The 144,179-nt window shown below is 39.8% G+C and overlaps 1 protein-coding gene across 13 annotated transcripts; it reads right to left on the bottom strand.

Annotated features, from left to right (window-relative positions):
* Window positions 1-333: 333 nt before the first annotated feature.
* On the bottom strand, window positions 334-73,492 carry ATP11B (ATPase phospholipid transporting 11B (putative)). Of its 13 annotated transcripts, none has more exons than XR_008451313.1 (33): window positions 73,268-73,492; window positions 58,427-58,543; window positions 57,500-57,589; window positions 54,710-54,790; window positions 50,425-50,532; window positions 50,131-50,259; window positions 49,895-49,998; window positions 49,146-49,193; window positions 47,268-47,332; window positions 46,551-46,632; window positions 45,109-45,259; window positions 42,655-42,852; window positions 42,225-42,383; window positions 41,385-41,557; window positions 40,940-41,008; window positions 39,904-39,977; window positions 39,716-39,819; window positions 39,394-39,575; window positions 32,635-32,838; window positions 32,206-32,359; window positions 29,968-30,070; window positions 28,195-28,340; window positions 26,796-26,855; window positions 26,378-26,505; window positions 25,430-25,568; window positions 23,372-23,395; window positions 21,904-21,969; window positions 21,503-21,606; window positions 20,683-20,848; window positions 16,898-16,983; window positions 9,288-9,421; window positions 2,608-2,681; window positions 334-1,253 (listed from the first exon to the last, which is right to left on the bottom strand). XR_008451313.1 is itself a non-coding variant. In XM_054074897.1 (32 exons), exons 1-31 carry the CDS (start codon window positions 73,292-73,294, stop codon window positions 9,319-9,321), a joined length of 3,444 nt encoding a protein of 1,147 aa, XP_053930872.1. In that variant the 5' UTR covers window positions 73,295-73,492; the 3' UTR covers window positions 334-2,681; window positions 9,288-9,318. The 13 variants fall into 13 exon arrangements, 11 of the variants coding, with proteins under 11 accessions (XP_053930872.1, XP_053930877.1, XP_053930876.1 ...); XR_008451312.1 differs by having other exon boundaries at window positions 334-1,498; XM_054074897.1 differs by having other exon boundaries at window positions 334-2,681.
* Window positions 73,493-144,179: the final 70,687 nt, after the last annotated feature.

Genomic DNA, 144,179 nt, shown 5'->3' on the forward strand with positions numbered 1-144,179 from the left:
GGCGAGTGTGTGTGTAAATAGGTCTGTGGGTACAGAGGGAGGGGGTGCTTGTGCCTGCTGGGACTGTGTCCAGCCTGGCTCCTACCGATCCTGGCCCTGCGGAGTCCTAAGCCTCCTTCTTCTCTGGCATATTTTCCTCAAACATTTATATAATTAAAACAATGACTCGGCTAGAAGTGAAAGTTTTATTTAATAAATATAATTCTCATAAACCATTTTTAAAACAACTTCTACTGACCAAGCTGTACAATGAGCAAGCACAGACTCACTGTCAGAGCATCAAAAATAACGAGGCAGCCACAGTGTCAGAGGTCCAAAATTATTCATACTAATTATTGCTACGGTTTCCAGTTGTCAATGCCCCTTATTTGCCTAAGATTAAGGCTCATCATCATCTTTAAAAGGATACTTCTTGCAGATATGATATAATTCAAGTTTTTCTTTTCAAAAAAAAAAACCAGTGAAAAAAACTGTAGTCTCGGTGATTTGTTGTTTCCGTGTGCATAGGACTTGAAATTTCTCATGGGACTGTAACTGGAAATTGTAAATATATATTCCTTGCTGCAATAATGATCTTAGTCTCATTTTCAACCACTTTACCCTTTCTGAACAATACGCCCCATGGGTTATCTTTTATCCCATTCCCAAAATGTAAAGACGCTGAGAACCCACTGATGTATGAAGTAATATCTCCTTTAAAACTGCTAAGGAAAAAAATAAATGCACCGCAAGCCAGTCAGGTGCACCGAGTGTTTCTTTCAGACAAGTCACACTGTGTCAGTAACAGCCGCCCGCGGCCCGGCTGCCCCTTCCTGTTCCGTACAGAGCTCTCCAGCCCATCGCCCCACCGGTTTTATTCGTGTCCGTGCATTTATACAGACTGGAAACAACAAACAAAAAATTGCATCTACAATGATGGCAATTGTATGAACTTATTATACTACAACATCATAGCGTGGCTGCAGTTGGGCAAGGCGGAAACTTCAAAGTGAAGAGAATGTGCCTTTTAAGAAAAGCCACAGCAGCCGGGGCAGCGCCCGGGGCTCTCCGGGTGGTTTCTGATGCCTCTACCAGCAGTATGTAGCTGAAGGAAAAACATCTACGGAAAGCAGGCAGCTTGCAAATACCAATGTGAATGCGCTTCTACGACGACTGACAGCAAGAACTGGTACAGCCACGAGCATCCCATCTTTCCTCCTCCTGTTTATAAAGAGTCATTCCACCAGAGAGAAGAACCCAGACAAATCGTGCCGCTGGAAGCAAACAACAGAAGCAAAGAACAAACAAACCCACCAACAATAAAAACATTGACAGAAAAAAAACAGATCTGCAAAGGAGAAAGTCCAACTGGGAAATCATTTAGGAACAGAAAAAAGGCTCAATTAGTCCATGACGAACGGTTCGCCCAGCTCTAGCAAGAACTCCTTTAAAGCAATGATGGCTGAGTAAGAAGGCCGAGGCGAGCGCCGTGACGGCGGAGTGAGAGTTATTACGTAGTCTACGCCAAGAAAGAGAGAATCTCAAAGTAAATGGTTCAGAAGCACATTGTGATTGAGCACTTTTGAACATCGAATCTCACTCAAATCACTAATATTTAGAAGTACGTGTCAGATAAAACTATTAAAAGTAAAATGGACTACAGCCTTGAGACAGTTCTAACACTAGAAAATGAGGTTTTTTTTATTCTCGATATAGAAGTTACACTGTCATAAAAAAACCCACGTGTTTGAAAGTAATAACAAAGGTTTCCAGTAAGAAATTATAGTTGCCTAATATGCATTCTAAATTGCATAAGCTTTTCTCAGATCATATTTTGCACTAGAAAACAACACATTATTCTGAAAATGTAAAGCCCAAGTTTTCAGCCTGCCTTCCTCTGTATTAATTTCCCCTCACTCCCCTTGTAACCTTAAAAAATATACAGAATATTTTAAGCAGAATATTTACATTGTTTCACAAACTAAAATTCAGAGCATGTTCCTACTTATATCCTCCACTGCACCCTGTAAAAAGCGTAGATTTGGCAACTAAAGCTCTGTTTTTCTAAGTAACAAAACCAAACCCTCTTTTTCACAGAACAAGAACTAAAATCTGCTGAGAACTCAAACCCTTTCGGAAGGTGGCTGTGGAGAAGGTGCTTCTTAAGACTCTGCATAGTAAAGAGGCCACACCCCAGTCTTGCTTTTGACTGAGAACATCTACCACAGGCCCTTCTCCTGCACATTATGGGTTTCAAGGCTAAGAGGTAATTCTGAAACCCTTCCTCTCTGGGGAAAATTCCCCCTCAGCCATGCACTTTAAACCAGAGAGGAACGCTAGAGTTGCACTGCGTGAGCTGCATTTTATTCAGTCTTTACGAAGAATCCTACACTGCACCCAATGTGCGGCAAATGGTTTCATACGCTTTAGCTGTCAGAGAAACGCACAAAATCAACCCTCCTTGAATAGAAGCAATTTTAAAAGATTTGTGACATCAGTACAAAACCAGGGCCACTTCCATCCAGAATATTCGTCAGACCAAAGAAATCTGGTCTTACGCAAACCAATTCTACGTTCTACTAAGAGAGAAATTACTGGTTTAGATTTACTGCAAATAGAAAAATATACCTTGGCAGACAGATGCATTCTTAAGTTCTTCCTGAATTGATTAAATGCATGTTTCTTCGGTAACCTTACAAACACTGGGAAAAGGGAAGGTTGGGGAAAAGGGAGAAGAGATGGAAGGTTTTAAAGAAACACATAATGAATGCAAATTATTCTTCAAATATAGGACCGCGCTGCTTTTGTGCAAATACAATTAACATATTTGTGTGGTAAAAGCCAAAATACGTACATGTACAGAGCCGAGCCAATCGAAATGCTTGGAGCGGGGTTGTGTATCAAAGCCTCTGCCTTCTACTATACAGTATTACCCTCGGTTTCTGTTTCTATACGCTAACCACAGACTAGCGGGGATACACGGTCACACAAACAGACGGGATGACTGGGATGCGATGGCTGACGTGGACAAACACGTACTTCTGAAAAGTGAAACACTGTGATTTGGACAAACAAAACACAGCTAAACAGCAGATATCTGATTAGACAATTTCAAAGCATTCTTTATTTCCCAGCTACCCAGTGGCAGTAGGGAGGCTCTCAGAATGAGAAACTAATAAGAAAAAAATCATTATTTTATAAACATCTATTTTTTTTATATACATCTATTTTTTTAATATATATGATATATAAAGAACATGACAAGAGTCAGTGAAATCCAACGGTATTTTGTTACTACTGCACATCTGGATAAAAGTTTTCTTGGGGAATGGAGAGATGACCATCAGTTCATTGCACAGGAACCCGCCTTCACACTAGATGCAGTCAGAAGTGTCACACACTGATACCCCTTACATGGAGTGTGCGAGACTCAGTTATCAGTGATTTCTTAATCATCTGGATACTTGATGTGGGGATCTAGTGTGCAACTGAAATTGTCAGGCTTTACCTTCACTGCACTTAAGTATTTGAAAGCACAATGCAGATACGAACTATGAACATCAAATTAAACACTTTTTAAAAAAGGAGAATTTGCTACTTTCAATTTTTCTTCTTGTTTGTTTCAAAATTCATTTTCAGAGCACCTTAATCAATCTGTGAACTCTCTTTACCTATGTCAGTGGGACAAAACCCTCATGGATTGCATGTTCAAGTCATTAGAGTTTTAAAACAAGGTTACAATGACAATTTCTTTACTTCACAAATGTTGCCTTCAATAATGAGATCTTGAAAATCCCACAGTACTTGCAGCCTTCAGTCCACAGTGCAGCTTCCAGTCATTAATGCAAAAATAAAGTTCCAAAAGGAGAACTGAAATAATACCGGTTGAAGTCATGAACAGGAATATGAACAGCAGAGCTGTTAATACGTAAGGAACAGCTGAAGTATCTGAAACAAGGGAATTCACTCTTTGAACTTGGGAGGATCTGGGATGACCGTAACAAGAGGGTCCTCCCCTCTGGCAGCAGCCCAGGCCCCACTGAGATCTCCCAGGAGGGGAAGATCTGTCTGCCTGAATTATGAGATACAGTTTTGCCATGTAATTTGCTTGGAAGTCAGCACTTAAGCCAACAATGGAAACTTGTGCAGGCAGGGTGAAAGCAGCCAATACGGGTTTTGTCCAAATCCTACACCTAACTGCATCTTTATTAATGAAATTCTTGTAGCTGTTATTTACAGTCTGTGTTCAATTTACAGTTTATTCCAGCCAGAGATAATTCTAATATACAGCTTTATGTCTTATACTGTCCGACAGGATGATTCTTTCAATTATTGATGGGACTTCTGTGTCAGAAGCTGACATAAAACTGGAAATGGTCCAGAAGCAGCAGTGTTTTTACCAGTCTCTAGCCATAATAAATTGCTGTGCCTAGGGCTCTACGGATGTCGTTGGCAGCAGTATCTCCTTCTATCTCCCACATCTAAGGACAAGCAGTCAGTGCCACCATCCTAGCTGAATGAACAGGCAAACCTTGCTACCCAGCCCCAAAACATGCAAACACATTTATACTGGGACAACAGATGTACCTGCAAGATGTATCATTCAAAGCTCCTTCTGTGCAATTTGTTTTTATTGGCATACGTAGGTATCAAAACATTGCCATCAATGTCTCAGATCCTTCAGATATATGAAGATATTTAAGCATTAACTGTATCTTCGAAGTACAACATGACCAAATATAAATACATGAAAAAGAATAAAACATGCAAAAATTCCCCAACTTTAAAAGGATTAGCAATTCAAAAAATTTATGCTAGTGAGACTTCTGCACAATCCACTAGTTCTACATATTTTTCCATGTCAGAATCAAGAACTGTTAACAAAACACACAGGGCATAAAAGAAGACTGGCTTCTGAATTATTCTTTAAGAGAACAGTGAACTGTGATATCCCTTATTATTCCAAATTATTGATTTGCCCAAGTTAACTGTGTTTTTCAAAGCAATGACTAATATATCAATACTCATACACCAGCATAAATATTTGAATTGTATTTAACTCTCAAAAATTACTAAACTGATTGTTTATAAAATACAGTGGCGATCCATGGAAATAAAATCGATTTGCTAACTGCTAAGACAGCATCCGCAAGAGACAGCTCAAAATGAATGTGTGTGATTAAACTGAAAGGTCATGGTGAAAAATGAAACCTTTTAGAGTTTCATTGTGCAAATTCAGTTCTGTTGGATCACTCAAATTTGGAAGGAGAAAGATTCTGTCACTGCACTACAGTGACGTCTCAAGTATCAAAGGCAGGATTCCAATCTGCTCATGTGGTAACAAAAAAGATTAAATGGTCACAGGTAAAAGCGTTCCTTAAAAAAAATATTTAGCAATTTGTGGGTATAATTAGAAAAAATACGTGAAGCAATTACAGTCCAGATGACGTTATGCTAGGCCACAAGACAAGCCACTGTTTGTATTCAGAAGTCATGCTAGTCTTTTCTAGGGCAGGGATGTAGCACTGAACTCACTTCAGAACCTACTAGAGGTGTGTGAGCACCACATGCTTTCCACAAGCATTAACAAATGTCCCTGTCAACAAGTGGGTGAGTCCATTGTGGAGAGAGTCAAGATGCTCCTGTCGTTGGCATAGAAGGGATCCGATGAACTCCATGATCTAAAGTAACAATAAAAGAAAAGTTTGGCTGACTGGGAATTTACAATCTAGAGGTGAGGAGAAAAGTCTATGAAAGCAAAAGATAAAAGTGCTATGAGATTAGGCAAACATAACTCTCTAGAAGACTAGCCTATTAATTTCATGTAGGCTCCTGCAATTCATTCAAACCTCTGAAAGCAGACTGCAATTAATCATGCCAACTATGCAATTAACAATTCTGGCAAAGCTTCCTCACAGCTACAGGTATACTCATCACTGTGAACTAGAATGACCAGTGGTTTCTATGCCGGTTTTACAACTGAAGTTTTAATGTGTGCCTCAAGGAAAATCTGACTGTGGCATGTGTAAGGTGTGAATGCTACGATTCAATACCACCCACGACTGTTCTCACGAAGCCCTGTGGAACGCACAGCCAGCCGTGGTAACCCAGCATGCTGGTGGTCTAATGTTAAATATCCCCGCTGCCTAAAGTTGTGGGCAGGCAAAACTTATCTGCAGCCATGAATCTCTTTCATCCCTATTGTTAAGTTAAAATTTCAGGCATCAGGAACACTACCTAACGTGCCACAGCTTTTGATTCAGGTGGGATCTCACAATGACTTTCTCTTAAGGACAAATTACCACTTAGGAAGACACTGTTCTGGTTGAACAATACTATAGGACTGTGCGTGAAAAGCTGAAAAATAGAAAGCCGGAAGGCAGGACATCAAAATTTAACAAACTTATCCTCCAAATTTGCCTCTGTCAGAAATCTGCTGTTTCTTTAGAATTTTTACAAGCAGTGCCTTGACACGAGTACTACTCATGGGACAGCTGAAAATTCAGTAATGAATTCTGCTGTACAAGACATGTATGTGATCCAACATTCTAAATATTTTAGTGACTGACAAGTTGACAGACAATTTAATGGAACAGAGAGACAAAAATGCATTTTATCATACCACACCACACTTTTTATATTCTAACTGGTGAGTGAAGCTATAGAAAATACTTCTTAAATACATTTAACAAGCAGTAAATTAAGTACAAGAGACTATATTCTTGTGGCCCGCTACTCCAAGCATTTGTACAACTTTGATTCACCAAAGTATTTATCAAAATTTGATACCATTTGATTTCATATTCAGTTATCATATTTGACAGACTATCAGGAGCACAGGACACCACACAAGCTAGTTACAGCAGCATTATTTAAAACAGTGCTCTTCATTCTACAGCACACTCACAGACAACACATTTATCAGCGTCACTTCATTCAACACAAACAATTTGCAGCTATCTCCTGGCTGAATAGGCAGCTGTTTTATAAAACACAGGTACTCAAAGGATCATCTTGTTTGGGACTGCGCACTCCTCTGAAGATATCAGCTCTAGGTAAAAATCAAAGCAGCTCAAGCTCATGAACAAAGGCTAAACAAAGTTAAAGGATTTTAAAAAATCACCAAATAGACTTCTTAGCTGTACCTTCATCATATCACAACTTGTAGCTGCCTCATGTAATTTAAGCAATTAGTACATTAAAGGAAAAAGATGTTACATATTACCATGAAACTGCGGGGGGAAAAATAATCTCAATACCTTGACTTTTGGATTAGGTTTTAGTGTCAACACTGAGTGGAAGGAATTGAAGTCAAGGCAAATAAGACTGAAATTAAGAAAAAAAAATTCCATCTTTTCTAGTTGTGCAGTACATAAATTTAAGAGAAGGTGGAAGATGGCTCAGAGTAATTTCAACCAGAGGCAGAAGCAAAAACTACAGAACTTCACGCTGTTAGTGCAGTACAAAGGAAGTTTTGCATATTCGTTAATCATAATACTAACTTCTGGGTTCTAACACGACTAAAACTTTTCAGCTAGACAGAACTTAACTCTGAAAATTACATGAGGTAAGCAGACAAGAAACCTGAGAAAAAGCACTCTTCAAAAACTGTTTAATATTCTGTCAAATATGAGTTATCGCCAATAAATATTTGTAAGTTCTCAAAGAAAGAAAAATTGAGTGGAAAAAAAGAAGAAATTGTAAAAATGTAAATGCATTGCAGAAAACAAAACAGAATACCTACCTTATAAGACTACACATTACTAAGGCAAACATTAACTAAAAATCTGCCTTAAACGAAAAAAAAGTAGCATGAGAAGTTCCTTGTTTGGAAAGCAGTTTTACAGAGAAGTGGAAAAAAAAAACCCAAAACACTTAGAGCAACTGCTACCAACACGCTGATTTTTAGACCAATTAAATGCTCGCCTTATAGATTAAAAATTCTATTAAATTGTTTATTTTATACATCATGCCCACTTTCTATACAGCGAGAGTTTGAATTAAAAATGTACTTAATCATAACAATTCATTTTTCATACGGAATGAAACATTTTGCATAATCATACCCTAGATTTGTAGGAACATTGAATAAATTTCATAAGCAAGCCAGAAGAGAGAAACTGACTGAAACCACAGACACTGTGTTCAACACAAGAGTTCAGAACAGAAATGTACTATACACCAAGTCAATACCTAAAGGCAGAATCAGGACTGACAAAGTTTGTCAGTGAAAATTACCCACACAAGATTTTATACTGAATGAATGGTATCACAGCCTTTAACCAAAAGAGACAAAGTTGTTCAAATACAAAACCAGTTTCCTTGAAAATGTGTGAAGTGCAACTTTTTCAGGTTTGGCTTTTGACCAATGAAGGACCATGATACCATTCAGGGACTGAGAGATTACGATGTACAAAAGACTATTTTTATTTCTACCCCCAAATATTTCCATGTTTGTTAGCTATCCCTCTTTATTTGGAGATGGGGAGATGGCACATTAGCAGACTTAGTAAGAGCTTTTCTCACAGTTATGCTGACTGCAAGAGCAGAATTGCTCCTTAGATGTATTCAATTACTCTAATGAGCTTTTATCCCATTGAGGTTTGTTTCATACACGGTTTGTGAAGGAAAAAGATTTACTTAGCACATACTCTGGAATGGCACATGTGACTTTGACAATATACTTTCTAGAACCGAAAAAATGTTCAAAATTCTTAGAACCTGAAGGGTCTGTTCTGTCAATCACACTGATTTTAGAAATAGATTATAAAAGTTATACTACAAAAATATTTCATCTTCATATCAATCAATGGCTGAAAGATTCAAAGACTCTCCTTCTAACAACGAAGATATATTTAAGGGGGGCAGTGTGAGCCTCTTCTATATTTTCAGGAGTAATGCAAGCTCCAAGGTAAATATTTGGAGGTTGTACATCAAGAACCAAAGGGAAAAGTCTTTCGACTTTACAAAGAACTCCTGAATTGTGAAAGAAAAAAAAAAAATTCTAAAGTGAAGAATGTACAAATCAAGAGAAATTACGACAGATACAACACAAGAACTTGTGGTAAGCCAAACTAAGTGTTTCAACAAAAGTCTTTTTCCCCCTCCCCTTCCCAGAAGAAAGCACTCAAAAAGAAACAAGGAACTAATCTTTTAGTATGAAAAAAAGTACAATAAAGAGTTGCATTTCCTACTTAAATAAGCAAAACCTGCAGCTGGTTTGCTAGACATCTATTGCTGCAGGCTCATCAGGTTCCAGTTTATAGGAGAATCGTCTGCAGCAAAGGCTATTGAGAGAAATGCCACACCTGTTGACTCGGCTCGAACTACATCTTCCCATTACTCGTTCCAGCACTCTTCTAACAGATGTGCATGCTGTTTCCCCATCTGAGAAGCAGCACATGGAGTCCAAGCAGTTGATACCTGAACCTGCCTCAGCAAGCTGGAAGGGGGAAATAAAAAAGAAAAAATCAGTACTCTCAGATTCTAGCAGTGAAGATGTTATCAGACAACACTCAGGAAAAGCAGACTTTCTTAAAGTTAGTGTTGAATATTTTTCAGTTTTATATAAGAACTACTATGATGTATAACATTATTACTTCTCTTCCTAAGGTCTATATACTCTAAAATCTCCTCTTCCCATGGTTCGGATGCAGCCGTGGTGAGCGTATGGAAATCTTTTAGCACCATCTCTACTTAATGTTGGAAATAAACTGGTTAGCAATTCTCTGCATTACAGCTAAAATGAATCTCTGGAGCAGAGCGTCATGCAGTTTAAGCTGTGATGCCATGATTAACTTCAGCGGAGGTACAACAACTTACACAAGCAGCAGGTCTGCCCTATTTTAAGGGAAATCTATCAAAAGAAAGCTTTAGACCAGGGCTGCAAAATACAATGCAGCAATCTGATTGCGAGTAATAATTTTTCCTCAAGAAGCATGGAATGCAATTTGCTATAATTGTTCATACTATCTCACTACCACAGATACTCTTGGCTTGGCAAGGAACAAAAACACATTCCTGATTTTGTGAGTATCTTTTATCTAAATGGAACGAAGGCCCATGTTAGAAAGGTTTGCTCATGTTCATAGCAATAAGAAGAATAATTCAACATTATCATAATAAACTTTCTACTGTTCATTCTTTGTATGTAACAAGAAGACCCAAATAAAATGAAAGTAGGAGTACAAAGCCATGTGGATGCTCCTCTATATTAACTCTTCCACATCAGTCAACTACAGCATAACTAAGATCTAACGGAAATCTAGTACTGCTGGAGAGAGAATATCCAAAACTGACTAGTATCATTTCCAAAAGGAAATAAAAATGAGGTGGGGGGGGTGCTTTTTAATTGAATTTGAAACTCTCCACGACATTATCATGTCAAAGAAATGTTGAGCACACAGGCTAAATTCAAGCATCCATGATCCTCACCTCAGTCTCAGATTCCAGTGAATGAAGAAAGCTGGGAGGAGGCATCTTGTTCTATGATAGGACACAGCTCACTTAACAGCTTCCCCCAACTCTCTAGCCTGTGTGCAAAGGTCACTGTTGTCTGTGTCTGTTGTCTGAACCACTGACTGTGGTTCCCCACTTCAGTTTCTTTTGCACCACCCACACTTGCACAACAGTGCAAGGAAAGCAAAGAACTTCAGTGGAAGTTTGGGAATGGTTTGCTATGAATGGACAGGTTCCTTCCCAATTCCCCAAAACAGGCAACTGGACAGATTATAGTTTCATAACAAAACATTTCCTTATACTATAAAAAGGTGGCAGTTAACAAAAATAAGAGGCATTTGGAAGTCCAAGAGAAAAATCAGGAGGGCGGCACAGAGGCAGAACTGATGATTCCATGTATCATTTCCTATGCCTGCCCCTTCCTCAGCTCTGTTCTGCACTCCCCACAGTCCCTCCAGATCTTCCTGTTACACTGCTTAACGTGATTCTTACGGGACTGTCAGTTAACAATTGTATGAACTTACAGAACACATTACAAACTGAAACCTTTGATTCAGTTGCCGCATCTGTCATGAATGAGGCCATGAATGAGTGCAGGCAGAACACACACTTCTGACTAACTTGCACTCATTCGAGAGGTCTTCTGGACACAAAACGAACATTTACTATGACGATGAACCTTAGAAACAAGAGCAGAAGCATTGCAACTGACAGGTCTAAAAGAGGATTTGGCTAAAGCCAAACCAATCCAAATCACACCTCAACAGAGCCTGAGTCCCTGAAAAACCTTATCTGATGACCATTCCATATGGTCACAACTGTATTGTCACAGAAGATACCATAATTAAGAATAGCACAATTTGCTGCATTGCAGTCCTAGCAAATGTGACCTTCACAGTCACCTCATACTGCACTTACAGTCTATCAGACAAGAAATTCCACAGAGCAGAAGGAATTCTTATTAGGAGGTCAGAAAGCAAGCTCCCTGCTGCGCGTGCAGTGATCTTCACAGTTGTGTTCACAGCAAAACAAAAACTCTCAACATTCCTACTTAGGATTTCAAAAAGAATATTTAGTCCATCCATTATCTTGAAGCAGACCAAGGAATACCTTTGAAGTTACTGTAAAAGGTCACGTTACAGCGGTTGCATGTCAGATCACATAGACCAGCCATTTTTTTTTCCCTAGAACCTGCTGACCTGAGACCTAGCAGGTTCTAGATATTCTTCAAAGACTGTCAGAAAGAGGAGCCAAGAGTAACCAAACTAGCTTCCACGAAATGAACCCTCAGCTTTGGCTTACTGAGGGCTGGCATCTCTTCTTCATTGGAACCTCCTCTGTTCTTCTCAAAACAGATAATCACAAAAAGCTAGGATCATGCTTCAACCACAATTTATGGAAAAGTTAACATTACCCTTTTAAAAAAATACAACAAATACATTCTTTCATAAGCCTGGAAACAACATTTATGTTTTATCAAACTCACAGTTAAGTGTACAGTAATACTTGGAGAGCATTAAGGATGACAAAAATAAATTCAATTTTATGTGTAGATATATCATGTAACACTGTCCGGTGAACATTGGCTTTTGTATCCTACATCCTCCACCTGGGAGGAAGATACTTATATTATGCTACAGAGTCCCTTTTCTCAGTTTTCTCTCGGTGGCAGACAATTATGATCATAGTTTTACATCAAGGTAAAATGTGGCATAGTAAGGCAGAAGTGCATAATGGTCTCTGAAGACCAGAAAGAAACCCTAAGGAAACAAAAGGCAGGAGAGACAATGTTTTAAAAAAACAGAAGTATAGAGAAATCTCTGATATTATTCATATTTGGGCTTCAAATAAAGTTAAGGTAATAAAGGTAAGATCTGAGATCACAATAAGCGTAATACTTTATATGATAATGGCCTATTTCATGTAATAAATCCAAAAGAAACTGAAGTGCAGAATTAAAGAATGATTCAGCCAGATAAGGAGGAGGGGAAAAATCAAACCACATACTGTGATGCCAATTTTCTTGTAGATAACAAAAATATGGCTATTTCAGAAATGGCTCCACGATTGCCTATATATGATATAGAAATAAATATATATATACACACACATTAGGGTAGAGTGGGAGTACTACCTAGTGAACGTAAGAACTGTCGGGTAGGTTAGATGGATCTAGCAGTTGCCTATTGTCCTCCCCTCTGTGCCTGCTTTCAGCAAAGTCACATGCTGAGCTGACTGAACCCTTATCTTCTTCCATCTAGAAGGACAGAAAAGCAACAAATCTTACAAAGCGCCATGAGTGCATTGCTTTAAAAGTTACCATTTTTATATGAACTTTCATTTTACAGATCTGCTCCTGAGAGAACAAGGCATATTTACAAAGTAAAGAGGCATTTTTTCCAAGTTAATTGATGGATCAAACATATGTTTATCAGTGCACAAGTACTAGAAGTTTTCAGTCTTTTTGCACACCACAAACTACAAAATGGGGGAAAACAAATTTAAAACCTATTTCAAATTTGCAGACTTTAGTTATAGATTTTGGAGTTTTAGTTGTTTTCCCCCTTCTAACAGAAAGGACCATGTCAGTTTGTCTCATTATAACGTATTCTGTATGCCACAAGACAGACATTTCAACTTAACATTTAACCACACTGAAATACGCAGTTGGGACCTAGTTGAACAGGAAACGCATTTAATCCTGTACATCAAGGTAAGAGCACTGCTGAGTGTTTTCCTGAGCCCATGTCCTAGCTGCCAACACAGCTGAGGCCATATGGAAATTTCAGAAAATATATATGAGACCGTTATTACTAATTGCAGTTATTACAAATCCACGATTAAGTAAAATCTTGCTCCGTACTGTAAATCTCACTTTTTCTAACCCTTTTCTAAGAATATTAGATGTAATATTCTCAAACAAAATACAAGAATGTTGACACTGAACAACTTCAATGGCATTTATGTTTTCAGTATTTCTCTGGGTCTTCTACTTTTCATCTCTATGAATCAAGTAGAACTACAAATGACAAATCATTTCATTTTTTCAGAATCATTAGACAAAAGTATCTTCAGGTAAGGACACATATGCATGTTTGTGACTGAATACTAATGTGAAATAGTGTATTCTTCTCACATTTATTCCTTCTTCCTGCAATATTAGCTAAGTGATCAGCACCATGCTACTTTAACACAATACACAAACCTGTAAAGGAAGAGACTACCCTTGTTCCAAGTTTAGCACACTAAGATGTTCTGATATACTTCACTAGTGTGAATGCATGTTTGCACTTGTATAGTCTTCTTGGAAATAACACATTCCTTACAGAAAACATATGCTGCAAAAGGAACAGAAACCTGTCTGTTCTTGACTTCTACACAGCTGGGCTGCATTGTATATGAAAGCTATTAGGAGGGGGATCCTATGAAACAGTAACTAGAGGAAAACATACTGACAATGGAGGCCATAAACCCAGGACCAGAAGCCCAGAGTCCTGAGGACCACTAAAGAAAGCGGATCTGTACAGAGATGAAAGGAAAACAAGGCAACAAGAGACTCATAGGCCTGTATACAGGGAAAGAACAGGGTCCACTGTGCTGAGGTAAATGCTACAGTTAGAGAGTCCCAGATACAATGTTATGCACTGACAGCCACCCCTGTAAATATAAATTTTTTTGCGTCTTACATGTCCATAGCATTGTGTACAGTCATAGAACAGTGTCAAAAGGCAAAAACTCCACAGAAAATACAGTTATCACATCAAGAAGTAGAATCAAAACCCCTGTCCAAGTAACACTTCTCACCATATGACTAAACACTTCTGACAGTTCTTGTCAAGCACAGAGACATGGATACATACCTATACACACAAAACTTTGTTTATAAAGAAAAACCTGAAACGGGATACAATGGGGCCAAGTTCATACCCTTAGATATATATTTCACGTGTCCAAGAAAAGGAGGGACAGCGACAGAGGAAAGAAGTGGTACTGTGTTGCCAGTCTCCAGTTGAGCACAAAGCCTGCTCCTGACTTGTGCTGTCCAATTTCATCCCAAGTTACAAAAGTGACAGGGAAGTTCAGAGGCTAGAGTTGAACAAGCACACACATCACTGCATTTCTGACTTGCACGAATCACATGGACACTTAAGACCCTTAAGACCTCCTTCAAAGCTCTAAACTGTAAATCACAAATGCACATAATATAAACTTGAGCATTTTTTGCACACTATGAAGTCTATAGACATAAAAATTGATTATAATATTGTGCTTGTCTTTTAATTTGCATTCATAAAGGTACTCGCCTTTTGTATATCAATAAAACAATAAGCAGAACAAGCTGTTACTCCTTTTAACTTGGTGATATGCTCCTTTTGAGGTTTTTAATACATGCATTTAACAAACAACAAAAAATTGCTGAAGTTTGTTCATCAATCTACACACATTACTGGGTGGGCACATACAAACAGGCGCAACAGAATTAGCTGCTCACAGCTACAGTCACTAGGCAGCTGTTTTGTTTCAAATTCCTAAAGATTTCCTTGCTTTCTCTGCTCAATGCTTTTGGAAAACACCTGCTCTGGACACCACAGAAACCAACCCACGGTCTTCACTCCAATTTAGATTTTATGTAGTACAGTGAAGTGAGTAGTTTCCATCTGTTAACTGATTTTCTTTCTTACTGTTTTAGGTAAGGATCCACAGGACAGCTTCTAAATTTCACCCAAAGACTACAAATAAAGAACTAGATAAACCCAAATCCCTGCTTCTTTCTTACTGCACTTTACACTTTCAACTTCATAGAATAAGGTGCTCAGTGCCTGTACTTCAGGAGTCTACTCCAGTGCAAAAATTCAGACATATAAGAGAATTGTGTTTGCATAATCATTTGTAACTCATGGACAAAGCAAATTTCCCATTTTTGGCAACGCCTCCCCTAAGCATAATGTGACCAAAATCCCCTCAAGCAAGCTTAACAGAATCTTCTGTTATAAAGCCTTTGGTGTAGATAGGAAACACCAGATAATTCACTTTTAATAATTCAGTGAGAAAACAGAAGTTTACTGGAAATATGTTTATCTAACGTTTTAAAAAGATGATTTATTTACATGACACTGACAAACCAAGAATTTTAAAAGCTAACTTGGAAAAGCTTTTGCAGAGGAATCTACCCAATATGTCGCTAAGTTTACTAAAACTCAAGAGGCACACCGCAGATCACCTATTCTAAAGCTAGTAAGGGCTGAATTAAAAAACAAAACTAAAGCAGCCCTCAACTGCCTCCTGGGGTGCACGGAAATCTAAGCTGATAGGTTTCACACCAGGAAAACTCACATCTAAACACAACAGCCATTAAAAGTTTTGCCTTGCAAAGGTGTAGCAAATTCTCAAAGGAAAGAAAAAGGTTTTCTCCTTTTTTAACTCTCTTTAGAAGGACTTGTATCATCTTGTTCCACTAAGCACTAAAAATTCTCTGCTAATCCCTTACAATATCAGCTTACTGTCTCCTACTTTCCCTTCAGTTAAACAAATGGCGATTAAGTCCCCAAAATGTAGTTTGGTTGATTGCTCTAGCACGTAATTGCATAGTTTTAAACAACACAGTCATCTTAAAAATATATTTAAAAGTAATCAGCTTTTTATGTCAGTTCTTGCTATAGAATGTAAAAGTACATAGGATTGGGACAAAACATCAAACAGGCTGAGACATTGTTGGTCTTATAAAAGAGAATCAGTATTTGATAGCATTTTGTGTGCTGATCTCAGTGCATTTGAAAAGCTTCAGAATCAAAATGGTTCACCTGCACAGACATACATACACTTTGATCTCTTTTTGAATAATTGCCTACACTTTGTAGCCAAATGCCTTAGGAATATGTATCTATGCACACTGAAAACAAACAACACCACTTTATATATGCACAAAACAAACACAGAAAGCCTTAGCTGCACAAGTGTATGTACGCACCCAAATTTAAAACATTTTCTGTTCTTTCAACACAACTGAAAGCAAATTAAAATGGCAAACAACTCGCAAGAAATTGCTGCCTGAAATACATGGACCTTCCTGTCACGGCCTTATGAAGCTGCAATTATCCAACATGCACAAAGCACTGTTAATTTTGATCATAAAGAAATTAAAAGCATTACAACCATGCTAGAAACTGATTAGTTAAAAATGGATGCAAGAAGAGCTCGATCTGTATTCTGAAAGTTGAGCATCATGCTAGGGATGTTTTTTTTCCTAAAAGAAGCACGTCCAACACATGCTACTTAGGAGAAGCATTTGGCTCAAAAACACAGAGCAAAGCCAAGAAATAACCAAACTGAATGTATCTGTGCTACAGGTATCGCCCTCTGGACCCACTAATATTCATGCCTCTTCCCATCTCTCTCAGCACTGGTTAGTTCACCTTCAGCATGCATAAGAGTTGATGAGGAACTGTCCCTCCTACTCTACCTAATTTTGCTCAGCTGATTCCTTGCCCTGGACAATGGCTGCAGTGCGATGAACTCGTCACTTAAAGCAACTCTGCTGGAGTACATCTACAATTGGACAGAGAAGGGATGGAACATATATGTCAGTAAGAAGCAGCAGTAATTTTCTAAGAGAAAAGACACAGGACAAGACATCGTTATTTAAGTGGAATACACATCATAAACAGAACACAAGCCTGGTACCTTCAGGAGTTTCACGGATCATCACAAGCCAGGTATTGTTTGGTAGGAACATTCTGAAGTGCACCTTAGCTTTCATAGCGAGAAAAGAAAGCCTATACACTTTTACACTTGTACTTTACCATACATCTTTAGTCAGTATTACCTTCTTCTCTCAGTAGTGCTGTGATTTACATTTACCCAAAGATTTTTATATTTTGATTCAGATTTACCTTATTGTCAACTTCTTCCTATGTGATTCTGTAACAGACCTACAGTCAGAAATTACCCAGAAGCTACTTCAGGGCAACAGTTCAAAGTCAAACATAATAAGATGGATTTTCTTTAAGGTCAGCAAAACCACCCTTGGAACACAGCAAAACCAAAAACAACCCAAAACCCACACATGCACCCTAAGAGCATTACGGAAATGTAAAGTTACCCAAATTTATCCCTCCATAAAAGTAATCTCACGCTTGCCTGTCAAATTTTTAATACACTGGCTTCCCAAAATGGAGCAGATTTGTTTTAAGTGGTGACAGACCAATATTTACATTTAAAAGTTTATCTTAGAATCTCAAGTGTTTCTTTCTTAGGCCATTTAAAGGTCTTTGCTCTCTTATGAATAAATTAGCTACATGTAATATTTAACAGATTGAATGTTGAAGTTATGACCTTACCCTACACAGAAGATATTAGATCAAGTTCCCTTATATAATAAGTAGAGTAAGGCAGATGTCTACAGACAGAGTGAATTCTGAGCACTAAGCTTGGTAACTCACACAACTAGTGTGCTCTTAGTTTCTGAAAAATTAAAACATTAGGGGCAAGTGTTTTCAGTTGAGAAGCCTGTGCTTTGCACACTGCTCCTGGAAATATTTTAGAATTTAAATGCTGTCAGACAGCAACAAATAAAAGTATCTGAGATTTAAAAATCAGCAACTAGTTCATGTAAGAATTTATCTTGCCCTGATCAAAACTTAGTAATTATAAACCAAACCTTTTCTTTGTCTCAGCATGCAAATATGCTGATTTAGACTTACAAATAAGATGAATAATTAAAAATATTCAGTTATACAGAGAGTGCACCTACACTACGAAAAATTAATTTAAAAGGGCTATATACAGAGTTCCGTATTCACTCCTTCAATGACTTCCACAGAAAATTTCTTAGCATTTAGGATAAAGACATTCTCCAAACTCATTCTATCTGGAAGTTGGAGTCCTTTCCTTCGCTTTGAAATGGAAAAAAAATATTTTCTAGAAATTTTAAACAAATCTAATGAGGTATAAAAATGAAAGAAGCATTCTGTCACTTTGTGACAATAAATATGTGAAGTTGATCATCTGAGCAGCTTCACTTATGTCTATTTCCCCACTGCAAAAGCTGCTGATGAAATTCAGTGGAAATGATGGTCCTATTAAAAATAAGAGTTGGGAAATCTTAACAAACTAAACCTCAAGCAAAGAACAAACAGGTGTCTTCTTTTTGCAAATACATTTTTAACTACGATTTCACTATTGGACACCCACAGCCAAACCACTGAATGGCTGCTGAAGCATTTCTGATCAAATCAGATCTTAAGATACCTTGACTTTGCAACATCAGGAATTAAGTGTTTTCAGAAAAAAAAAAGAGTATATTTGTAAACATGAACCCTGATGCCGATAACTGTCAAATGGCAAAGTGGAACAGGAATGAGGAAAACAAATAAACATGACTAATAGAGATGCACAAAGCAAAATCTCCATGGCTATGAATGTGGCTATAGTCACAGCAAATGTGTTAGACATTCATCAAGATTTCTTCAAGATTTCTTTTTTTTCCCTTTGAAGGGGAAAAAAAAAAGTAAGCATAATTATCTATAGGCTTTTTCCTAAATGAAGACTCTTTAATCCAGGAAGTGCAATAACGTGCTACTAAGTCTTATCAGGTCTAGTTTAGCAGTCCTCTGAAAGGTAGTAGTTATTTAACTTGGCTTTTACATACTAATTCCAAGTCTGAAAAAATCCAGTTTAGAAAAGGGACTAACAGGATATTTTGGCTAGTAATAGGTTTGTCAGTATGATGTTGATCCTAGGGCAAATTAAGGGAATATCTCACATGGATTTTCTGTTAACACACAGATTATAAGAGCAATATATTTTAAGTAAATCAACATGCATTTACATCAAAGTAATTACAAGGTTAGATGCTAAAGGTAACAGTATTGATGTAATGCAGTTAAGAACTGTGGATAGCACATAGCTCAGTGTAATTTGGATTAAGCACCTAGGACACCACAAAATCAATATGGACTAGAAACCTCTAAGAGGTGTCAGAACATAACTGCACGAGGTATCTTTCTCAACTGGATTCTTCATTAATTTTCACTATTTTTTTGTCCCTATGTGATTTAACTTCTTATCAATGACCTGGAAGAAACCAACATAATCACTTGCAGATGAGAAAAAGATGCAGAAGATAATAGGTTACTGATGAGTATTATTTTTGTAAACTGAATACAGCTTGGGGATTCATGATTTCCGTACTTGGCACCAATCCTGTGCTGAAAAATTGTGTTCACTGGTGAAAACAAAATTCAAGATGAGGTTGAGGAATTAGGAAGATTGCAGGAGACACACAAGAATGATTAAAAGACTGGAAAATAACCTTTTTTGACAGAAGATACAAGTCCAATCTATTTATTAGTGAGAAAATTAACTTGATCAGAAAACTAATCATGAATAAAACAAGAAAACGTTAATAGAAGCCTTTTCAGTCTAGCAGAAAAAGTATAAAAAGATAAAACGGTGAAAACTGAAACCAAAGACAGTAACTATTCGAACAATGGGTCAGGATGACTTCTCCATGACTGAAACTAAAGAGAACACTCAAACATAGATGAGATATTTACGTAAAAGAGAGCCTAAATTCAACAGAATGTTTTCAAGGATTTTTTTGTAGCCTGTGTCTGGCAAAAGTTAGATTCTGTAATCTTGAGACCTCTTCTATGAATTTACAAAAATGCCGCATCAAATACACAGCATATGATGTGATCCAGAGTTAAGAAGTACTAAGTAAAACAAATGCTACTAAAGTAATTTTTTTTTTAAATTATTTTCATCACATTTTAAGAACCATCCATTGCCAATTACATTGGAGAGCTTCTAATATCTAGAAAAATGAGAATAAGTTACAACTTTAAAGCAATACAAAAATGTGTAGTATGATCCTCAGTTGCAAGCTGAGATGCAAAAGACTGAGTGACCCCTTTATAAATTAATTTTGCTATTGCTAATATCAATTACTTAAACATAAATGTTATTTCCTTGTAAAATGGTACCCCCATTTTTGTAGTTTTAAATTAACGATTATCTTTTGAAATGAGAACACTTTTACGCATTAAGCATGACAGCAATGTAAGACAACAAATACCACTGGGAAGTAATTAGTTTATGAAACAGATTTTAACAAACATCTTTTTGAGTATTGAGTAAGTTATTAACTATTAACTAGTTAAGTTAGTTAACTTAACTTAATAACTTAATATTAAATAGTTACGTTATTAACTATTGAGTAAGTTGGATACAAAAGCATAACATTACCTGGGCTTTTTCTGTACTTGTTGGTTGTAGATGTCTATACAGCACTTTCTTCACAACATCAATAAACAAACAAGCAACTACTATGAGGATTATGGCAAACCAAGCAGAACCACTTGACAACAGTTGAACAAATACAAAGTACATGTCCTGGGTATGTAAAAATGGCCTGAAAAGTTAAAAGAAATGGCAATTACTGAAAGGAAATTCAAGAAACTAATGTACAGCACAGGCAGGTTCAATTGTATCTTATTTGACATCAAGCAGGAAGTGCCTTGGGATGAAGAGTTACATCTGCATGATGTCCATGAAGAAATCTAGTAACCCCTTGGAGGTGACTTGCAGAGAAACTCTGGGAAAGGAGGATGCCAACCTTCATAGAGAAACATTTCTGTTTAGTTTTCAATTCTGTTGCAGGAAACCAACCACCACCCTCTCTCTCCAAGATCCCAGAAGATAAGAAATACATAATTTCACTGATTCACATCCCTGTGTCTTTATTTCTGCTGCAAACATTTACCTGTTACATAGCACCTTTGAGAACCTATATACTTTTTAAAACAAAAATGCCTTTATAGTCACAGGCTGTCAGAGACAAGTGATGCCTGTCCTTGAGCACAGGGCAGATTAGCAGTATTGCTCCAATTTCTAAAAGAATCACCAAAAGCAAGTGGCTGTTCTAGGTTGAATTTTTTTTTTCTGACACTTGTCACAAAATTCAGAGCAAGACTGTAGAACATAATGCTTCCATGTTTTTTTATAGCTTCATCTACCTTATGTACTATGTAAAGGAAAGTAAAAAAAAAAAAAAATTATCACTCACCAGATAATTCCCCCATAAAACAAGGAGAATATGAAATAAAATACAATGGATCCCCAAGTAACAAAATGGTTTATCCATGTCCAGAAGTGAGTTTCTAGTGCCATCTAAAACAGAGATGATGTCAATGAACTTCCTTTCCCCCTCTGCTTTACAGAAAATCACAAATACCAGTCTGAATGTACTTATGAACTTCCAGTTCAAACACTAAATGCTGTTGTAACGTGCAAAATAGTACAGAGAAAATATTTAACCAACAATGAAACCAAACACAAAAACGACTCATCTGGACTCCTCCAGAATCAATTACTTCTGTATAACTTTTGAATAAATTTTAAATTATTGCTTTATTACATATTTGCCCACATGATCCAAACACAACAGTAATTATTATAGCATCGTACCTTCATCGTAACAGTTATAACCATAACGGTGAAGACCAAAGTACCAAATGTCCAGTTTCCAAACATCTAAGAAAACGGCAAGGCAAAAATCATTGAAGAAAAATAATCAGTTAAAAGCATTCATGGAAACCTAGATTTTTCTCAAGTCAGCTACACTAACAAAACAAGTCTGGGGACGTAAGCTTGTGACAATGAATCACCGTGAAAAAGCAAGAAGAATACAACACAAAGTTATGATAAGAGCAAAATCAACCACCCACAAGTCATCTTTCTTCTTGGTTCAAAACAAATCGCCACAAAGGCTACATGAAATATGAAGAAAGTCCATAACATGAAATGATAGGAAAACCAAGAATTCAATTTGATCAAGTATAAGCATCCAACAGAAAGCAAATATTGGGTGGAAGGTATTCACTTCAAGTTTAAACACTTCCAGATAATTTTCAACATGCAGCATCCCCTGAAAGTTCACTTTTTTACCCCCCCCAAAATTTTACAATTCAAAAATAATGGTGCCATTGTATTTTTCAAAGAAAATTCTAAGGAAAAGACACTTTGTTTCAAGGCTAATCAACACAAAATTAAGATTCAATTCTAAATCACTGTCACTTTTGTATTCTCTTATTCTTTATGTAAATTGTATTCTCTTTATTCTTTAATGTAAATTAAACTATAAAAACTCTGAACAAGTTCTACAACAATAAAATCTCAGCTCTGACAACCAAGCGAGGATGCTGAGGTTGTAAACTATCTACACACATGCTACTCAGACACACGTTGCCATTCTACAACAGGTCCAACTGCTCTGCTCTTGTAAGCAGTCTGGGTGCTGAAACTGAAGACATTGCTGTTTTGCAGCTATTTTTGCCACTGACATATTGAACAACCAAATCCTCAACTCTGTATTTACTGGTAGTAAACTAAGCAAGCAAGGAGAAAGGCACCACATGCAGACAGGCAAAGTCATCCTCCTAGAGCTGATTTGTTAGTACGGCACAGAGGCATAGAACTGGGATTCACACAGTTGTAGTCCTTGTTACAGAGCTCTGCCAAAAAGACCCTAACAGCCTGATGGTGTATCTCACAACTGCTTTTCTCATCTTTACAAAAGGCACAAAATTGAGACCACGAGCCTGGCTTTGCTGATAATTTTACAGATCTTTGTTATAACACATATTCTGAAGTCTTCTATTTGCTTTTCACACTGACAGTTATGTTTCACATGTTTGCTGTTAAATGCTGCAATAAGTCTTGAAGTAAAATCTGACTACTGCTCCTGAGTGACCTGTGAAAGAAAGTGTCTTTGCTAACACTGCTCTCAATGGCCACAGAGTTAGAAAGCAAAACATGAACAGGTTCTTGCCACCATTTTATTTTTGAACACATTTACACCGTGGATGCTGCATCCTTTAATCCTGTGAAGTAACAGATACAATACTTTGTATCTCCTCCTCTTCTAAACTCTTACCATTTGCCTGTTAGGTTTCAAAATCTGACGACATGCACAGCATGAAAAAGGGGGGGAGAAAAAAGAACTAAAAGATCAAGTTGTTCCACATTGTCCTGAGGTAAGCCTAAGAAACCACCAGCATTGACACATTATTTACAATCTATTGTATTGCTTCAAACCGAGAACTTGGAATGAAAATGTAATGCCTTGCACTAACACTAGCTTGTATCTCTCATTTGCGCAAAGTGCTCACCTCTTCAGGACTTTGTACAACAAAGTACATCAGCAGTTACATGAGTTTCTCTTGCCCTTAACTTTGGCTTTTTCAGGCACACACAAAACTTGCAACACACTTCATGCACTGCAGATATTACACTACAACACATTTATAATAACCATCTATCAGCAAATACAGAGAAGGCAGTGATTAACACCAAATAGATTCTAAGACTCCTTTTTAAAAAGCACATCACAGAAAACACGAGAACCCAAACGGCATCTGAAAGCTTTGTTTCCAGTATGCTCATTCACTAAGTATATTTACAAAATCTTATCTTGAAGTTAATTTATATGAGAAACCATTAAAAGAGCCTTCTCTATAAAGCCTACGTTAACTCATTGGTCTAAATTTATAAAACATAATCTGTTGCCCAAACCAAACATTTGTCACTAAATACAATGAAAAAATGCCTGTTCCTGCCTTGTGGATGCTTACTAAGCAATCTCGCAGGGAGGTGCTTCGACAGCTAAGACAGCTGCACAGAGCGCACTGACGCATTGTGTACAATTACTTCATTACAGGAGGACTGAAGGTCTTTTGCCAGTTCACAAGAACTTCAAAGTCACACAGCTTGTAACAAATGGCAATAGAAGATACACTCATACCTCAGTTGTAAGAGACATTTTAGTTTGAAGAGCAACTATTTTAACATTCTCATCAGATGTCTCATTATGAAACCTCTAGGTATTCCAGCTAGCTGCACCACCTCCCTCTAGTGCTCCTTTCTCTGCAGGGTTGCTAACCTCCATTTCAGATGCTCCATGATTTTAGCGACTTGAGACAATTTTGGTTGTTTTCTGTTCATCACTATATGGACACCTCTCCCTTTCCCCCCTTTTTTTTTTTGGCTAAACTTCCTGAGCTCATGCCCACTCCCTGTCACCAAGGTACCAATTCGAATACAGCATGATGCTATTTCTGCACCTCATGCCATAATGTGCAACTCTACCAAGCACGACACAGGAATCAGCAAGCACTTCATATCGGTAGTAAGAATGACATAATGAGAGAAGAAAACGTATTTTTGCATCACTACTCATAACAGTTTTATGAGAGAAAAAACCAAAATCTAATTTTTCTAAATGGGGCTCACTAACTCAGAACCAGGGAAAACGTGGAAGCAGATTTGTAATCGTTTCATCTACGATTTAGAGGGTTTTTTGTATATGATTTTTCCTGTTAACTTGAACATCTTTAAAACAGAAAGGGTCAAATTAATATTTGACAATTTCATTAAGTTACTGTCTTAAAACTGAATAAAAAAAAGTAAAAGTAGCCTGTGTCACTTAATTTTAAAAAATTCTCAGTAATTAAAATAATACATTTTCAGGAAAATGTTTTAAATAAGACTTTCAGTGTCTTTCAGATTTAAGCTTAATTTTATGACAGATGCTAAAGAGAAGCTATTGTTTGACACCGCAATTAAGTCCAACTCAACACGAGTTCTGAATGAATGATCATTTACTGAAGATATGACATATTATTTTGACAAAAAAGTATATAAAATAATATAAAGTTTAAAACAACTATAACAAATTTATGATCTAGAAAGATACGATCTTCATGGACATATGCTTCCTGACAACATGACTTACAGTTTCCACTTTAAGAATGTTGCTCTTGAGAGCATGCATGAATATTGGCAAAGCATCTGTGGTAATTATGTATGTCATAAAAATAAAAAAACTCTTTTTATTTCTGACACAAGAGGATTTTTCTTAAAAAAAAAAAAAAAAAAAAAACATTTAGTAATATCACCAAAATACAGTGGTAGACTAATTCTTATGATATCATACCTGGCCATTTCCCAGCAGAGAAGTGTCTTCTCCCATTAGAAGATACGAGCCATAAAAGAAAATAAATGCATGAAAGAAGCCCAAGATGGTCCAGTAAAGAAATGGTTTAAAACCCAGATGGGCATTTTTACTGATGTCTCTGCAGAAATAAAACAGATTTTGGATTTCAGATGGTCTTTATGTAATCCATCAGCTATTCACATTGCATGACTGCTACTATTTGAATAAATGTAACTTTTCAGCTGCATCAAGATACATGTAATGAATGCTGACATACTGAAAAAACACATAAATCATGGGCAAAGAAAAGAACTGAGCTCAATATTTGCCTCTGTTCTACACGGGGATCACAAATGGCAAAGGTCTCTAGTGGGTCAAATTCAGAATAGCACAAACTAGAATTCTGAAGGTGGAATTGCAAGAGAAAGAAAAAGCCACACCTTTAGGAAAAGAGAAATAGATCTGAAAGAGAGCTCTTTTTTTTTTTTTTACAAAACCACACACTCTCTCCTCCAGTATGCAGTGCAACATGCTACCACTGGGAGGACATCTAATTCTACAGGAAATCACTTCCCCTCTTAGTTTAACATTTTTTGTGGCAATTCCCCTAACCAATGTCTCAGAGATTTTCATTTGTGTTTGTGATTTTCTCCTCCTACAGGTAATGGACAAGTCTGCCAATCATGTAAACCGATCAAGTGCTCAATTCTCTTCCAGTCTTAACATGACAGACATAAAAAGGTGCTTCTCTTAAACTACTCATGTTAATTAGCTTTTAAGATGAAGATTCTGTAGCTGCAGTTCTTCCTCTTCAAGACAGTTACTAAAAATGACAAATTATAGCTAAAAATACGGTAGGAATGTATAATAGCAAGTTCAGACTTCTGCAGGTGCCAATGTTGTTCTAAATGAAGTGCTACTGTGACAATATATGCAAGATATACATACCGATAGAGCACAGGTTTACTCTGTAATACATGCGGATGCACATGCTGTTCAAAAAGACTGTATATGAGGACAGGCAAGGAAGTGAAACAAATATTGTACAAAGTCAGGTATACACTGTCATAGAGCGTCTGAAAATGGAAACAAAAATTGTTTGAATCTTGTAAAGAAAAGTGTTGTTTATTAAAATTTATTAGCATACTAACAGCAGCAACAAATCATTAATTACGTGACTTTACTAGTTAGAAAAAAGCAATACTCACATAACCATTAAGTAACAAACTATCAAATATGGAAAATTAAGATGGATATTTAAGTGTAAAATCTGTGCTGCTCCTTTGTAGTTCTTTCTCATTTTTTTAGTTATTTACTCTGAACATTTCACACACATTTACCAAGATGTAAGGCATCCAATACTTACTTGTTGTGAAAACAAACAGAAGAACTGATATAAAAATTGTGGTGTAATAAAGCACACATTCTGAAAAAAAAAAAATAGTGAAGGAAACAGTTAAGCTCAGCATATGTCTCACAACCCTAAAAGAACTTGCTAATTATTACAAGCTTGTAAAAATACACAGGGAGAGCATAAAGCATTTCAGCACTTTATTTGGCAAAGTGAAGCAATATGCTTTGCTCGAGAGTCTATTTATTCTGTTTGTCCTTTGCGACAATCAACCTGAAAAATATAAACTTAATTTTATGTGCTTGATGAACACATCTCATTATGAGAGTACAAGGAGTATTAAAAGGAGGAGAAATCCATCCATTATCCCCTTAGGTTTTTAAGAACTTCTTTGCAAAATAGCTTTCACAATTCATTCAAGAAAGCCTATGCCCTGTTCCTGTTGGCTTATTGCATGGGAATAGACAAAACAGAAACTGAAGTGTAACACCATGTTACCTATAACAGAAAGCAAACAATAGAAGATAAAAAGTGGCTTGGTGTTATGACCCCCTAATTTCCCTTGTTTGGGTCATAAAACTTGGTGGCCAATGCTAGAATCTCTAAGTGGATTTTTACTTGTTATCACAGCTGATGATTGAGTAACTAATAAAACCAAAACCCAACAACAACAAAAACTGCACACAGAAAAAACAAAACAAAACAACCAAAACTGCCCACCAGAAAAAAAAACCCACATTATCAGCATTTCAAACACCCCAGCCCAGGACTGAGCTCCCAGGCTGTACTTCCACTCTTCCCTCTAGCATTTTGCTTAAGCTTGCCCTGCTGCTCCATGCCCATAGCTCCTCGAGGTACCCTGAGATAACTCAGTCCCTAGTGCTTAATTCCCTTGCAGTGTTTCAACTCAAGATTTAAGTCAAGGCTCGGACTGTGAAGTTTTCTTAAGGTGTGCCTGCTGGCAAAGGACACGCTCTCTCCCCACACACTTTCTGCTGGTCCTTCCTCCCTCAACTACTTCCCATGCTCCTTTTCTCTTTTAAGACAGATGAATGAATTTGGTTCATATTAAATCAATAAACAAAAAAGCTTATACTTCTACATCTTGCTAAAGAATGCATTTAATTTCAAGCTATTAATGCTGCTTTCAGAGAGCAAACATGTCTGTCTGCCCCTTAGCATAGGCAAGCTCACTGTAGTATTTACAACCCATTTCTATGTGGAAATATCGAACAGCTTCACAGTTAAAAGTACTGTGTTTGGTTCTGAAATACAGAAAAAAACCCCCGAGAACATGTTTGAACAGAGATACTCAACCTGTTCCAAACAAAAACGTTAGATCTGAAATAATTTTTTTCCTGGGAAAGTGTCACACATTCTTCTGTGAACTTCACTCGCACTCTTGAAGACTCACCTTATAAAAAAAGTACTGTACAAGGGTTGCTATTCTAATATAGTAAAGGTGCCCATGAACAAAAAGCAACTTAGAGAGGAATTTAAACCGTGCAATTGCATAGTCACTGTTCCGTACAGCTTGTCTTCCTTCCTTGCCCATGATTCCTATAATATTTGGGAAACAAAGCAGAAAACAAATTAAGCATGTAAAACATAAAAAACATATAAAAATTAAAGTTTAAAAATCTCCCAACAACATACAACTGTAGCTACTGTTTTGTTTTCCTAGATTTCAATCTTATAAAGACTTCAGCACCTTTCAGTGCTAAACAAAGGCATTATTCCTGACAAAATTAAAACTGCTTGTTTGGTGCTGATCCAATTAAAAAAAAAAAAAAAAATCAAACCAAAACATCGTTTCCATAAGGCCATACAAAATCAAAATTCCCAAACCAAGCAAGCCATTATCAATCAATCATTAATTATCGATTTAGTATGTTTTACTTCAGAGAGGTTTTTTCCTACAGTACTTTCTGAGAATTAACATATGACCTATACTCAACAATGCAACAAAAAAACTGCTGTTCTTGTAATAGCAGTTTAGTTACTCTGATGGGCTTACAATGCTTGTCACTTGTCACAGCTGAACACAAATTCATTTCTAAAAGCTATTATTAAGATTAGGATAAGCATACACAGAGAACACAAAACACTCTTTTACAGAAGAAAACTAGCCCAGGATTCCTGAAAACCAGACATTTAAAAGTGATGGTTGCTTCTGAAAAACAACAAGCAGTCTAAAGGTCACCTTGTCACATTCCACGACAGAGACATGCTAGTTCTGACCAATGCACATGTAATGTCTAACGTGCTACAAATAAAGAAAAAAATTGAATGATTTTATTTATAATAAGCTTCAGTTAGTTGATAAACTAAGTACAGGATAAAGCATAATTTTCTATCGACCTGTAACCTTCTGAAGCAGATTGCACCCATTCCCTTAAAAATCACGGCCACATGATTTACAAGATAAACATTACATAAACCTTTTTAATTACAAAGGTTGACATACTGAGTATCCTGATGTACCAACACCTTATGTAAGAATTTCCAACATTTACTATTCTAACAAATGCTGTCCAGCAAAGTCAGTAAAGGAAAATTTTGTTAAATTAAATTAAATACTCTGTGATGAGTACCAATCCAGTTCTAAGTATGTTTTGTACTGTTACATAACACAGCAGGAAAGACAAAAAAGCTTAAAGAAGGTTCTGGCCAAACAACACAAAACATATAAACAGAGCGAACTACCAAGCTTAGCTAAGAATCAGTAACTGTGTCTCAAGAGATATAATGAAAGCCTTCTCAAAGACAAACTAGACACAAAAGGCATTTCTAGAGTGACACAGACATAGGGCGAACAGTGGCAGCTAAGCACAAAGACAGGTTTGAAGGTCAGCTTTTACACGGGAACTTAGAACCTGATGATGTTTGAAGTTAGAGACACTCACTTTCAATACCTGAAGCAGAGTACTTCTGAGATTCTGGTTACAGAGAATCTTTGCTGTTCTTTAGATGCAGCATTAAACAGGACCTCTGATTACTGGCACTAAATCTAAGACTTGTGAAAGCAAACAGCCTTAAAATTTGAATTTCAATAAAAGTCTTTTTCTTGCCATTCACAGGTGCAAAAACATTAGAAGTTTATCTGTTTATAAACACTATTCATGATCCTAACCCTCTAAAATTTACAGCTTATTTGCCTTTATCTCTTCTGACAAAATTAAGTTACCTATGCCAACATGTGCTTCTTGTATCATGCTCACATCATTAGCACCATCACCAACTGCTAACGTTATAGGTTTCTCTGGAGACGTTTTTAACAGTCGCACTACCTGGGGGGAAAAAAAGGTAGAAATTTTTCAAATTAGATAGACAGCATACCTACAAACCACACCTCCAATTCCCAAATATCTGCTTCACAGAAAGGAAAGAGATACTTAATGCAAGTGCCAACAATATTCTAAATAGACAGGATTTAGGTAGATGAGGTTTTTGGTTAAGGAGAATTACTAATTCATTAATTTCCCAGATAGCTCTAAATAAAGGTAGAAGCTTCTCTAATTCAGTCATAAGTGGACTGCAGAGGTAACAGTGTGAATGCAGATTCCAAAGATTTTCTAAAAACCAAAAATTCTTATATATGAAAAGATATCGCACTTTCTGCCTGAAGTTCCAGAAAACCCAAAGGGTTTATATCAACAGAGCGTCACCTGCATGAGGCAAGCAGACACCAGAAACTGCATTCAAATAACTGAGTTGTAGCAGGCAATATCAGTACTTTGACTCGCAGGAACAGTAACTCACGTCACACGAGGAACACAAGTGATAAAATACAGTTCACAATTCAGAGAAATCCACCTGATGGTGGGAATACATTACATAATTGCAGGTACTGATATCCAAATGTAAAGGTTCCCTATTCGTAAGGGGTACTTAGGTCGAGCACGTTTAGCATTAAATCTTAGTAAGCAGCCTTCAAGGGGGAGCAAGGCTGCAGTGTCACCCAGATCAGTCCTCGTGAGGTACTGAAGACTGTGGTAATTTAGACAGACAAACATGTACACCAAAAGGTCAAGACAAATCCTCTGGAAAACTTTACCAACAGCAATCAGCAGCAGCTCTGAATGACTGACATGAAAAACCTTTAAAAAGGCTGCTGAGGCATAAAATATACCAAAAAAAGTAGAGATACTCCTAGCCACATATTAACAAGCAATGAAATTAAATGAAATGATGAACTATTAAGATGAGTTCCGGGTTAACCTTGGAATAAACCTTACAAGAAGCATGCCTACAGCAGAAAATCTAGCAAGGCTAGAATAAACTGCAATACTTTTCCTTCCTCACCCTTCCCTCCCATGTTGCATGGCATTTCTTGCAGTGATTCACAGAATTCAGAGTTTAAAATTAAGAAGTCACTGCCATGAGAATTAGGTTTTACTGTGCTTCATCACAAAACACAGGAAATAATAGAGATTATCTGCTGGACAGGGTAAGAATTAAGGAAAGTATGATTGGCTGCTACCTCCCAAATTTGGCAGTACAAAACACATTACAAATCAAATTAAATGACAACATAAGAACAAGGACACAACGCATGCAAGTAACTACACCTTAAAGAGAAAGGATGGCCAAAATTATAGCTAAAAGAGTGCACATAAGGTGGACACAACCATAAAATTTCTTGTAGTAGTCACAAACATCATAATATAATATTAGTTTCAATGAGATTTTATTAAGTTTTTTATAGAGTTGAACAGTTTTATAATGAAGTGATTCTAAAGACTGCATTAAAAGTCTGGCTAAATGTTGGAAGCAGGATAAGTGACCTCAAAACAGTAAAACAGCCTGCTGTTTTTTGCACATCAGGGTTTCCTAGTGCTTTAAGGTAAAAAGATGCTTTCTTTCCTTTTCTTTTCAATAAGGAGTAAAAATAGAGTAGGTAATGGTCCTTTCAGAGGTTTAATATTACTGGAAATACACACAAAAAGCCTTTAAAGCATACAAATAAGCTAAAAGTATAATAAATTAAAAAATACTCCAGTAGAGGTATACAATTAAACATTAGTCAAGAAATTAAGCACATTTTTAAAGAAGCACATTATTTCCCTATAGTTTCATGACTTTTCAATTTCAATTTTTTTGGTTTAGACAAGTGATGAAACAGGCAACGTAAAATCATGCAGATGATCAGGATAGTTATTGCCTGACAAAACACTCAAAAGGCTGATTAAAGACTGGCCTTTTTCTTGCACAGTGGCAGTATTCTGACCCCTCCCTCAAGCCACTTGCAAATTTTCACAAACATACATAAAAACTTCTGAGCAAACTGCTCCATAACAACTGAACTTAAGGACTCAAATCACAGAAAAGATCAGGCAAACAGACAAGGCAGTTCAAGAAATCCTTTCCTTTTAAAGCATGATAAAAATACCTACAAGACAATCCTGACTATATTCCCACTTACCTTTGCTTTCTGGAGGGGTGCCATGCGACAGCACAACACTGCAGAACAGCTTTTGCAAACTTCCATGAACAATTTTTCATGTTCCCTGAGTGCAAGAGAGAGGCTGGTCCCATCCACAACCAGTCCATGCTGGATAACATGGTCTTCCTTTATTCTATTCAAGGACAAAACACTGGCTTTGTACTGGTGTGATGAAAAAAATCTACATTTTTTTTTAATGAACTATGCAGTTGCCCATGCAATAAACAACAAAGTTACCCTGTGAGACAGGCTGCTTCGTCAAGCCTGTTATTATATTAATAAATACATTTTTAAAAAGGCAACTTCATGTGCTTAGAACATATATCAAAGAAATCATCACAAAATTTGAAATTAAAAGAAAACCAAGCTAAGATCGTCACTGAGATAATGACATCTCAGGTATTTTACCTCTTGGCTAGTTGCCTCAGTTGCTCTGCGCATGTACTGTCTGACTTGTGTTGCACAAGCTCAAGGATGTTCATGGTTCTGTGAAAGTGTCCACATGACAAACTGACACTGACAGCCGTTTCATGCTTATCTCCAGTGAGTACCCACACTTTGATACCAGCCAACCTGAGTGCTTCTATAGTTTCTTGGACTTTCTCCTGCAGTCTAGAAATAAGAAAAATCTTAAATAAACAATAAAACACTTTACAAATAAAGAGCTCACACTGTAATTCCATGTTACTCCTGCAACCCCAATGCAATGATAATTTAAGACTGCATTTCCAATATTACATGTATTTTCAGAGATTCATAGTCTAGCAGATGACATTCTGTTACCAGCAATAAAACAAAGCCCTTGATGAAACAAAACTGAACTTCAATCCTGCCAAGTATTCCAAACTTGTAATAAGCATATCTTAAGATAAATTAGACATCATTGCTGCACTTGAGAAGCTTGAAAACAGCCCACAACAATTACTATGTACTGTGATGCATGAAAAGCTTCTAAGTGCTCCTTCCATCTGTACACTCCAGTGTACAATACACCCTCTGGCTTACAAAGTACACACTACACAAGCAGAATGCTTTGCAAAGCAGCTATGTATAGAAGTTTTCCCAAGGAATTAGCCATTACCCTAAATATTTACTGCAATTTTTCTGTTTCACATACATTAAATCCCTCCTGATGATGCACGCTGTATGTCATCATTATTAAGCCAAAATCAGTTGATACAACATGTGTTTTGAATGCTCCTCAATCCAAAGAGTGGTAAACACACTAAACAAGAATAGCATAGAACTTTTGGTGGTGGCAGGAGAGTTTTTCACGGCACACATTGTATGGTGAATAGGGCTTTAAACTAGAGTTGCTGTGGGAGGGGAACCTCAACCCATCCTACTGCTACCAATCTGGTGCCAGTGACAGCACTAGATGCCCAGAGAAGGAACAGAGGTCAGCAGAAGAGCACCTGAAGAGCAGCACAAAAGCATACCAGCCACTTCAGAGAGTAAATCAGTGTCACCAGGGGTGCAGCTTAAATGCCTCTATACAAATACATGCAGCATGGGAAATAAACAAGAGGAGTTAAGAGATGTGTTCAAGCCTGCAGGGTTATGATCTCATCAGCACCATGGAAGCATGTTGGGATGGCTCCTGTGGCTGGAGTATCAGAATGGAAGAATACAAGGATATAGGCTCTGTAGGAAAGACAGGCAAAGAAGACTAGGAGGGGGCATTGCCCTCTATGTCAATGACAGCTGGAATGCACGGAGCTCACCTGGGGATGGATAAGGAGCTGACTGAGAGCTTATGGATCAGGATAAAAGGAAGGGCAGGATCATGTGATATTACAGCAGGGGTCTGCTACAGGCCACCAGAAGAGAAAGAATGAACAGATAAGGCCATCATTACAGACAGATAGTCACAGCCTCACATTCACGAGCCCATGTCCTCGTGGGGGACTTCACCCACCCTGATATCTGTTGCACGGACAACAAAGCAGGACACAAGCAGTCCAGAAGCTTCCTGGAATGTATCAATGTAACTTCCTCCTTCAAGTTACAGAGGAGCCCATGAGGAGAGGAGCCATGCTGGACCAACAAGGAGTGGCTGGTGGGAAATGTGAAACTCAAGGGAAGCCTTGGCTGTAGTGACTGTGAAATGGTGGAATTAAAGATCCTTAGGGCAGCAAGGAGGGTGCACAGCAAGCTTACTACCCTGGGCTTCAGGAGAGCAGACTTTGGCCTCTTCAGGGATCTGCTTGGTGGAATACCATGGGATGATGCCTTGGAAGGAAGAGGGGCCCAAGAAAGCTGGTTAATATTCAAGGATCACCTTCTCCAAGCTCAGGAGTGACGCATCACAACAAGGAGAAAGTCCAGCAAAAACTGGAGGAGGCCTGCATAGATGAAGAAGGAGCTACTGGACCAACTCAAACTCAAAAAAGAAGCCTACAGAGGGCTGAAGCAAAGACAGGCAGTGTGGGAAGAATACACGGAAACTGTCTGAGCAGTCAGGGATCAGGTTAGAAAAGCGAAAGCCCTGATAGAATGGAATCCAACCAAGGACAGCCAGCTTCTCTAGGCACATCAGTTATAAAAGAAAGACTAAGGAAAACATGGTCCCTCTTCAGAAGGAAACACGAGACCAGGTTACTCAGGAGAAAGAAAGGGTGAGGTACTCAACAACTTTTTTACCCCAGTCTTCACTGACAAGGGCTCAAACTACACTGCCCAAGACGCAGAAGGCAAAGGTAGGGACTGGGAGATTGGAGAAGCATCCACTGTAACGGAAGATCAGTTTCCAGACCATCTAACTAACCTGAAGGCGCACAAGTCCATAGAACCTGATGAGAAGCATCTGCAGGTCTTCAGAGAACTGACAGATGAAGTGGTTAAACCAATATCAATCATAATTAAGAAGTCATGGCAGTCCAGTAAAGTTCGCACAACTGGAAAAGGGGAAACATAACTCCCATTTTTAAAAAGGGAAGACCCACCAAACTACAGGCCAGTCAGTCTTCCCTTTGTGCCCAGCAAGATCATGGAGCAGATCCTCCTGGAAACTATGCTTAAGGCACATGGAAAATAAGGAGGTGACTGATGACAGCCTACATAGCTTCACAAAGGGCAAATCCTGCCCAACAACTTTGGTGGCCTTCTATGACAGCATTACAGCATTGCTGGATAAGAGAAGAGCAACTGACATCATCTACCCAGGCTTGTGTAAAGCATCTGACACTGTTGCACGCAATATCCTTGTCTCCACATTGGAAAGATGGATTTGATTCATGATTACCTCAGTGGATATGGAACTGGCTGGATGGTCACGCTCAAAGACTTGTGGTCAATGTCTCAATGTTCAAGTAGAGACCAGTGACAAGTGGCATTCCACAGCAGTCAGTATTTGGACTGGTGTTTAACTCCTTTGTCAGTGACATGGATTGTAGGATTTAGTGCACCCTTCTCAAGTTTGCCAATGACAACAAGATGTGTGGTACAGTTAACATGCTGGAGGGAAGGGATGCCATCCAGTGGGACCTGGACAGGCTTCAGAGGTGGGCCTGTGTTAACATCATGAAGTTCAACAAGGCCAAGCGCACATGGGGAGGATTGATTGAGGCCCTGGGGGTACTGGCAGATGAAACGCTGGACAACAGCAACCAGTGTGCACTCGCAGCCCAGGCAGCCAACTATATCCTGGGCTGCATCAAAAGAAATATGGCCAGCAAGTCGAAGGACGTAATTCTCCCACCCTACTCTGCTCTTGTGAGACCTCACCTGGAGTACTCTGTTCAGCTCTGGAACTCTCAGCACAAGAAAGACATGGCTCTTTTGGAGCATGTCCAGAGGTGGGTCATGAAGGTGACCAGAGGGCTGGAGTACTTCTCCCAAGAAGTGACAGAAAAGATGTAATTGGCACTGATGGGTTAGATAATCTAAGTACCAGTCATTTGGGAATGAACACTATTCCCTTTATAAGAGCTGAGGGAACAACAGCCCAGCTGAAGTGCATTTACACCAAACAGGAGGAACTGGAAGCTATTGTAGGGCAAGGAGACTACAACACAGTTGCAATCACGGAAACACAGTGGGATGACTCGCATAACTGGAGTGCTGCTATGGTGGCATATAAACTCTTCAGGCCAGACAGGAAAGGTAGGAGAGGTGGTGGGGTAGCCCTCTACATTAGAGAGTGCTTTGATACCCTCGAGCTCAATTATGGTGATGACAGGATTGAGTGCCTGTGGGTGAAAATCAGAGGAGCCCACAAGAAGACAGCTATTGTGATGGGAGTCTGCTATAGACCACCCAGCCAAGAAGCAGCAGCTGATGAGCTCTTTTATAAACAACTGGGTGAAGTCTCAAGATCACTAGCTCTTGTCCTTGTGGGAGACTTTAATCTTCCAGATGTCTGCTAGAGGTACAATACAGCGGAGAGGAAAGAGTCTAGGAGGTTCCTGGAGTGTGTGGATGACAACTTCCTCACACAACTGGTGAAAGAGCCGACAAAGGAAGGTGCCCTTCTGGACCTGCCGTTTGCGAACAGAGGCGACCTTGTGGGGGACGTGACAGTTGGAGAACGCCTGGGGCAAAGCGATCATGAGATAGTATTCTCAGTTCTAGGTGAGGTGAGGAGGGGGGTTAGCAGAATGGCCACATAAAATTTCCAGAGGGCAGACTTCAGACTGTTCAGAAGGCTAGTTGATGAAGTCTCATGGGAGACAAGGGGCAAGGGAGCTAAAGAGGGCTGGGTACCCTTCAAGAAGGAAATCCTGGCAGCACAGGAGTAAGCTGTCCCCATGTGCCGAAAAATGAGCTGGCAGGGAAAAAAAAAACAGCCTGGTTGAGCAGGGAGATACAGGTGGACATCAAAAAGAAGAGGAATGCTTATGAACTTTGGAAGAAGGAACAAGAGTCTTGGGTGGACTACAGGGAGGGAGTTAGATCATGCAGAGGAAAAAAACAGGAGGGCTAAAGCCAAACTAGAGCTCAGATTGGCCAAGTCAGTGAAAGATCATAAAAAATCTTTCTATAAATACATTAATAGTAAAAGGAGGACCAGAGAGACTATTCAGTCCTTACTGGATGCAAAGCAAACAACTATGACAAAGGATCAGGACAAGGCTAAGGTACTTACTGCCCTTCTTTGCCTCAGTCTTTAATACCAAGGGAAGTTGTTCCCTGTGTGTACATACCCAGCAGCTAGAGGAGCAGAACAAAGCTCCCATGATCCAAGAGGAAGTGGTTAGAGACTTGCTTGGCCAATTAGACACTCGCAGGTCTATGGGGACCGATGGGATCCACCCAAGATTATTGAGGGAGCTGGTGGATGTGCTTGTCAAAACCCTTTCCATGATCTTCCAGCAGTCCTGGCTGACTGGGGAAGTTCCACTTGACTGAAGGCTGGCTGATGTTATACTCATTTACAAGAAGGGTCTGAAGGAGGATCTAGGAAACTACAGGCCTGTCGGTCTGACCTCAGTGCCAGGGAAAGTCATGGAATAGGTGATCTTCAGTGCTATCATAAAGCACATGCAAGAGAATTTGGTGATCACACCCAGTTAACACGGGTTCAAGAAAGGCAGGTCCTAACCTGATTGCCTCCTATGACAAGGTGACTCGCCCACTGGATGAGGGAAAGGCTGTAGATGTAGTCGTCTTAGATTTCAGTAAAGCCTTTCACACAGTTTCTCACAGCATTCTGCTTAGGAAACTGTCAGCCTCTGGCCTGGACAGGCACACACTCTCCTGGGTGGAAAATTGGTTGGATGGCCACGCCCAAAGAGTGGTGGTAAATGGAGTTAACTCCAACTGCAGGCCGGTCACAAGTGGTGTCCCCCAGGGCTCAGTGCTGGGTCCAGCCCTGTTTAATGTCTTTATCAATGACCTGGATGAGGAGAATGCACCCTAAGTAAGTTTGCAGATGACACTAACCAGGGTGGAAGTCTCGATCTGCTGGAGGGTAAGCAGGGTCTTCAAAGGCATCTGAACAGGCTGGATTGATGGGCTACGACCAATGGTGTGAGGTTTAACAAGGTCAAATGCCGGGTCCTGCACTTGGGGCACGACAACCCTATCCCGTGCTACAGACTAGGGGAAGAGTGGCTAGAAAGCTGCTCGGAGGAAAAGGACCTGGGGGTGCTGATTGACAGCTGTCTGAACATGAGCCAGCAGTGTGCCCAGGTGGCCAAGAAGGCCAATGGCATCTTGGCTTGTATCAGAAACGGTGTGGCCAGCAGGTCCAGGGAGGTGAGATCGCACCTCAAATATTGCGTTCAGTTCTGGGCCCCTCACTACAAGAAGGATGTTGAGGCTCTGGAGTGTGTCCAGGGAAGAGCAACGAAGCTAGTGAGGGGGCTGGAGAACAAGTCTTACGAGGAGCATCTGAGGGAACAGGGGTTGTTCAGCCTCGAGGAGGCTGAGAGAAGACCTTGTTGCTCTCTACAACTAACTGAAAGGAGGTTGTAGAGAGGAGAGTGCTGGCATCTTCTCCCAAGTGACAGGTGACAGGGTAAAGGGAATGGCCTCAAGCTCTGCCAGGGAAGGTTCAGGCTAGACATCAGAAAAAAATTTTTCACGGAAAGGGTCATTGGGCACTGGAACAGGCTGCCAAGGGAGGTGGTTGAGTCAACATACCTGAAGGTATTTAAAAGATGGGTAGATGAGGTGCTCAGGGACATGGTTTAGTGGTTGATAGGAATGGTTTGACTTGATGATCCTAGAGGTCTTTTCCAATCTGGTGATTCTGTGATTCTATTACAGGCTGAGCGAGTTGAGGTTGTTCAGCCTGGAGAAGAAAAGGCTCCAGGAAGACCTTAGAGCAGCCTTCCAGTACCCAAAGGGGCCCTACAAGAAAGCTGGAGAAGGACTTTTTACAAGGGGCTTGTAGTGATAGAACATAGGTAGATCTAGAAAGAGGGGAAGATTTAGATTAGCTATAAGAAAAAAATCTTTACTATGAGGGTCGTGAAGCACTGGCACTGGTTGCCCAGAGAAGCTGTGGATGCCCCATCCCTGGAGATGTTCAAGTCCAGGATGGATGAGGCTTTGAGCAACCTGGTCTAGTGGAAGGCATCCCTGTCCGCGGCAGGGGGTTTGGAACTGGATGATCCTCGAGGTCCATTCCAACCCAAACCATTCCATGATTCTATATTTCAGTTATAAATCCTTATCTCGCTCTGGTTTTGAGTGTAGTTAGCAGAAAACTCCATTGCATACTTGTCTTCTACTCCTGTAGCCCCAAGTAATTCCAGATCCCTTTCTATGAAGTTGAATACATCTGCTAATCTTTCTTCCCGTTGTTGTAAGGCAGTCCTGGCCTCATGAAGGCGTTTGCCAATTTCTTGATACTCCTCAGGTGCGAATCTTCTGTAGGCTACGCACAAAGTTCTTAGTCCTTTCTGTGAGAAAATAAAAGACTACATTCAGAGTAGGCGAGATTCTGATCTAACAAGAAGGTGTCACCTGCAATTTGTTCAAGTCACAGTATTTGTACCAGAAGAATTTTCTTCTGATCAGCTGGACAAAGATACACACTTACCAAAGCAAATTCATCCACATGTACCCTTGTTTTATCTATTTCTCCACTCTTACTACGAGGAAGAATGGAAGATTCTGCTCCCTTTGTGAATAAAAGCTTTTCCCCTAAAAAGTAAAATAGAACAGAAATTACGAATACATACTTTAAGAAGTTCTCAACTGGAGCTTGTCCAACCTCTGATAACTTACCTGAGGGACTCTCTACAATGACACTCATTCGCCTGCGATTCGGATCAAATTCCAACACATGAAGCAATTTATACCTGTATTTTGTGTTTTAATAGAAGAGGGAAGGGAAAGAAAACATTTTTAGAAATAAATTTCCAAAGACAATTTCTTACAAATACATACTTACCCCACAGAGCTTTTTCGAAAGTGTCATTTTTATATAGAAACTCTAAAAGTACTGCTACCACTGTTCAACAACAATCATTGTTAAAGATGTTTGTGCAATTAATTGCTTTTCATCACTTAAGATAAACTTAATTCTGTTCTAGAAGAATAAAAGGTTCTTCTACCAATAGGAATAGTTTCCTGAACACTAGCTTCATACCTTGGGATTACCATTAGCTGCTATTTATTCCTTTATTCTTCTGTTACTTCAAGTGTAGCTTCAAAAACTACATTTTATTTCTAACACTTGTAAACAATCTACACAGTCAAAGAGTGCATGTTCCCTGATAAATGGACTATTTCTGTTATGCCATCACTAGTTCAGAAAATTATTTTATACATTTCGGTTTAGAGTCCTGCCAACCAACTGACAGAGATCAAACAGATAAAAGGTGTTATGACATACCACAGATACACAATTATCAATAATATTTCTATTTATTTTGGGAAAGTTTAAAATACGTAATTGAATTACACATATAAATGACTGATTCTGGAAAATTCTAGAGCTGAAAGCAGAAACTTTAAGACTTGAATAAAAAATTCATTTCTCCAACTCTGCTACAGTCTCAGCCTTTGAGGAGTGGGCAAAGATACAAATTGTTATAAATCACACCTACAGAGTAACTCACACAAAATCCTTGCATCTCAGTTCCAATTGGTAAGGAATAAGATACAAGCAGTCTTAAAGACATCAACGGAAAAGCATTAAAAAGGACAATGTGGAAAGGCAAGGTTTTCTTATGAAGAAGACAGGATTAAGAGAAGAACATTATAGTCATCTTCACTACTGTTCTGTCCTTCAAAAGAAACAAGGAATAAAAATTAATACCTTTCTGGTTTTCCAAGACTTTTTACTTCCATACTGTCCCCACTAATTCCAGTAAATACTACTCCAACCCTAAAAGGAAAAGAAAAATATACATTTAATCATCACTTCAGACACAATGCCTATTGATTACTGGGGGCGGGGTGGAGGAAAGGAAAAGAGACTTTTATACCCCAACACTCTCTATTTCTATAGAAAATGAAGAACGCCCATTTTCTATTACATTTTAATACCAACATACTCTGTCCACTACAATTTCTCAAGAAGTTGCATAAATATTTCAAATCATCAGTTTATAATATGCCTATTTTATTTTTGTATGTTTCCTTAGTAAACTGACAGTGCCAGACCCTGGGCTTTACAATCTTTCTCAGCAATTTTTAAGGTTGCTTTTACCACTAATTGGCAGGCAATTTCTACATCAGATAGTTTTGGCAGCACAACTCACCGGCTTGCAGCTTCAACTAAAGCTTTCTCATCTGGTGAAGAAGCATAATACTCCAATGGAGATGCTATTCCATTGGCATGCCAGGGACCATCAGCACCATCTGTCTGATCTGTATTGATCTGCACCGTATGACAAAGACAAACTGCTTTCAAGAAGAGTTCTTCCTCTTTCATCTATAAGAAAGAAAAAAACTTTATTTGTAACATTTAGATATCAAACAGTTTTCAACAGACTTAATAAAAAATAAGGGTTTTTCAGCCTGGAGAAGAAAAGGCTGAGGGGAGATCATATAGTGGCCTTCTAGTACCTCACGGAGGCACAGAAGAAAGCTGGGAGGGACTTTTTACAAGGGCATGGAGTGATGGGACTAGGGAGAATGGATTTAAATTGGAGGGGGGAAGATTTAGATTGGACATTGCAAAGAAATTTTTCACTCTGAGGGTGGTGAGACACTGGCACAGGTTGCCCAGGGAAGCCGTAGATAGCCCCTCCCTGGCAGTGTTCAAGGACAGGTTGGATGGGGCCTTGAGCAGCCTGGCCTGGTGGGAGGTATCCCTGCCTGCAGCAAGGAGGATGGAACTGGATGACATTTAAGATCCCTTCCAACCCAACCCATCCTATGAGAGAATATGTCTTTATTTAAAAATCTGCCAAGTATTCCATGTTAAATAATATTTAATACATATGTTGAGATGTGATTATTTGCTCAGGAACACTTAATAGCTTCAAAATATTCAGAAATTCTGATTTTTATAACACACTAATGCTAGAAGAATATTTCTCTGAAATAAAACACTTGCTACCTAGGATGCTTAATGAGCGGGGGAAAAGAAGTCTTACCAAGCTATGCCTATTTCCATCTGGAGAATCTTCAGAAAACCCCTCTGGAGTTAGTTTACCATTGACCTCTTGATACTTTATGCCATTAATGGAGCACTCACGAAACTGCATCTCATTTTCAGTTAATGTACCAGTTTTGTCTGTAAACACATATTCTACCTTTTGTAAAATAAAACAAAGAAAAGACTTGGGAGTTGTGTGTATTTGTAAGAAGACAAAAACCAAAATAATCACAATTCAGTCTCCCATACAGACCTTCATCATGTAAAAATTTTTATTTCTGCCATCAGATATTTACACTTTATCTTCAAATTAATCAGAAATCAAAGTGCAGCCAATAAGAAGACTGCAGTAATGAATTTTAGTATTAAAAAAGAAGCATAAAACCAAAGGTAAAAAAAAAAGAGAAATAACACTTTTCTTACTCTACCTGTCCCAATTCCTCATTGAGGTCTGAAGTATTTACTTGTGCTCTCTGGTTTGTTTCTTCATGATAGAGGTCAAGATCCCAGCCAATAAAAAAAGATCCAAGAAATTTCTGCATCTCAACAGTCACATAAAGTGAAATAGGTATGATAAAATTGTAAAGTACCAGAAAAGCAAGGAAATCGGAAATAAATCTCAGAATCTACAAGAGAAAGAAAGTAAGGATTACTGCAGTGACCAGGTGAAACATTGTTACTTATTTATGTTTCAATATTTATGAAAAACAACAGAGTGACAGAGCTGGAGGATACCAAGTCCCACCTATATCTAAGAGAGACCACACACACCATGACAATACAGGCGTTTCCACGTTGCCGCAGTAATGCATCGTCAGACTAGAGTATAAAGACTCCCTTATACTATGACTGGATGTTTCAGTTCGTAAGTTCATTAATTTTTGTCCTTTCAACTGACTCCTGCCAGGAGGGCTGCCAATTAATATTAACCGTTGTGGTGGTTCTGTTTTCAAACAGGTCTCTTCCAAGAGCTGAATCTGAAAAAAACTACTATGTTCCCCATTCCATCAAATGGCACCATTCACCGGCTTTCATAAGGAACCATAAATGGCGAAGGGTAACAACTGAGCTTCCACCTTGTCAGAAGAATCTGCAAATATTCCATATTGGTTTAGGACAGCAGAGCAACAAGAGAGTTCTCATCTATTTGCATTCCTCAGTGATTACATGACAAAAAGAGACTGTGTACTTCAGTGGCACAGACTTCTTTTATGCATCTACAAATAATTCCGTTCAACACAGTCATTTCAGTAAACAGCTGCATAATAGGATAGCAAATTCTATTCATTAGGTATGACTATACTAACAAACTCTGAAATGCAACACTGCAGTCTCTCTGGAGTCTCTTTTTCACTTGCACAACAAACTCGGTGTCTAAGCTGTACTTCAGGAAGACTCCTACCAACACATGAATACTGAGCAAGGAAGATAAAAACTTGGACATTTCTTTCAACTCTACCAGATACTGGTGTAGAACATTTTGAAGAAAGGGAGCATAAAAGTAGTCAATAGTTTGCAAAGCTGAATAACGTCTGATCTTCCTAATTAGGAAGTGTTCCTATTATTACTTAGTAAAAGTCAGTAACAATGATTAAGGTGCCTTACAAAAACTCAGGAAGTTCCGTGCCTTGAGAGATCTTCCAAATAAAACCAGAAAAACATATAAAGACCAAGAGCAGTAATTCACATAAGGAAAGAAGAAGTGGCAATTACCAAGGTTAGTGAGTTTCCTCAAGCACTGTCTATCAAATAACAATCTGCACAACACAGAACAGATGAACAGAGAAACTGCTCCAAGCGAGTGAGTCAGCATATTGAGAAATGCAAGGCAGATTGTGGAGGTAAACAAGGGAGAGCAAAAAACTAAGACATGACAGAAGGAAAGTGACACTGCAGAAACGCAGATGGCTCTGTATGCTCCTGAAGGCAAAGGTAAAGGAATGGAAAGATTGAGTAAATACATCTCCTGAGTCTATTTGGAAGGGAAAAGGCCCCACAGGTTTATCTAACTTCCATAGTGACTACTTCCAATTAAGGAGGAGCCAAGAATTTACTTGACTGACCACTTCAGAGCTGGAAGTGCATTAAGTGGGGGCAAGTACTAAAAACAGAACTCACTAAACAATGTCAAAAACTTTAAAATTAACTCCATCCCAGCCAAAACTAGGATAGTGTTAAACATATGACACCACATTACTTGATTTTCAGTTCTGTTCTTTGAAAATCCCCTCTACTTAGACTCAGCTCCAGTCAGCTCCTAAACTGTTTTGCAAGAAGGTAGACTTTTGCAGAACTAAAAAATTAAACAGAATATAGATAAATAGAGAATTATTAAAAACAGATGTTTCTCAGAACTGCAGACTAATGGAACATTTCAAAGTATCCCTCCAATCTTTAAAGAAAAGTGAGAAGGCAAGCAGGAGCTTGAGCAAAATTACAGCCTTACAACATTGTCTGAACAATCTCAACATCACAGAATGTCCAAAATGCCTGAGCTGTGAAATCACTGCAATGGAACATGTACAAGAACAGTCGTCCTCCTCCTCATTTAAGGAACGACAAAAGACACTCGGAAGAACAATAACTAAAAGATTAACATAGAACATTAGAAATACCTTCTAACAACACCCAAAATTTTCAAAAAGCTTGGTCTTTTCATAAAGGAAAAAGTCTAACCAGTAACAGAGGTAAGATATTTCTACACAACAGTGAGGCTACATAGGGGTAGCTCTCTCAAAAGTACTGAGACAACAGCACAGAGACTTGTAAACGAATCATGTGGTAGTTACACCTACATCCAAGAATAAAGACACAATAAATATCATATTCAGCATACAGTAGTTGAGCGTTCCTCAGATATACAACTGGTAGAACTACTTTACCTTACTGCTGTTTCTTTCATGCTCTGTTTTTTCATTATACCAAGGCTCATCCCATTTTTCTTCAGCTTGCCAGGCATATTTTAAAATAGTACTCAGAATGGCTTCAAAGAGGAGGATTATTAGATAAATAATCAAAAATGAATTCATAGATCTACAAAGAGGCAAAATAAAAAAGCAACTTTAGTTTATTTTACTTAACCTGTTGACATACTGTGGTTACATGAATCGATCAAAAACTCATTGGATGTTTTTTAAATGTATCATGTTTTTGACAAAGTTCCTGTGTGACAAGCAAGCAACAGAAATGAAAACAAATCCCACATGTAAGATATACTCTGCATGCAGCAATATGAAGACTAAATTAAGGTGCAAGAATACCCAAACGGCTGACTTGCGTCACATCTGTCGTCCAAGATTCTGCGAGCTGACTTATCCTTCTCTTCTTCCTCAACTACCTAGCAAGGCTCTGAAGGCCATAAAGACAACCACAGTGGAAATCCAAGGCTGCACCTTTTTCTTCAGTTAGAAGAGCACTACTATGTGCATCTGATTATTTCAGCCAGGCCATGCCATAGGAGGATACAGTCAAACTTGCCTCTATATTCTGTAATGCTAGTCAGTCATCTTCCCACACCTTGCTTTGATGACTCAACTTTTCTTGTGCACTCTACAGTTCTGTTTCTATCTAGCTATAGAATAACATGCAATCCCATGTTTTCAAAAGTATACTAGGAGGCTATCTCAGATTTTTAGTAACCAGAATAAAGGCAACATTATCAGGACTCCTTTCCTTTTAATTAAATAAAATTAAAAATAATTCACGAGGTTCAATATCTAAATTATTATCTCTATTATGGTAACACCTACCCTGTAACTACGAGCAAACACTTTTAAAACAGAGCCTGCAACTTTTGCTAGAAGCAAGATTCATTGCAAATCATATCTGGATAGGCTACAGCTTTAGACTATGTGAAATAAATCTATTTTCCACTACATCACTTACAAATCTTCGTCATGAATCGTAGTAAGTCACTAAGACTTAATTTCAATCCATCCTCTTTAAACGCACAATGCAATTTTACAGTAAAGGATGCAGAGAACAGCAGAGGCTGGGATTACTGTGAAAACTAAATCTGAGCATCTGCTTCAAGCAGCATTTCACCTATCATTAAATGATCTTCACATCTCAGAAAAACAAACCCCCCAAACTAACTTTTTTGCTTTCATCCTTTTTAAGCTTTGTACACTACTGAAAGAACCTATGAAGGATGAAATATCAAGAAATGAATTTTATCTTTATAGCTTCCTGCTGAGGGCAACGCAATTAAAACTCTCTTCCCTTGCCTAAATACCAATGATGAGATCATCAGGGTTTTAAAGTTACCAAGGAAAAGCTAAGTTAAAACTCTACAAATAAGAAAGATATTAGAAAATAAACATACTTTTCTACTGCTGACCGTTTCTGAGATTTACTCTTGTAATTTAATGCCATCTTTGTCTCCATACCTGTATACACTGCAACACCTGGGAAGGAAGCAGGAGAACAGTTATGCTTTATTTTCTGCATTTATACAATTTACAGAATTTTCATTTTAAGAGATACAGGATAAAATCAAGAGATGATCAAGAGTAAACACTTTTGTGTTAGGTCTTTACAACAGTGAAACAGTATTTCGTAAGTATTTGCAATATTCTGCTACAGTAAAATAGTACTACTGGAGTATTTTTAACACCTACTAAAACGCTTTTAATTATTGTAAGTGTACTTCTCAGTATGTATTTTAAGGAAATCAGAATGGTTAATTTGGGGAGAAAGTTTTGAACAATGGATAACAGTGACAACAGTCATTTATCCATTGAAGTTAAATTATTCCTTTATCAAATCACTTCAAATATTTTCATAGAGTGAAGCTGGAACTTTATATCCTTAAGAGATTCTTTAGCATAATATGATTACTTTCATCTATAAACAAATTCCCTCAGTTGTCTATAAACATACTCCCTCAGTCATCTATAAACATATTCTCTTAGTCATCTATAAACATATTCCCTCAGGTAATAGTTAGCAAGATTATTACAATTTCTTCAGTGCATTCAGCATTAAACCCCAGTTTATCAACATGTTGCAAAAGAATATAAATATTTAGATGTCTACAAACCAAATATTTCTTTAGTGTTTTTTAATCTTGCTCCACGAAGTAAGAGACTTTCAGGCCCAAGAGGTCTAAAAAGAAACGGACATATCAGGATTTAAAAATTAGTTGCTCTGTATTCTGTAGGACTAGCAAAATCCAATCTTTTACACAAAGTTGTCCTGCATCCCCTATGAATTCCCACTGCAACAACTCCATCTCACCCTCATTTAGATCCATCTTCAATCCTCTTACCCCATTTACCACATCTCATACATTATTCCATATGAGATATTTACCATATCTCATACATCTCAGGAGAGCTCTCAGTTTCCTTTGGTCACTGTCGTACTCTCCTATAATTAGTGATTGGGCTAAATATACCAAATAACTGGTTCAGAGAAACCTGCAAGTTACTCGAGAAGCCAGCAGGCAAAATACCCCTGTTGAGCTCACAGTACAACAGAAGTACTATTTTAGGTTTGGTCCAGAGAAAGACCACAAAGATGATCCGAGGGCGGGAGCACCTCTGCTATGAGGACACGCTGAGAGAGTTGGGGTTGTTCAGCCTGGAGAAGAGAAGGCTCAGGTGAGACATTATAGTGACCTTCCAGTACCTGAAGGGAGCTACAAGAAAGCTGGGGAGGAACTTTTTACAAGGGCTTGTAGTGCTAGGATGAGGTAGAATGGCTTTAAATTGGAAGGGGGAAGATTTAGATCAGACATTGGGAAGAAATTCTTCATGATGAGGGTTGTGAGGCACCGGCACAGGTTGCCCAGGGAAGTTGTGGCTGCCCCTACCTGGAAGTGTTCAAGGCCAGGTTGGATGGAGCCTTGAGCAGCCTGGTCTGGTGGGAGGTGTCTCTGCCTTTGGGGGGTTGGAACTAGATGATTTTTAAGGTCCCTTCCCATCCAAACCATGCTACGATTCTATGATTCTATTTTATCTTTCTTCTACCTCCTCTGTCAAACTGAAATGATCTAGCAAGATCAAAAGTCACTCATACCAGAGAAACAAAGACAAATAATAAGATGGATGACACACTGTTGCAACACTGCATCTTCTGCTTCCTAACACAAAAGCAAAATTTCATAAACACTTTTTCCTCGTATCTGTCACACCACAATAACAACTTAGTCAATGATATCAATGTAACTGTAAACAGTGCTGTGAAAATAAAGGCCCACTTAAGAATCAAGTTTCATATGAGGGGCCAACTCACTGCAATTAGCAATCTTTTGAGGAAGTCCACATATAAGTCTGTAAGTGGGTTCATATCTTTATGTTTATATTTTCACGTTTAGGTGTATGCTACTTGCTATGACTGCACAGAGAATAGTTGTGAGCACACATTTATGTGCACATAGCTCTACGTGCACACAATTATATATAGACTTACAGATATAAGCACTTATCCTTAGAGTGCACTGTAGTTTGAAATACATACTAAAAGTGACAAATTTGTAGCAGAGGCTTTGTTAGAACAATAATTTCTAGGAATTTCATCTGCAAAAACACTTGCTTAGTGCCTCTGATGAACAGATTACAGTGGATCTGTTATAGTCCAGGTAACATACCACTGGAAAAATGTTTAAGATCAATAAATGTTTTGAATAACAAACAGCAACAAAGTTACCAACTGATTACCAGTGCCTAAAAATCATCTCCTTCAGAACAGCCAAGGTTTCCAGAACTGTCACATTAAAGCTGGAAAAACTGGGTAGTAATTAATATTCTTTCACTAATTTTTTTGTCATCTCCATCTGAAGGAAGCACTACAACTGATACTTTCAGTAAAAATAAATCTTCCTTTTGTATATTGAACAGTAATTCTATTTTGTGATGCTCATGATTTTAACCACCTCCATCAGTTCTAAACATTCACCTCATAAAATTTTACTTACCGTACGATTTCTTCAGCTTGTTGACTTATAGTTATTCTTCCAACAAATCTATGAAAGAGGGACATATGTTAGAGACTTCTACGTTAAGACTCAAGTATGTAAAGGAAAAATTGCTATATATTTACAAGAAAAGTCATTAAAGGTTCTGAAGTTCAAAATAATCAACTTTTATTAACAATCAAACTAAAACAAGATGGCAGCACCGGCAATAATTTTACAAGAGAGATTTAACAACAGAAACATTTACCCTTCAAAGGAACAGTCAGTCATTTGAGAATGCTTATTAGGTTTCATTAGTAAAATCACAAAATATTGTATCTCTTAGTTAAACCAGGTCCTTATTTCTTGATGTTTCAGCAAGAACTAATTCCTCAACCAACGAAAGTTAACATATTATCCATTCAGAAATATTAATTTCTAATTCAATAAAGCCTATGTACTCATTTTTAAAACATGACACTTGCAAATCTAGCATGACTCTAGCTATTATACAAAAAAGGACAAACTTCTATATGAACTGCATCTTAACTTCATGTTCTCTACAAACTGAACTAGAGCACAAATATTTGAACAGATGTTTAAATTAAGTATCTTAGTTTTTAAAAATCTCATATTTCTCAAAGATCTCAAAGCCTACTTAAGAAAAACTCCTGCGATACGCTTGAATTTTGAAAATTACTACTTTACATTACTAATATTAAACCCTTCATTTTGATTTAATTTCAGAGTATTTACTAAAAAAGTGATACCTGTATAGATCTGCTTCCGGCTGCTGACATTCTATAACAGCTACAAGTTTGTCCAGGTTGGTAACGGACTGCAACACTGCTGTTTCTGGAACTGCAACATGTGTCTGTAAAACAGTGTCCATAATATTAATGGTACAGGACTACCACGCAGGGGTGAGGGGTACATGTTTCAACAGGCTGACATAAAAATGGCATCACAAATTAACTACATTCTATTTCATAGCAGTAACCCAGACCTTAAGATTGGTCTCTCCATCCAAACTTGCAGTAGTAACATGGCATGAACCATCAACTCGATCAGATGACAGGAGCACCAGATCAACAGGGAAAGTCTCATCTTTGGCTACCCTGACAATGTCCCCCACCTAAAGAAGTGAACACAAATGAGAAGTGTACACGCAGAGTTTTAAAAAAGAAGAATTAATTTCAGCATTGTTACTGAATGAAACAGGTCACAATGATTAGTAATGAAACAAGAGCTTCAGCTATGCAATAGAAATACAATTTTCAATTTGTCCTTGGGCACATACCCGAATGTTTTTAGATCTAGTTTTCACTAGGCCACCACTTCGAACAACATAAACTGGAGCACCGTTTACTTCATTGTCTGCTTTATGCCGTAGCCAGTCTTCATAACCCTGTGGAAAACACATATGAATTTATTTTTAAGCAAAACACCTATAAAACATAACACTTCTAAATAAACATGCTTCCAATCACTTGCTGCATTGGCTGAATACAGTTCCTAACTTCTCTTGAGTTTCTACTACAGCTGTTACCTAAGAACCTGGCAAATCTCTTAATTTTCACTCATTTCACACAAATAAATAAAGGCTAATAAAGCAGCAAGAGTGGTGAAGAAACTTAGCAGTCCCATTTTCTACTAAAACAAACAGGCAGTAAAATTTTCTGCAGTCAGGCTGAAGAAGCACTTGTTAAATCCTTTATCTATATGGACTAATACACCACGAAACTGGGAACAGTCACTTCCAGTCTCTCTTATGGACTTCTTTTTTTTTATTTTAAGAGAGGTAACAGGCTGAAATTACTTCCTCATGTCATACCATATAGCACTTCTCATAGTTCCTGCCACAGCCTATGTATGAAACCTTAAGATTGCTTAATTTTGTATGACACGCTGTTCACACAACAGCTCTGTACAGCAAGAGAAAACGACTGAGGTTTTAGTTCCTCATGAGTCCTTATTCAACAGTTTGCTGCAACTGAGTTTTTAATAGATAAATTAATCAGTTTTCCTTTACTCGACACTCAGCACGTCTTTAAGCATCCTTTCTCCTGTGCACACACATGAGCAAACATTCATGAGACTGAACCCCGGTATGTTGCTTATTTAATCTTATAGCACGATCACTGATCCCCAAGTCAAGGTACACTTTGGAAAGCCTCATGAGCAAACACATGGAATGGATCATTCTATGCAAGAAATTCATCTGCCTCTTACATTGTGGCCCGACTCCTAAAACTGATTTGCAGTAAGAGATATTTCCTAAAACACCTTTCTGAAGGCATAAAAAAATGTGGAAGAGTGAATATTTCTCCCTTGGACATTTGCAAACAGAAGGTAGCTCTCTGAAACAGCAAGCATAATCCAAATTCACCCTAGAATGCTACAAACATTATCTATGAATGTCGTTAACACAAAAGAGTACTAACGCAGATGCATTTTGGAGAATTCTGTGGTTGACTGGAGTTTGGAAGGAAGTTACAAGATGAATTTAGCATGTTAAAAGTATAGTTTTGCAGTTCCAGCTTCATGCAACTCCACTGTTACTAGCACAAAAGAGTAAGCCTAACTGCACTACACAGGTTAAAAAAAAAAAAAAAAGAAAAAAAAAGAAAAAAAAAGAAAAAAAAGAAAAGAAAGAAAAGGGAAGCTTTATATGCTAACTCCTTCAAAAATAAATAATTAATATTAAGTAGTAATAGCAGCCACAGAGAGGTACTGGAAAATCAAAATCCTAAAACCCCTAAGACTTTTGAAGAGTCCTTCCTCATCTGTATGAAAAAGCATCAAAAGTCAGTACCTACAGCTCCTTGTTAAAGGTGACTGACAGAATAAACCAAGGATTTAACTAACATCCAGTAACCTTGGGGCACTTGTCTCATAATCCTGAACAGCTGAGCAATATGGGCATTTGGCAAAAAAGTGACATTTACCTTCTTTGGAAAGTACAGATTTCAGCGCTTTCTCCATCTGACATCTATTGTCTACAACAGAAGGGTAACACCTCACACCAGGGAATTCTTAAGAGCCAACTTACTGTGGTCAGTTTAAATTCCCCTCCAAATTTGCCTACTGTGGCATTTTTGAGCTCCTTATCCTCACTTGTAAATATGGCAAAAATATTGTTAAAAAGAAAGGTGCAACAGTAATACAGGGAATGTTCCTTAATTGCATGAACAGAAACTAAAGGTTAAAATCCCTCAATTCATTTATATTCTTATATCCTGCTTAAATGACTGCACCATTATACTTGAGAAAAGGACAAAATTAAAATAGACCTACATATTGTGTTACCAGGTTCTTCATTCTGAGTTTAAGTCAACATTTAATCAAAATCTGCAAAACAGTTCTTTCTAATTTACCCGACAGTCATGTAAACATCTGCGTCTAATCAGCTTCTTTGCTAAATACCTAGGACCTTATTGAAATGGACTAAGTTCCCTAAAGTTCTTTAGAAAATACCTTTCTTTTCTTATATTTTGGGTTGTTTTTTTAACTTTTTGGTTTATTTTTATTTATTTTATTTTCTAATTCTGGACTCCTCTGAGGACTGCATAGACGTCTTCACAGACACAAAAAGGAAAGCGCTCTGGCTAACAAGACAGACAAAATGACACAGCATGAGTTGCATCACTTTGCAGTCTTGTATGTCCTTTTTTTGACCTAGGTGCAATAACACTTCTAAGAAGAAAAAGTTCTACTTCCTTGCCCAAGATTACAATACGGTTGAGTTTTGAGCTTTGCTAGAGTTGCCACGTTAACCAGCCTTCTGGTAGCAGGGGAGAGTTCTTCTCAAACCCACTTATGGTTAATGTTTCTATATTTCCCCTTTATCTTTTGAGAAATTACAAAGTTATAGTTTAACATTTAACCTGATATAACTTTGTATAGAAAAAGTGCCCCACAGCTTTCAAAATTGGTTTCTTCCCCTAAAATCTGCTTTCTATTCCACTTCTGGTTTGAAAGAAAATGGGAGCTGGTTTTGAGACCATCCTGGGTATTTTCCCCTCTGCAATCCAAAAGATTTATCTTTCTTCCTTGTCCAAGGGCAGCTTATTGGAAATAACACACTGAAATGTCTTTCCAAGATAACAGCTTGTGAATATTGTTTGCCTACTTTGCAGCCAGTAGGATAAATAAGAGAGCCCATTACATCAGTTTAGGTGGTTCCACTAGTCCTTGCAGAGATATTGAGATAATCAGAGAAACTCTTGCTGCTTGGCAAGAGATGAATGATTTGAAACTTCCAGAAGGAATGCCAGAATCTCTATACTTTGCAATTGACGGTAAGATACTTAAATTTCTCATATATCAGATTAGACATCCGGAAACAAAGTGGCAACAGATTATTTCAGGCTATTTTAGATTTGTACAAATCCAGCTTCTTTCCAGAAAAAAAATACCTAATATTTCTAAGTTGCACAACATCTTTCAGTTCACACAGCTTTAAGGAATATTTTCCATTGCTTCCTTATGACTATAGCTCTTGAACAAGTGATTTTGGGGGGGGGGGTAATTATAATAAGATAAAATGCTGGTTCAAACACTATTCCAGCACTAAGATCCTCTCTCCCCAAACACCATTCTAATCACTTGAAAGCTAGAGCTATTTTTTGCCTTACTTCAAGGTGGCTTTGGGTCTTGCTGGCACAGAAGGCAAATTGAAATTCCAGTTGTAGCTCCGTAACAGCCTTCTGCTTACTTTTCAGTTGCTACGGCTGCGTCTTTTCCCCAGACAGCACTGTCAAACCCTTTGAAGGGGATAGTTCCTGAAAATTACCTCCCTGAAGAAATTATAGTTTCTAGCCACATCACCTCTTTATTTATGTGCTTGTTTCTTTCTCTTCTTGTTTTAACGGTTTGAAGAAAACAGAATAGTTTTTTCCTTCTTTTTTTCCCCCACTTTTTTAAAAAAAAATCTCCTTCCAGAGGCTCTAGGTCTTACTGTAATGTAATATGGTGCTTGAACAAGATTTCTACTAAACTCATACTCAGATTTTTCTCATCTCAAGTGTTGTAAAGCACTCCAAAATGTTTTATGTAACCAAAGAAAAAGAATACAAAACCAGACACTTTCAAAACTAGACTTTTTACCTGGTACAGGATTACCATTAATATATATTTTACACCATGAAACATATTCCTCAGGGCAAAATTTGCTTTTCAACTACTGACAAACATGGATTGCACCACTGCTTCATCTAACCAAGCTCCTTTCTCAATGTGTCATGTGGGAAGATTGCTTTTAATACGCAGCGAGGTATGCCAAAGGGATACATGAGGAACTTTCAGAAGAGGTCTTATAGCAAGTGACACGTAATGTTTAGATAAAAATCCTGTCTGACAGTCATTCACTGTCCATTTAAGGGCACTGCAGTGAGTCACTGAGCACTTGACAACCAACCAAAATGCTCAAGTTCAACAAACTAATAAAAAACATTAAATACAAAATCCTTTCTTAAAAAGATACCGGTTTATTTATTTTTAGTATCTAAGCATTATATTTGTCAGATTTTGTTAAGTAATTTTAACATAGAAAGACTTCATGATACAAGATTTTTCCGCTTTACCTGTTTTATGGCTGTCACTGTTATGACAAAGAATAATGGCAATCCACTGGTAATAGGACTGGTAGGGGTATCTATCATGAGCTAAAAGAGAAGAAAACATGAAAATTAGCCCCAAAATTATTTTTACAATTGTACTTCCAAAAAAGCCCACAACAAAGCAAGATGACGGTTATTTTCCAAACTCCTCATTAGAACCTGTGAGCACTTCTTCCGCACTTTCTGCAGTATTTCTGGAGCAAAACTCATCTCCTGTTGCCTAAGTAATACATGTCAATAATGATGCAAATAAAAGTTCAAGAGCACAGAACAGACTTCATGACATTTTTGTAATGCACATGACACTTCTAAGAATCCTTGGTAAAAGTAAAATATGTTCTCACCCTACAAAGATTAATTCAAAAGTATATTACAAAGGAAGGAAATAATTTTGTGAAGCTGTTTCAATACTCTATAGAATCCACTGTTTAACAGCAACATAGACTATAACAACATCCACTTTAGAAGTGAAAATGAAGTTAAATACAGTAATTTGCAACTATTCGGGTATTAGAGAACACTTTCTTAGACTGCTGCTTGCTGATTCCCCGGAGTTAACATGCAGTTTTTAAAGGTTGTGCTACGATTACTGGCATGCCAAAAGTGCAGTGTATACACTATAATTCTCTAGGTGGGGGGATGTTAGTGGTTCTCCTTTGCTGCAGGATAAAAACAACAGGGTCAAGTGCTGTAAACAAAATACACACAAGAACTACTCAAAACCACGGACAGTGATTTGATCCACTTTACCTGAGACTTATGGCATTGCTTTGGGAACCATTAAAGAAGAAGAAAAAAATCATACATGAAGTTTACTCTGTTAAGAGCCAAGAACCTCACAGAGAAAACAGATTATGCCACCTTACAACACATGCATGATCTGAGTTGGTTTTTTTTTTCCCCACCGAACACAAACAATTTATAGAACACGACAAAAATCAGATCCAGCCTGCAATATTGTCTGTTCTTCAACTGTAGCACTGCAATTTCAGCTTGGTAACATGTCCAAGAAAACCCATGCCAAAAGCATCTGATTTCTGGAAGCACAGGGTCAACCATGGCATTTCTGCCATGTACACTCTCCTCCTTTCTCAAGAAAAGCTCATAAGTGGAAGTAGAGCAGGTTTTGTGGTGGTGGAATTATCATGGCAGCCTGCTCCTTTTGGATCTTTCACCAGAACACCATGGCCCCTTGCCTGCTTCACAGTTGGAGAAGCATCTATCACACCACTGGTGTGGAGCCTCGTGCAACCAAAATGCAGTCAGTCACCATGGTTCTGGCATGCATATGTGAGGTGAACAACGTGTACTGGATTGTGCCGTGTGTTTAAATCACATCATGAGAACTTTCCCCAGCTCTATCATCCCCAGTGGAATAAGGTGGTAATGACAGACACTGCATCTTGGTCACATGAGATTCATGACAGAGAAGATACCATGGTGATCAACTTCTAATGCACCTTTGCCTTACACAAAGAAACATCTTTAGATACTAATGAACTTCCAAATGGGATTTGAATAAAAGCAGAACTCCATTCTAAAAAATGAACAAAAATGACTGCTGCTTTTATCCGGTTTGGTTTTCGAGTACAGACATACAGAGAAGACATTTCCCACACAAATTTAGGGCATCCACTTACGTCACAAACTGAGAGAACACAATTATACTCTAATTTCTGCTTTTAAATCTGTATTTGTTCATGGACATTACATTTAGTTACTACTCAAGTTTAACCATCTGAAAGGAATGCAACTCAACATTGAGCTGCAGAGGTAAATTTGCGTTAAAGAGAAAAAAAGGCTTTAAAAAAGCAACAGCACCTGTGGTTACTGCAAGTAAAACCTATGTTCCATCTCCAGCATGCCCCTATCTTTCTCATGTTACAGTATGTTGAACAGCATGAAACATTGTAACAGGCATGATAAAGCCACTATTCCCAACAAGGAAAATGGGACTGGCAACACATTCCAAGTTAGAACTATATGACTATAGTAACTTTCAACACAGGAATTTCCAGCCTATTAGGAAGTCCATTCTCTCTAAATGTGAAAGAACAAGAGCAAGGGACACAGGAGGCAATAGATTAAGAATTGCAGAACTGGGTCTGCTACTGACATCTTTCACAATCACAGACAAACTTTATGAACTCTTCATTATTCCTTTTCTTTGTCAATTGAGGCACCATCTTTTTCAGGTGCATGCTGTAAATGTTGGTTGATCACTGTGGAAGGCTTTACATGTTCAAAGAATTCTATTTTGTAATGAAAGAAAAGTTTGTGTACCCCAAAATCTTGTCTGTCTCAGATATTAATCGGTCTTTCAAAATTTCCTTTTCTCGTTACAACTTTCCTCTCACTTATCCTTCACCGATAAAGTCTGCAACAGTTCAACAGAATTCAAGTGCAAAGATTATGGAAAATTTACAGACTGTCATACTTCTGATATACTTGTGGATGTTTTTAATTAGAAAACATAATCTCTGCTACAAAAGCCACAATAATACTTCTGATCTATATTGTATCAGCAACATTAACTGATGTCTTCAAATCTGACAAACTGTAAATCTTAGCTGTAAACTTTTATGTGTTCATTTCATCTGAAGAAATTGAATTTAACGGTCTTAGAACTGTGCGACAATAGTGTGATGATTTACAAAAGCAAGATGGAAGTGGGGAAGTTAAACTCACAGAACAGAAAATCAGTGGCAGAACTTACAACATAAATTGTAATTTCCTGAGTATTATTCAACTTACCTGAACCAAAAATATAATCAGAAAATAAAAGTTGGCTACTCTTCTGAACTGCTCAAATAAGTTTTTTGGAACAAAATTCCACACTGTATACTGGACGGAAAAAATGAAAAGAGAAAAACAGTTATGATATACTGAACAATTTTTCAGTGAAATTTAGTTCCACTATCATTAAACTCTCTTAAGCTATATCTTTTCATTTTCCAACTCCTCTCCCCCAAACCTTCTTCTGGTCTTGCTCTACTCCCTCACAGAACTGTTGCATCCAATTCTTTTATAGGTTGTGTTGGTTTTTTTTTAAGTATAGCTAGCAGAGAAGCAGGGGTAACAACTGCATCGCGTTTATAGTCAAAGTTTTAAACATCCTCCTACCAACTGGGATAGGAGCAGCTGGAGTCATTTGACTGCTTGTATCCTGGGTAGCAGAGAAGAAATTAATTCTTGCAGCTGTCACTTTCTCTTCTGCACTACAGCAACATGACACATCCCCACCATCAGTTCTACTGATTCCAATCCAAGGTCACAGCAGGAGGGAATCTGCAATTGCAGTCTATTGCAAATTTATTTTATGCAGAATACTAGCTTACAATTTGGCTATTTTATAAATCCTTGCAACCAGCTTCATCCCTCTTTTTAAGTGGTTCTGTGCATCACATGCTGACGTGGGTAACACCGGTTTAAAACCTACTTTTCTTCTGAAATTCTGACTAGCATGCTTAATTGTTCTATACTTAGATTCTGAGGAAACAGGGATGAGAGCAGGAAAAAAACTACATAGGAAGCAACCTCATTTTTCCCCCGAAAAAGTTTAAAGCTTGTTTAGCTTTTAATATAGTACATGCACCAACAGATATAATATGCACATGCACATTTGCTACCCAACTTAAGTAACGCACAGAGTGGTTTTCCCATGACAAACTGATTCCTTACCTTGGATGATATGATTCGGTTGTCTGCAAACTTCTGAGGAACATAGTGGCCATGCTGGGGAAAACGATTTGCTATGTAAATAGTTCTTGTATCGCTTTGATGCGGTGGGTCAAACCCCTAAAACACAAAATAAAAGATGATCAAGAAAGACTATTTTATTAACTGTAGTTTTGTAAAATTGTTATCCTTGTGCTAAAAAAACATATCCAGATATCAAGCAGCAGTTCTAGAATAGCAGCTTCTGAATGGGAAAGAAAATCAACATGCAAATTAAAGTCTGCTGGGTCCAGAGAATTTTCAAAAATTGGGGAGAAAAAAAAAAAATCTCAATTTCGAGGTTGCATACTCATTCTAGGATTTTTTTCTTTCATTTTCTAAGTCTCAAAAAGGATAGAGAATACTTGCTTTCCTGCAAACTTGAAACCCCATGAAACTTGAAAAAGAAGAAAGAGAGATGAAAACTTATATGAAGTACAAAACCTCATAGCCTGGCTCATTGTAACCCTAATAATACAGATTACAAGAAAAGTAAAAGGTCAAACCAAACAAATCATACCAGTATGCTGTGGTAATTGGTATTGAAAAGATTCTTGCCAGCTTAAAACCAAAACCATACACATCTGACCAGACAACAGTACCTTTTTCAAACACGTTCTATCTCCACGAACAAACATTTTGTCTAACCTCAAATTCAACTCTTAAGATTTCCTGCCATTATCACCAATTCATAAAAGAGCGGTAGCAACACTGAAAGCAAACCCACCACAAGAAAAAAGGGATACTCAGAAATACTCATCAACAGTTTCTTGACAAGACAAACGATCTGAATGAGGTCTCTTGGAACCAAAGCCCCGTTTGCAGCCTAATGTTCAGCATTTTCAGCAATGCCTCAGGTTGGAGAAGGTGTTAAATTTAACACACGTGTTAAATTTGCAGATGACTCCAACTCAGGACTGTAAGAACACTGAATGACAAGTAAAAATTCAAAATCATCCTGACCAACCAGATACATCAAAAACTGAAAGATACCGCAGTCAGACACAATTAACAAACTGCAAAAGAGAATAAAAGCTGACATAGGAGTTCCACAGAAAAATATCAGAGGGTACAGCTGATCACAGGCTGAATGCGAGTCAGTAATGTCTCCCCATTGACAAAAAGGCCTTCAGTATTAAGGAGGCTGGAGGAGGAGCAGGAGCCACAGCTGAAGCACTGTGAACCAACTGGACAGCATCCAGAGGAGTGGAACATGAGCCACAAGAGATCCTGAAAACATGACACATAACGCAAGGCTAAACAATCTAAAAAGCAAACAAATTAGGATTATTTAGTCTAGAAGAGAGGAAACTCAGGATATACCAGCACATCTTCCAATAAATAAAAGACTGAGCCACCAAGAAAAAGGGTAAATCGGAAGGGCAAAGAAGAACAGAAGTAGGCTTAAGTTGCCGTTAGGAAAACTTAGTTTGGATACTGAAAAAAACAAACAAAATTTCCTTTCTTATGGAAAGGAATAATTAAAACCCCAAATAAGCCACATGGCAAGGTTGCAATGTCTCTGTAACACAAGGGCTTATATCTAGGTCATTCAAGTCTATCTTTAATTGAGCCTTGTCCTGGGGCTATATGACTCATGACAACCCTTCCTAGCTCTAATGTTCCATCGAGGAGAACCAGGTGATGGCAAAACACAACAAGCAAGACAGTAAAACAGTAATAATTCAGATAATAGGCCAAGAAAATTACTACAATAAGAAACAAAAAGCTTTAAGACATGGAACAAACTAGTGAAATTAAATTTGGAATTGTTAAGTTGTTCGACAGGGAATCTATGATTGTCCAGGAAGTGGTAAAATTCAGCATGGTCGTTATACATTCCTAATCTTGAATTGACTTTGCACTGTATACGCAAAGTCTCCTTGTTCTTTGATGACAAGTATAAGGACAACTGATGAAAACAGGCAGAAAGGGCATTACCAGTTCCTTTACTGGAGGTGAGGAAACCACCTTTGCAACTGTATTGTTCCACTTGTGAAACCAGGCTCAGATCTTGATGTGTGTCAAATAAAAACTGACACTTCACAGAACTCCAACAGAAGATACTTAATTACCAGTTAACTATGGAGGGCAATGAATGGCCAGCAGAATTAGCTACATAAAAAATGGCTTGTATAACTAATACAGAATTTCCTTTAAACTAAAGTTTTCTAACACAGGGCATTAAGCATGTTCATGTTCAGGATCCTGTCATTTTAAAGTAAAAGAATAATTAAAAAAACCTCAAATAGACAAATTCTTGTATTTGGCATCATTACTACAGAAACACTGTGCTTCAGAAACAAAGCAGTCCAGAAGAAAGAAGAGAGAGAGAAAGAAAGGAAGGGACATTTTTCAAAGATATCTGAAGGAGAATAAACTTTGGATGACAAGCAGTGGAAGGCTGCTCTAGTCACATGTTCCAGTGAAAGCTTGTTTAAAGATAACAGTGGAGCAGTCAGACAAAAAAGTAGATAGGGGAAAGGGCTGGAAAAAAAAATATGTATAGGATGCCAAAACCAAAAAGACAGGAACTGCTTGTAACTTTAAGAAAAGCAATACAAGCATGAAAGTAAGGTGAAAAAAAATGTACCTGTTGAACACTGACATGAAATTTAAAATGGAAACAATGCATGCAGCAGAAGCATTTTGGGTATCTGACACTAGTGACAACGTTATTTCTAAATCAATCTAGAAGATGCACAATAAAAGTGTTTTGCAAGCAAGAAAAAAATATGCTTAATTAGTAAGACTAGGTGCACAGCTCCGTTTTATCTCAGAAAATGTCTGGCACTCACAAAATGTCAGACACCCTCACTTTAAAAAGTCATATTCTACAGCCTGTAAAAATTCCACTTGAAACCAAACAGATGTAAAGCATGGCAAAAAAACCCCAACAAAGCAAAGAAAGCAATTGGAAGTCTTCTGATGGTGATAAATGCTCCGCTCCATGCTACTCGCTGAAAGTAATTAAAAAAATAAATGAAAAATTGCAGAGTGACTGGGTCATCACTGAATTTTTTTCCAAAGTCTTTACACGCTCCTTTTAGATCACTATCTGAACCTGTGGAAGTTGCTGAGTTTAATGACATTTTTATTAAGAAGAGTAAAGACCTCAATACAAGTCAAACCAAACTGCACAAGCACTTCCATCAGAGGAGAATACCTCCGCTGAAGTAGACTGAACTGATTAAAAGTGAGGAAAGTACTTTCCAAATCAGAATCTCAGACCCCATGTGAGTTTACAGCTGCATTTGTGAAGATGAAATCAGTTAAAATTGCAGTCTATACACATTTAACCCTGTTTTGTTGACATCTATCACAAAGAAAGTGCAGAAGCTGTGCAGTCATCAGATCTACGGAGATGGCAATGCACAATCAAGGAGAGCTGAGGACAAGAACCTCTTCAGTTGTCACAGCTATGGCTGGAAAAGGACACATCCTTGACAACCTTAGTGACCTGCCCATAGTCACAGCATGAAATAACTGTCAAGAGCAGGTAACAGAACTCAGATTTCCGAAGTTTCACATCTGTAACATTTGAAATTGGCCAATGACCCCATCATCATGTTAACTAGCTGATGAGACTGCAATCAGGCAGATCTTCCAGAGAAATTTTAAACAAACTCCTCTTCAAGGAAAATTCTGCATAGGCATTAAATTTAATTGTACAAGAACAGAAATGCCTTTAACTTTTCTGTAGCTATGTGGTTGGTCACAGAGCCTGCTCCGGACACAAAACCGATTCGTAGTCCCAATTTCTGCCCTACAAAGGGATTTTGCATTGTATCAATATGGAAGACAGCAAAGAGGTGCAAAAAGGACAGTTTCCTAAATTCACTTATTAGACAGTTCTTTCTAATGTCATTATCATTTGATTTATCAGTTGCAAAACTACAGTAACATGCTCTTGTCAAAGGATTTCGGCAGCCAAATTGCACAAACAGAGACTCTCTAAATTAAATTTTGGGTCTTGCAAAAAGATTCAGTTGTCATCGATATCTTCCAAAAAAATTTAGTTTTCCTGCTGTTATCTAGTGAAGTGATCGCTACGTAAGTGCATAGATCATTGACTTCATAAAGAATAAGGTAGAGTTTATTACAAAACTTGATATTTATGGCTTCTTAATCAGGTGTCACACATGAATCAGGTGTAAATAAAATAAAATTTCACTGTAAGATGAAGTGACTAAAAAGAAAAAATATCTGGGTCTTTTTTTTTTTTTTAGCTGCAAACTAAATCCAGATTTAATGGCTAAAGTTGAGCCATTCAGCTGATGTTATCAACATAAACCAGGCATTATCTACCCTGGAATATAGCTCTTGTATTTAATCTCCAATACACACCTCCCCAGTAGAAATTCTGCACCCAGACAAACTTGACGTGTCCGATTTGAAACACTTCAAACTTGACTTTTGAAAACAGTCTAAAAGAATACCATTTATGTACAGTGCACAGATGTTTGAGTCGAGTTGATTTACAAACCAACATAACTTTTGGGGAGAATGGAAAAAAAAATAAAAAAAGATACCCTAACCAAAGTCAAAGTCATTTTACTGCCTCTTCAGCCGTGATTTTCTTAGTGTTCTGAAAGTTTGACAAATATATTCTCTGTGTAACAATTAGGCTCCTTTAAAACAGCACAGAAAACATATCCTGAAGAATTGGGGAGAAATTTTTGACTGGAATTTTATGGTATTTCTTTCATGGAAGGGACAGGCTCCAATAGCCACCTCTCCTCCAAATCACCCCTTCCTACATTTTGTCTCCATCTCCACCACTGTGCTAGAACTGCCCAAGCAGTGAAGTGGACTGGAAAACTGAACCAACCGAACCCTCAGAGGTTTGGTTTTTTTTTTTTTTTGTTTGGGGGCTTCTGTTTTGTTTTTGTTTGTTTTGGTGATTTTTTTGTTGTTGTTGTTAATGTACCTATTCCCTAAAACAATTGCTTGGTCATTCCAATAGCTTGGTGGTGTAACAAAAGAGTACAGTGAGGAAGAAGAGTTTTTTATATTGCCACTGAGAAAGCACTATTAGCATGAACAACTGCTTAGGCAACTGAAGAATCAGGCAAAGTAAGCAAAGGTAAAGAAGCACAATGAAGAAACAACTGTGCAAAGGAGACTGCTCTTAACACCTGCAGGGAAAAAATGCTACTCAGTCTACCTGTAGATATAACATACCCTATCTACTGCAGACTCTTATTTCTTCAATAACACTATTAACTCATGGCAGCACACGTGCATGTCCTCCCCACATACTCTACAGCGCTGTTAAGTGAGACAGCAAAATCTGCAGATTTTTCAGCCAGTATTAGTGACATGAGACCAGCATACAACAAAACAGTCACCACTTCAAGCTTTGCGATACATGCACCAACAATTACAAATCACTTGGCAAGCAATTTTTGTTTATTATTTGCATACAGTTAGTACACTTAAACCTGATCTCCCAATGATTCTTATTCATGACCCACAGCTTTTATATGGAAAAAAATAAGCAAAATTATTTTTGCTAAATGGATTTCTGCTCCGTGACCAGTTTTCAGTGAAAGGGGTTTGAAAGAAGGAAGTCTCAATGGGAGCCACTTCCTTCTTTCAAAAACCACACTGACTCTGATAAGCAAAGCAGTAGTTCTCCCAAAAGCCTTTTGGACACCAGCCGCCAGATAATAAAACCAATAAACAGAAGAAAACTCTGACTCAGGTAGCCTTTTTCCTAAGGAGGCGGCTGCAGAAACAGAACAACACATTCCTTGGCAAACAGCCCCAAAGCCTGTGATCACACTGTGGCCAAAATATAGTTGGATTAAAGGTGTTTTGAGGAAATGGATTTTCTTGCTTTGGATTTTTTTCTGAATATACATGGAATATTTTTCCATTTCTCAGATATGATGAACTATTCACACTCCATGCATTTTTTCAGAAGTCTGTATAAATTTGTACTCAAAAAACACTCAATCAATATTTTTTCCGTCATATAACTGGACAGTAGTCAAACTGAATTTGTCATATCAAAGGTTAGCATGAAGGAAGAAACAGCCTCTCACAGCAATTGTAAACACTGCTCTAACAACTAACACAGTGAATCAGCTGAAGCACCCTTAGGTTTACACAGTGGTATGTGATTTGTTCCACCTCTTTTAAATATCACTGCAGTAAAGAAATAAACCACCACTAAAAATCATGCACTACACATGCAGCTTCCTCTTCCTACTTACTATAGCTACAGTCATATAAAATATCTGATAACAAATTACAATATAACCTCCTAAAAGACATATAACCACACTACATTATCCTGTGAAAACAAAAGCAGTGGGAAACAAGGCCTGAGAATTCATGAAGCAATAATCCTACCCTTCATAAAGTTAAAAAAAAAGTGTAGTACTGTCCTTAGAAAAGTCATACTGGCACTTGGAACAAAGTCCTAGTTATATATAGCTCAAGTTATTCTTATTTTACTTTAATTTGTCAAAATCCCATAAAAGTAACTTAGAAAAAAGTTCTACTTAAAATTTAAAAAGCCATCTAACTTCTCCTTATTTACCTGAAAAACACCAATCAAGCTAAGCTGGCCTTATCCACCACTAACGTACTTCCCTGTGCCAGTCTCTCTATCCAGGTGATTAATGCCAAACATACTGGTCTTGTAACATCAATAAAATCAGAAAGGAAAAAAGAGCTGAGCAGGGAAATGAGGCTTTCTAACCTAGCGCTCTAAAAGACTGTCACGACACGTCTGGTTTCTCTTAGTGAAGAATGTTAACATGGATTTAGGCACACTGCTTAATTTCAAAATACCCCATCTTTGCAACAATTAAGAAACCAGCCTTCTCATCCTCCCCTACAATCCAAACCACAGTATTTACAGAGCATAATCCATTTTGGACATCATATGACAAAGCACACTTAAAGCTTTATAACAGCTACCTTTCCGTGACTATCTTCAACAGAATTCAAGGCTTTACCTTTCTTCAACCAGTAAACGCCTATAACACACTCCTCATTCACTGCCTTTTTTTAGAAGGCTCCTTTTCACGCTGAGACATATAGATTATGAAAATTATCAATAATGAACAGATCCAGTGATACTTTTACTCTATTTCTTTAGCAGTGATGTTGTTAAGAATAAGACACATTTGTATACACCCATATAATTTTGTCAGTCAAGCTCTGGACCAAGGAAAAATTATAAGACTAGGAATGCCAGTTCAAGAAAAATTAACTTAATGAGTCTTATGTGTCATTAACAGCTCACCAAAAAAACTGTATTTCTGGAGTGCCAAGACACATCCAACTTCATCAACATTCTCTAACTGCATGTTCTGCACCACATGGATACTAAGGCGAGGTTTTAAAAAAACTGTCTGTCTGTACTGTTGCAGAGAGGCAAATGTGCTACTAATAAGCAAAGAATTAGGAAATCACAAAAGGAGAGGGAAATTACTGCAATCTACTGACAAGAATCAAACTTGCACACAGCAAAGCGACCCACACCAGAGATGACAGAAAACAGAGAATTTACAATAAATATGTCTTCATCTTCTAATAAAGAAAGCAGTTTAGTTAGCATTCCGATTCTCAGAAATAAGCCTCAATCTCAAAGACATGGCTACTTTGCAAGGCTATTCAGTGCTCTCTAATTTTTTTCCAAAACGTTTGGTCTTCTTCTGCAACTCCCAAAGCAGCCCATTGCTCTAAAGAAGTGGGAATGGAGATGCCTTTGAAGTTGTAACTAGACAGTTTAAATTTCAGAACTAATGGTTTTCCTCTGCAGGCTCCAACAATGAGTTACCTGCAGTATCATCTCCCTCTCAGACTTCTACAAACAGAGAGGAGAGGAGGCAAGGTATTCAAAACTGGAGGGTGACTTTAGACACCTATCAGGAGGCCACTATAGGGCATCGTATTTTATAAAATATTAATGGAGATCTCAAAAAAATCAATAGTCACTTTTAAGAACACTGTTTAAAATATATCAAGTACTTTGAACACGGGAAGTGCTACAACTCTGCAATGATCAATCACACAGAAACAGCAGTTACTAAACAAAGTCACACTAAGAAATAAAGAACCAGTACAGTAAATGAAACATTCAACACAAATATTTCACATACCTTGAATAACCATAGTTTCTCAAAACCAAACCAAAACAAAAATCTAATTGTATCCTTTCTGGAAAGATCCCAAGTTTGTTTGTCATTTTATAGCAGAAACATATTACTTTGATTTTCAATATTAAATAAGACATTTAGATTCCAATTTTGTACTGGCAATTTTACCACATACATAAATTACATTTGTCAAGTCCATGACAGAACAAATAGAGAAGAATCAGACATTCCTTTGCGTACTTGCATAGTACGTATACTATGAAATGGTGTTTACCCACTGCTTTGAAGTGTCATTTACAGAACTATTTTGCACAAGCATAAAGGGCTCCTGTCCTGGGCTAATTGTATTGTATCATTATCCCATCAAAAAAACCAGTATTTTCAATATTTAGATTGGTTCCAGAAGGCAATAGCTATTTAATACTGATCAGCTCCTGCACTGCAAGTCTAATTCACATTTTCCTTCAGTATGAAAAAAATCTCTCAAAGAATTCTTCCCCAAAACCACCTCTAGATAATAAATCTTAAGTTTTTCAAAATGTGTGCCAAAATTATACTGACAATGCTCTGATAATTGTTGCTCGACAAATTTCAGAAGAAGATAATTTAGCTCACCGCTAGAACTGTCCATCTCTTCCTTTTGACATGCTTTGATACAGCTTGCTCAGTAAAAACTAGCATTACAGTTTTGAGTCTTCTCCATTGATTGATCATCACTTTAATTACATTTCAAATATGATTTATGACCTAGGTATCAGTTTAATGTCCTCCCTTCAGCTATGTTTACAAACCAGTTTATCCTTAAAACTTGCTAAATCTTAAGATTCCCTTTTATTTTGTTGCAATTCTTTTTTCCACACAGGTAAACACCTGCAAAAATTAGCACAGCCACCCATTAAATTACCACAAAGACATGCAAAGGGATAGTAAAGGAGTAATAAAATGTAACATGATATAACAGAATATATTTTTTGGTATAAACCATATAAAACTTCTTTCCCTGGTAAAATATTTCAGGATGAAAACGAACAGCTTGCCTTTTGGCTACATCAGTCTCTCTCCCTCTCATTTACAGCAATGTTCTCCTTTCCCATGCTTATTTTTGCTGAAAGTAAACAGGAAAAAAAAATCCTTTTAAGTCACAGCATGTGAGAGGCCAACGAATTGCAGGGTTTTGTTTTTAAATCACAGTGTAGCTGTCGGTCCTACTTTCTGTCTTTTCTACCACGGTCTGTACTATTGCTAAGTGGGTTTTTCCAACAGCAGTCGAAAAAAGGTTTGCAAAAAAAAAAAAAAGCTAGCTGCAAATGTGTCACCTGTGTTTTTCTGAAAGATATGACCTTGTGTTTACAGAGGCACTTTGTCAGATTTATTTTGCTGCAATTCTTAACTGCTGGCCTACAAGCAGGTTTTGTGCTAGAAATCAAAGGATTTTTTAAGTAGTATAATGCTGATACCTTTTTCATGGTGAAACAGTTACAAAAACAGTCATAGCTATTGAGGATACCAGCATACCATGAGAAAAAACAGATGGCAAGCCACTAGTGAAAGGTATAAGTCATGACGCTTTTCAAGAAAACTGTACACATTATTATACTTTCCTAAGTCCTCTTTCCACTTCAGAAGAAAGCAAGCAAAAGTGTTAATAAATTCAGCCAGCCCACCCGAAACTAGAAAAATGAATATCAATGACACCCAAAACACGTGTTGAATGTTATTAAATTCAGCACATATTTGCTTGCCTAAGATTATGAATTTTACCTTCTGATGAGAGTTCAGAGGCAATCTTTTAGCCATAAACAAAGGGCCGTCCACCCTGATCATCCTCTGATCCCTACCGCCCAGAACACAAAAGGCTTTTGCTCTTTGTCAACAAAATAATACTTTGCTTCCGCAGTCATATAAAACATAATCAGACAGTATCTATTAAGGGAGCAGGACCCCGTTAGTGCAGAAATATCATGCAGTCAATTAAATGGTCATATTACTGCGTGACAAGTGGAAGTTGGGCACAATAAAAATTTGCTGCTTAAAAGGCTCATGGCCAGGGGAAGGAAAAAAAAAGGGAAGGGACAAGATATCAGTCAAATATTCGCGTCTCACAGCAAGGCAGTACATCAGACAACTCTGACCATCCCATTTGAAAATAACAGTGCCAAGACATGTTTGATTAGGTTTTTGCAGGTATTTTTTTAAATTTAGAGTTTATGAGATAAGATTTAAAAATTACACACAGGAGACAACGGATGTCTCCGTTTGGAATGGACAGCTGGCTGAAGACAGGGCCAGGTTCTGCACGCTGTGCTGCAAATGCACTAGCCTTCAGCAGTCGCAGAATATAACAAGAAAATAAGGTTAAAAGACCCAAACACAACAGGAGGGCTAGTCCAGCAGATCACAGAATATCTCCAGCAAAATATTTGGCCACATTTTCTCCTGTGTGAAGTTACATGAGTGGACTCATTAAGCCCCAGTTCTCAAACGGCTCTGACCAAAGCACTGCAACCTTTAGGCTATTTTAACACACCTATCACTGATCCTTTGGTGACAATACAGAAGTATCAGCCAGTCAGTATGAACCAGGGGAACCCTTTTGAGCAAATATGTACTCATTTTTCTAGAACACAATAACAAACACCCACCCACTAAGGGGAACCGGCTTCAATGACAAGTAAGAAGGGAGGGGGAAACTGTACTCCAGAAAAGCAATGTGATTTCAGAAGCTAGGATTCTCAGTCACTGGATTAGTTCAAACTACTTTCAGCATTCAAAAAAATACAGGGAACTCTTTTTGGGAAAAAAAAAAAAACCAGCTAACTGCATTGGTTCAATTCTACGAAATGATTAAGTGAAAAGAACACACACGTGAGTGCAAACAATGAAATCAAATGCTGTCCACCTTGTTCAGAATGCCCATAACTGCAAGTTACCATAAAACATCATCTGTCCTTTCCAAACATCTTAACAGATACCAACACCTGCAAGGAAAGAGAAGAACATCCCAAACACATGGTCCTCTAGTGAGGCTGCATTCTTTTCAGCAGAATGCATCCAAATGATGAACAAGAATACACCTACAGATACTGTCCAGGGAGGGGGGCATAGGGTGTGACAGGGACAACCAACACATAACAGTCAAAAATATTCCCTGGGATCATCTCTCAATGCAGACTATGGTGAATTTTTGGACTAGATTAACTCCTAACATCCTTCCCAATCTGAATCTCCCCATGAATAAACTGTTCAGGCAAGTACGTCTTCTAGTTAAAACATACCGATCCAAAGGAATTAATCTCTACATTTTGCCTTTGACTTCCAGTTAAATATTCAAGTTGTATTTGCCTGAACACCTTGCTCTGCCTACTCTAAAAGTTGTGGTCAGCACACAACAGCATTCAGGTTCTCAAATTGCAAGAAGACACCCTCTGCCAAATACAGCATAACTCCACTTCTCTTGAACTGTCATGTTTAAAAGAGGGACCAGGAAAGTCGGTTTTCTCCACAGTATCTTTTCAACATCATTGCACTGTTATGAAACAGATCAGAACGCACAAACTCCACATAGTGACAACTAGAAGGGAAATCCAGAGACCTTTCTTCACTTGACAGGACACTAACAGTTCAAAATAATGCAGCTAAGATCATACATACGAGGGCATTCTGCCACGCTTTCCGGTGACCTCCTTGCCAGACAACTGAAGCTGTCATTACCTTCTGTCAATACAACTGCAACAGCTCCTGCACTCTATTTACACCACCAGGAGATCAGCACAGTCCAAACACTACCAAACTAGAAGTGGTACAGAATGTCACTGAACGTTACAACTGCCACTTTCTACTCTTGTTTTGTGTTGATACTGAACAAACTTGACCAGAGGAGCCACAGTAGTGTTCCGTCATATACAGATTAGGTATGTAGTCCAACCCATCATATTTGGGAATGCAAATAAAATTTACTGTACTATTCCTGAATATTAATAATGCTTCCATCAGTTGCTGTTTATCCAGCTGTTCTCCTCAAGCAGAGTTAGCTGTGGCTGTGGTGTTATGCAACTGTTAGCAAATCCACATGGCTAATGTCTTTCTGAGATCTCAAAGTAACAGAGTTGGAATTCAAGAGCCTTTCCTGCTCAAAGCTTGTCTATGAAACACATCAGGGCATTTTATTTAAAGCAAAGACTATTAACTCCCATTTGCCTATACATTTTTTTGTTACTAAAATTTAAGTACTTCCAAATATTAAGTAGATGACAATATTATAATATAATATATATTATCTAGCACAATATAGAATATTCATTACATCTAACATATAATACATATTATATAATAATAGTCTTAACTAGGAAGTTGCACCCTGTTAATGTCTCACTATGCAGTTTATTTAGTGTGGAACAGCATGAGATGAAGAAAAATTCATGAGCTGTTTGTGTAGGGTGGTGTTAACTGTTTCTGAGCAAATAAAACAGACCAAAGGCCAAGATACCACCACAAACTGACGATTTGTAGGAGAGTCCCACATAGGCTCTGAAGACTGAGCAACAACTTCAGGACAACCTCATTAATTAGTATATGAAATGGTGTCCTCTTTAACAAACACGTATTGCAAAACATTATTGGCTTCATACAGAAGTAGTTAATAACTATCTAAAAGCACCCTCAGCAACTTACCAGTCCCATTCCCTTTCCCCAGTCCCTTACTACTTTCAAACGTTTCTGCACACCAACACTTTCCTTTTGTACAACATCCCACTTAAATCACTTCCATGTATTTCACTGGTTCCAACCCTCCTGTATGGAAGAGAATGCTTTTTTCAAAGCCTGTTGCCACATCGAGCACAGGTAAAAATACATGCTCTAAAGGCATCCAAACCCACACATTCTTCTCTCTTCCTATCAGAAATAATTCAGACAGATTTTCCCACCCTTTGATTCAAATATTTCTGCCACTCTTCCCACTTGCTCTCATTATTTTCTGAGCATCCTTCCCCAGCTTTTTGGCCCTCTGACATCTTTCAGAACCTAAACATCATGGACATATGAAGAAACAAACATACTGTAGGATCTATGATGTTAAACCAATGATTACACAGCGAGAAGCTGCCCGAGTGCCCCTCGGAAGAAACATGCAGCATGATACCTTAGGCATTTTTCATCTTCATGAGCTGTGAAACAACTAAGCCATTAACATCAAACACTGAGTTTTTAGAAAAGAATATCCAAAGTGTATCATTGCAATATTTTTTTTCCTTAACACCGTATTTAAATGTCTGTTCAAGCATCTTGACTTTTTATTATCCTGTTCTGCTACACTAATCCTTTTCCTGTCAAAACTATTGCAAGTTTTAAAAATTTTCCCATCATACAGTTCCTTTTAGAAAACCAAACTCTTAGTGCTAGGTTTATTCCTTATCTTATAACACTAAGCTTTTACTTCCTATAAGGGCAAACATTTCTGGGAAACTGGTCAGCATACCCACAGAGAGAAAAGCAACCATGTTTGATACACGAATTCCTAGCACTGATAGTCCTATTCTAAACTCTACAGATGACACGCTGCATTAAAAACCACACACACAAACCTCAAGCCACCTTCAAGGGGAAAAAAAATTATAGCTACGTTACATCAAACAGGCTTTATTCTAAAAAACGTATGCAACTGTAACAGAACAGAAGACCGCAGTCAGAGCTCAGACAGAGCAATTCATTTCCAGGTCAACTACTGTTGGTGTCAGATCAAACTAGTGAGCACCGTCAAAATGGCATTGAGACCAAGCTCTGTGCTTCAGGCACAGATGTGGGAAAAATCTGTGGGCCATGCAAAAGGAGGTAAGGGAATAAAAGGAAAAAAAAAAATCACAAAAAAGTTACCTTTTTTTGAAAAAGCACTATAATATATTAAACAAGCCATTAGATAGGTGCTTTAATCACTCAAATATAAAAACCTAACTAATGTAATTTCTCATACTAACATTGCCAACATTTGTGATGCAAGGTAACTCCAATGAATGGAACAGCTGAGTTTGCAAATACAACACGTAGAAGGAATATTTCCTTCCGAGAAAACGAAAGGGAAGTAATGCTGGAGGCGGCAGGAGGCTGGCCAACACTTCCAAACCAAACCAGACAAACTCCACGCACCCCCCTGCTACAGCCCCACCGAGCTGGCAGCCCTCGCCACGCTCCAGGTAGCGCCTATTGGAGAAAGACACCCTCCAACCGCAGCCTTTTTCAAGCTGTTTCCACCTCCCACCTCCCCATCCTCAAAGCCTTTCGCGGATGTTTTTCCCACATTCCTCGTCACTTCGAAAGCCCGAGCACGCAGGCAGCAGCACCAGCTGCAAATCCCTCGGGATCAGGGAACGACCGAGCCCGTCGGGTGAGAAACCCTTGGGAGATTTCGCAACGTAAAGGAGGAAGAAAGGCCGGCAAATCCCTGCCCAAGGAAAAGGCACCACGATCACGATTCCTTCCTCAGAGGGGGTCGGGGAGCTCCTCGCGAGGGGCACAGGTAGGGGAAGGCGTTACGGCGTTTCAAGAGAAGACACAAAAACCAACCCCCAAACGAAACTCCCCAAACCCACGCGTCTTCAAAATGAGGTTATTATTTATTTTTTTTACACAGCCACGAAGATCGCAGCGAAGCCCGGCGCTGCCCCCCCGCCCCGGGGCCCCGGCCGGCACCTACCAGCTGCTGCCGGACCCACCGCAGCATCCCCGGCGGCGCGGGTGGCGGCCCCCGCGGCGGGGCCCCCTCGGCACTGCCGTGTCCTTCGCCTCCTCCTCGTCCTCAGGGCAGGGCCCTGCCGCGTCTCCCTGCCATGGCTCCCGAGGTCGGAGCGGCGCAGCCCCCCCGGCGCTGCCCGCACCCCGCCGCCGCCATCACAGCGCCGCCCACCCCCCGCCGCCGGGCGGCCCCGGAAGTGACGTGTGCCGGGGGGGGGGCGCGGAGAGAGAGGGGAGGTGCGGCAGGAGAGGGGGCGCCCCTGGGGCGGGGGGTGGCCGCTGAGTTGGGGAGTGGAGCGTGTTTAGTTAAGCTGAAGGAGGGTAAAGCTCTCTAAGTAATTGTGTTCTTTGAAAGCTAGACAGAATGTTTTCCTTCACACGGTTTTTCTAGACACTGTTCCTTCTCTGGAGATGGTGGAGTCTTGTGTTCAGTACGATCTGTGCTGAACAGACCTCTCTTCTCCTGTAATGACCTCTGTCTGCAGCCTTTCCCCATCTCAAATGCAAGATCAGGCAGTTGACTCCAAAGCTCCAAATTAGCAATAGTTTTGACTGTTGTGAAGTTCATAGTAGCATTAAAATTAACCCTTGGAAAGTAATAGAATATGCATAAGATTTCTGGGAAAATTTATCCATATGCGTGTAAGTGGGAAATACATTCTGTAGCCAGCTTTTGTCTTATTGCATGTGACTGATGGAGATCACTCCCTCAAGTTGAGGAAGGGGATTCTGCCTCTCTATTCCTCTCTTGTGAGACTCCACCTGGAGTATTGTGTCCAGTTCTGGAATCCTCAACATAAGAAGGATATGGAGTTGTTGGAACCGGTCCAGAGGAGGGCTACAAAGATGATCAGAGGGCTGGAGCACCTTCCATATGAGGACAGTCTAAGAGAGTTGAGATTGTTCAGCCTGGAGAAGAGAAGGCTCTGAGGAGATCTTGTAGCAACGTTCCAGTACCCAAAGGGGGCTACAAGAAAGCTGGGAAGGGACTCTGTACAAAGTCTTGTAGTGATAGGACGAGGGCGAATGGGTATAAACTGGAGAGGGGGAGATTTAGACTAGACATAAGGAAGAATTTCTTCACTATGAGAGTGGTGAGACACTGGCACAGGTTGCCCAGGGAAGGTGTGGCTGCCCCATCCCTGGAGGTGTTTGAGGCCAGGTTGGATGGGGCCTTGGGCAGCCTGGGCTGGTGGGATGTCCCTGCCCATGGCAGGGGGTGGAACTAGATGATCTTTAAGGTGCTTTCCAACCCAAACTATTCTGTGATTCTAGGTTGCCCAGGCCTGATAAAGGATATTTGCTTTCTAAAACTCAAAAAATGAGTCTTGGAGAATTTATTTGCTGGCATTTTCACTATCATAGTGAAGCTGCTTCACAGCTTCATTGCTTCTGTTTTGTTGCTAAAGAAACATGCACAGGTTGGAGTAAAGGCTTTGAAAAGAGGCCTGGTAACCACTGATGTGGACTTAACAAGCAAGTGCATGTGGGTAGGTGTCCCAAAGCAGGAAACATATGCCGAGTGGACCTGGCACCTTTCTCTTTTCCTGCTTTCGGCAGCATCATGCTGGACTGCTTTGTGGTCAAAACTGGATGCTGAGATGTGTTGATGTCAGGCAGTGATCTCTGAAATCTTCCATTTTGCTCTGAAAACAGCTGCTAATAAGGAAAACAAAATCATGTTTGGCTTCTAACACACACACAGATCCAAGTCCACTGTGCTTGGGCCTGTGTGGCTAAGAACTAAAGGAGATTATTTTAAGCAGTAAATACCTGGGTATTTGTGACCAAATACTGTTGTCAGTGAAGTCAATGACAACTTTGACAGTGACTTAAGAGGAGTCTTTTTGCATGTGAACATCTGAGTACCCTTCCTGCTGTTCCCATTAGTTTCCAGTTAATTATGAGTTACAGCAAAGAATCCTAATCTTATCTGCCATAGAGCTAATGTAGTTTTAGTGTTCAATTAGAAATTTAGGACATAATTCATCATTTAAGACAGATGATACAGTGTCTGAACAACTGAATGTTGTGGTGAATGCTGATGGTTTAAGCATCTGCATGTAATTAGGAAAAAAACCTTAAAACAGTGGGGAATAAGACTATTTTTATCAGGCACTTAAGAAAGCTAATGTTAGCAAATCTCTGTATTAAATGCTAGGCATTATTTCAAAACATTAAAATACATCAAAGCTGAATTTCAAACAGCTTGCACTCTCCTATTCATCTAATGTGAAGTCTAAAATAACGGAGTGATTTCATAGCTATGGCAAGTTGCCTGGAGAGCAGCCTTAGCCAGAAGCTTAACTGATAGCGCTCAATATTCCTGTGTTCCTCCTTTATCATCAGATGTAAAACAGGGTCTTGACCACTACAAGCTAAAAATCATATGCCATTTCTCTGAAGTGAAAGTATATCCATCACTATGTCCCTGCCAAATTCAAGTATGAGTTGCACTTTCTGCAAGCCTCTGTTACCAGGCTTGCAGTTATGTTACATAAAGCTACTTTGTGCTTCCTGTTCCACGTTGCTGTAATGATGCTGTTTTACCAGACAGAATTTGGAAGCAATTTACGAGTAATTTGAGCCTTGCAGCTTGTATTTTTCACTTTTAAAAGTGTATATTTTAGTGCAAGTATATGGATAGGATTACATTATTTTGATGTGTGCAGCAGAAGGGTCTGACCACATTCCTTTTCCAATATACAGCAAATTCCACCAGAATAACATCCTTCCCTAGCATTCTGGCTGGTAAGTCTTTGCACCTTTTAAATTGTTCAAAAGCCCGCATTAGACATTTATGAAGTTTCATCTCACCCTTGAGAGGTAGATAGTTTTCAGTAGAGAAAAATTGAAGCAGAGCAGCCAAGCCAGATATTGATTAGCCCAGAACACTCCAGCACTTCTGAAATCAAAGGTCAACTAGATTAAGAATGAAGATTCCCATATCAGAGGTCCCACTTTAAAACATTGCCCTGATGACTCACCTGAATTCACACAGCTGGTTTATACAGAAAAAGCAACTGCTAAAGAAAGAAGTCACCTTCTGATATGAAGATGAGGTATAACCCATTGCCTAGGCTTTTTTTATGAGACGAGACTCTAAAGCTTTCCAGTTAAGTATCTATGAGAACAATGATTTCAGATGTTTGTTTAGCAACACCACAAATGTTATGTGATATAAAAATGTGTACACGAATGTAAAAGTGTACACTTAAATGTTGGGTCCAGAAAGCTTTTAATTATATGTGCATCACTAATTCTCATGTAATCAATGGTGGTATATTTAGGTGTATAAAATTAAACATTGTAACCACAGAATCATTGCCTGAACTTGCAACTTTCAAATTGACACTGAGGCTGTTCCCTGACCTTGTTTTTGTGCAAGAGATTCATGCGTTTCTGTTCTTCTTAAACGGTGTTTTGGGGCCATTCTTCAGCGGGAGCTGGTGAAGTGTTGGCATGCTGTACGGCCACATCAATGAGATAAGATGGAAGTGTGACACTGATGCCAGAGAATGGGCTATCTCCAGCATTCCTGACTCTGAAAACTTTGAAACATTTGGTAGCTGAACCCCTTCCTGTGCCACATCCCTGTCACACCAGCCACATCCCAGGTTGCTGCTGCAATGCAAATGAGGGACATGATAGCAGAGGGGGCCAGTGCTCTCTTTGCTGGCAGTGGGGCAACCCAGGTCCTTCCTTGCAGTGGGTGAGCACCTATGTCCTTTGGGGCCAAACAGAAAACCAGGAAAGCCTAAGAGGAGTGGAGCAGGATTGTAGGTTTGTGTGGCAAAAGACTAGTAATAGCTCCTCATACAGTTCACCATTTTCCTGATGGAGAACTCCTCTCACTCATTACTGTGTTTCTAATTAAGTATTTTGTCATTTCTTTAAATTAGTATTTTAATCTATGCATTATTTACTTAGGTAACAACGGTGCTAATTAAAAATGTATACTAACCATAAAAATTCTTTTTTTGTTTCTACTCCATAGAGAGAAAGAGCTGCCTGAGAGAGACAGAGTTTCTTCAAGGCATCTCTATTCCACAGGCGTTCAATTACTGGCTGAAGGACCAATTCTATACAGATAATCAGTGGCTGATTTTCAGTCACAAGGCCCTTCATCTAAACACACATGTGGATTCTTGCCTACAGCAACCAGTCTTCAGGGAAAAACTAACAGATTTAGAAAATGAACTGAGCTTCTTAAAGAAAATCTTGTCTATAGTTTGTTATTCTTTTTTTGTGCCATGCAAGAAATAAGATGAGATGAAATTTCAGGATGCACAAAGTGACATTTCCAAGACACTTACTGGATCTACACAAAGTTTTATTATTTTCTTATTTCTTCTTCTTACCCATTCTCTCAATTGTTAAAACCTGGATCGTGATGTAAAACCTCACCTTTCTGTAATGTTTTTTTTTTCTCTCCTTTTCACTTGAAAGCTTTGTTTACAGTGTAGAGCTTTAACTTCTACCCAACACATTAAGCTCAACAGAGCCGGATCCCAGAGCACCAGGTTAGGTGCTCCATGCAGGATGCAGAAGGTCAAACCTGTCAGGCCCCCTGCAAACACACAGAGGGCTTTGCACTGCACCACACTCCACAAAAACATGCTCTGCACTTATATGATCTCCTGGCTGCATGGAATAGCCCGGCCTGCTAAATGCAAGTCAGAGAGTTTAGGGACAGTGCTGCTCAGTTTGCAAAGCCCCAGGATAACAGCAGTCTATGAAAAACTTTATGCTTAATCCCTCCTTTCAGCCCCACTGTTAACTTTTTAATTATGTGTTGCCTGTAAGTGATGCGTGGCTTTCTCTAGAACTCCTTTTTTTTCTCCAGCAGTCCAAGATTAGAGGAAATAGGAAATATTTACAAGCCATCCCTTATCTTCATGAAGCTGAGTATGGCTAGAGTGAAGAATAAAACTCCGGTTGTTCGTGACCTTTTTTTTTTTTCCTTTCATCCTTTTCTAAAGGGAGAGCTAAATTTTGAACCTTGACCTCAGCAGCCTCACCTAGACCCACTCCTGCTCCTGGTAAGGCTTAGAACATTTCCAATGTCCCTGTCTTGATGGAAACTGGAGCACTTGTTGTCTTGCAAAACAGGGTTTTCTGAGGAGATGTTTCAAGATTAATCAGTTAATTGCTATTATATCCTGGACAGTGACATCATTTCGCTATTTGTATTATAAACATGGGTATCTTTGTAAAATGCAAAATGTTCTCCAGACTCATTGTTTAATGATTTATAAAAATATACTTTTCCAACTCTCTAGTTCTTATACTCACCCTGTTATAGCAATTTACATTTGTTATTTGTATGCCTAAGTGATTACTGGACGTATTCATATATCACTTCATGTTTAGCCCTTGTAAAAAATTTCCAGGCAGAATAGGATGAATCTCAATGTTTGGATTTCTTAATAAACACTCATTTCACAATATGTTCTACAGGGATTTTTTTTCTGCTTTCTAGCCTATCAGTTAAGACTATTGAGTGAAGGTTATGAAGGATTGAATTCTTAGAATAAAGTGCATAAACACAGGGACTAGTACCTAGGTCTCTTGACACTAATCTCCTAGGACACTACTGTGACGATGGTAATACAAACACTTTCCCACATACGTACTTTACTTTGGAAAGCAATTTGACATCTGTGTGTGAAAGGAGCAGAGAAATCCTGTTTGTGGCTGTACACACTCTCTCTTGGCTTAATAGTTTATTTTCAAACTGTTTCAACATCTGCTGTTTGGGAAGTTCTCCAGGTATTGGGAGGTGGAGTTTCAAAGACCGTCGTGCAGGTTGAACCTCCATTTCGTGTGTCCTGCAGGAACTACAGAATTCAATAGAGGTTTTCCAAGAGCACCCTTTGATTCAGACTTTACAAGTCATTATTGGGATTTAGAGATGAAGTAGGCTTGTCATAACTAGGGGTATATCTATAGTATGTATTTTTTATGTTTCCAGGACTCTGCTTTTCTAGTATTTGAGCTAGCTCATATAAAGCCAGCTTAGATGTCCCTATATTACACTCAAATTATGAAGCAGGTATTCCTCAAGGTGTTCCTTGCTGTGCTGTTGCCTGGGTTGTAGCCAAGTAGAATGCTGAAAACCTAATTTGGGTGCCTATGGACCTTAGCACTCCCAGCAGCAATAAGCTGTGATTACACAGGCTCGTCTTCAAGGCTCTTACCTTATCTCAGCTCATCCAGTGATAAAGGCAACACAGTTTAGGAGTGCCTTAATTCAGTGTTCTCCAGCAATCCCACCCTCCACCGTTTCGTCGTGTGCATCAATAGTAAGTGACAGGATATTGCCCAGTATTGGTTCCCTTCTCAAAGGTGTGAGAGATTAAACTGGTGGGTGGTGACTCTAACTGTGTACCTGCTTTGTGCAGGTGGCTTAAAGAGGAATGGTTACTGCCTCACTCAGGTGTGTCCATGACAAAACACCGGGCTCCATTGTGTCTGGGTTACCCAAATACCTCAGCAGACAAGACAGAGACAGCTTCGAGGGGCAAAAAAGCCACCTTGGAGAGGTAAAGAAAATTTCAGTGCCTCATCTAAAACTGATACAGCCACCTTGGGCTGTAAAGGACAAAATAAAAGATCTTTGCCAATGTTGGCTGTGAACACAGGTTTCAGATGTATCAGCAGGTATGAGAATGTCTCACAGATCAAGACAAAATCACTATCTTGCACTTACTCAACACTGTTGAGGCTGTTCATTAGTAGGGCTGTAAAAGCAAATTTTTTTCTAACAGAGATGCATTTTATACAGGGAAGGTTTAGCAAAAGCATTTGCCAAACAGAATAAGCTGGCAAATTCACTTCTTCCTTCCAATACAGTGTTTACAGTAGAGTTTTTGTCACTTCAGAAATTGTAAATTAATCTCCTCTCCAGCTAATACTTGCTATGAGACCTATTTGCATCTTAGAATATCTTCAGTCTCTTAAACACCAACATCCTTCCTACCTAAAACAAGCGCTAACATGCATGATAATAACACACTTGATATCTCCAGGCATATCTCCTGAGAAATGTAGGTATGTCCATCAGCAATGGCATGCTGTCTCTAAACAGCTGCTCATCTCCCTCACCCTGTCAGGGCTCTGAGAATGCTAATGGACCTTTGTGGACCCCTCAGCGGCCTCACCTAGACCCACCCCTGCTCTTGCTCATGGGCCTGGGGGCTCCATTTCAACAGCTTGAGGCTTCCCATAACGACACCATGGGATACTAATCTCCTGCCCTGCCAGCTGCGGACCTGTTGATCCAGACCTTGACCTCATCCCAGCTCTGCCACTATAAACTGATGATCTGGTTTCTTGAAAATGGTCATCTCCTCCAGGATGGCCCCGTTACTTCACTATGATGGTGGGACAGATCCTGGCCTGTCAGCCTGAGGATGCCCCACTGCTCCTCGGCCCCACAGGACCCAGCCCTTTGCTGGTTTGTGCACACCAGTCAAGCTTTTCTCAGCCCCAGATGCAGCAGGTTGTAGGTTAGCTTAGGTTAACACTGATGGGTTTGAATAACAATCACAGAAAGGGTTTTGGTTGGGATTTCTCCTCCCTCTTTGTTTTGGGGTAAACATAGTAAAGCAAGGTTACATGTACTACTCCTGAGGAATACGGCTTTACTGGCCCTTAGGTTGGAGAACCGTAATGAAAAGATTATTTTTAGCACAAATTGTATTTCATGATACATATAACAAGAGTATGTGTGTGGTCTAACAACAGTTCATAGTACTACTGATACCACACCACTTCCACATTTCACTTCTGGCTAAGCATCAAGAAAAGTCACATAGGCTCGGTTTGAAAAACCTGTCTATTAATTCAGAGCCAAATTTCTGAACTAACTACAGTAATGAATAAAATCACAGGAAATGTTGAGCACTTCTTAAATTCAAGGTTTATAAATCTGAAACTGGATGCTCACAATCTGAGTGTGTCTCTAAATATGTATTTAGCTACCTAGTTTTAAAAATCCATTTGTGGCCTACTATTCTAGAAGTAGGGTGCAATAATCTACATGCAGGAATGTCTGCCATCTCTGCAGACAAAAACAAAATATCCGTGAACATGACAGATGATGTTTGTGCAACGATATGAGACAAAGAAACATATGGCTGCTCAATCTGAAGTTCCTACAATGCTTTATGTCTTCAAAGTGCAGCAAAATATTGGCTGATTAACATAATTAAAGCATTTTACAAATGATTCCTAATCATTTTTGCAAATGTAAATGATGATGCTGACAAGTGAAGTTTTTTTGCTGTGCGTGATGAATACTGAGTTCTCATTTTACTGAGTACTGTAATCAAATTTAGAACAAATGTTATATAAGTGCATAAGCAATCCTAATCCTAATCCCTTTTCTGCTGTCTCACTTTCTCCATCTAGGCCTGCTACAGCTGTAAATCTATAAATCTGCCATATTTTGTGATTCCCCGGCATATTTTTATTTTCCTTTCTCAATTTCCTGTCTTTTTCAGAAATCATAACTCTTTAGTTGATTATGGTTCTAATGGAATGAGAGATCTGCTTTTTAGCCTTCTGCCGGCTTCCTTATGGGACTTATGTCTGATCACAGCAAAGGTACTTTACTGATGCTATTGCTATGCTGGTGCCCAGTCCTATAAAATGTTAAGCCTCATTCTTTTGAAGCATATATTGGAACAAATTTAGAGGTCTTTAAACATTTTTTTTACTCTGCCTTTATGTGAGAATTAATTGATAAATTTTGCTGCAGCTGGTTTGTATGTTTAATTATCTTGTTATATAAATCTGTCTTGTATCAAGAGATAATATGCAGACAATGTCCAGACATGGATAAATAACCTGGAAGAATACACAATCTCTTACAGTTGCAAGAATTTATTGATATGCTTAGTTGTCTCGTAAGATATAACTGTTTTATGTCAGGACATAACCTGAAGGAAGTCTCCAGACATAGTTGGATAACCTAGAATACAAACGCTCTTTGAGGACTTACACAGTCCTTTGTCTAAAACTAGTGTATATACCTACTGCTTTTGTAAGATGTTATGCCTTTTTTAGAAGGGCATCCAATTCAGTGCTGAATTGTAAAATAAAAATATTATTGTCTTTGCTTTGAAGACTTTGTCCTTTTCAATATTTTACCAGTGAATGAGTGTTTCTTACAATTAGTTGAATACCTATTGTTTTCAATGTATTATTAATATCAGTAGAGGTTGGCTGAGGGTACATGAACAATCCATAATTCAAAGTAGCCAGAAGATCTCAGAGATAGCTATAAACAAACTAGTTAGTAGTAAATAGTTCTAGCTTTGGAGCACTAAATTCTCTGTGGGCAACCTGACTGTTTCTGATTTTACCCTAGTTTTTTTGCCACTGATATAGTAAGAATTTATTTCATTGGCTCAGTGAAAAATCACCAGGAGGGATAGGATCATGTACAGAATTAAACACTGGACTCAGAAAAACAAAGGAGAGAGCACTAGTGATTGTGTTTTGTGCTGTAATTCCAGGAGGCATTTTGGAATTTAGCTGCTTCATAAAAATCACCAAAAACTTCATAAAATAATCCACGTATCAATTATATCATCTTATGACAATTATTCTTGTTTTTTACAAAAAAACCCCTTTTATTGAATTGTAGCTTTTATTTGGAATATTTCTAAGGGTGCATAATAGCAAAAGATAAGCATTACAGCTGAGTAGTTCACAGTATATAATTTAGACAGTTAATTTAATTTCCTTGTATTTGTCTCCAAATTGCTTATAATTTTACGTAATTAATTCATTACATGAACATAATTGCTCAGATAGCTGTGAGATCGTCCAGCTGAAATAAACAGCAGATTTTTCATTGACTTGAGTGGGAATCATGCAAGGCCACTGGAGGTTCATCCCTGCTCTGTAAATGTTACTGAAGTTGTTCTTTGAAACTACCGAAAGAAAGAGTTGTTTCACGTTTGACATATTATTCCTTCTGTTTCTTGCTTGCTAAAACACAGATAATTTTTAAGCAGAGAATAATCACATTTCTAAATTGGTGAGTGAGTCCTGCAAATATTTTCCAATTTTATTTTTTTTAACTGTCATCCCTGACCATGAATTTGCTAAGATATATATGGAAAAAACTCAATGCAATCACTGTAAATGTATTTACAAATTGAAACACATTTATAGTACTTCTTTATGTAGAATCTACACAGATTCCCTAAGTTTTCCTTTGTATAACTAACCTTTGGTGACATGATATATAATTTTATCTCATGAGAGGCTAAAGGAACACATGCAGTCAAAAACTTAGTGCCTGACAATGGAAATAAGAGCTCAAGCGTCTGTCTTCTTTTCTAGTTATATTGATTGGTTTAATTACTGCTATTGCATTTCCACACAAATCCTGCTTTTTCTGCAACTGAGACTATAGCGTCACAATGGTAAAGATGGTGACATGATCGATCGCTTGTATTAATTATACAAGGTCTTCAAATCTAGTAAGAGATTAGCATTAACAGTGAAGCTTCTTGAATGATTAATTTACTAGCTACTTGATAATTCACAGATTCCATGGCAGGTACTACAATTCTATACTAAAATGTAAGGCAACAGCTCAGGATACAGTACTCCACATGTTATTAGATGACCACCAGAAGAAAAACAACAGCATTTCATGTTTTTAAAGTAATTGTATTTTCTTGTGATTTGCTTATCCCTGCTTTGCACATTCCACAAAAGATATTCAGGTACTTCAGTATCACTGACATCAGTTGTGACTTAAGGAACTGTTTTTTAGAAAATAAAATGGGCAGCGGTCTTCCAGCCCCACATTCTTGCCCAAGGTAGGACCTGCTGCACCAGCCGATCCTGGTCATCCAGCTGCTCCTAAAAATCAATTACAAAGGCTCAACATCCCCCAAAGCAGTATATTTTTCTGAACCCTTAATCTAGATCTTCTTCACCAGAAGGTATTTTTTCACTTCTTATCCTGGCCCAAATATGATGAACAATAGTGAACAGTAGCTTTGTGTAACATCATCTGAAAATAGTCCTTCTTTCTTAGCCTGAATTTGGATTTGAGAATATGATTTTCATTCTGAGATCGAAGCACATGATTAACAGTATAATTTAGATATCAAATTTGTCTGTTCTCTTCTGCTGCCAGCCTGTATTTGGTTTCAGTGTTCTAATGTTGACTATTAACCTATTTAAATATTCACCAACAGCCTTCTGCCAAGACAGATTAATTTGCCATCTCGTCTCCCTGTCAAGTTGTCGATTTGTCCAATATTTTTCAGACGGCAGTGCCCTTTGTAGTGACAATGATGGCATACAGCTGAGCAATAGTTTTTCTCTTGGTATGTCTGGTTACAGAAAACCTCTCCAATATCTGAGTTACTGAAGCTTTCTGTCTTGGCAGATCTAGAAGAGTAGTCATTTAACCAAAAAGCAAGAAATGTATACAGAAAGGAACCAATGTACCACCTTGTTTACTTTATGACAGCGTGGACCTGTACCACCAATATGAAAGTTACTTCTAAAGCTAAAGAAACCCTGTCAGTTTTTATACCCACTTTATTTTTCATCGAGAGTTGTGAAGACAAGACATTATTATTAATCATAGAAGGATTCTGGCTTTCTCTCCAGTATGGCCGGAAGTACCTTCATGTCACTCATTGACTCATCTACAGACTTCAGTAATTTATCTACTGAATCAGTAACTATTAATTGATTAATTATCATCAACATTATATTTAGTTAATATCACATCTTAATTATATTATAATTCATACCAGTGCCTTAAAATATACCCTAATTCTTTTGGTTACCTTACTTTTAGAACATATTTCTAGGGGGTACTCTGATGAAAATCACTCAAGGCATACTCCTGCAACAGATGATTAATATGTTTTTCATGACAGAAATCAGTCAGCTGCATCGAATGCACAAAGCTCCTTTTATAGTTCAAGTACTTCCAGATTCCAACTGAGTATTTAAACTACAAATTGAATAAAATGGTTTTCCAAAGCAAGGAAACTCTGTTGAAGCTTATAGAGATAAATGTTTATCTATGTATTTTGGACATGCTTCCTTACCCAGGGGCTGGTTTAGGTCAACATACCACTGGGGAAAGGAATTTTCCCTCTCTTAGACATGTGCCCAAACATATATCTGATGTGGTAGGCAAGCAGAACGCACTCCAGTCTGATAGCAGGTCAGAGCCTCTGATACGTCATTGCAGCCATGAACACCCAGAAAGGCATCACTAGAATATGGTAACCTCAGCACAGCCTTTCCAAGCTCAAAACTCTCTAAATCCATCTCCAAGGACATGCACACAAAGATGTAGAATAAACTCTAGCTTCAGTTAGAGCTCTAGCTAGAAACTGAATTTTCTCCCTAATTATGTAGAGGCTCTGATTTCTGACACCCACTGACTTCCCAGCAGTTTTGTTCCAAGTCTAGAGAAGGCACCAGTTTTCATTTAGTTAAACACAGTAGAAACAGTAAAACTTCTGTGTCCAAAAATCATACAGTCAAGATTAGTATGTACGTTAAAAAAGATGACTAAACACACACAGATATGCATAGTTAAAACTATACTCAACTGCCTGACAAGAAATAAGCTGGGCAGATATCCTATCCCATTTGCTAGTAGCAGTTAGCATACGGTGGTTGATTTCAATGTAGTCTGCAATTCTGTTCAGCAAATGCTCTACTTGCAAATCTACCATTAAATAAATATGACACAAATGTAATTCTACACGTGGGGATGCTTTCACAAGGCTTTGGACATGTTACAAATTGGTACACAGATACTCTGTACGATGTAAGGTCAGATAAGCTGAAGCTGCAGCCTGTACTGTATATATTTCCGCTCTGATAGCTAAGTAGTGATGCTGCTGGACTAAGAGTAAGATAAAATAGAAAGAAAGTCCTGCAAGAGATCGCTATTTCCTGAAGAATAATTCACCATTTTTTTCAGTTTTAATAAAGATTGAACAAAAGCGTTTGAAATGGAGAGAGAAAAGGAAGGAAATTATGTGTGGTTAGGGGGAGTGAATTTCCTAGAAGATCAGTTGTAACAGGTCCATAGAAATGAACCTCTTTCCTTCATCCTCAGGCTCCAGCAAAGCACAGCTACATAAGCAAGGACTGAGCAAACCACGAGCGTTCAAGACCAAAGTTAATAGAGCGCATTTTGTTTCAGCACCCAAACTAAGTTCAAGAAGAAAGCTAGTATGGTCAGATAATTATTTGGTTTTGTTTGCATTTTTGGGTTCATATTTACTCCATAGGGCTATGAGCTGGCTGCACCAATTTTCTGAGGGATAACCAGTCCCCATCCTTCCAGTACTGCAAGGTTCCTATAAATGTCACAACCTGGCTTCAAAATAGTCTATTATTTTATTATCACCTGTTTACTTATGGCTTTCCATTTTGTTCCAATATGATGTGAAATTTAAGTTCTCTGGTTCTGACAAAAATTAAAACTTGACATAGACCATACAGAATAAATTTTTTAATCAGTGTTTTATCTGCCCCAGTGAGCAGATCTCCCACACAGAGGTGCTCCTCTGAGGTGCTTCTTACACACTGAGAAGTGACTGATCATTTGCAGATTTTAGGAAAATTATCTGTTCCAGTCTTCTCCTTGGGGTGCTCAACAGCCTGTCAGTTGGGAGATTAGGGCTTTGTGTCTTGTCATAGTGCTTTTATCACTATGTTTCCACAGTTCACTTTTTAATGCTCTCTTCGAGAGCTGCTGGGGAATCACTAGGTGAATTTTAAAGCATTTGTTTGAGTAGTTGGTGATAGCGTAGATTCACAGGCCAGTCAGACCTACAGGCCAGGCAGTTTTACTTGTACCTCCCATTTGCAGAACCTACTTTTTGGTGAAACTAAGTATTTTTAGTCCTTAAGAGAAAAAAAGAACTAATTATTTACTTAGTGACTTCCAATGAGCCCTCCCTTAAGAAACTCTTGTGGTGTCCAACCACCTCTTTGTTAAAAACAGAGGCAAGACTTTAACCTGAATCTGATTTATGGTATCCACTGGCTTTAAGAGTCCCTTGTACCTTAAACTCTAGAGAGTTCAATACTATCGGATATCCTATTTATGTAAATATTTACAAACTGTTGTCTAGTCACCACTTCACCTTCACGTTAATCCACTAAACGGATTAAGCTATCTACGATTTTCTCTGGGAGCTTTGTTTATTTTCCAGAGCTCAGTTTACTCCTCCAGCTTGGTTTGCAGACAGGCAGGCAGGGAATCAGATGGCCAGAAGCAGAATGAATAAAATATTATAGATCAAAATCAGAAAGAAAGAAGTACCTGCAAAGGCAAAACAATGTTTGAGCATAATTGATTGGTGTGGGAAAATGGTAATGCTACCTGGCATGTCCTGGATAAACAAGGGATTTCATGCCACTGAGATCCAGTTATTTTGCGATGCCTGCCACCAAGGGTGTTTTGCAGAGGCCTCTCACCATGGTACTGCAGAAGTGAAACACTCTTCAGAGTTCTGCATGGTGTAGGGAGAGAAAGAGGTTCTTCCCAAAACACTGGGCTGAGGTGCTGTGAGCTGAACGTCTGTGGATGAGCGCAATGTGGTGGTTTTGCATCTGGGTTAAGATGGAAGAAGCTGCGTTGACCCACTGCTGCTCCACTTTCACTTTACACAGGGGGCGGAAGAGCACTCAGACATCTATCAGACTCACACCTGATTTTCTTATTTTTTTTATCTTTTGCTGCCCACACCAGCTTCCCTGTTGAGTTTGCCACTACCTGGGCCAGTATGGAGAACCTAGAGAAGGCCTGACAGTCCACATTTTCCAGAGGCACAGCTGGGGTGAAGCCTCACCCACTGCGGCTTCCTCACACCTCTGTGCAGGAAGCAGAAAAAGCATGTCACACCCTAAAACGAACTCTGTCCAATAGTCTCCTGATGTGAACATAAAGGCAACCTCTAGTGGAAGACAACAGGTTGCTCCCACCCCTCAAGAGCCCTGGATGTACCACAGGGAATCCAACTTCTCCTCCCACTCCCTGTGAGGTCATTAGAAAAACATTGCTTCCAGGAAGAGGCAATTGACAGCAGAAACGTTTACAGGCAAGACTATGACTCTGAACCTGCCCCACTGTGTTCGGGTTGGAGGGAAGATAACACTCCCAGGCTATCTCCAGCACAACCCTGAGTTTTGAAAGGGAATGGAGAAGCAACACAATTCTTAAGGGACAGAGAAGTCATCGGGTAATTGCCTTCACAGTTACATGCTCAGCTTTCCACTGTTTGCGCAAATGAATCACAAACAGGAAGATTGATACCAGTCCAAACCTTGGACTACCTCTTGAGGCAGAGATAATCGTTCATCACATGCTTAGGCAGTCAGTAAACAAACAATAGTGCTTTACACTTCATTTGTCAGCCTACAAGGCATGGGTTGTATTCATGTTTTATCTCTGCAGCCATCTTACACAGTGCTGTCATACAATTTGCACTGATTTTTTTTTGAATTAGCAATAATTATAAGTAGAAATACACTACTGAGTAAATTATATAGTCACTTGCTATTCCCCATGAAGCACACTGCTGCTCTCTGTTTCAGTTCTCGCACTCATCTGCACCTGCTACAGGGATAAAGTCAGCGTGGCTGGAAAATACAATCAAAAGCACACTGAACCATTCCAGAGAAGAGAGGTCAATATTTATAAAGCACAAATGTTCCTGTACTGTAAACTGGACTAATGAGCATTACCAACATTTCTCTAGCTATATTTTCAAATACTTGCTACAAATATCTGAAGGATATTACAAGGAGGTCTTTATTTCAGTTTAAAGCACAGTGAAGAATCAGGCAAAAGAGGAAAATGCTAGTCATGTGTGTTTTTGTAAAAGCATTGAGAACTCAAATGTCACGGGAAGACAGACCACTTCCTGCATGCGGTGGAGACCGTTGCTTGGTGGCATTCAGCATCTGAGTAGAAGAGGATGTCACAATATTCAGCTTTGGGGGAAAGTGAAACCCAAAGAGACATTGACTCTAAGTTTGACATTCACTGGTCCTTCTCTGTGGACCGTTCTCATCGGGACTGCATGATTTGTGGCACTCAGTGGCACATAGAAGACCTAATGTGAATCTTAATGACATTCAACCTGCTCAAGGACATTTCAGGATTGAGGTGATGAATCTCTGTCCTTATCATCTCTTAGACTGTACAAATAGAGCACAATCATTTACTCTGCAATGTCAGAAGTAATTCAGTAGACTCCTCCAGACACTTTTAAATGGCTTTAAACTTCCAGCCATTATGCTCTCAAGAAACTGCTATTGCTCTCTCTGTTCTTTGTTTTTTTGGGCCCTGAACACCATTTCCACTCAAATACGGTCTTGGTTTCAAAGCCTATGGAGAGCAGTCCATCAAAAATCTCCACAAAGCATCTGTAAGCCACACAGTATCTATAAATTTCAGCGATGATATGTAGCTTGGAAGCCAAACACAAGTTACAGAAATAAGGACACTTATAGGCATGACCTAAATACAGAGGAGTGTTCATATTCTTTCAACATAAACACAAATAAGCACAGTCAAAATTCACTATCAGGAAAGTATAAGACAGGAATGAAAAATAGTTATAGTGTCCTGTGCTGCTTGTTGCTAGCCAGTGCACTAGTGAAAATGTTAAATATTAGCTAAGGAAGAGCTCATGTGGGGACAGTAGGGACAACTCTTTATCAGCACATCTTCAGCTCAGCCTATATGAATAGAAATCCTGGATATATCCTCGCCTTGGCAGAATATCCTTTTCCTGGTCTGGTTCTGTGTCTCACACCACGTCACACTATTCTAGAAGGAAGACACTGTCTTAAAGATATATGTAAAACAATTCTAGCTGATTGTTATGAAAGCTGATGTAATGGAAATATTTCTCTGTCCTGGAATATTTTTCCAAAGGGCTTGGTGCTGTGAGATGAGATCCGCTTAGTTCTCCAAATAATAAAAGATAATTCCTGAAGTATCCTGCTCACCTGTTTCTACACCCTCAGTGTCATTCTCAGTGCCTTTTCCCATTTATTTCCTGTACTCTAATGCTCCAGAATCTATTAACAAACTATGTTAAACTGGTATACATACATAGATCATAAACACATCTTATTGCCTTATCTCAGTGGCAAGGTAGTTTAATATGCCTCTTTCCAACTATCTTCCCACTTCAGATCCCACCTCGCCACTCCCCTTATTCCTGTGTTATCCTCTCCCACACAAGCGATGCTTCGGTCTGGGGAGCCTTTTCCTGTCTTAACTCCCCAGCCAGGTCTATTTCTGAGCTGCACAACTTATGCAAATGGTTATTTCACACGAAATACAGCCCAGTTTTGCACTCTGGGTCGAAAGGCAGCACCAATAGTGACACCAGCCATGATCTCAGATTCCCCTTTGGTTCTACTGGGGCTCAGGAGAACTAGATCCCACTAATGCTTGCAGGGTTCTCCTGCTATGGGCAATGCAGAGGTGGATACACGCTCAAGCCGGGACTTTTCCTTGTAAGGTTTTTTTATAAAATAATCACTCTGCTGAAAGGCTTCGGTGACCTCAGTCTCTTATTGCAATGGACTCTCTTACAGCCTCCCTCACTTTCTGGCTATTCCTTATTTATACCACTCAAATTACTTGGCTTATTATTCTGTCATTATAGTAGAAATCCAGTTGAGTTTAGTTTATTTACTGCCTAACAATTACTTTTGTTTTAGCAAAGTGACATACACTTGTCTGCATTTGCAGAAATCTGGAATGTAATAGCAGTGAAGGAGTAAAAAAAATCCATCAGAGCTTTTAAGACTTTAATCATTCAAATAAAGAGGCAGATAACTGTATTCATTCAGAATAAAAATAAAATCAAAACATGTAGATTTCCCTAGGCAAGCGGATAGCTCCTAAAATGACTAACCTAATAAAGTAACAAGCTAGTTAAAAGAATATTGACTGAACCATGCTGATTTTAGAAACTCTGATAATAAGCAAGAGCGCAGAATAAAATAGAAAGATTTCCCAAGTATTCTGGCTGCATTGAAACAAACCAAAGCAGATTGCTTCCACTAAGGAGGTTTCAGCTCTTACTACTCTTCTTAAAGGGGTTGTGTCACCAGGATTTATTATTAATGTGGACATAATCTTGCCAAGGCACTCAGCCTTATGTTAAGCAGCCTCAGTGCAGATTTAAGGTGCCAATTCGGTATCATATATAACTTCCGCAGATGTTTAACTGCAGGCTCTGTTACTCCTACTGGTGATCCAACAGAAATCATCAATTTAGATTTCCTGTGCTGGTACCACAGCACAAACTGGAGACCCTGAATTAGAGTTTGTGCCTTCCTTGACATGGAGAACAGGTCTTATGGGGAGCAGCTGAGGGAAGTGGGAAGTGGGGTTGTTTAGCCTAGAGAAAAGGAGACTAAGGGGAGACCTTATCACTGTCTACAACTACCTGAAAGGAGGTTTTAGTGAAGTGGATGTTGGTCTCTTCTCCCAAGTAACAAGGGATAGGATGAGAGGGAATGGCCTCAAGTTGTGCCAGAGGTTGTTCAGATTAGATATTAGGAAAAATTTCTTCAATGAAAGGGTTATTAGGCACTGGAACACTACTCAGGGAAGTGGTTGAGTCACTATCCCTGGAGGTATTTAGAAGATGGGTAGATGAGGTGCTCAGGGACATGGTTTAGTAGTGGACAGGTATCATTTGACTTAATGATCTCAAAGGTTTTTCCCAACCAAACAATTTTATGATTCTATGATTCCTGTCAGAAAGGCTACGCCAACATGTGGGTAATAGCTTCTTAAATCCTTGCAGATGGATTCAAAGTATCTATGCTATAGAGCTATGACTAAGCAATCTGATTTCAAAATTGTGTCCTAAACAAACTGTTACAAGGAGTAAGGCCAAACTTGCACTATGACTATATTGGCATCAGCAACAGGCCAAGTTCTGCAGAAAATAGAAAGCTATCTCTAAACAACTGCAGCCTGTTCTAAGAATGGAGCTGGAAAAAAGAAAAGGCTGTTTGCTAAATGATATGATCTTCAGGTAGCTACTGCTTTGAAAACCTTCTGGGGCAGGGGCTTAGAGAATGGAATGGGAAAGAGATGTGCCTTTACACCAGAGATAGCTAAAAGCAAGGGTTAAGGTTTATCATCCTTGGCAGGTGTCTAGTTACAACTCATGAAACATGATCATTTAATGTTAACCAGAATCTCATCTGGTGAACTGAATACCATAAATGGAAATGATAACTCCTACTTGATAACTCTTGTTCTGCCTCTCTTGTTATGCAAGATGTTTTTTGGATTCTGGTGTGTAGTATTACATCTGATTGAATTATTTTATCAAAGTGCTCTTAACAAAATGACAATGCAGCTAGGCCAGGATAAACTAAATATAACTTCTAGAAATAACTTTCTATTGGAAAATTAATTATTTTTGAGTCTAACTCAGTACTCACTGCACTCCATGGAAAACAATCACTGACAAGCAGAAGGAATGGCAGGCCAAGCCTTTACAAGTTTCTTTAACCCAGGCCAATTTATTACATCAACGCAAATACAGGACAGCACCACCAAGTAAAGAACTGAGGATCAGAAACTACCTCTATGTCTAGCAGCCCATTTTGGACATTTGTTCACTGGTTCTACTTCTCAATTGAAACCAAGTTACTTAAGTTATTTTGCACTTGTGCTGTACACTGCCAAAGGCAAAACATGAGTTATGTTTGCTGCTGTATCCTTAGAGTACTCTGCTGTGTCATGAAGGCACCTTTCCAGCTCAGGGCAAGTTAAGGACAACGTCACCATTAACTGTGAACTTTTTTGCTTTTGCTACCTTGGTTCATGACCTCAACATTACCTAAACTAGGAATGAGAGTATTACAATACATATCCAAGTAATCCAAGGAGAGAGTGTGAATGGCTTTCTAAGATTTAATAGACTCTCAATCCTTTTATACTCTTCCTGCAATACTCTCCCTCTATACTTGTGCTCAGGCCCTCAGAGCTATGGGGTACTTACCTCCATTTTCAAGATCTTATATGTCAGTTATGGTATTGAATTCAAGAACTGAATTGTAATGCTTTATTTTGGTGTAAGTTTACTGGGGCAGAGCCACAGTTACTATGAACTGAGGCACTACAACAGATTGCTCAGAGAAGCTGTAGATGCCCCATCCCTGGAGGTTATCAAGGTCAGGTTGGATGGGGCTTTGAGCAACCTGATCTAGTGGAAGGTGTCCCTGACCATGGCAGGGAGGTGGAACTGGATTATCTTTAAGGTGCCCTCCAACCCAAACCATTCTATGATTCTGTGAACTGTGTATGACTGTTAAAAATCAGCAGTACCGTGCTGATCCACATCCACTCTGGGTCTCCCACTCCCCAGTTAAATCAGCACAAGTTAAAGGAAAATCAGAATATAAGTATCAGCTACGAATGATGATTAACATGCACAAGTTTGTAAAATTCTAAGGCAACAGTTTTCCCAGTGGGAAGAATACATAAAAATAATGCAGTCGCATTTGCTGGAAACTAATATAAGTAGGAATTAGCAGCTCTGTAGCTTACAGAAAGATGCAGAGTTCCTCTAGAGCTGCTTGACATTCTTTAATTTCTTTTTTAGTTATTTCTATGCCTCACCCAAGGTCTCTCTTCTAAGCATGTTAACCACTTAACAAAGGATATCCTTAGAAACCAAGTGAAGAGAGCAACCTGAGCCAGAAGCGAAATGCAAACCTGAATCTTCATCACCTCTGTTCTAAGAGAAAGCTCAGACTATCAAGCGACAATGTCTGACTATCAAGAAACAGTTCTTCAGTGAATGAATAAAATAATCACTGGGACAGAAAGAGAGAGTGGCTTGCAATATACGGCAGTTAGGACACTCACTTGAGGTGGGTGTCCGGATACTTGCTCCATAAAAGTGTTGGACTATCTCTGCATTACGTAAACAAAGGAGAGATTTAGAAAGATTCCTTTTCAACAGCCCACAGCCCAGTGACTACATGCCTCTTAGTACTGCTGCAATATATATTAGTAATTGTGGTTAAAACAACAATATTACAGTAATTAAAACTTTTACATGGATGCTGCAATACTTGTTATAAGCAATACAATTCAGGTGTTGTATCATTGAATCCATTTAGTTTCCTGTCCTTTCATCTGCTTGAGTGTTTGTGCAAATGGGACTGGTGACTGACTTTCTAATAATCAAAATGTAATTATTCCTCTACTTCAGATCACAGAATTTTAACTTTTTATTTCATCAATGTAAGTGATTAAGTGGTAACATCAATGAGGAGCAGCTGTGTATCAGCTGAGCTATGTGACCTACATCAGTGGTTGATCTTCCCGCTTTATTAGTGTAAGCTTTAAAGCTCATAAGCTGTATTCTGCACTAAGACAGACATTTAATGAGAGTGATAATTAGCTAGTAGCTTGCAGTTTTCTAGTATTGAAGCCTACCTAAGAACATAGCGAATCTTTACTTCTCTCTATACACATAAACAACGAATTTTGAGCTACTCTGAAATTACGTGTCTTCCTACATGAATCTTGAGTACAATTCTCTCCTCACCAATATATATGATTAACAAAATGATTATGTTATCTTAACAAAATTGCTAATTTAAAAACCTTAATAAATCTTGTCTGAGGTTGATGGCTTTCTCCAGTCTCTCAAGGATGACAATAAGGTGCTCGCATATGAGAACAGACATGTCTAGAAATACACATGTAAGAACAGCTGGCCTGAAGGAGCCTAAGAACAAGAGACACGATGAGGGAGCCCTCCTTGTAATCTGGCATTTAAACAGGGTTTAAACAGCATACTTGGACATCGTAGTTGTTAACCTTGGATAGTCCACAGGGTGGTAGTTTTGAAATCAATCTCATCTAGGTCGTGGGGGAAAGGAACCTTAAGGCTTTGTTTGTATTTCTTAGCCATCACTTCCAGTACAGGTTTACTCCCCGTGTTACTGCCACATATTTCCCTTGCTCATGGCTAGAGTAAGTCTGTCTGCATCAGGAAGAGTGAGGATGCAGTGGCTGCAGATGAAATGGGAGGACAAGGAAACCTTGTGGCTGCAGGAGAAACTGGGGGTTTTATTTTTAAAGACAGAATCCCCTGCACCATGTTACTCACTTTTGCAGCCAGAATACTGGCTGGGTGCCCAAGTACAAGGAAGTTGCTCTGCGAAACAGGATCAAGTACTGAGGGGATAGATTTTCAAAGTATTTTAAATGGCTAATAGTGCAGACAGGCAATTAGTGAGACTTTCAAATTGCATTTCCTAATTGCATAGTTAAATACATGAATACACTTCGCAAAATATAGTCTTTATTCCTTCTAAGATCAAAGCAAGGGGAGAACAGGACAAATTACAAGCCAGCATGTAATCAGACAGCCTAATTTTGTGTGCCTAAATAAGATGCCCATGTGAGAAGTGCAGTTTCTCACATCTTCCTCAGTATCACCAGTTCTGCCTGGCTTTGCAGTGCTGTGTTAGAGGCTGCAGCTGGGCTGGAGCTCACCCACAAATCATCTCAGCATCCACGCAGCACTGGTGGGCATATAGCTGGCAGTAACCCCATCAGCTGCCCTGAACTAAGCCAGCCCTGCCTTAACTCTATCTCTGAGTATCAGTTCGAGTCACTAAGCAGGGCTATGGGTAGTGAGCAGAGGGAAGCTTGTTTTGAGACTGTTGTCATGATTTCTTTTCCATCATTGACATGTTCAATTAAAATTCCTGGACAAGTGGCAATGTAAAGGCTGCCTCCGAACTCGAAGTGGGGGTGTTAGGAGTGGAACCTGGAGGGCAAGACGAGATGGAGAGGTAACACTCAGAGCTACAACACATTCAAAAATCAAAGCCTTTCTGTGATTCAGAGCAGTTTTCCTCACTAGTTGAAGTATCTGTGCCAGACACTGGAAGTTACATGATGTGAATACCCTGTCGGAGACAATTATTTTGCTGATTTGTTCTTGTGACAGCTCAGTTACACACCAGCACTTACAGAGAATAACAGAACAAAAAACCAACTTACAGCACGGCCTGAAGTGAAATGACAGAAGAGATTCATCTTGGGGGAAAATAATAAGGAAATACATTTAAAAACAGGAGCACAAGAGGGTTCAGAAAGTCACTGTTGAGCATGGGAGGGCAGGGTGTGAAGGCACTGACAAACTAATGCACCAATTGCAAGATGAAGTGTTCCCTGCTGAAGGAGATGGCAGTCTTTGAGGAAACACAGCACTCAACCTGCTACATGGCTTTGGCTGAGATTTGCACTGACTCTCTCCAACTTCCACATTCATTCTTAGCACTGCAGTTGCCTTGCAGCTGGACCCTTATCCCCACAGCTGAATTACTTTCCACCTTAGAGCTGTTCAAATCAACATCTCTGATCTATGTTCCCCTGAGCCTGGCAGTTAAATTTATGGTGTTCTCTCAAACTGTGTGCCTTCCCCTGCTGTGCTTGGAGGATTTCCCCTGCTCCAGCTGAGAGGTGCAGAACCCTGTGGGTGTTATCTACTGCAGGCAGGCAGGTGGAAAAATGCAAGATAAACAGGGTCTGAGAGCACCAGGGACACTCTTCTACCCTATTGTTTCAGCCTCATTTGAAAACAGAAGCACCCTCCTCTGTCCCCCTCAGTGTATGCAAATAGGTATAAAACAGGAGTCTGTGGAGGCTTTAAACAGTCAGATTGGAGATGTCTGTCTGACAGCTCCTGTGCTCAGTGGAGGGGACGTGTTCTGGGTACACGATAGACTTTTTAACTTCCTTTGAACAAATATTAGGCTTTTTCTGACTTCAGTCCTAATCACGCTTGCCTCCTCACTTTCAGCTGCTCAGCCCATATCAGTAGGCTCACTCTTGTTGATCCGGCACCCAACCCACCGAGATGCCTTTGAAAACACCAGAGTTGTGCGATATCATCCAAATACTTTTCCCTTCAGAAATGAGTCTTGGAAATGTAAAGCGGCACTGGGGAGATGACCCTGAAATGGAGATATGTTTGTTTCTGAGCATTCACAGGATAACTTTTCCCTCACTTTTCCGATAGCTGACTCTTGAGGTGCCCTTGACAAACCAGCAATAACAGCATAATCAAAACAGCACGTGGATCATTACGTTACCAGCTGCCAAGTCAACCTTTCTTTTTTTCCACTGCAACCGCGGACCATTTTAAAGCCAGCCCTTCTGCAACACCGAGTGGCGTTTCTCACTGCCATTATCTGTTTGAGGCCAGTTACAAAGTTGTGTTTTCCAGAACAGTTAAAGAGCGCTAGATTAAATCTGCCCGATTGAAAAGAACAATGGCCAATCAGCTGACTGGCAAGCAAACAATGTCACCATTAGCTTTGGAAACGAAACACACTTTCAAAATAACCAGAGAACAAGAGGAGAAAAAAGGCAATGCCTTTTGTGACTGAAGCTTGCGACAGAGGCAGGCTCTGAAAAGCTCACCCATCACTTTCGGTAGTTCCCGGCATACATTATTTATCCCTGTAATCAGTACATTGGGGAGCTAATGTAATAGGAGCCATTCCCGAGGACACCCTTCGCTGGAGAGGGCAGTGCACAATAAGCTGATGATCATTTTGAGCTCAATCACAGTTAAGCACTTTGCAAGTGGAGTTAGAAAACTGACACCCACGTTGAGCTATGCTGCTGCCTGGAGAAGACTCAGAGGTGAGCTGCTTGTCAAGCTTGCAGAAGTGCCTGGCCTTTCAAGGGTGCCCGATGCAGTTTAGGCAGAACTCATCACTTGCAGCAGAATGATCGCTATGTCAACAGCAAATTTCCAAATTTCCTGTTCAAGACTAGGGAAAACACCTTTTCTACAGAATTTGATTATGATCAGTAAAATTCAGCTCGAGGATCTTCTTGAATTTTAAAGCTTATGTTTCCTAGCAGCTAAAGTTTCAACTTAGAACAAAATAGCCTGGGAATATATTTACTTTCTGATGTTTCCCTAAGGAACTGTGCTCGTTCAGTGCACTCTCCAGCTATGCCCGTTTCCCATTGGTGTTACTGTGATGCGCAAGATGTCTCACACTGGTTGGGCTGAGCTAGATGCTACACAGACTCACAGGCACCAGCTAGGTGGGCTCAGTCCCACTAAGAGCTGTCAGTCCTATAATCAGAATTGTTGAAAATTATGTAAGCATCACTTCCTCTTAGTATTATATCACTGATTTAATATAGATACAGATGAATACAGATTGATAACACAGTTTCCCCTAACTGTATAGGGAAATCATGCTTCGGAGAGGACCATTTCACTAGATAAGCAAGTTCTCTGCTTTTACCTGTATTGGAAGGAAGCAGTCATGTTTTTTCACTGATGTGAGCTTGTTTAAAAAGTTTGATTTATTATTCCTTCAGCCATGTAGAGAGGCTCAGGACTTGGAAAATCAGCAGCTTCACTTTAAGATTAACTTCCTCTAGCACTGAATTCTTTCCACAACTGGCAGTTCCCTCCTCCCTTGCTAACAAACTCCTTTTCAGGGAGCTTTAAGATATCGCTCATGGAAGCTCAAAACCACAATGTAATAGTAGGTGAAATTAGCGTATTCCAAGGCTGAGAAGGGCGCAGACACAGTTTTAAAAACTCAGAAGAGTACCCAGTAGGCTAATTGCTGATTTTCAGAAGATGGAAGGCAAGGGATGGGTTTTTTCTTTTCTTTCTGGATAGCAAAATCAGATTTTTTTTTTATTTTTTTTTTTTTTTTCAGGAAACACAGCTAAACTTATTCCCATGGAGCTCAAGCAAAATATCTATCAGTTTGGTCTTCACAGAACCTTCCACAAAGCAGTTTCCATATTAGTCTACAACAACGTGCAGCAAATTTTACTACTGACACAAACTATAGTGTAACGGAGCTGCAAAGTTAGCACATGCCACAGCCTGGCTAGCAGGCGTTGCTCCTTCTCCCAGCACTATCCTCACTAGAGGTCCATGGATTCAGACAATTAAATGAATGAATGAATGAAATGGCATTCTACCAGAACAGAATCCAGCCATATTTTGGAAGCTTCTTTCCCAAGCCATACAGCCCAAAGCTTATGCTGGAACACAGCTACACTGCAGACCCTCAAATAAAAACCCTCAGAGACATGTGAACCGCCTCATTATATATATGACATGACAGTTCTCTGCAAACAACTGTGTGACTTCAGGAATCCTCTCACAGGGAATTAACTCACGGGTTCTCTGGCTTTCCACTAAGCAATAATTTGTTGCTGCTGCTTTCAGCAGGGAAAAAGAAATGCATTATTAATGATATAGCATGGCAAGCAGGACGCCAACAGCAGGCCAAGAGCCAGCCCTGCTCTGCTGGATGTTTCTGCTTCCAAAGCCCTCAGCTGCTCTCTCTGGGCAGTGGGTATTGTCAGAGCAGAAGAGCTGCTGCTGCACGGCAGGGCGTGAGGAGATGCTCAAGCACCCTCTAGTGGGCAAAAAAAATCTGTGTAAAATGAGATTTGCTCGGACACAGTTTGTTTGGGAGAGATATGCTGTAAGGAGAAAGAAACAAACCCGAGTACGGGCTTGGTTCCCTGGGAGTAAATGTTGTCTTTTCTCTTTGAGAGGGAGTCAGGGTATAAACATAACTGAGAAAATGCATTTGGGCTAGAAAAAAAACCAAACCACAAACCAAACAAAAAGGTGACCACCCACTGGGATTTAAGACCCCTGCATGTATGTGTTAATTTCCATTGCTCCTGCCATATGTGACATGGAGCTTCTCATGTGCTCTCACTGCTGCTTACAGTCCTCCCCCATCAGAGGACGCCAGCAAGAACAAGGGGGTTTAAGGGAAAGCATTTTTCATTCGGCCTCCATGCTACCAAATCAGAACAGGGTGGTAAATCACACTTTACATGCAGTGACACAGTCTCTGCAGACCTTGTTCTCCCAGCACATGCAGGGTCGAACAGCACAAGGTTCCTGCCGGCTCTTTGAATGTATGCCAGCAAGGACAACATGGATCGAGCAGTCCTTCTCCTCTGAGGGTAGTACAAAGGTCTATAAGCAGTGGCTGAGTTTTCTGGTACATGAGTCATGATGGCAGGTAGCACCTTGCTCTGCTGGCACAGAAAGCTCTTAGGTGGAAGCTTCTGAGGCTGCTCTGCCAGATGGCACTAGAAGCATCCATCCATGCTGTACTAGGGGGATGTGGAGAGCCAACCCAGCAGAGCTACAGTCAGTATTCCTGTCCCTATTTATTCATCTACTGCCGTCTGTACTTACTGATGTGCTATTTATCTCAGTGCCCCCAGAAACCCATCTAAGAACCTCAATTATAAAACCCCAAGGATATTGCTTCTTAGCCTCACGTAGATACTACTTACCTTTTGCACCTGAAGTCAGAGCAGTGCTCTTCAGCATTAGATCATGAAACTAGAGGCTTTTAACACATTTCTCTAACTCTGCACACAGGTTTTTCCTTGAGACAAGTCAGCGAGGGAATCCCTATCATGAAGAGCAGCAGCTCAGTGTCCTACAATAGTTACACCTTTTTAGTGTCATTACCAGATTTTTTTTTTAAAGGAAGAGGTCCCTGAAGAGTAGTGGAAATGTCACACAGTCAGACACTGCAAATGTCACAGCTCAGGTGAATGCTTGCTATAAACATGTTTGCTTCTGGATCCCATACTCATGCCAGGCTGATTCTTTCCAATTGTGGCCTTGCAGGAGAAAAAGTAGACTAAATAGTATCTACTCTTCTACGTTCTATTTGGTCCAAAGAAAGAAATGTGAGTGCTGGACTTCCAGAGATCCAGTTTACCTTGACATTTGAAGGTTAAAAGCCAAAAGAGAACAGTGACTTCTAATAGGGCCATGACCCACCCCATGCCCTGGACTGGTATGATGAGAAGCACCACTAAGTGTGGGCCCAGCTTGTCCAAAGATGCCCACAATTTCTGCTTGGCTTCCAGACTTCATCTAAATTAGATGATGCTTGTGTATAAATCTTCCCTACGACTCAAAAAAACCTTGATGCAGAGCTTTAGAAAAATGGAGATAAAAACTTAATACCTTAGGTTATTAAAATCTCAGCACCTCCTTCACTGCAGAGGCTTTTTGCAATATCTGCTAATCCTTTTCCTTCATAAAACTCCATGTCCTATCTCACAATATACTTTGCTGTGTTATTGCTAATCTTTAAATTCGTGCATGTTCTTCAGTAGGTGGACATTAACACACACACTGTGAGAGTATCGAGTATGCTGGATGTGCTGGCTTCAGCAGGAAAGTCAGGGTAAGAAATGTGCCTCCCACCCGTGCCTTCCAGCACTTTGGGGCTGGGGTAGGAGCTGCAGCAGCTGAGTAAGAAGCAGCAGCAGGTTGTATAAGGCAAGGGAATTTATTACATGTCTTTCCTGCCAAAGCCAGAGTGTTGCGGATGCAGAGACCAGCATCCCTCAGAAAGCAGCCCATTCTGCAAACGCTGGCATGTTCTTTGCATATTGAAACCACTCCTTTGTCCCTGCTTTGCAAGAATGAAACAAACAAAGCGAGAACTATAAAGGGTGGTGCTACAAAGCCACAGGTTGTGTTTACAACACTTACATATTCAGCAGTGTCAGCTTGAGGAATTTTGTTCGCATCTCTACAAAAAAAGATGAAGAGAAACGTGCAATTCTTTTCCTGAAAAAAAAAAACCTGAAAAACTCCCCTTCAAGGAATTTTTTAAAAAGAGAGAAAAATGCTAAAATTATAATGAAAGGGAGAGAAAAATGACAAAAAGAAAGGATTAAACTCTATTTGCTTATGGAATTTTTTTTTCAATAAATTTTGTGGATGGCTACGTGCAAACCAGAAGTTTATGCTAAGGAAGGTACTTGTCCCTATACAAATGGAACTTTGTGCTCCTAATTCTCATAGCGAACCTGTCTCTGATGCATTTTCTTTTACTTTTATTGTAAAATAAAAGTAAAATTGTTGTAATAGTAAAAACGCAGAGTTAGTTGTATTCTGAACTGAAAGAGCTGCTTCTGGAGATGAGAATTTTCAAAGAAGGAACACTTCAAGCCACAATTTACATATTTTAAAAAAGCAGCTTACTATAAAGAATACAAGAGAAGGCAGAAAAAAACTCATAGAATTTGGATGGGATAAGAAATGAAACTGCAGAAAGGTCATAAAATACCAGTGCATGCAAACAGATGGACTGTGGCATGGCCAGATCTACACAGGACATAGCAGAAGTTAACTGTGAAGTTTAGATCAGCTCTTATCCTTAAATCATCTGCATCTTTCCCCTTCTTTGCCTGGGCCCATTCTATCTTCTGCTGAAATTTGAAGCAAAGTAGATGCTTCGATAGCCAGGACAGTGTCCATCAGTGTTTAGGTGCTGCTCTTTTCTGCTTCAAATGCAGCTGCAGTCTCCTCTGTTGTTGTTTCACTTTATCAGTAGTTCAGGAGCTCACATCCTCCAACTGACTAAGTAACACGAGAGATTGTCCCTCCTTTTGGGCTGCTGCTGTATTATCAGAACCATGAGAGAAGGCCTTCAAAATGCTTGCCCAGCACTTTCATTTGTTGTGCTGTAATGTGGCTGCTGTAGTCACTGAATATGCAGATTTAAAAGTAAGTTTTTTAAAGCAGTGCTCGGGAGGTATGCGTGTTAATCCCATTATCTGATAAATGGATTTGTGAACACACCTCCCACCACACTGCTTTAATAACGTATCCCTCAGTGTCACTAGGAAATGTAATTTAAATGCTTGTGAGGAGTTGATAGACCATATGTTCAAAACCATGGAATTAAACAAAACAAGTTTCTGGAAAGTTGCAGCATTGTCAAGATCTTATCCTCTGTTCTCTCCTGCTGACTCCCCCATCCTTCAAAGTCACCAATTAGACTTGCTACTGACTTTCTGCACGTTTGTTGAATGTGCCACCACATGCAACTAGTTTTCCTCAAAGTGTGCTGGAAGCTGAAAGCTCCAACATGAGGTGTGACCACTCCTGGGACTTAGGAAATCTAGATTCTCCTCCAAAGCCAGACACTGGCTTCTGCTCCCAAGGAAGCCTCATCATTCTAACACAACAAATTCTATAACATAGAGCGTTTCAAATTCACATTTACTCTAATATGCCTGCATGTTATTGGTACTTTTCCATCACATAACAGTGAAGGATGGCAAAGAAAAACCTTTGAGGAGCAGACAGCACAAGACATTGACACTGATATCAAATATTTTACATACAGGCCCTCAGTCCAAACTCGGTATAGCCTGTCAGAATCTCAGACCTCCTTTTTGTTTGTCTGTATTGAACGGATCTGGAGACTAGACTTACATTCTCCCTATCAAGACATACTTTCAGGGAAGAGACACTTATCAGTGCCCTTTGAATATTTATTATCAGTGGTACAGATTACTTCCTTAAAAATCTGTGGTGCCATATATTGCAGTGTGAATTTTAGTGCTTAATGGGAAACTGAAGTGCAAGGCAGGCACTTTTGTTATGCTAGACTCAAAATAAGGGATTGAAAAGGGGTGTGTAAAAAGTAAGAATAAACTAATTGCTAAAGGAGCAAATGTAAGAAAGACATGTAGATAACATGCATTACCCAGTGGCTCAGGCCAAATACTAGCTCTTACATAAAAGATGACTTCACTCACATAGCAAAACCCAATAAAAATAAAACAGCTCACATGAATAATGAATGCAAATCTAAAATTTGCATGGGATCTATGGGGGAAAAGAAATCTTAGGAGGACTCTTTTTTTTTGTCAAAACCTGAAAAAAAATTAATATAAGATTTTGAAATTCAAGCTTTATATCTGCAGAAGCATAGCTCGATCAGGTTTTGATTGTCAGTATTTCCATTAACTGTTGTTCTAGTCATTCACATAGTTCTTAACAAGCACTTTTAATTCCAGAATGGTATCATGGTTTGTAAGTCAAGGCTTTTTAGCAGAAGATAACTCCTCGGGAACTTCTAAGCGCCCTCAGTAGGCAGGGTAAGTTACAAGGGATCGGGCTTGTAAGAATTTCCCTCCAAAATTCAGATGTATGAACAAAAGGACTCTACGTCAACAATTCAAGGACTTGATGATGATGGAGTACAAACTCGTTGTCTGCCCCACCTCACTACACAGGTAGTCATGGTGTGCAGGAAAGGCTTGAGTAGCATCCATTTCCAAAGCTCAGGCTCTGGTAAACAGAGGTCACATGCCAGAGATAGCCCATCTGCTTCCAAGGACTCATCACTGACATTACTGTCCTGCATCCTCTCCTACTTTTCCAGAGACATCAGCACAGCCCGCCCATAGGGTCAAGAAGGGGTAGAGAGACCATACGATACAGTGCTCCAAATGCCGGACATGCAGCCACTGCAGTAAGTGGGGAAAGGGAAGGTGTAACAGGCAAGTCACATGCTCAGCACTTGACATGTAAGAGACCTACAGTGTGTCCTTGTGGTGACAGGGTAATTCACACCCAGTGGAGAGAGGAGACAATTCCTTCCCTTCCACCTGTCACCTCCTCAGGTGGCCTCTTTTACTCCCTGCAGATAAATACTTGGGTTTTGAAGTCTTCCATTATCCTGGGGTGGAGGCACACAGAGTAACAGAGCACAATTGTTTTTGTAACCCACTTGACCAAGGAAGGAGAGAGACATTTCAAGTCACAGCAGTCCCAGCTCTAGGAGCTTAGCACTGAAGAAGCACTTGCTTTCCAAATCAATTAGGGGAGCCAGCTCAGCTGGGGGATTTCAAGTCCAGACTTGCTACCAACAAAGAAGTCCAGCTTTTCACTTAGCAGGCTATTGCAAATGAAGGAAAAGTTGGTCTTTTGGTTACCAGGTGGAAGCTGGGAGAACTGGCGTCTGTCCTCAACTTTAACAAACACTTCATTTTAAGAATTGTGCCAACAGTGCTGAAAAATGAGATTTATGTGAAAAGTTCTACACTGTCAGGGAAATGGGTTGGATAATGGCATTTCATATTCTCTGAGCTGCTGTGATTTGAAGTCACCGGGAGCCAAACCGCAAGATGCAGTGCACTACACACCTCGATCCGCTAAAGGGAGCTGCAGGCTCAGAGCTCGGCACTGGCTCCCGGTTGAGCAAATGTCAGCAAAACTGTTTTCTTTCCTCTTGCAGTGATTAGGTACATAGGATTAACGGTGCGTTTGCAGGGACATTTGTGACATGTAAATCTGCTCCTTAACTTTGGGTTTGCAATCCAGAAGCTAGAAACTCTTTGGGGATCTCGGCACACCTTGAGGAAGCATGAGGTATGCAGTGTTTCACTACATATTTCCTGGGAACACCTTCAACATACATTTTGTTTGGAGCTGAACACAGTCATAGGTGTTAGAAATTAATTATAGCCTAAGCTTGCTAGCGTCGACTCAATAAAACCCCAATCCCATTCATCAAATTTCAAAGGCTAAGATTTAAAAAACACTCCTGTGCAGCACATACAGCGATGCTTATAACAGAAACGGGAGGCTGAAATAAAGTATCTCTCTAGTGGTTTAATCTGAACAGCTTTAAGGGGCAATGTATAACACCTGGATATTTTAGAGTTAAATCCGAGTTGCACGTTACCCTTTCACACCAAAGCACAAGGCCATTCGGATGCCTGTGACATCATCAATGCAATCAGTGCCCATTAGCGCAAATAAATTGCAACAGGTAAGCAGAACAGTTCAAGCAGAGACATCCACTGCACTCTTGTGACCAGGAAAACAACAAAAGAAAGACTTGATTGATTTGCAAAAGCAGCATGGTTTAAAAACAGCAGCTAAAACCCCCAGGGAGCAGCATCCGCTATGCTGTATGTGGCAAGAAGAGGCTCATAATTTATATGTCCCTGAAGTAAAAAAGTCAAAACACGTATAACAGCCAGAAAGGACCTCCATAGGTGGAGTGATGCTTGGGAAGGGCTGCTTCCCAGGCTGGAAACCAGGCAGGAGAGTATTTCTGATTTTGTTTAAGTGTTTCTAGCAAGTGATGAGCTATAGAAGGAGCTACTCTCCTGGTACGAGCCACGGAGCCCTTCCCAATTTTGCCAGCCCTCCTGAGGGAGGTCTGATTAGCCAGTTTTGTTCAGTCACTGCTGGAGTCAACTGTTTATTTATAAGTGACGCCCCCTGTTTTCTATGTTCTCTTCCTAAAAAAAAAATAATAAAAATCTATGGGCTTCTTGGAGGGCGGGGATGGAGGTGGAGAGCTGTTCTGGTTAGAAACAGGAAACCTTGAAGTAATTTTGCACGTGCTTTATCTTAAAGAGACACATGAGTCAGTAATATTTTTGTTATTATTATTCATTTAATGCAAAGCAGTACAGATGGTGCAGAAAGAAGTAGGGACAAGCAGGCAGTCTCAGCAAGAGCTGAGAAATGTCTGAGAAGAAGGAATTTCCCACCACCAGTGTGTCTGTCATGCCAAGTCTGTGCCTGTATAGACACAAAGCTGTGGGTATGTCAGACAATTCATAATTCACTTGTTTTTAGTTACAGCAGATATTTACAAGAAAACAGGAGCTTTTATTTTTTCTTAAGGGTTATTCACTCCAGCAGTGGGTCCTCACCTAGGGAGCCTTGGTGCAGCTACGATGGAGATAAGGGACAGTTTCTGACCCAGCTTCGAAAAAACACCCAGACAACTCCATCCAAGTTGATGGCCTGCATGTTTCTCACCCACACTTTCGGGAGATTAAATTCGTCCAAGCAAATCCAACACAACCCTCTCCTTAAAAATAAACCCCGCACTTAATAAAAAAGGGTTATCTCCTGCTAACCCTGGCTGACTGCTCTCCACAGGGCACAGGTAGATGCAGCATCAGGAGGGAGGTGGGAAAAGAAAAAAAACTTCCTCAGTTCACACTAGTGCAGCCGAGCTCATTATGTGCCCTGCTGCCTATTGCTGAGAAAGGTTAGAAATGCTTCTTTATTTCCCCTGCCCTAATGCACTCACTGCCTTCCCCATTCTGTTTATTTTGTGCCACCAAAGCAGCAACAATCAGCTGTGTGAAGTATTATTCCCCAACCTCCTTTCTGAGGTGATCATGGTCCTGAAAACAGGAGCAAGTTAAAAAAAAAAAAATTACTGCCACATCAATTTCTATTCAAATCACTTGGCAGATTTCTCTAGTTCCTTTGCTGGAGACCAGGGTTCACTTCCAGCTCCCCAGCCTTCAATACCTCAGGACAGTGAGTGCTGGCACAAACTGAAACCTTTGAGAATATTAAGTCTCGCTGGAGTTACCATGAGGTTAATTGATTCCACTTAGCCCTCTCTCATGAAATCCTTGGACAGGAAAGAATAAGGAGAGAAAAAGCCAAGGGAGATTTTCATGTCATCTTATAGCTTCAAGATTGCTTCAATTTTTAGCGGTATTTGTCTCAGTCTCAACATCCTTGGAAAGTATGCTTCTAGATGTTTATATTAATCCTTAAATAAAAAAACCCCAAATACTGAAGCGCACTTTTAATTTGCCAAGAGAATCCAGTCTGTGCCACATTCGAAACAGTATATAGCAAGGTGTAGTGCAACGTCCCGTCAGTTATCTAGATGCTCAAGATGCTATCTTACCTACAGCTCCTAAAACTTTGTGGAGAGATTTACCTTGTATAACTTGGCACCCAAAAAGCACTGAGTGCAAGGAAGCTGGTTCAAGTGGTTGTAGTCACATGGAGATTGAAATGTTGCCTGGAGCCATCCAGGCAACCATGAGCCTAATAAACTTGCCAAACCATTTTTTCCTCTTTGCCACTGTTGCAAACACAATTTCTTTAGATTAGGAACTCACAAATGCTGTTTTGTTACTGAAAGGCCCAAGCTCCTCACTGCTTTGCAGCAGCTGGAACTCACTGGTACCTCTGTTTTTGTCCATTCTTGATGGGAGCCATGGACTGACCTCCAGGTTTTCCCCTCACTCCCTCTCACTGTGACCTGCCCTACACCTCGGGCAGTGGTGGACCTTCATCTAATCTTAATATTTCACATGCTGCAAAAAAAAAAAAGCCCTACATTGCTGAAATACTGAAGAAAGCAAAGTGTTAGCATCCTCTTGGATCCCCCCTGGGTAAACTAGTCTCCCAAAAGCTGCCTTGTCAAAGACATTGGTCTTATATCAAAGTTTGGCTATGCTTTAGGTTGTATACAATGTTTGACACAAGTGCTCGAGGTGTGTACATGCTATTGGGCTGCAAACGGGGCCACTGGCCTGCTGAGGGTCAGCAAGAGATATTAGTGCTCTGAGGGCCCCCAATTACAAGGCTACAAAACATGAGGCATTAAAAACAGTAGATCTGACCAAAAGGATTTTTCTGCTGCCAAAATATCCCCATCCCAATGTCTGTGCCTGCCTTCTGTGATCAGTGCTGCCCTCCATTTGATCAGGATCACTCTGTCCTACAGGTCCCCAGCCAAACCAGCCAGCAGCATCAGCAAGAGAATCCATGTGGGATAACTGGGCAAGCACTGCTGGCACAGACCAGCTTTGCACAGCACTCAAATCCCTAAATAGCAGCATGAATAAAAATAGTTTGGTTTGGACATCTGAAACAAAAAACAAAAGGCATAAGAATATATTTAAATCAAGAAGTAATTTCTAAAATGCAGAGTAATCCCTAATTATCTGCCCCTGTTCATGAGGCTGTGTTGATAGATGTTACTTTGCCTTATCACTTTCAGCTCTCTGAAATACTATACAAATGTCATACGAGTAGCTGAAATTTTGAGCACCACTCTTTCCATTCATTCAACTTAAAAATCTTAATTTTTCTTCTATGTTACAGACTGATGAAGAGTGCTATATAATCTTCAGATTCATCTGTCCAACAATCATCTAATTAATTAATCATTGATAATTAAAATGACCTCCTTTTGACTGATACCTGATCTCAGAAAGGTTCAAAAGAAACTTGACACATGTTGTGTCGTGTTCCAGCATAACCCACTACATGTTATCATGTTATGTCACATCTGGCTTCCGGAGAACAAAATGAACTGAGGAGCAAATTAAAGGATGAACCAGTTGTACATGTATCAGATCTAACCAATTTAAGTATCTGGCAACATACAGGAGCAGGTGAACTTCCAGTGTACTTATAGGACCATCATTAAGCCCAGAAATGGTATTATCTTGGGATGTGCGTAAGCAGAGGCATCTGATAAAACAATACTGTCTCTGCAAGCCCTGCTATACTTGGGTGCTAGAAGAAAAACAATCTGACTAAAATCTTAGCTAAACTGACAAGAATGAAAAGTATCCCTCACGTTTTGCCTGCACAAGCACTGAAAGCCCACAGACAGTGAATCTGGAGATTTGCAAACACTAGGGAAAATGAATGAACAGGACACCCTGTACCTCCCATGTTTTTCTTGAGCAGCTCTCTATCTATCTTATATGGGAACTGCAGACAGACCTCACACCTCCTCTGCTTCCCTCCATGGTTGCTGTGGGATCAAGGAAAAAGTTTTAGGCTCCCAGATACCTCAGATGAAATGTCACCATGAGAAGATAGTTCTACAACTACACTAAACACTCCTGTTCCAGTAAAGCTGCTACGCCTGTAGGGCAATCCAAACCTCAGGCAGTGAAATCAATGTGTCTCAAAGGTGCACAGGACTCAGCCCTTCTCTGCCTTTTCTAGGTGTTTCCTTCTCAGTAGTATCCACCTGGAAAAGCAATGCACAGCCCTGACTTCAGCCCTTACATTTATTAAAAGGCAGTGATAATGTTTACTTTTCTCTTTATGGGTATTTTGTCAATTTGGGGAGGAAAAGCATTTTATGGGAACAGTAGTGTCAGCTACAGCACTGGAGTCCTACCCTTCTCACAGCAGCACCACTGAGGAACATTTCCATTGAGCTGAGGAAAGTTTACTGTTGAAAGCTAAAATAAACCTTTACTTTATTTTATGCTAAGGTGAAGTAGAAGCTTTTTTTTAAAAAAACATGAAACACTAGTGAACCAAGGGGTTTAGGGATAGAAAAGCTATGCAACTATAATAAGTTGTGGATCTCCACCCAATGGGATATTGGTTTTCGTATATAATTAATAACAAGAAAACTGTATCCTGACTTTTGGGTCTGCATGAGCATCCTGGAACAAAAAGGGCCATAAATTAGCATCAATTATGTATTAAAGTTCCAATTAACCTGGCTGACACTGATATACTTTAACAAGGTACACTTAGATAAAAGCAGCAACTCTCTAATTACTTGGAATGGGACCTCCTGACCCATTCTGCTCTTTTATCCCAATGCCAACTTAATGAGGAAGGAAGTGAGAGGTAGGAAACTGCATAAGGCAAAACCGTTGCACCACAAGATGCCCCTTGGGAAACGGTTTTACCTTCTTAAAACTGCCAGAGATTGATATTTTATTGCTCTCAGTGCCTTTTAACTATTCTCAGAAGAAGAGGTTTTTTTGTGGCTGAAATTGCTAATGTTCATTTTAATGTGGAACTCTGCCATCTAATGAAGGTCTTGGTCAACTGTTGCTGCTCTGTAACACACTACCTACACGGTATTTGTGATGATGGCAGCCAGGACTCCGTATACAGATTTAAAGGGTGATCGTTGAAGTATCTTAGCCCAGTCAAGAGAACATCACAATTAATTTTATACCTTAACAAGAAGAGCTGGTTTAAGCACATTTTTCAGCACTGTAATCTTGTGCAAAGACCAAGAGCAAAAGGTAGATCTGCATACAACCTGCGCTGTTGGTAGGGAGATCTACAATAAGGAGAGGAGTGAGAACCCAGTCAGGGAGATACGTACAGAGAATTTAATAAGGCACATAACTTTTCTTCCTTTGTATGTTGGTTGAAATCTGTTAACTCTGGATACCCAGTATGCCTGGTTATAAGGGGAATAAACCCACATACATTTCCCGTCCCTTGAAATAAAAGAATAATTACAGAGAATGTACAGCTAGGCAGTCTGGTCTTGTTCAGTTCTGTTCAGTGCTCGACACTTCTACTCTTGATTGACCAACTAGACTTTGAACATATGCAATTATACAAAGGGCAAAGAGGGCTGTTTTTTTCTGTTTTTTTTTTTTTTTTTAATTTTTTTTAAATCACTTGAAAATGTTGTACTTTACTGCTGAATAACAGTTCTCCAGAGCAAGGCAATTCCTGTAATAAGAACTGTAGAAGTACTAACTTGTCCCTGCAGAACAGTCCTTTCTCAGTGCCAATCCTTTCTCTGTGTCATGTTATGAGCACTGTTAATAGTTTAAAATTAATGATGATGCTGTGCCTTTCTTTATGGTTTTCCAGTGCAACAAAGTTGGAGTCTTGGCTTTCACAGTTGATCTCCCACTAGCCACAAGACTGACTTCTGTCCTCTGGGAGAAGAGGTGTTGGCGGAATCCATCAAAAGCACCTCCTAATTATAGTCGCAGTCTTCAAAACTCAGAGGGAAGCAAACTCAGCACTGGGATTTCAGCTGGATGGCTCCTGCAGTGAGAACTTTCTTGGGTCCTTGCAGGCAAAGGTTATCTTTCACATAAGCCAAGTCAAAGTTTAATTTTAAACATGTTGGGTCATGCTCTTCCCTAGGTGGAAATCCACTGCAGAGGGAGGGAGGTTTTTCTCTAGTGCTGCTGAAATGCACAGTGCTGGAAGGGAAGCTTAACAGCTCCTGGGCCCCTATCACAACTCCTTTCCCAAGCAAGGGCTGTTGGATATAATATGCTCAATTAGCAAAAGTGGTCAGCACACAATTGCCCAAATTACAGCCTCTCCAGCAAGATTTTCAGTATTTCTTTGCTTTTATTGGGAATTTTTTCTATGTCATCTTCCCTATAACTTTGAGCAGCTCAGGCAAAGCCAGCTGAGAATGAAGAGAGGAATGTAAAAGAAACACTCGTGTCTCTTTAGTCGCCAAAAGGGTCAGAGTCAGGTCACCAGCAAGATTTGAACAGTTTAGTGCTGTCCTGAGCTAATGCTGCCACATGCATTATTCTCCACCCCTGCATACCCTGCATTTTCTGGACGAGTATGGCTGGATCATTCAAATGGCTTGTGAAGATTGAAAGTGAACTTACACAATCAATTTTGGCCTTTTGTGACATCTCCAGCTACCTCAGTAAGCCCTTGTGGAAAAAGACACATCCATAGTTCATACATGATGCATACTGCTTGATCCATTTCCATTTAAACCAAGGTTTAGTTTAAACATCTCTGGGAATTGAATCAGACCAACAGACTATTATATATACACCATAGGGGACTCACTCCTAAGTCTCTCGTGGCAAACATGCTACTTATACAGTGTCCCATTCAGATAAGTGACCTACTTATTGGTAGCACATTGTAAGCTATTTTGATGAGAGTAATGTGATCCTTGCTGTTCTGCTTTGAGTAAACTTTAGCCTTTGGGTATAAGAGGAGGAAAAGTTGACATCCATGTAATAGAGGACAGCCACATGCATTCAGACTGGGATTTTCAAAACCATTCATCCCTGGCCTGAAATCAAATATTGCTAGGACAACAGCGAGCTCTTTAAAAAAAAATCCTGTCCAAGGTATACTAATACATAAAATACTTTGTTGTGGAGCACTTGTGGGATTTGTGAAGCAACACAGCTGCCAGAAAATAAAAAGCAGAGCTAAGAGCACGCATCCTTACCTCCACCCAAGCACCCATTTTACTATCACCAGAGCTGTACTACTCAAGGCTGCACACTGTTTCAGTGCACCTTTTTTTGTTCTACACATCCTCTGTTGCCACATAATTTTGTCAGCCTCATTAAGAGTGAAATGTTTCTCTTCAACTGCTCAGTATCTCCAGAAGGAGACTACGTACAGAAGGGTTGTGAAGAATTGTAATGAGAGTCTGCAGGCAACAGAGTTAATGTGGTAACTTGTATTACACAGAAGCTCAGTGATTGTACCTATGCAGTATCAATGGTATGCATACAATGAATTGTAAAAAGTCACTACAGAAAGGAGAACGCAAGCCTTGGTGCTCACAGGAACATGTTCTCTTAAAAAACATCTAGGTTGCTTTATTCTCTATCACACCAGTTAGAAATGGGCAAAGGACCTGGGGTAACATGAAAATTATTTGGGACTGCTCAGCTACAACATACAGGAACATTAAGGAGCATTGTCATCTCTATTCCTTACAGTTTGAAAGGAAAAAGTCCAATTTCTACTGAAACTTCACTAATGTGAAAGGATGATAAATGACAAGACTTGGACTTTTTTTGCCAGTTTATGCTATCGATGAAATAAATCCAACATCTTCTCTGTAAGACTTTGCTTAGAAGTGAACAGATGTGAAATCCACCACAGCGTATCCAAAGAAATCATCCTTTAAAAACGACACAGAGGGAGGAAGAAAAAAGGGAGTGTCCTCCTTGAGATCTTATCTCTTTTCCTTCTAGCTTTACCCTTGCATCATTTTATTCAAAGCAAAGTATCATCAAACCCCAGGAAGAGCTACCCTTATCAGCTAGGGCTGTCGTGGTGCATGTGCCTCTGTTCGGTATAGATACACGCACACCCTGGTTCCCATTTCAGATGACTCCATCCAATGGTGAGTAGTACGTGAAAACCCTTCAAAGCTCTTCAGTGAGTCAAGTGTGACAGTTTACTCAATCTTTTGTAACTCCTCTGACCCTGCCTTGTTCAAAGGAAAGCTTTTTTTTTTTTTTTCCTGTCTTAATTCCCCCCACTCCCTCTTTTAGAGGAATGAGAGAAAATTTAAGTGCCCTGCTTTGACACTCAGCTTGCTGCTTGCGTGCTGTCAGGCCAGCTGCCTCCCCACATCTCCACTGCATTGTTGATATGTTCCTCTTGTGCCAAGACAAAATTTATAAATAGATTTGCCCAGTCAGTAAGCCCTTTCTCTTTAGAAAGACAGGGATTCAGGCAAAAAGAGGATTATTGATAACATGCAATATCTTTATTATGGAAGAGACTGCTACTATAGTTAAGGACCTGTCAGCACTTCCATTGTTAGATTTTTTTTTTTCCATGTAAGGATTTAACTTGGCAGTAAAAAAATTAAATATACTTGAGGCTGGACTTTTTCTGGCAGGAATTCAGCAAGAGAGACGCAGGGCTCTCTCTCTCCTCTGCCCCTTCCTAATTAACAATTAATTCAATGAGTTTTAGAGCTTCTCATGTGAACGTACCTCTCCTGTTCTCTGAACAGTGGGGAGTAACCCCTGATCTTCTGAGAGAAGAGCAGCACAGGACAAACATGAAGGGCCAAATCCTGCTCTTGTTATTCAAGCACCATGACTAACATTTGGCCATTACAGGAATACACGGTTTTGGCTAATATCCCATGTTTTCCTCTACTGAAAAAACAGCTGAGGGAGATGCTAAAAAAATCCTTTCAAAATCATCTCATTTAGGTAGTTAATTTTCCTTGCAATGCATGCTGGTAGGACAGAGCAATCTGCCAGTTGATGAATACATCTTGGGAGTCACCAACCCCACCTTTTTCCCTTGTAGTCTGTGCCTCTCTGTTCAGCCTCTGGCAAATTTCTGCTCTACCTCAATTTTAGCATTCAGGATGGAAAACAGTAAAACACACAAATGGTTTTGCATGCAGAATTCATTCTGCTGCAGCTCAAGCGCTTTCTGGCAGGAAATAATCCAGCTCCCTTTGACTTCAGCTGTAATTAGCCTGAGTGCAGAGCCATGGCTTGTTATTACAGAGTTGCCAGCATCCACAGTCTTGTGTTACTTTGAGGAGTCTTAGTAGTTCTGGGGACAGGACTGCTGAAATACTGCAGTGAGGTATACAGGAACTTCATCAGAATAAGGCCATCTTTGCTTTCAGACATGGAAATAAGTAGTGATGTGTTCTCCAATAAATTCTCCCCTCTTGATATATTAATAAAGGGAGAAAGTATTCGTGGGTTTCTTGCTTTCCCCACTTTTTTTTGCAGGAAGAAAAAGGGAAATACAGCTACTGATTTTCACTAAGATTAGTGAAAAAAAAAAGTGTTAAATTGAGGGCTGGATGGAGGAGTGGTAGATTTATTTCCCTCCACCATGTCTCTCAGTAGGATGTTGCATGTCTTTTTCAGACAACAGACACAGCAGAACCTCTTGCTTTCAAAGCCTAAATAGCTTTACGCTCTCAGCTTGAAGTTAGACCCTTAATATTAGGAAAATGTGAGCGTTTTTTGGGGTGCCTTAAGCCCCATGTAAGTTACAAAATCCTTCACACATATGGTACCAAATGTTCTTTAGCTTGTATCTCTCAACAGTTGTATTTGTGGTCAGCCTAATAGCATATTTTGTGCATTGAATTGAACAAAAGAATAATACTTCTGTTTTGCCTGTTGACAAGATCTTCAAATCCTACTGCTCCTCTGACACAATCAAAGTTTAGGAAGGTATGTTTCTGTCTATTTTTATTTTTATGGTATGAGGATTTAGCTAAGACATCAACACCATGGAAACTAAAGACAGGACACGATCCTAGATGTATCCCCCAACTTTCAATCACACTTGCCTCTCAAATTTCCTGAAAACTGCTCCTTAGTTTCCTCGATCTATGCAGCTGTTTTGGCCAGCAGGATCGCCTTGCACCCATCCCTTTGCTTTCTTCACCAGCCATTACTACTTTAAGAGTCACATGCATAAGCACAGAGAAAATTCAAGAAACCAGATCCTTAAGAAATTACAATGTAGCATATCATTGGGGAAATTCCCCCCAAAATTGTGTTAAGTGGAACGCAACTTTTAACCCTCCTAACTTAACACTAAATGCAGCTTTAAGAAAAACAAACCAGCTTCTTCCTGGTATTGTAACAAGAATGGGTTGCCCATTTCTTAAGCTATCAATCAGCTCCACCATAAATGTTTGGTACTTGCTTATTACTGTCTTTGGCCATTGAAATTTATGGGTTCTTAGCTCACAATCATAACATTCATTTACACTTTTTTTTTTTTACAGGGCTACACTACTATTCTTTTTAAACCACTGAAGTATTCCTTGGCCAATCCTGCTTGAACAAAAGAGATGAGAGGAACAAGTCTGAAATGCAGCTTGATGAAAACAAATTTCCCATTTCAGTGCGGATTCAGACAGTTGTATTTCTGGAGACAGAAAAGTTATATCTGTCTGTTAAAACTAACTTCATGGGCTGATCTGGGTTTTCCTACGACTGTGAAAACAGGAGAGGCCAGAGTTAAGGAATTTAATATAATTCTAAGGTAGCACTGGTGCAAGTGCAGACACATGCGGATCTCAACATGAAAAAGGGGATGGCCTTTCCTTTTTCTCTCTATCAGAAGCAGCAAATACAGCACTAGCTAGGCCAAAAAATTCCCCTGCAAACAAAAAAAAATAAAAATAAAATCAATATTTATGCCCATGATGGGCTGACGAGCTCTTTCTAAGCAGCTTGTTTTGAGTGCCAACATGTGCTATTTTGCCTGCACAAGACAGCCGAGCTGATAGCTGAACGAAGCAGGCAAGGCATTAGGAAGGAGTTGGAACAAATGTCTTAAATTTTTTGAACCTGTCTGTTTTGTCAGTGACCCATACAGCGAGTGGCTGTGTCAGCTAATCACTTAGCTGGCCACAGCTGACAGGCAAATACCTTGTGGTGACATCTAATGGAGCTGTTACAAAGCACTAACCTTTCAGGGCCTTGCACGCTTTCAGAGCTGGAGGTTGTGCCCACGCACGTTGCGTGCGAGAGCGTGGCAGTTGTGCACAGATGTACAGCACAGCCGTAACAAGTGCTCAACAACACACATCAAATTCAGAAGCATTCAGATGAATTCTTTAAAGAGAAAGCATTCGTGTTTACTTGAGCATTTTTATTTTAATCTAGTGATGATAATTAACTGATTAATAATATCATAGCCATCAGAAGGGGTAGCATTTTTTCAAGGAGCATGCAACAATAGCTAGCCGCTTTTATGGTTTTAATTGTAAAAGCAAATAATTACATCCTTTTCAAGGCTTGAAGAGAAATCCTTTCAACTGTAAACAGAAACTATGAAAAGAAAATTCTCCAACACAATACCCAGTTCTAAATGGCCACTTTTCTAAAAAAAGCTTGTAACAGCTGTGTTTCAGGTGCATATTTAGGGATCAGTTCCAGGTATGGACAGTACCCAGACAATCAGATGAGGCTTTAATCATCAGAGTATCTTTAGCCATAGTTGGATTTGGCCCATGTCATCAAAATTTTCTTTAAATCCCTACAGCACCCCATGTGCAATGCTGCGAAGAATGCAGATAACCTGTGGACTTAGACAGTTCCTCTATCATTACTCTACAAACCACTACATTGGCTGGTTCATTTTATTTCTTTCAGTTTCCCTTCCAGCACCTGACAAATCTCTCATTTTTTTTGTACACAGTGAAATAGGGACCTATTCAAAATTTTGGATGCATAGAGGAAGGCAAAATGTGAATGCAGCTCTGTCGCTTGCCACGCAAACCTTCTATATTCTGATAGAATTTGGTGCCTGTGACTGGTCTATCTAGGCATAACACACACCACCAAGAACGAACAAGCAAACCAATTTTCTTATATGTTCCACCTGACGTGCTCATTTAGCAGTGTTTTAATATCAGCTCTCTTCTACCCTGACTTCTCTGGGGTCTGACCAAATCCCCTCAAAGTGGCAGCAGCACTACTGGATTCAATTGAAAGATCTGGATGAAGCTTTGCAAACAACTGATACCTCATTCAGTAAACAAAGTTTGGTTTCAAAACTGAAGTGCTCTTGAAGTTCATTTTTAGAGGTTTGCACAGGAACAGGCTTGCCAACCTATATGCGAGGTATGAAGTGTATGTGAAGTATAGAACTAAACCAAATGTTCCTTTCACATCAGCAGTCTTAAGCACTCAGCACTGAGCATTGTTGCTTTGAATGTTTCCAGCTCCTGAAGCAATTCCAGGCAGACATGCTGACAAAAGAATAATTTTATCAGCATATGGCTGATCACAGCATCCAATTCCACCAGTATGAAACGGCCCCGTAGCGCACACTAGCATCTCTGCATTCAAGTGGAACAGATGCTGTAGAGATCCATGTAACAACCGTTTAATTAATTTTAGTGTCAAAGTCAAATGCTTCCTTATTTCCAGTTGACACATCCCTAATTTCATGGTTGGCTTTATAAATTTTGAAAACAGGAGGAGAAATTTGATTCCACAGTTAAATACTACAGAGACCTGATGAAACACAAGAGAAACACTTCTCCATTTTTGTAATCTTCATAATCTTGAAGTCATAATATTGTCTATTGGCCGCTTATAAGGGTTTTAAAGGTACAGTTTAATTTCTACAAAGCAGACACCTTAATCTCTTACTGAGAGCAGTCCTCTTACATAAAAGTACAGTAGCATCATGGAGCTTCAACTCCAGAACAAGATCCCATTGCATATGACAGTTTGCTGGGAGTCAAGAGACTTGGCTCTAGTCCTCACTCTGCAAGTGATGCTTTCTGTCAAGAAAAAGTACACCAATTGGACCTTCCAAAACCTGATTTACCACTAAAAAAAAAATCTCATTGTATTAAAGTGATATCTCACATTCCACAGCACTGGATAAATGATCGGCATCGTACAGCTCTTACCCTAGATGCTAACGGTGTTCAGCAGATGAGCTGTGGAGGTGGTGAAGGGGAGGAAGCATATGGCCTTGGACAAGTCATTTTGTATTTCAGGTCTCCGATGGCACCAAGCACTATCTACATATTACACTAGTGGAAAGGCTGCATATTCTGCATCTTCCTTTAGTGCCCTGTTCTCCAGCTCAAGGGAACAGATACAGGAAAACCAGCACAGTAAGCTCAAATACATTCAACAAGCAAATATTGGACCCTGACCTCTCATCAAGGCAGGTGAAGTTAAGCAACTTATTAGTAAAGCACTTCTAGGAGAGACTGACAATTTCAGTCTGGGCAGCATTTGGATTGTCAAAATAGCAAGAGGCTGAAGGTGGTGAGCGATTGCTTGCTGCACAAAGTGTCATTACACTAAAGCGTGTTCAGCAAATGTTTATTCCAGAAGCAGGAATTACTAGCTTTTCTAGTGGTCACTTAGGTCTGAAACCCAAGATTTCAGCAATTTCATTTGAATGCATTTGCTGAGCAGTGGGTGACATTCACCAACACAGGCATCTTCTCAGGTTTCAGCAGAAACTAATCTAGCATCTCCTGCATCTATCACTTCCAATGACCCAAACTAAAGAGCATCATGCACACCCTGTCTGCTCTGGTGCTCAGTGAGGTATCGCCTCACAATTAGAACTTTTCTTCCCAATAGTATTTCATTAGCAAGAGGAGATGGTGACCAGGACTCTGCACACGTCAAACAAAGTGCCCAGATCACAGAAGGCACCACTGCAGGACCCCCTCCACCCCTCCAGTAGCCACCTCCTATCCTGAAACAAAGATAGGTTGAGGGGAGAAGTGATGGGGACAGGAAGGAGGAAACCTTCAGCAATGCTTAAGCAAACACATTTGGAATGAGGCTTAGGTTACTACACATGTCAAGGGGATATTTTTTCCTCCTCCCCCTCTTCATGTTAGCAAACTGTTGAGGACCACAGACATGAGGCCTCTCAACAGGGGACCTGCAGAGACCAGAGGCAAAAGGACAGGGGTTCGTTGTGAAAAGCAGAGCATCTGAAAAGAAACATCCTCCAGGAGCTTTTGTTCAAGGGCTATGCTTGACTAGCAAATCCTGTTGCACTAAGATTGCAGGCTGCAGATATGCTAACAAAAACAAAACTAGAACACTGCCTGTACATTCAAATGATTTCAGGGAAGAGCTGTTAACAGCAGGATGACAAACATCACAGTCCTTGAGCTTGTGTTCAAATCTGAAACAACTCCTTGCGTTAAGATATCACACAGAAAAATCCCACAAATCAAACACAGTAATACCAAGTTCTTGTATAGTATGCTTTACCTGCAGCCTCTTGGAGCAATTACAAAGAGAAATGAAGAAAAAAGGCTCATTACCACTATTTCACAGATAAGGAAACTGTGGCACAGAAAGGAAGTGATTTGTCCTGCAGCCCAGTGGAAGAACAGGGCAGTCAAGTCAAGCCTCTTAAGTCCCAGTCCGATGCCCTCTCCCCTGAACTATTGTAGCCGATTCTGACCCTGCAGGAACTTCACATTTGTCATTATGCTTTACACCTTGATCATGAGGCTGGGTGTCTTCAAAGCACTGCCCTCAGCTCCTTGTCCAGGAGAGGAAAAAGCTCCCATGTACCTAATCAAATATAATTGCCATTCCTGGAGAAAAGAGATTCCTTCTCAACTCCTCTGGATGATAATTCACCCTGTGTTCAGGTGTAAATGTAATGCTATATGTAAGCCAAGATAAAAGTAACTCCTCTGACCACTTTTAACTCAACATCCCTTATGCAGTAAATTTCATACATAGCTATTGAAATAGTACCAAGAATTGGCTGTAATTTTGTTGTCTATTAATACAATTTCATATGGCAGTTTTAGAGTATTTTAACTAAAATGTAGGCTCCAGGGAAAGCGTGGTTAACAATAAAAGCCCTTCACCTTTAAACACACAGATAGTAGAGGATTAGTTTAACTATTGAACTGCAGCTAGGGGAACAGTTTCCAAGAAGGCACTGGCCCAGCACATCCTTCCTACATCCTTCAAGGCTCTGGCACAACACTTCCGTATGCTACAGTTATACCACAGGGGAACAGAGAAATAGCCAGGACAGGAATATGGGTCAAAATCAGCACTTAAAAGTTAACCTGGAAAAGAGTAACTCACTGGTAAAGATTCCAGAGAGTGAGCACTGAGCGCTTGAAAAGAGGGACACTGTTTAACAAGTCATCTGCAGAGTGTTGCTTCCATCATAAGAGGCATGGATTTAGGATGTACACATTAATACAATCTCATGAGGCAGATGAGAGCATCCTGGTGGGCAGGCAGCAGGTTTCTTCCCTGTGTTGCTACCAAAATATCACTACTGTGACCAAGTCAGACAGTTAAATTATCAGACTTGAACAATCAACAAACAAGTCCAGGGAGAAACGGATGTTTTCTCTTAGATGCCTTGTGTAAACTTGCAGCCTGCTATGTGCTAAAGGTGGCCATAGGTGACTTGTAATCCAGGCCAAAAGCAGAAAATCACAGGATTAAAAGTGGGTGGTCAGATCATTCATTTGACATGTAGGGAAAAAAACCCCATGATATCCGCTCTTAGACGAGAAGCAGTTTTGCAGGGAACAAAGAAATCTCTCTCACAGACAAAATTGGTCTGCCAGGAACTGAGCCCATCTAGCTCCCCACCTCCCCACCACCCTCCCCATATCTTCCCCTCTAAAAGGATCTTTTCTAGGATTCAGGGAATGCGTGTTTATAAAATAGTTCCATTCAATTAGGGCACAGAGTACAGCAGCTTTATATCAGAGGCAACCCAGAGCGAGAGCTCTGTGGAAGTGCAGGTACACGGTAATGATGACAACCCTGCACTGGTTGTAGTGTCATCACCTCTTATTCTTAATCAAAAGGCTTCCAATCCCTTCTCGACATGTGCACTCGGAAATGAAGGGACTGCTGGAGAATCATTTGAATGTGGCAGCCCTAGATAATGATGAAACGAATAAAAGGCTCACTTTTTTGTTTAGGTTTGAGGAAGAATTCAGGATTCCTCTCGTGAAAAGGCAGCAGTTTAATAGCAGTGAGGCAGAAGGGCCTCTCGTTATCTGCAGAGGCTGCTGTCAGTGCAGTGCTAATGGCCACGGCATGGGCTTCCCCAGAACGCTACCCATGCTGCGGTGCCCTGAGGAAGCTGTCTGCTGGCAGGGTGAAAAGAAGCCGCTTCAAGAGACTTGGCACAGGACTGGGAAACAGTGCTGGGCTCGAATGCATGGGCTTTCCTTTGTGGAAAAGGCAGAGGGCAGTTTCTGGGCTGCACAGGGTGATGCAAGCCACGCAAACCCACAGCTGGCTTGCCAAGCATGGTGCGTTGGCACCTCTGCCCTCAACTTCTTTATCCCTGCTGGGGCAGCAGCTGCGTAAGCAAATATGATCCTGCACACAGTGGAAAGACCTTGTAAATCAACTATGGGGCAGGAATCGCTTCCATGAAATGAGGGCCTTGGACAGGCACTTAATATCACAGAGCCTGGAAACAGACAATTGATAAGTTTTGTCTTTTCATACACTGCCCTGCAAAGGTGATTTTGATCTTGGATTTGGGTGGGTAAAAAAAAAAAAAAGGTAAGAAGCTGAGCACTCTGCCTCTCCCTGTGGCTCATACACACCTCTCAACACAGTCTTACTAATATCTCTTGCCATGTGTTTTTGCAGTGTCTTTTGTATACTCAAGGATTCGACCATTGTAACTCACAGGACCTTTTGTCTGAGGGAGGTCAAGAGTCGTGCTGTGCTAAATCACCTATTGGATACCTACTGGTTCTGTTCAGGGAATACAAATGCCATGAGAGGCACGTGTGATAGTAAAGGCTTTTTGTTTGGCTTGTTGATTTAAAAGAAGGTTATTTCAGAAAAGGATGTTGAGTAGCAGACTTTTTCATTGACTTACAAACCCATGGAAATAATTTTTGCTTCTATTTCATTATTGCCATCTTTGTCCAAAAGTAAAACTTTTACCAAAAAAAATTCTTGACATTTGCAGAACAGCAACTATCTTTAGCATTTTGTCCAGCCTCTCCCAGTCATTCACATTTATCTGTACCAGAGCGAAACATGCTAAACAAAATTCAAAACAACTTCTGTTTAACACTAGTTAAAGTTACTCTGTTCACTGCAGCAACATTTGCCCCAAATGCAGAGATAGCAAGGTCAATAGTTTCATTTTTTGTGCTTCAGCTACATGAATATAACAGTTTGCCATTCCTCTCTATTACTATATATGTTCAAAGCTTCATAAGCTATCACGAAGAGCCTGATCTCTGACACACAAGACATGTTAACAACAGCTTGTTCCATTCAGAAAGCCAGCAAGAAAGAAGTCAGACCTTTCAATGTATGTTAAGTAACAAATATAAGATCTCCATGATGTCCTGCATGATGAAACACCTTACAGCAGGTTAGAAAAGGAAGTATGTTGAATCAATACATTTCTTCTCACAGTTACATAGCTGCATACATCACCACTTTTAAGTTCACTGTCTTCAATCCAGCCCACTGTGTCCACAAGTAATATCATAGGGACAAGGCTATAGAAAAGCCAAGGACATTATAATCGAACAATGTGGTTATTCAGCGCGTACATCTAGGGTTAGGGCAGAGTGACCAGTGATATAAAAAGCCTAGACTACTGCGATGAGATTTCTCTGCATAGCAAAACCCATTAGTATGAACACCTATTAAGAAAAAAAAAAAGCCAATAAAATGAGCTTAAAGAGAGTATACAATAAATATAATCAAGCGGAAATACAGAACATACTTAAATGGTTTCAGGATTTCCCCCGTCCCAATTCACAAAACTGTTTCAATTAAGACAGTTGTATTGGGTTTACATGGCAAGGCTTCCTCCCATGCAGGAAGGGAGCCGGAGCTCTCCCCGTATCAGACAGAGCCAGATCCAGCCACCTCCTAAACGGACCCACTGCTGGCCAAAGCTGAGGCCATCAGTGATGCTGGTGGCATCCTCACAAAAACACATTTAAGAGGGGGTAACAAACACTGCGCAACAGCTACGACAGACAGAAGCGAAGAAAAAGTGCAAGAGAAACAGTCTTGCAGACACCAAGGTTAGTGAAGGAGGAGGGAAGATGCATCTGGCACAGGAGCAGAGATTCCTCTGCAGTTCATGAAGAAGACAAGCAGGTTGTCCCCCTGCAGCCCATGGACAGCCCATGCAAAAGCAGGTGTTCTGGCAGGAACTGTGGCCCCTGGGAGGGCCCATGCTGGAACAGTTTACTCCTGAAGGACTGGCTGTACCCTATGGAAAGGGCCTGAAAGGGCCCAGTTTCTGAAGGGCTATCCTGTGGGAGGCATCCCATGCTGGAGCAGGTGAAAAATGCAAGGAGGAGTAGCAGAGACAAGGTGTTAAGAACTGACCACGAGCCCTCATCCTTGCATGCTACTTGCAGGGGAAGGAGGTAGAAGATTCAGGAATGAAGGAGTAAATTGACCCTGGGAGAAAGGAATGGGGTGGGGAAGGTGCTTTTGTTTCTTACTATCTGAGTCTGATTTTTAGTTGGCAATAAATTAAATTAATTTTACCCCTAAATGACTTTTTCCTGCTTCACTGATGATGCTAACTGATAAGCCATCTCCCTGTCTTTATCTAAACCCAGGAGCTTCTATTTCTCATTTTCTCTCCTTGCCCTGTTAAGGATGGGGAGCAATAGAGCAGCTCAGTGGTCAAGACAGCCAAGGTTATCCCACCAGAATAGCATTGTCTCCTACCTGATAAAGAACAAAAAACTCCACAGCTCTCTAGACATCACATTGATTCCAGAAACATGTCTTTGACCAAGAGGAGTAAAAAACATTGCTAAAACAAAAGGGAAGAACACATTAAACTCTTACTGCAAATCAAGTGAATTAAATCATCCCATACAATAACACTTACCTAAATTCTCTTTTTGCTTCAATCACTCCTATATGCTCACATCTGTCAAAAATGCCTTCTAGCTCTTTTCCTGCCTTTATAGGCTTTCCACCATCCTGATAGGCAGAAAGCTATCACACCTGTGGGTTAACAAGCCCAACACCCTCTTTTTCTATTGGTCTGCTTCTTCCTCAGTCATTTTCAATGGAGCAGTTAAAAAGCTCAAGCAACTCGAGGTCTTATCTACCTGATTTACAGGCAATATGGTGAAATATACAGCAAGGAGTCAGTAGATGAATGTACATATGAACTTCAGTCAGTGCAAACCTCTGAGAAAGCATTTTTATCTTGGGTTGTAATAAGTGGTTTGGGTTGATTTGAGACTGTTTCCTAATAATTTTAAGCTTTATCAGTCATAAAAGTGTCCATATAGTCTTCTGTATGAGTTTTATGAAATGAACCTATGATCTTATAATAAATCTTTCATAAACTAGTTGAGGATCAATCATGATTATGGACATAGGAAAGATTTAGCAAACACAAGACATGAGAAAATAGGCTAATTTTTACTGTGCTTGAGTTATTAGATGGCCAGGTGAGGAAAAGCTGAGTTAAAAAAGGCCATTTTAACCTTGCCTGGGCAAAGGAAACGTATCTTTTTCTATTGCAAACATATCAATGCCAGTAAGGTCAAATAACATATGAGAAGACCCAGCAGGTACTTCTCTAAAGTGTGATGAAATCCTTTTCTCACAAAGTTACTGTGCAGATATATGCTCTTACCAGGGTAAACGAGCACCTTAGTTAACCATAAATTAACTGTAAACAGTTAAGCACCCTGCTTAGCTGTAATCTCCTATTTGTATTAATATATTGCTCCAATTAAATGTGCCATTTTGGATGCTAATGAGTAAACTGCAGTGTATTTTACTTAGACTGAATAAACATCTTGTAATTAATACTATACCACCTCACTGCAGCACTGTGGTGTGCTACAGATGCCAGTAGCTATTGCTGACTGATAATGACAGGGGCATATTTTGGCTACAAAACAGCAGCTTTACAGCACAGTCCTTATACTCACTTTTGAGAGAGCCTGTTGTCATCACCGGCCTCTTACGCAAAGGATGCTCCATGGAGGCTCTTAGTTTCTATTGGAACTCCTGGGGAATGGAGCAATAGGAAAAATAAGTCTTTCTGAGGAAGCCTAAAACTGTTCAACAAATGGTGTTTCTGAGGTATTAGAGCTAAAAGCTTTGGTGGAATTCAGTGAATTATGTGAGCTTAAGACTATCAGTGTGTCAAAATACCAGCTTTGTGTAATGCCATGTTCTGCTTCAGAAAGTTCCAGTGTGTCTTCTCTAGAGAAAATAACATTTCAAGGCAAAATACTTAGTGGTTTAGAAACCACAAACAAAGGCAATCTGCAGGAACATTGAACAGTAGTGCTCGCTCTTGTGGTCCCCGTGTAGCCACAGAGACAAGAGGTGCTAGCTCCTCAGGTGCTTACCACAGTGTTAATCCTAAAGCTCAGCGATAGCACTTAAATATCACTGCTCATCACCACAGCAAAGTGGCAGCTAGTCTGGTAATAAAACAGATGTATTTTAAGTGCACTGTCCTACTTTATTCTGTCCAGGGAAGAGATTAGGGATAGATCTGTAGCCAGACATTGCTCATGTGTCATGGTATCCTTTCTCTAGGAACTGGTCTTGGTTTTCCTTTATTTCTTTATGAGTATAGTAATAATGCTCTGGAGAGGATCTCATGTTTTGCAACCTGAATAAGCACACCTGTCACAAAAAGGTGAGTTTCAGACTATTTTAGAGCATTGATAAAAAACATATTGCTCTTCTGTTTGGTTTAGAGGATGTCTGCTGTGTGCACAGATAAAGGAAAAATACAGAGAGGCATGGGAGAGAAATAAAAAATCTATTCCAAGTATTACATACCTGGGATCAGCTTGCTTATCAGAGGCCTAAATTTGGTCCAGAGACTCAAACTATGATGTGTCAAGATAAATTAAACAGGCCCTCTCCAGTAATGGAGCATCAATAATAATGTCGTAATAAAATCATTGATGATGGACTGAAAACAAGGCATTTTTTTCTCCTTCATTTTCTGTCTGCTCAAGTGGGAAGCAGGAATGCTGCAGTGCTGGGAAATGGCACCTGTGGGACTGTGATGCAGTGGCTGAGCAAACTTTATCTTTTTCGTCCAGTGTTCTGCCTTATCTGCTCAGGTTATAAATTCCTTTATGGAGCAACTACAGAGGCCACAGTCTCAGCAAGGGGACCTCACTGCTGCTGGAATACCTTGGACAAATTTCTCTGATTGTCTGAATTGCTTTTCCTGTCATTTTGGTCGGGAAGTGCTAGTGGAATGCATAAGAAGATTTTCAGACTATTGTGGTTTTATTTTGGACTCAGACCTAGATCTTATCACATGGAAATGCTGCAGCTAATACATGGTAGGATGTGGTATCCTGCGTTTTGCATCTCTGTATCATGAACTGGAGGAAAGAGGGAGAAAGGGAAAGGAAAAATCCACCTTTGTGCAACTAAAAACCTCTTAGTGGGATTTATTTAGTGTGAAAGAATGATTAATAATTTTTAGCGATTAGCAATTTTCTCCCTGAGGAGGCTTTTCTGTATACCTGTAGAGCTCACATACACAACAGACCTGCCAAATGGGAAGAAAAGGTGAGACAGAATACACTACACACCAGTGAATACTCTAGAAGACATGTAAATCAGATATATTTTACTATTTTTAAATAACAGGTCTGATCAACAGAAGGAAAATAGTCCTTTTTTTCCCTAAATGACTCTGTATTTGTGCAAAATTCATCCTAAATGATCCTGCAGATCTCACACTGGTGACATAATCAATCTAGGAAGTACAAATGTATCTATCTATATAGATATGTAGTTATTTACATCTATATGTCTAGATTTAGATATTGATGCAAGGAATAGGAGAAAGAACTTCTATGTATATATATCCGCACATAAACATGTATACGCCTATATGTCTATTCTTTATACATCTATAGAGATCTATATATACAGATACATAGATGTGCTTTCCCCTCTTCCCTGTATCATTTAGAACTGAGCAGAGATGAAAGAAACTTCTTGGTTATGCCAATCTTTTCCTCCTTGTGACATGCTGAGGAAATTGTACACTGGTGCCTAGTAGGACTGGTTTTCTCTGCCCATTGTGTAAGAAAAAAGTGATTATTTTTAATGTGTGTTAGAAAGAAGGATTCTTTTCCTTCCCCCTTTTCCAATTGATTTTGCTGCAGGAGGGATTTGCTTTATTTTATGAGTGAGGAACATGGGGCCAGCATCACATGGGGGTTATCTTTTACTGAAGATGGTGGAGTTGCATCAGGGACGGATTTGACCCGTGATCTGTTATTTTTTCCCTTAACTGCAGCTTGCCTGCAAAACCTCAGTCATTACACCTGGTTAGACTACAGACTCGGCAACCTGTGTGGCCTCAGCATTTCATTTTATGAATCATCCCATCTCATATAAAGAAATCCAAGGCAAGCTGAAGACAGCTGCTTAGTTTGATGACAATCACACACTTTACCCTCCTCAAGGATGTGTGTCTAACCCTTTCCAGGAGCTGGGAAAATATTCTCAGCTTAAAACATGCCATTTAATGCTGCCTTGGAATGTGAACAAGAATCTCCACTGCATTTACTGTGGGGAAAGATGCTGGAATGAAACCATTGGAGACTGAAGTCCTGCACATACAGATGTGGTGCCACCTCCTCCTCATTGTCTCATTAATGTCCTATCCTGGTAGGTGGCCCCAAGCACCAACAGGGTGACTAGTGCCTACACCCAGTCAGCCTTAAATCAGTATCATCATCAGCAGAGATGGGATTTCACACAGTTTCTTCATGTGAAAATGACATTGAGATCTGCCCTAGCTCAGAGCCAGCTTCCAAAGCTCCCAGATGTTTCCTCATGGAAAGGCATGACCTCCTCCAGGACTGGATGTGAACTGGTGATGTGGAGATAAAAACCTTATTTCATAGCACTCCTGGAAAACCTGAATGGGCAGCTGGAAGGGAAGACGAGGTAATGTGGAGTCTTTCATCATTCCTCCAGGGCCTCCCTTCAAATTGGTTGGAGTCCTCAAGCCTCACACTACCTGATGCCCTAAGCTGAAACACCCTGAGAAACAGCTTAAAATATAAAAAATCCTATGCACACTGAGAAGCAGATTTGAACAGGCAGCTTCAGAAACATACAGGGTGTGCTGTGTTTTCTTTGGTTTTGCTTTGTTGTTTTGCTTTTGAGTCAGAGGAAACGATTAGCTTTTCAAATGTCCCCAGTACTCAGGATAGTGACTAATTCGATGAGGCCACCTTGAAGAATGGAATGCAGAAGTCTTGTAAGTCTTTTTAACTTTTCTTGAGTGCTAGTCATTTAAGTGGGTAAAAAATGGTCTCCTTTACTACAGCAATAACTGCTGCATTCTTAATGTTCAGGCAGAGGATACAGATATAACATTTCCTTCCATCCCCTCTTCTTAAAGCTCATAAACTGTCGTGGCTTTGCTTTCCCGCTATATAAGGGACCGCATTGCTGGAGCTGAGGTCAGCAGGTGTCCTCCATGGACCACATTCATAGACCTGGTTAGAAAAGGCTTGTACTCCCTCAGAACATCAGATCAAATCTGTTGAAGACAGCCAACAGATACTGAAAACAGCAAATCAACAAAGAGGGAGAGTTTAACCTTTTAATCAAGGATGTGCTTAAAAGCAAGCAAAGTGAAGATTTTTCTGACTTTTCATTGCAACTCAGGAATAGAAGACATTGCTTACAAGTAATGTTTTATAATTAAAAAAAGACCATACAAGTTGATACTTTTGTTAACTCTGAAGCCTGATTTCATATGAAAAGACAACAAGAATGAGAAGTTTCCAAACCAGCAGTTATGTTTGTATGCGCATGCACACACACACACTTGCACACACGCGTGGTATTTCACAACTAGCTCATTCCTTTAGCTTCCTCCTTGCCCTTGTTCTTTATTTGCCCAGCCTGAGAGATGGATGTTAATGTGATTATATTTTTATATCCTTTCCCAGCTGCCAGAACTTCTCCATCTACCTGAGTGATGCAATTTGCCTTTCTGGCAGTGATGTTTGCCCACACCATTGTGTTTCTCCTGCCACTTGGCATACTTGCGTATAAATGGGTCCAAATGGAGCTTAGGAGCACTTTTGTGTTCTGCTATCACAGAGGGAAGGGAATTTTGTATGCAGGCAAAAGCATTCTCAGCTTTAGGCAGGCTGACTGGCAAGACCCTTCTTTACACAGTACCTGCATCCCCGGGGGACCTGGCGGCCCACCCTGGGCTTGGCGCGGTGCAATTAGAGCACACAGATACAGGAGCACAAGCAGCCAGGAGGCTGAGCAAGAGCATCCAATGGGTTTGCTGACAACAGGGATGGATTCAGGCTGGAAATGTTAAGATGTCTGGGCTGTCATTACACACCATTATGAAGATTTGCCAAGCCTCCTCAGACTTCAGACTAGGTGTTCTTGGCTGAAGAAATTACAATTTCCTGGTAGAACAAGAATTACCTTTTTTTTTTTAATCCTTAAAAATAAGCCCAGGCTTTACTAGAAGTGTCTCTGTGAAAAAGAAAAAGAGGATTCCACAGAATAGGTAAATTTCTATTTGCTTGATATTAGAGTTAACACGTATTTACAGGGGAGAAGGCCTCTCTTGATGAGAGCAGCATTTTCCAGGTGCTACTTCTATTTCTTCCTCTGTTGTTCCCAGGAGTGGGATCCTTCATCCATTCAGGCTTTTTTGTTCACTGCTTTTTTGCACTTGTAACTCATGTGGGAAACTCTGACCTCACACACTGCTTTTACGTCTCAAAGTATCACTGAACTCAACAGGATTCCTCTGCATGTACGCTTTAAAGAGCAAAGGAATTAGTATAACCTCTTTGAGAAGAGAAAAATGTAAAGTGTCTGATTTAGTAATGATTTGACTACCTGAGAAAGGATATCTAAGGAAAGAGCTCTTGACATCCCAAAAAGGAAAGCACTGAGGAAAGTTAGCATAGTACTTACATTAATGGAGTAGTAAACTGAGGCACAGGGTAAACAGTGATGTGACTAAGTCCATGCCAGATGATGCCCATGGTGAAGATCAGTAGAAGATGGCTCCACTGGTCCAAGAAGACTAGTACAAAAAAGAAAAATTAAACAGTTTGAAAGAGGACTGCACGAAACACAGTAAATACAGTATGCTTCTGTTTGCTTTGGAAACAGAGTGTATACTCAGATAAGAATGTGTCCCAACTTGCAGCATATTTTAGCTTGCCCATGTACAGAGCATCTTGGACTTTTAAAGATAATCACTTTCACCCTTTTGGAGGAGGATGACAGACCAGCCATTTGATACATGACAAAAACGAAGAAAACAGAGGCCAAACACAAACTTAGCAGAAACACCTGCCATAAAAATCACATGGTAATTTTGTTTTATTTGGAACATTAATTAACTGCTAGAGTCCAAGATTTGTGAACTATGAAAATTAGATATTTATAATTTTGACTACAGTTCTAGCATTCCCTCATGCATTCTTCATAATGCTCTGACTTATTGCTTCGACCAAATCAATGTCAACATAAGACCTGGGCATAAATGCTCAGTCTGAGAGTGGTCCCACAGCCAGCATGCTGGAGGCCAAAGATACAGGGCCTGTAGGTCAGGGGGATCACATTCCTTTGCATCTCTCTCTTCTTCATGACTGGTCTCTCTGTTAAGTAAAAGCTGATAATATCCCACAAGACAGCTACTGAGCTTTGAGACAGACACTTTCACATATTCTACCCTGCTGCCTCCTGGGCAGAGAAAGGCCACCTCTGGAACCATGCTTTTCCTCTCCTTCAGGTTCTTTTCCAATGTGCCTCCAAGATCTCAATGTCTTCTGCTCCTGCTACTTTGTGTGTCCTGTTTCATCTCCTGTCAAATCCCTGAATGATAAGCATACCAGGGCTTGCTTCCGCAGAGCACAGCAGGACCAGAACTGAAACCTGCATGCTCTGCCACTGCACAAATGCATTTTTCAACTAGATCCAGCATTCTGGGAAGAATTTTTCATAGGGAACATGCAGCCCTCCCTCCCCTCTTCTGATGTAAGTGACTCTTAGACAAGCCATGAATGAAACCAGTGAAATCATGGGCTTGCCTGTATCAGGGCCATTGTAACTGATGACAGAGGCCTTGGCAGGACATGCTTTAATTATAGACAGAGTAGTGGACTGAGATGGCAAACCCACAGATTTCACCAAGAGAAACCAGCCCAAGGGCACTTGGTAGACATGCATAAGAGACAACAGATATAAACTGGAAGACACGCAGAAGACTAGATATAAGGAAAAAACATATCACCATGAGGACAATCAAGGTTTGGAAGAGATTTCCCAAGACACTGTGTCATCCCTCTCTATCCTCTCAGGTTTATGCTGAACAGCCTGCCCTAGTCTCAGATGTCCCTGCTTTGAGCAGCAACTTGTAGTGGAAATCTCTCCAAGTGCTTTGGTTCAAATTCATCTTGATTCCAAGGAATCCTGGCAGCAAGTTAGTTAGAAAGCATAAGCCCAAGTACTGTAAGTGGTCTTCAGGATATTAACTCTCCTTTAGTTTTCAGAAGCATATACTTCCTTCTGGAGCAGTTTACCCTTGACCAAGGCTGTCATGCCTTGAATTTCCAACCTGTTACTTCCAGCATGGAAGGTTCTTCAAGCCTTATCATATCTCCTGCGCTCTCTAGGCAACCTTTCTCTTATCTACCACCACATCCCCAAAAACATCATCCCACCCTCTCAGCATGACAGATTTTTCCGTGAAGCCTGTATCTTTTCCAGCATTCAGCTGCTCTCTGCCAAATCTCTCACCCCAAATACTTTGCAATTTTGTACTTTTTCTGCACAGGAACTTCAGCTGATCACGCGGCAAAGGAACCTACTGACTTTCTCTTGTTTTCTGTGTTTTTTCAGGGGCAGCTGAGGGTGCAGGAGATGACTTGGAGCCCGGTACACCTTTACACATCCGGGAAATAAGTATTTCATGTTGTGCTGCTTTAACTTTTCGCTATTCAAGTGCTGAGCTGGAGAATCTGTTCTCCCCTTTTGTATCTGCTGATGTGCCTGGATCTGTGCCAATGCACATGACACATATTCCAGCTCAGTGCTGGCCACCGTATTAAGCATCTTTAGTTCTGCAGCAATTTGGAAATAATCCCATTTCTCAGTACAGGGTGCCTTCCAATTTGAAGTAATATTTCCTAGGACAAAATGGATAAACCACACAAACTTCTTTCACAGCTTGGGAAAAATGGATGCCATTTATCCACTAGGTGACACTGTTTACCTACAGATCTTGTTAAATTTGTATGAAACTCCACTAATCTTTCAAAAGTAGCCTGCAATATGTTTTGCTCTTAAAGAAAAAGGATACTAGTTGCAGAGGAGAACGAAAATGGGCTGTCAGTTAGGTACAATTAAGGGCAAACCTAAAGTTATGAGACTTTATGCTCTGGTTTCAAACTATTTACTAAAATGAATTTGAAAAGCTATTTTTTTATCAGCCCCATTTCAATGCCTTAGGAAATTGTTTTATTTGAAGAAAGAAAGAAAATGCACGCGGGCACTCACCATTAGCACAAATCTCAGCCTGGCTCAGATTTTGTCTTGGAGGACAGCATGAATAGAATTACGTGGTAACAAAACCAGGGAGGAAGGATGAAAAAGAAAAATTTTTGCAATCTCATCTGAGGAGAGCTTGGTGGAAAACTGCTTTTCAGTCTTGCAAAGATTTCAGAATTTCACATTTTCTCACCAGTCTTATATAGCACCAGAAACGGCAATCTCAATTTCTAAGAACTGGTAGCCTGAAAGAAACAAAAACTTGTTAGATGCCGATTTGATCTTAGTGAAACTATTTGGCTTTATTACATGCTTAAATATTGTTTTTTCCTGAACATATTTTTCTGATAGAATCATGTATTTCTATTTGAAAAATAATATGCCATTATAAAATGCTGTCCAAGTCAAAACGTTTTAAACTGAAAATGAGATATGCCAAAAGCAAGAGCTTCCCACAAGATGTATCTGTTTTTAATTAAAATTTTTGAATTAGGAAAATGGTTAAGTGGAAATTTCCTATACAAATCTGCTTCCGCACACTGCTTAGCAAGGCCTCAATGCAGAAATGATGCAGTCAGTGATGGTATTAGGACAGTCTGTGCTAGACTTGCAAGGAAACAAGAAAAATCTGTTTGGATTGGGCATGCATTTTGATAAATAACTTTGGAGACATCCACTAAATTACTCCTCGTTTCTGCTACTGACAGGCCAAATGAAACACCTCTCATCTGAAGATCTTAAGATGATCTTTCAGAAATACCATCTCTAGAAACAGGCTGGGCATCTCCAGAGAGAGGGAAGGATTGCATGGGAATGTTCCAACCCAATCCTCTTCCACTGTGAGTCAGCCTTTTTTTTTCATGGGAACCACAGCCCATAAGAAGCTTATGGCTCAGTTCATGTTTAAACGTGGCCATGGTTTTCAGAGATTGCCTTTGATTCCAAGGAGAAAACAACTGTCTAGCCATATTCAAACATGAGATTTGGCTATGGTTCCAAGCGCTCTCACAAAATACAGTTTTGAGGAACATTTCTGTATGATACTGTTCACATTTGTATGGGAAGATCTTTTCTCTATCATTGCTCTGTTGTGCACTTTCCTCCTTGGTACTGAAATAAATGATGAGCTAAATTAAAGTTGAGAGTTTTTTTTCTGAAGCGTTCTTCCTCACATGCCTTTATCAGATACTCCACCCTACAAACCTAAGATGCCCAGCCTTGGCTAACGTTAATGAAGCAGGACATCAATTCTCTGAAATGCAAATTCACCTTCCCACACTACTTCTGACATGCTCTTGTCCCTATTACAGCCAGAGGATTGTTCACATATCCCAACCAAAGTGAGGTCTTCCCCATGCTTCTTCATTTCCAATTGCTCATACTGTAGCTTAGGGGTTTTCTAGATGTTTGCAGCTATTTGGAGATACATTAAGTTGAGTCCCACTCATCATTGCTGGGAACATTTAGTTCACCAGTCATAGCGATGGAGCAAGAGGCAAAACTTTCTTCAAAGCTCTTGTGATGACAGTACAGAAGATAGGAGGGTAACAGAAATACAGAAATGCTGTTGGGATTTCTATCCCTGAGCCGGGAGCCTGCAGCAGAGCCGCAGTGTGTGTTGACCTCCTGCCGACCAGGCACAGCCACGCTACAGCTGCTATTTGTGAGATCTGCCACGTGGCCTGTATTTCAGACACTGTCTTTTTTGAAATCCACACAGCATAATTGATAATTGTGCGAAAAGCCTTGGGGGTTGGACAAGATAATAGCAGTTTTACAAGAGCCTAGAAGACACTGAAAACTTTTATGGTGTTTTTGATGTAAAATTATTATTTTTCCCCGCTGTTCAATGCACACAGTAGCTGCTGGCGCTGTATCAATGGTTAAGTGGATGACATGTTATTTTTACATTTTTGCAGTAGTTTTTGCGCCTGGCTTTCACACGCATTACAGGGAGAGAAAGAGGAACAGGGGCTGCATTAAGAAACAGCAAAGCCCCTAATTTGTGTTGCAGTGTGGACAGCGCCAAATTTTGTTTGGTTTGCAGTTCCAAATTGGGCTACAGCTCTACTCTCTGCAAGCTTTTGATTGTGTCACTCTTCCAAAATTGTTTCTACAGCACAGGGAAATGCCCAGAGGAATGCATTGAGATTGAGGGCCTTGGTTTGAGATGATGTGGAACAAACTAGCACAGCAGGAGCTTCTCCCACAAGTGTTCCTCCATCTCAAATCAGAACACATCATATATTTCACACTCCTAGTTGGGGCTTTCCATACTCATGAGTGCTATAGACAGAAAATATTTTGAACAATGTGAAAACTGTGAGGCAAATCGTGGAAAAAAACGGAGAGAGAAAAAGAAATTACTTTTCCAGAAAGCTGAGTCTAACACGCATTGGTGACACCATCCAGATTTGAGACTACACCTCCAAAGGCAAAGGGCAAGAGCTAGTTTGTTAAATTTTTGAATATTTGCATATCCCTTACTCTCACTGCATTGATATCAGATCTGCAACAATCTATTAAAGCTTTCATTTGAATAGCCATTATATGCCTGAGAACGGAGACTGGGCTCCTTGGGGGCACTTAGGAATAAACAAATCATTTGTGGCACATGTGTTGTTCAAGCTTCAAGCAAGGTAAATGGAAAATACAGATTATGGTGCCTCAAGTCCTCTCCATTTTCCCCTCTTGTCAAACATTCCCAGATTCTTCAAAAGGAGAATCTAGCCATATTATTAGCAATAAAATGGCTTATAGCTGAAATTTTGAAAAGATTTAACAATGTTCTTTGCAGGAATTGTGTTTCTCATTACATAAATCTCCAGGCTGTCAGGCAAACCACCACCACAGTGAGCCATTATGTCCTGCTGTGGCGGTGTCTCCACTTTAACAAGGTAAAGATTCAAGGCTTTTTGACTTTCTTGTTTTCCATTCTCATTCCTTTTAAAGAAAAAAAACAGGACCACAAACCCATAACAAACTAAACAATATATTCACCACAGAAAAGTCCCCACAGATTCATCTGCACTGAGGCAGATTCAGCCCCCATTTATGCCCATAACCCATGAGGGGCCAGGACTGGACAAAGGCCATTTATGGATGGATGGGGGGAAGGTGGGCTCTCACCCCACCCGACTCCTCCCCACTCTGACAATACTGGGAAGGAGATGGAGGCAGATACAGGCTCCAAAGAAACCAGCACACTGTTCAACATCAAAGCTAGGAGCAACCTGCCTGCCCTCCATTGTGCACCCTGCGCTTGCCCTTCAGAGAAACATAAAAGCTGAAAATGCCACTTGCTTATGCCAGAGTATTTCTGTCGATGCTCATGGCCTTTTCCAGACTGCCACTTGAGAAGGATATGTTCCACAGGCTTTAACTCTGCTACTGATGTCTGCTGCATTTTGAGCTGGTGCCTAACTTCTCATGGATTGCTGAACCTGAGATACACGTCATCAAAGGGATGGTGAGGATCCTTGGTAATCTGCTCACATGGCTTGGAAAGCAAACCCGAGGAGTAAAATAAAATCAGATAAAGTGAAACCCCAGCAAGTCAGATGCTGGATCTGATGCACCTAAATTTTAAAATCTTCTCTTGAAAAATGTGCTGTCAATTGCCTGGCAAATTTCTCAGGTTGATATGGCAACTGGAAACACTGGAAACCAAAAAGCTGAGAAAATATTCTTAAAGGAGAAAAATAATCTCACTCTTGATCAGCAGGGATTTCCATACTCTGTTCCTCAGCCTGCTGCCTTTTAAATTCACTGTCTACAGGAACAGCAGTGTCATGAGATGACGCTGATTTTCTTTCCATCATCAGAGACTGTTTCTTAGAGGCCACAGTAACACTTTTAGTCTTTTGTGTGATGGATCTATAGTTAGTGTAGCTCTTAGTCTTCAGCTGTAGCATCCACCTGCTAGCATGGCCCAATGCCTCCACCAAAGTAATAATATTACTCTTTCATTTAAAACTACAACGTGTGGAGGGTACAGTAGAAAAAGAGGTGGAGCTCCTGGTTTTCTGTATTATGACTGTTTCACTTTTATCACTTTTATTCTCCACAGAAAGCTAGTAACAGCCCAAGAGTCCTGATCCCTCCCACACACGTCCTGTAGCATGGCTCAGTTGGAACGAGTCAGCAGCCCACAAGAAAGAAATGGCTCAAACTAGGAAGGAGATCTGCCAGCTGGCAGGTTGGCTGGGAATAAAGGAATTAATGACCCATAGGTGTCCTAGGACCAGGAAGAACATAAAGAGTATTTGCTTAGTTTATGCACTGCCTTTCCTATTCCCAGACAATGCAGTATGAAACAGGAGAGAGAGATGATCATTAAACACCCAAGGCCGACACTTGGGAATAACTAAACAGGATGCTTGCATTCACGTGCCAGATTCTTACATCAAAAAGATTTAGTGGGGAGAATTTGGATGAGGGGAAAGAAGGACTAGGTTGAAGACAGCATTTCCACAGCACTTGAATGCTGAAGTTGTAACTCTAACAGCTGGAATGAAAATAAGTGACTTCAAGAGAAAAACAGATGAGATGATTAGGAAGTTATCCACCTGTTAAGACAGACCAGGACTACACTAGTCTAGTATCTGACTAATAATATTTTTCATTCTAACCTCTTGATTTCAACCTCAATTGCTTAATAAATAATCTTTAATTTTCTGATAAAAGTAAAAGTGACTTTTTTTCTGGGTATGCTAAGAAAAGTGGTGGGTACAGCTGCCAGAGATACTGGTGCTTGCCATAAAATGCCATTGTCTGTGAAGGGGACTTTTACTGCTTTGTTCTAAACTTGTGGCAGATAGGAAAGGCACCTGCCTTGCAAGATGCAGGTGGCTGTGTCCTGTACAGTTCTGGACAAAGTTGGAAGGCTCTCAGGTATACTTTGATCACCATAGAGTTTGACTAGGACACAAAATCCTACACAGCCTAGGATGCAGGGATGGGAGGAAAATGGAGTCCTTGGGGCAGTTTTAAGCTTGGAGGATTTCTGCCAAATCTTGAAAAGCCCTGTGTAGCTTCCCGTCACAGCCTCCCTGCTGATTAATTAGTTTCCTTGGACAGGAGGCTGCTGACTGTGATCATGCAAGTGAGTACTCTGGTGGTGCCAAACACCTGGCAGGAGCTTGCTTTCTGGGAGGACACCTACTCCAGCTGATGAATCCACCATCCCCCTCTAATCTCTCCCTGAAAAATGCTGAAAGCATTTGATAGTCATGACAAAGCCGCTTGGACCCAACTGACCAATATCTCAAGCCAGAGTCCTGCAAATCAAATAGAGTCAATTAGTATTTAACCTTTTAAAGGGACAGAGAACATTAAAAACCCATCTGAGAAAACCAGAGGGGGCAATCAGCTCTTATTTTATATTTATTTTATCTTTTCTTTAAACAAAGGGTTGCTATTCTTTTCTCTACCCGCAATGAAGTTAATAGATTTATTCATCAAGTTTTCCAAATTTAGAAATCAAAATGATGTTTTTCTCCCACTGCTAATTTTATTCTTAGCAGCACTTACATAAAGGCAAGTATTGCAATCTGACAAAAATACAAAGCTCCTCTGACCTGGAATGTACCAGCAGCTAAAGTACAGGGGAAAGTACACGCAACTTCTCAACCAAGCTCTCCAAATAGTAAATCTTAAAATAGAACATAGGGTTTTTTTAATGCTGTTTTCTCTCAAGAGCTACATCTGACCTATCTGCCTTCATAGTCTGGACTTGGACTACTAGGTTGTGCCTTTGCATTAACACAGTGGCTATGGATGATGCTGTGTTTTGCAGGAAGGCCAAGGTTCCTGGCCTCAGTTCAGCAAGCAACATCTTGTGCCCTTGCAGGGTACATGCCTGTTCACAGAGACCACGTCCGTGCTCTCAGTCTGTTAGGCATCAGCCTCTTAACCTGTTTCTCTGCAAGCATAGTCACGCTCAGACTTAGGCTGGGCTCCCAAACTCACACCTTATGTTTTTGTTCTTGCATCTGGCCCAATCTGGATGATTTGGGGCCAGGCAAAGCAAAAGATGTTTCAGCCCTGCACAATCCTCCAGCTCCTTCAAGTACAGCAGGTGCTGTGCGCTTAGAGGCAATGGCCAGCAATGCAACTGGGGGCAAGCACACAGCTGAGGAGCCGTGCCTCCAATGGCACTTCTTGCAAAGCGGGTAACCTGTAAGGAACACTCACTGCAGGGTCTCTGCTTTTTCCTGTCTTTTCATTTCCCAGACTGATGCTGTTTAATGTTGGTGAAAAGGATGCTGACTGCCATAGCCACCTGTGGGCTGCCTGCTAAGGAGCCAAAAACACACCTGTACCTTGCCCCAAGGAAAGAGCCATAGGGTCAGCTTCAGGATCCAGTCTAGAAAGACACTGAACAAGAGCCAAGATCAAACCCAGTTTTAAACCCTGCTGAGCACCTAAGACACACTCACATGCAATTACCACTAGAAGATGGCAATTCAGGGTGCTGTCATCACTTTGTTCATTTCTATGACAGCATCCCATCCCATGGCATCCTGTGTCTTTGCCTGGCAAAAAAAACCCCATCCCCCAGTAAAAGCTGCAGGTTTCCACCAGCCTTTGCGATGCCCGAGTCCCACACATTCCCATTGGCCCTGGTCGTGCCTCATTAGTTTGGCTTAATCAAGTGACGAGCATCGCTCAAGGCTGGGGAACTGCTGTAGTCAATGGGGTCTATTCTCCACTGGATAGACACATGTCACACCCATTAGCGTCAATGGGAGTTACAAATGCACAGCAGAGAAAGGCCTCAATGTGTCTAACGCACATTAGGAAGGAACAGAGGGGCCAGTTCAGCCCTGGGGTAAGAGCCTGCAGCTCAGTCATGCCTTGCAGCAGAGATGAAATTCTACTCTGCTTCAACCCAGCCCAATAGGACACTCACCAAAAACAAACAAAAAAAAAACCAAGCAAAAAACCATTATCACCTGGTAGGTGGATGAGTCCTATGTAAAGACCCCAAAACGTGCAGGCTGAGAGCTGTGGCCTGTGTGACATGTCGACGCGTGCCGGGTGGCATCAGGGCTGCAGACTTTCTGCAGGGCAGCATCAGGAAATTTTCACTTTTTTGGCAGATAATTAGCCACCAGTCTTTAGGGTTGTCAAAGTAATGTTTCTCAACAGACCAAACAGAAAAAGAAGGAGCACTGGATGGAGGTTCTGGGGGAACCCAAGGGGATGCCCAAAATACAGGCTGTGTGTCAACACCAAGAGAGAGGTGCCACTGCGCTCTTTGCACTGTATTCAGGCCCCATCCTTAGCTGACAAGAGAAGGGTTCTTCACTGAAATCAGCTTGCTCCTGCCAAGGATCTCGCCTTGTATGAGTTACACCTGAGCCAAAATAGTCACTGGATTTTTGAGTTTCCCAGTTTTGAGGAGGCTTTTTACTGTCCTTTTTCTTCTTTCTTTTTCCCTTCAAATTGTTACTCATTCTCCCCAAGATTTAAAATTGAATTTAAAGAAGTATTTTGAAAACGCATTTCTTCAAATATTATCCCAACTTGGGAGTTCTCATCTATGTTCACACTGTGAGAAAAGTGAGCCTAGAAGGTGTCATAGCACTTATTTCAATGGTTCGCATATCAGAAATGTCAGGCAGTTACAGCTAATGGTTTTTAAACATTTGCTTTTTGATTTCTGCTTAAATAAATGCAACTCCATAAATATTATCATCGGACACTTGGGTCATATTTTTCCCTTATGACACTATTTCACATGTTGGTGTATAAACTAACATGGGGCATGGTCCCCCCTGCATCTGTGCCTTTCCCATAGAAATTTCCCATAGAACTTCCACGATGTTGGGCTTGACTTCTCTTTTGTGAAACAAAAGCCTAGTCCAAAATATGTAGCTCTATATCAGACAACAGGTATCACACTGGTACTTGTAGAGTTAATAGCCATAATATATATATCAACAAACTCTCTTTAGCTTTCTCCATATGTTAATTCTGTCTAATCCTGTTATCAGTACAGGTAGTTGGACAAACAGTATGATAATAAAGTAGTATTTATAATACATGTCCTTCAGTCCTAGATTAACCGTGAGATTTCCCAGTCACCAAGGGATTTGATTTACCTACTGTGTGCAAATCGCCAGTAAAAAGAAAGTATCCAGGGAAAGATATTTGCTCCCACACTGCATTGTTTACCATCCGCTTTCCCCTTGATCTGTATGTGTCTGATCTATGCAATTTATTTAGTCTAGCCCTTTATGATAGTCTAATGCAGGGTCTAAATATCTGGGGTGTTATCGATGTGCAGAAGGACTTTTCTATGAGCATCAGATACGCTCTGTCACGTCTCCCAAATGTTGCCCTTTTCATCAAAATCAAGAATTTAAAAAGCTAAAAGAAGAAAAAATGAAGAAGATTTTTTTTCCCCTCTGTAACTGCTACAGGTGCTTACTTAGTCCTGGATAAATACAGCCCCCTTTCCCGCAACCCACCACCATTTTTTTTTAATTCCTCTCAATGTGTCGTAGCTTTATATGAGGCTAATGGAGCAAGGCAATGCTCAAACGTCAAATTAAACTGCACAGCTCTGTAATCACTCAGACTGACATGGCATAAAAGGATAATTAGTAGTTCATTACATGGAACATTGTTTGTTCAGCTAAATTGATTTCTCTCAGCTGCCCATGTTTTCTGTTTACTTAGTGAGTGCTCCACTGCACATTCTTATTTGTGAACTAGGAAATCCCTTCCCCTGAACTTTTTTTTTCCCCTAATCAGCACTGAGTTTTTAAATATAGTTTGCTGGAGGTAGATGAACCTCCAAAATTACAGACAGGTGCGTGGCAACAATGGCCTGTGAGGAGTGATATGCAGTGCAAAACAAGCTGTGGTTAAGGAGACCTGCCCAAATATCCCAAAAAGGACCATGTGCGCCCATCTGCTTTGTACATAGAAATTCCTAGCCTGCTTGTTTGCTTTTCAACTTACAATGAACTTGCCTTTCTCTCATAGTGGGAAGGAAAAAAAAAAGTAAAAAAAAAAGTGGGGCTATAATCTCTCAGTGCTGGGAGTAGAAATTCTGCAACAAAGTCTTCTTTAAAATCTCACTCTTGCTTATTGGGATCCAGGGGAAAAAAGAGGAAATTGTTGTTTTAAACATGCTTTTCTTTCTGCTTGCAATTAAGGATGAGGCACAACTACCCAATTTCAAATGTTTCTAAACCGGCTGCCTCATGAAACCTCTTGACTCAACTTAATTTCAAATCCTGACAGTAGTTACAAGTAAATGTGTTGGAGTTACCAACTCCCACACTTTTCGTGTCAGTTGCAATATATTTCTATTTTGCTTTAAGCCCTAACTTCTGGACTCATTTGGATTACATTTTTAAAAGAGTTCTTGTTTAGGTAGAAAACGTGATGCCTAATGAGTCAGAACATGGGAGAAAATCAGACAAATTACTTATTTTTTGAAGCCTATTTGAAAACTTTTGGTTCAGTGCTGCCTACAGCATCCCAGCTGCCACAAAAGACACCCACCGTATCCCTTTCCTGTGGGCCTTGCAGATGCTACATTCTCAGTGCTGGCATGTTTGAGTTGGAAGCCACAATTGTTTTAATCTGATTTCTGAAAGAAGCTTGTGCTGTTTCTCACACTTGCCCGGTAAGAAAAGTGGTGCTCACTTTCTCTAAATGTCAGTGACATTTGAAGGCAGGCTCCTACTTCTAACGGCAATACCCAACTAAAATATTCCCACGCCCTGCTGCTTGTTCCAGCCTCCACTCCCCGCTTGGATGTGTTGCCACAACACTGTGAAGTGGATCGAAGAGCTGATGCAGCTGAAAAAAAAATTTCCTTTCATGCCAGATTATTTTCCGGGAAGATCAGATGCCTCAGCCAGCTCACAACATGGCCCCACAGACGGCTGTTTCACCATTTGGGAAGGGGACGGGGGAAGAAGCCAGGATGAGCTGGGGGGTGAGAAGTGTTTTTGCTCAAAGCATCATGAGAAAACAAACCTGGAGCTGCAGGTAGATCAACCCCTTGCAACACTTCCACTTCTGGCTTTACTCATTGCCCCCATGGAGCCTAAGGCAATGCCATGATCCACAGTACATCCTACCCAGCCATGTGAAAAAGCAAAGCAATGTTAGTGCCATGTAAATCTCTCCAGATTTTTTCTACACATTGATAGGTTCCCTCAGCATCCTTTGATTCATAACCATCACCTAAATTCAGAACTCCATTAAACTTAAATTCTTCCCATTGTGACCAAATAGTTTCCAACTACGTGTTATGAAGATATCAGGGTCTTCCCTTTGGGAATGCGCAAGCAGCTCTGAAGGCCATTTCAGTGTCAGCACACCCAGTCCTTCAGCAGCAACATAAGGCATGCTTGCACATCTCAAAACTCAGGGTAATAGGAACCCCCTATCTCCTTTGGACACATACATTTCCCTGAGCAGCTATTTCTTCACTCCCTTGGTTAGGGCAGGCTTGCAATTAGTCTCCCAATGAACCAGTCTGCAGAGGGCCATAGCACAGGCATGCACGTACTTGGCCTGTGTGGCCCCATGGGTATGGATCACCATGCTTGCTCCGGCCCCATAGTGAGCTCTCCGCTTACGCAAGTCTGGGGGACATGGG

This window comes from Cuculus canorus, chromosome 9, assembly GCF_017976375.1.
Source record: "Cuculus canorus isolate bCucCan1 chromosome 9, bCucCan1.pri, whole genome shotgun sequence".
In the NCBI taxonomy this organism is placed as follows: domain Eukaryota; kingdom Metazoa; phylum Chordata; class Aves; order Cuculiformes; family Cuculidae; genus Cuculus; species Cuculus canorus.

Coding starts and splice junctions, on each gene's coding strand:
- ATP11B (XM_054074892.1), bottom strand. CDS start 73,294: ATGCTGCGGTGGGTCCGGCAGCAGCTG. Junction 49,194..49,894: donor CCGGAAGCAGATCTATACAG/GTATCACTTTTT, acceptor CCTCTTTCATAG/ATTTGTTGGAAGAATAACTA. Junction 45,260..46,550: donor AAACGGTCAGCAGTAGAAAA/GTATGTTTATTT, acceptor GCCTCTTTGTAG/ATCTATGAATTCATTTTTGA.